The following is a 128,418-nucleotide window of genomic DNA, read 5'->3' as shown; positions in this document are numbered from 1 at the left end:
GAGCAGAGAGATGTGTTAGATAACCTCCAGGTCTACCTATGTAGAGGTCCCACGCCTGCAGATAAGCTCATACACGTACGTATTTTCAATTCATGCAGCACTTCCCATCCAATGCTAAGCTTTGCATAACTCCATTTTGTTAATGAAGAGTTGATTCTAGGCACACATTTAGATTCATATAACAATTATAAGAAGAACTAGTAACAGTCAGGCCTAGAGAGATTAAGTAAGATTAGCAAAGGAATAAGTTTTTGAAGTTTGTGGTTTTATGCAGAAAGAGTATAATCCCTGAGTCTTCTACTGTAACTGTAAACCCAAGCACCTATAAAGTACTGTGGATATTCTTTTGGTCAGTGTTTTCCATGGAGAGGAATCAGGTATCACACTTGCTCTGGGGCTAATCATTGAGAATTTGCAGCCTTAGTCTGCATTTTTATTATTAATTGTGCAGTGGTGACAATGCAAGATGCTTATAGGGTACAAGAATTAAGAAAAGGTCTGTCCCAAAGAATTTTCTGCCTTAAGTCATCTTACAAACAGGAGGAGGAGAATGAATTTAATTCAGTTGTCACTCTCAGCAAAGTGCAGCTGGCAAATGAGATCTGGAACCTTCAGTCTTAAGGGTCACACATTCATTTAAAAAAAAGCAGTCAGCCACCTTCCCTAAAAGACCATTTACCTATCTTCCACCATTGCAGAGAAACCTGAAAACATAATCTATGAAAAAAAAATCCTCAAACATAGTTTTTAAAAATCATTTTTTATTTTAAGTCAAATTTTTGACCTGGAAAAAGTGTGAGGAGGGGAATGCATCAGGTTTTAACTGAATGATGTCTGTACACTTATTGTAAAATGAAATTAGGTATTTTTGTGAGAGGAGAATACAAGTCGACTTTGGAACATTTTTGTGATTTCTGTTGATTTTTTATTTCAGCAGAACTGTGACTTGCACAATAGAAAAGGGGTCCTGTCAGCCAGTAGGATCTTTGAAAAGATGTGAGTGTATTTCTCCTATCCAGTTCTATTTATAAAAATAGCCAGCAGCTGGAGAAAAAATGAAGTCCGTATATCTCACACTGCTCCAGAAGTTGTGAACAGCAGCTAAATGCAATCCCGATGGGCCACGGAGATGCTGCGAGCCAGAAGCTGCATCTATTCGGTTCCACCCTGGGAAATAGATGAGTATGAAGGCAGAGAGTGGGAAACCTCTTCTGGCCCTTCCTTCAGTGTTTGTTTCAAAGAAGTGATGGAGGAAAACAAGTTTTCTAAAACTTTAGAGGGCAGTTTTAAGCTAGGAGAGTGATGGGACTGATCCCTTACCTTATAGCTGAGGATATTGAGTCTTTTGAATGGTCCTACAGGTAGCCTAGGAAGCTAAATTATTTCCATCCTTGCAAGTGAAACAAAATTAGAACATAATTCAGAATCCTTAATTAGGATCCCAAGAGGCTGTTGTCCTCACAGCTTCTTCAAATTGGCAAAATTCTTACAAAAGCACAGAAGCACAGAGTAAAGCAGGAAAGCCCAAGAGGTGTCAGGAAGACACCTTTGGTCTTTGCCTCACCTCCTCACACTACATAAAATGAAAGTTAATCTGCAGTTTTAATTTTCATTAGCTAGTTATTATTTACTACACCTAATGTGTAATTGATAGCATGGATTTTATATTCTACAAAGTTAAAGTATCACTTATTTCCCTAATAACTGATTTTGTAAAGCTTTACAATGTCACTGCCTGTCATTTTAAGTATGTACAGGGTTCCTGAATGCTCCTTCAAACAGGAATCAGAACATCTGTGTACAGTAACATTGCACAATAATATTACAATCATGACGTTTAAACTGGCAAATCACAAGCATTAAGTTAGAACCAAAAACCAATGCCCTTCTCCAATTTTAAAAAATATTAACATGTCAAATTCTCATGTGCCTCGCTGAAGTACAGGGCAAAAATGGTATCCTGCAGGCAGAGTATAATAATGCTCATAATGTTGCAGGGACCTATTTCCATCACACTGATTCTTCTTGCAGCCTGGGACCCCTTCTGCTGACTTCTGCATTCAAACAAGAGCTTGGGAGCTTTGCACGTTATCGCTCTGTAGCTCCTGGGGTCATAAATCCCAGCACATGGGCACAATGCCCGCTGCGTAACTCAGCTTTTCTGCTGCAACGGGGTGAAGCTGGAGATCCGAGGGCTGGAATCAAACCTGTCTGAGAGGCAGAGTACCACCCAGGAGTCATAACTCTTTATTTCCAACTTTGAACATATCTCTTCACATGGGACTTTAGACAGGTTTACAGCGAGTCAGGAGGTGCAGTTAGAAGGCTAATTAAATATGAGAAAACCCTCACAACTGACACCATGGCCCTGCTGTATTGTATGGTCCTTGTGCCAAGTCCCTAGATTGCTGTTTTCTTCTCACCCGCTTACCACCACTCAGATAAGCTTTTGATTAACTCACCCCAGCTGTAGATCTAACGCTGACAACTGCTGTGCCAGCATCAAAGGCTACAAAAGCATTTTTAATATCTAGAGCTGTCAAATGTACACAGAACTTGCCGTGCAAGTAAAACATCACAGAAGGGTGACATGAAGCCACTTCATTCCCTTTTGCCCATATCCCAATTAAAGTTTTAAAAAAAGGCTGTGAATGCATGATTAAATATATGTGGAAAATGTGTTTGTACTCATCCACTTACGTCATGTGTGTGGAATAGAGAGATTTGCTCTCACCCCTGGTTACCTGGCATCCAAAGTACTCATTTTCCATTTTTCATTCACAACATGGAAACTCCCTCCTCTTTCCTTTAGCTGTAGATGACTTCATGGTGTCTTTTAGTTACCATTACTCACAAGTAAAACTGTATGAAGGTACATAGCACAATTCTATCGGTCAACATAAGCTTTTGACAGCTTGTCTCCCAACAACATTTAGTACTGATTGAGTCGTGCTGTCGTGTCGGCTGACTTCTGCTCTTGAAAGGCATAGACCTGAAGCAACTTCAGCGCAGATTTTCTCATGCATATCTGACACATTTAATAGGTGAGAATTCACCACTACAAACTATAATTTCAGCTAAGGGGGGGATACAAAGGCTGACTGGACCTGTGCGTGGATAAACACCACCACCTCAGGCTATATCAACCCTGTACAACCCCAGGATGCTAGAGGAAATATCAACTCTCAAGTTGAGGCAGTGTCACCTCAAATCATGCCTCTCCATGAGACCTTACTGGGAGGCAGAAGTAAGTTCCTCGCAGCTTTTGTACTACTGAAGGATTAGTACCAAGTCAGACTGACAGGGTGTCAAGCTTTGTGATCGAAGGCCGCAGTTTAAGAAACTGCACAAATACTCCTGTATTGTTTTACACACACAAATCCCTACGAATGAAGAGCCAAATCCTCCTCTTCTCCAGTGTAAACCTTGCACCGTCTGAGGTGCCAGAAGTCTGGTTGCTTCGGATTTGTACTAGACAAAGCAAGATTTGTCTGAGATTTCTTTTTTCTTCTGTCTGGTCCATCTCTGATAAGAGTTTAATACGATAAACTGGATATCAGGAGAATAGCAGATGTCTGAACTAGTCTAAAACCACCAACTTTCCCACTTCCTTCACCATCTCACTACTGTTCCTCATACAGTAATAATAGGGGCAAACATCTGCAGCTGAGGTTTTAAAAGGCAATCACCTTTAACCAGTTAAAAGAAAATTAATTTGTCAAGGGGGCTGACAGACTAGTCAAGCCAAGCAGCTATGTAATCCTACCAGGGCAAGCTCCCAGCTCTGTGGCAGCACTAGTAATGTATCTGCTGAGCTGATTACATTTTATGGTATGTCAGACTTTGCAGCAGGCAGATGCCAACATAAATTTCTATTCTCTTTTCCTTCTTTAGCTAAGTCCAGCAGTAGAACTCAGGCATTAAGGAGTGGAATAGAATAGAAAATAACACCAAATTGATATTGCCTGGATTGCTCATTATAATTTAAGAATCTCCCTGTGTTCTCTTTAATCCTGTCCATAAAAACCCCACCATTGACATATGAAAAGCAACATATGAAAAGCAACACACCATTATGGCTACAGGTGTTATTCTTCTAGTACTGCATTTTACTCCAGAACAGGAAGGAACCAGAGACTGAAGTTTTCTTTGGTATTTCAGCAGGCATTTGAGTCATAATAGGATTCTCTGTAGATGACCTGGGGGCTGCAGCTGAACTTGCTTCTCTAAGGTTCCCTGGACACTTCCTTTAGGTGTAGGTGTCATTAGATAGTCCTGTTACAAATATCTGAATACCTCCTATAGTTATTTTCTGATCCTGGTCAGACAGGAAATTATTCTCTTTCTCCTTCAAGGAGAATTAAGGTGTAGAGGAATGAAGTTACTGCTCTGGATGACCCAAGAAATCCTGGTAGGGGAGGGAATGGAGCCCACAATTCAGCATTCAGTCCTGTGGTCTGGATATTATTGATTTTTCTGGGACAGCATTTTTTTCATGGTGCAGCAATGAAATCCAAAAGCAGTCCATCACAAATCACCTGCATGACTTGTCTTGGAAGGGAAAGACAGGGTTCTTCGCTTTGATGACTCTGCCATGTATCTAGGTTATTGTCTAGATCTTTTCAATGTATGTTCATTGACCTGTGATATTATTTTCATCCATGGAATTTTCTTACCTGCACAAAAAATTACTTTGAAGCTGTACAAAATAAAGCCACCTGCAACTAGAATATAAACAACAGAAATAACTTATTAACATGAGAACCAGATATTCAGCTCTGGTTCTAATATTTCAGCCCTCAGCAGAATACATCTTGCCTTTAAAAGGATTTTACATGGTGTCTTTAAGAGAGAATTTACAGCAAATTTGCGATTTAGTCCTCTCACAGCATTGTATATAGCCAGCTGCACATGGGAAAACTGCCCAAAAGGTGACAAACACTTTCTTGTGGCACCTGGGAACCTTTAGCTTTTTAGCATTAGAAGCATGGAGAAAAGATCACAAAGCAATTAGCTTACTGCTGAAAATTCAACACCTCCTTGATATTTGATGCAATTTTTTGCCTGTTGCTGGGATGTTCAGGATGTGGGAAAAAATATTTCCAGAAGCACTACCTACTGTAAATGGGCATATACAAAGTATTTCAGAAGCTTGTTAAGTTTATGTAGTGCTATATTTCATTGATGAATACAATATGTGCAATGCTGAAGATGATCTATGAGAAGAAACAGAGCCAAAAGAGATCTGAAGATATGCGGCAGAAATCTGCAGAGGAACAGAAAAGCAGGTATCAAAGCAACTGGCCTTGGAACAGAAAGTCCCATGCTGAACAACTCTTTCATCTGCTTGACTGGCACTGGGGATATAAGCATGCCGTACTTATGCTGGCACTGGCAGTGAACAGAGAAAGGTTTGACACTCCTTTTCCTTTACTGGGAAGGGATACCCTGTAAAAATATGGGGGGAAAAAAAAGAAAAAACACAAGACTGTTGGCAGAAAAGAACAAGCAAATCCTGAATATTTCAAAACATTTTGGAAAAAGCAGTAAACAACCCTCAACTGATCCAATGAATGATTGAGGGGGCTAAAGAAATGTAGAGATACCATTGATATTCCTTCTATGTTTTTAAAATGTAATTTAAAAATTCACCTGCATCCTCAACATTTGTTAATAATAGAGAACATAAATATATCTGACAGAGAAATCTTGCTACTTTTAATCATACTAGAACAAGCTAAAGGCTTTGATTCTTGGGGGGAAGGTGGACAGAATAGTTGAGGTTGGAAGGGACCTCTGGAGGTCGTCTTGTCCAACTCCCCTGCTCAGGCAGAGTCATCTAGAGCAAGTTGTCCAGGACCATGTCCAGTGGATGATGTCCACTTCAAATACCATGTGAATTGCTATGACGGGGGTCACTGGGATAAGGTTTTTCATCCTGTTTCTCACTTGAGCCTTGCGGTCCCTTTGTGTATAAACTCTGCTGGGATAACTAGATATTCTAGATCAGCAGAGGGAATAAGAATGGCAACACAAGTGAATGAAGTTCTAGGGGACGAAAGAAAACACAAATCAACTTTTAAAGTCATTACCTCTGAACTTTCAGCATGTAAGGCAGCACATGACAACCCTCAGATAATTTGTTAATTTGTTCTTATAAAAGCACGCAGTACATTTTATACTGCGTCACCCAGTCCGATATAGTCCATTTACAGGATCAAAGGGACGTGAACTTAAACCTCAGCTGCAACAGAGACCGTTCTAGATAGTGCCCCAAGATTAAGCCATGTTTTGAAATCAAGTTCAACGTAAGTCTCCGATCCTCTGTGGAGTAAGTTATCACTAGTTCTGCAAACAGAAAAGGTATATTTCCCAGAGTAAAAGGGACCCTACAGACTAAGAATCCAGCTAAAATCAGAACAACCTACTGTATATCATGTTTATTTTAGCTGTATATCTTGGGCTAATGAAGTAATCACTTTTGCAGTGGGCAAAAGGACAACATTTATAAAGGTTCAGGCAACCAAGCATTTATGATTTTACTGCAGACACATACATCTTTCTGAGGCAACAAACATACAGCAAACTGAATATTTTTCCCCACTTGAAACAGGAGGAAAGCTGAAGAGGCTGAAGAGTCATTGTGTTTTAAATACCTTGAAATGGATTGGTGTTTTTCCTATATATATTTAGTAATAGTAAACATCGCATAAATCTAAAGAGGGTACTGAAATCCTCTTGTGCTCTTGTAAGAGATATAGCGATACCTGTTCTCTGAGTGAAGCAAAATGCAGCACCTGTTTAATGTGAAGACACATAACAGTTCCCCAGGAAACTATCTTGTGGTTAATGCAGGTATTAAAAGATACCTTTAATTCGTAAATCCTTTTAGAATCATATACCATTTTCCTCCTTTTTATTCTAAAAGGTGATGATGGGAGTCAAAGTCACTTCATGTTCTTATTCAATCTGAAGAACCCAGTTGTCTGAAAACAGTGAGTCAGAGGCCCAAGGAAGACAGACCACAAAGCTGCCTAACTCTGACACCAAGCTCAAACCAGGTCATTCAAAGTCGTGTGACAATGTGTGCCATTTCATGTGATGGTACATTACCTAGGATGCTACATCGCCCACAGACCTCAAAAGGCAGGTGTCCAAAATATCTTTGTTCTACGTGGGTGCAAATGAGGCACTTCCTTGCATGTCCAAATTGGTTAATGAAGAATATAGTCAGGCAAATCAGCGCTGGCAGGTGTGGTCACTTGTTTTGCACCTGCACGCACCCATGCATGCCACAAAAGACTGGACGTGCCTCCCAATATTGCTGTCAAAGTAAAGGAGTCAATGTAAGTAACAGCCTGAAGTAAAATCTTTTACTAAATTTAACCACGCACATTATTCAGTATTCTGTCTCCTTCGCCTTTGTGTACAGAGGTATAACCAATGTGCCTGGTGACTCATACCAAGAGACAAGAATAGCATCAATGAATTACTTGAGTGTTTATGGCAGGATTTGCCAGAAAGGTGCTTCGTTCACAATTTTAGATAAGACTCCAACTGCAGTTTGTCATACAAAGTCCAATTACTCTGAAACCTGAAAAACTGTGACTTTATTAAGCTTGTCTCAGCTAAAAGTTATTTCCCTATCTTACATTAGCTGAACTTCCACGTGGGTCTTATATTATTGCAAGACTGTGTAGAAATCTCTCAGCGGGAGCAATAAATGCCACTGAACTGTAAAAGTGAACCATCCATTTCTAATAGCATACTGAAGGAGAGTGATAACTTGTAGAGTAGATTATCAGGAAACTTTCTTAGATGATAAATCTCTTTAGTCATTAAAAAATACGGAAAGACTGAAAAAGGTCTAGAGAAAACTTAGGCAATGCACACTCAGATCTTCCCAGAACCATCAGATGTTTCAGCAGAGTTTGTCCTGAATCCTAGCTTTACCAGAGTGTCGCTACAACTCTTCAGAGAAGACTGTGCACACCATAGCTATGAATAGTGTCATTGTGAAACAAGGGTACCAGTTAAAACGTTTGTTGTTTTTCCTGGTACTGGAACAGCAGGTTTTCTGCAGAGAATATTCTGGTCAGATGTAAAGACACTTTTATTATATTTTAAGTTGGAAGTTTGGTGGTAGTAATCCTTTAAAAAGACAATGTGTTGCAAATTATTTAATCTGTGGGTATAAGACTACGTACAGAGCTTTATCTTTAGGTTGTTTCTTAAAGACGCAGCACCTGGATCCCTCTTAGAAGGAGAACTACATCCACAGATGAAAAAGAACTATTGAATTCCTCCAGAAATCTCCAGGAAAAGAGTAAAATATCTATCTGGTATTTCTAGTGGTTTTAAAATATATGATGTACCCTTTTATTTTTTCTTCCTGTAGGTTATTATGAAAAATAATTCACTTTGAATCAACATTTATGTGATGATAGAAAACGCTGAGAACTGCAAAAAGGCTGCTCTGTGAATCTGTGTTTACAGGCATCTTCATTCAGGGATCTCTAATGTCTCCTGCTCTCACGATCTGAATTGCTCTACACAAGTGTATCTACAGACAGGAACGTTGTTGAGGTATAATTATACTGGCTTGTCTATGTCTGCCATGTACAGCTGAGCTCTTCTTTTTCCTTTACCTTTTCTGGTAAGGCCGCTGAGGAGTTGCTGTTCCTCATTACCACTGCATGAATCTTTTGAGGTGGTAGCAAAGCCTACTCATCTGTGAGTCTGCTGTGGAACTTGTGGTTTCATAACTTAGCAACTTCAAACAGAAACAGGCATGATACTGCTCTTCTACCTCTAGCAAAGTAAATATCAAATGCCTGACTGAGCTGTGACCGGGTTTACACAATCAGGTGTTGTGGAAAAAATGGTCTCTGCTTCGCAGCCTTTCAGTTCATTCTTTTATTCCCAATCCCATCCACTGTTCTATGCTTGCCCAACATCCGATCCGTTAGTTTGTTAAACAAAATATTTCAGGTCCTGTGGGTAAACATCTCTGAAAACATGTCTTTCGTTGCTGTGCAGAATGAGGGCACGGCATGATAGACTCACCATTCCTGACCTTCATACAGCCCCTAGGTACTACTTGTCTTTCTAATATTCCCATCTGAATACTATTTTTTGGATCACTTTAACAAAACTAAAACTCAGCTCCCCCTGTAATTTCCAGTACTTCACCATTCTTAAATGCACAACCTCTTTTCTCTCTCTTTCCCTCGTTTACTCCCTAGCCACTCCAGGATTATCACTAGACCAGTGAAGATCAGAACGCGCTCTGTGGGTACCACACTTAGAGCTTTTCAACTACCCCTTTGCCTTGGAGTTCTTAGCCTCTACATATACCAGGCAGATAAAGGAAAAGAAGTGGACAAGTGGTGCGACCTGCAGTGATGGTAGGGTCAGGTATAAATACAAGTCCCCAGTAGAGCCTACTTCTTCCTCTAAAATTCTCCCTTTTTTTTACGTTTTGTGCATCATGTATCTGGAAAGCCTTTATTTCGCTCTGAAGTTTTCAGGTGACAGTAGCTCGCTTTTAGTGTCTTTGCAGTACACTCATCTCAGTTGAGCAAGTGGGAAGACCTAGGCCGAGCTGGGAGAAAACCGTCACCAATGTCTGTGAATCACAGAACCATAATCTGCATTTCAAGATGACCGGGTGCACCTAGCTGTTTCTTAATGAGAAATTTGCTGAAATGATGCTGTGTCTGCCTACAGTGAAGCAGCAGGTGCCTTTAGCTATATTAAGAAGGATGGCATTTGGTGGCCATAAAGTCATTACATATGGGAAACAAGACCTGCATTACCCAAAGACTGTGCTGTCAGGACAGCAGTTTGAATGCCATCCTGCTTCCTTATGGTCAACAGTTGTTTTCATCTGAGGCTGCAAACTGGTCTCTGAGACTTAATGTTGAATTTACACTAATTCTTAATGGCCCTCTGTATTACAAAACATTTTGTCAAACACAGTGTACTTTTAGCAGAGGGGCTGAAGGAAGAACGGGGAGGAAAACTAAACTGCCCTGTCACATCCTATAAGCACTGCCCTGGTCAGAGTGAGTTACAAACAGATGAGTGGAAGCTTGCACTGACAAGTAGCCCTAGCCAGGTCTAATAGCAACAGACCTGTGTCTCCATGACTGTTAATACAACACTCTTCCACTAACTGCAGCCAACCAATTTCCTTCTTCACCCTACAGCCCACTGGGGGTGTGAGACGCTGAATTTGCACGTCTGAGCCCTGGTGGTAAAGAGACATGCTAAGTGATGGCAGATGCTTGCTCTGAGTGTACACGTGCAGTGCTTACAAAGGCTTCCAAGGAGGGAAAAAAGAAGAAATGACACTGGGTGCGGTGGTACAGTCTGCCCTTACTTTTGGTTTAAAGTTGGGAAAGATATAAAACAAGATAGCTGGAAAACTTCAGGAGGATCATGATCGAGGTGTCAGATACTCAGCAGCTATTTCTGGATGAGATGACTTTTAGGGGGACTGTACCTTGTGCTGAATTCAATTATACCTTATGGTTGAAAAAGCTGATCGAGGATTTTTTCTTAAGTGTATACACATTTTCCTTTGACAGTTTTTTAAATTAAATGTTTCCTCTTGGAAACAGTGAAACATTTTTTTTATTTTTATGTTTTCCAAAAGAAACATCCCCTTTTGAAAATGCATATTTTTCTAAAATTGTATTTAAGACTAAATGTCCTAAAAAGAGCATTATATGAAATGAATTCTTCAAAAAGTAGAGCTTAAAGGGAAAAGAAACATAAAATGTTTGTGTCCCTGAAACATGCCAGCTTTGTTTTTTCCAGAAATAAATCACTGACTTTTTTAGGGTTGGGATACACTGGGTGAAACCCCCCTGCATTTTCCTACAACATAAAGGACATCAATAATATTACAGAACATGAGTGGAGGTTAAGCTCTGCAAAGGTTGAACAGAGACAGATGGCAGCAATAAGCCTTTCCCCAGACTACTGCAAAAATACACCCTTGCCACTCTTAGATCACTTTGAGGAAAGGAAAGTAAAATGGCTTGGCAAGGTGATATGCTGTGTGTCATTGGCAATAGGAGCTTGCTGGTGGAGGTCAGCAACGGAAAATGAGCCTGCAAAAGATGCTGTATCTGCTCGGGCTCTTTTCCTTTCACAAGCTGTGTTAATTAACAGCCAGTGGTTCACTTTTTGGGGTTTCACATAGCTGAAAAACTTATTGTAGTTGTGAGGTTGGCTTTGCATAACATTCTTGATGTACAGTACTTGGGGGAGGAGGGGAATGCAAAAAGCTGCATGTTGTTTTTTGACTGACTAATTAAACAGAAGCTTTCTCCCAGATTTAAATGTGTATTCAGATGGACCTAAGTAGACTTTGTCTTTTAATTAACTCTCTCATGGCAATAAAGAATATGAACAGAAAACTGAAGTTGCTAATAAGTTATAGTATACTGCTTGCAAACTTGCTGCGCTAAGCATGCACTAACTTACTATGTTTCATTTAAATCCCTACTCTGCAGAAAAATAAAGTAAGGAGGGGGCACAGTGGCTCCCTTGAGATCACTGAAGAGAGTAAAAGGACAGCTCTGGGCTCCTGCACTGACACTTTCTGCATTTTAGCATACACATCGTTACATGAGTACACTACGCTGGTGTATCTCCTACATCTGTCTACACTTTTAGCACAATTCAATCTCTAAGCTGTGCTGCCACTTAACGAACCAGGCATCCAATGTAACCCAGTGACAAAACGTGTCAGTGACCGTCTTTAAGCTAGACAAGCTCTTACCCCTCTCAGAAGGCTGTCCCAGTCTCACAGAGCTCTCTTGTGATACCAGCTGGGGTACCTACACTACCTCTGGCTGCACTGTGTTATGGAGTATTGCTGTCCTGAGACCTTTATGGGCAAAATGATCAACTCAGCAACTTTTACCAACCTTATATGGGGATTCAGAGAGTATATTTATCAATGTTAAATGGAGATCAGAAGGTTATTTCCCTACTCTATGGTTTTGACATATTTTGTGAAAAGACAGCTTTGTCTTGGCTTACATTGTATAACACAGAGTGGTTTCTTCACATCCTGCTTACCCAATAGCTAAAAGACCACAACATGACAATATCTATAAAATCAATATCTTTCCACCTGTTACAAAGCAAAAAAGGTACTCGGTTCTATCAGTCCTCCCTATAAAGACTAGATATCTATGTTTTGCCTTAGTAACTTTTTATGCAGCTGAGAAACACAATGCATGAACAAGTCACAACAGCTTACTCAGCAAATCAGCCAGTATGGTATTATTTAATATAAATATAGGGGAATCAGCCTGTGTGTAGAATGCATTGCATTTCATTTTATTCAGCAATGTGAAAACAATTCTAAAGTAACATGAAAGCATCTCTGTTAGGTGTCTAAAGGAGTACTGAAAAAATGTCAGGAGAGTGGTGGTTTTAATAGCAACATCATATAGTATTTTATAAGTTTATAATTGAGGAGACTGCATATATTGGGGTGTGTGGGGGTGTGTGTGTGTGAACACTTACCTTCTTCCCCATGCACCTAGCAGACAAGCAGTGTAGTAGGATTCTGGAAATCAGTGGCTTTAATTTTTAGCATCACCTGCGCTGGCAGGCTGATTTTGACCAAATAAATTTTCCTTCAGTGCACTTCCCTCAAGTACTTTGATTAAGTTTCAACCTGATTAGGATTTAGATTACTGACAGTGTTGTTGAATCGTTATGAATACCTGATCTAACTAGTATAGCATAAAACCTGGAGGACGTTTACCTCCATTTTCAGGCTCCAGTGGAGATCAGGTAGGGCCAGCTTTGTCATTTGACCCTAGGTCAATCTGACGTTCCAGTCTTGGGTGTGCTCCTTTGAGCTGGAGCCCAAACAAGTTCAAGGCAGTGGAGTGGGCCTGAGCACGGCCAGGGAAATCCTCAGGAGCCAGTCAGCCTGTCTGTGCCATAATGGTCAACTTGTTATGCATGTCACGTTTTAGCGAGAACGGTAAGTAATGGACCAGGAAACCCTGGATATTCCTATAATTAATAGCTTGTGTTTAAAATGAAGAATTAAGCATGGCCAGTGTCCATTACTGTAGGAATATAGATGGTTCAAAACTGTTTTTCTAAGCAAAGGAATTAAATCACAGTGAGTTGAACAGTTTGTGGTTACTTGACGGTGTGGCTTTCTCCAGCAGAAACCAAAGAAGTCTCTTTTAATTGATGTCTTCTTTCCAGAGAAGAGTTTGCTCTCTCCTAATGCTTGGATCACAGACAGGCCTGAACCAGACCACCGAGCAGCACAAACTTTGGCCAGTAGCTGATTTAAAAGCAGGCTCAAATCCAGATCTATAAATCCAGGAATAGGTCCTACTTCTGCCATTAGTCAAACTAGAGCAATTAGGGCGTGCACAAGCTCCAGAGCTTGTGAAATCTCATGATATTCTCTAAAAAGCTTAACAGGAACCTGGAGTTTAAACACTGCTCCATGTACACAGACTAAAGCAGGGGCAAACTTAGGTTTCAGGAAGGTATCTCAGATTGATCCTGATTTCTTAGTCCTTGTACTGATCTTCTTTGCAACTTGCTCTCTGTAATGGAGGAGAAAAAGAGGGAAAGCCTGCCTCTTCTGACCTGAGAGCCACTTTGGAACATAACTGGGGATATAAATGGGGAGATAGGCACAGGTCCATCCTAGCTTGGTTTCTGACATAAATAGTCTGTTCTGCAAATGCTCAGCAACATGCTAAGTGTTCTGAAATACAATGTTTTCTTTATGCCCCAGAATTTCTTTTTAGCAGTAGAAATGCACGGTGTTGTATTAAATCAAGAGTGGTATCTCAGAGTCACTGGATGATATAGACAGTCCTTTCCAGCCCTCTCTGAATATGTGAAAACCAGCAAGCAGGTCGACTGTAGCCGCTATTCCTTGCAGATCTCCAGCTGTTTCACGAAATAGTCTATCAAAAGGTTGTAAAAAGGAGACTTCTGTCTGTGGTTCCTACGTCACTGCTGAAGACCAACTGTTCCCAGTCTTACTTTATAACCTGCCTTCAGCCTGAAAATTAAAAAAAACCAGCTTTTTTCACATACCTATTCCTAGGCTATTGCTTGGTTTAGAACAACATTATATTACATTAGATGTTTAATATTAGCACGGCATTAAATCACAGATACAGAACCCACAGAAAACATCTTCCAGCCCAGGCAGTCAGGCCAACAGCTTCTTTGCAACACAAATGGATGTGAATAATTACTTCAGCTAGATCTCTGGAATCCAATAGAGTCACTGGAGAAACGTTGGTAGGGAAGTATCATTTCAGTCCACCATGCACACACCAGGAATACAAATTGCCAAACAGAAGTTTAAGCTCCATTTTAAGAGAAAATTCAGACGGAACATCAGAGGTGTTGACTTCCACAGCTTGAACAAAGCTTCAGCCTGAATTGAACTGTCACGTAACAAATTCTTGCTAATGCACTTCATCGCCCACAGCCCAGGTACTGCTTGTGCTTCCTATTCCACGTGCCTGTCACTTAGTCTCTTCCTCTTGATTAAAGACAATAGATATTTTTAAACCTCATTACTTCTTTTCTGTAATTTCTTCTGTTCAGGCTTGGGGCCCCTGTAATTGGCCATGGTGATGTTCATTGTGAAGGAGGTGTGAACAGGTTGGTCTCCTGGGGCACTCCTCCTTGACTGGCCTTTTTTCCTCAAAACAAAAAAGGAACAAAGAGATTGCCGAACACTCACCTAATTAACACAAATATGTACGGCTTATCAGGGTGTTTAGATGTAAGGAACAGTAAAGAGGAATAAGACCTGGCTTTTCAAAAGGATTTAATTCAGCCTGTAATGGTTTGCAGACATATCCAGAAAATTAGGCCTGTTTCTGGCATACCAAAGTAAATTGTTTAGATGTTTTCCCCTTTAAAATCACATTATCTGGAATGTCCTCATTGATAGCAGAAGGATGAAGTTCAGAGGCATAAACTATTTTGTGAAGAAGACAACACAGCTGGAATGGGCTTTTGCATTAATTTCCATGAACTTCATTCTTTTTCTTGGACAGGACAATCAGGCAGCTTTCAGAGCATGTGCATTCCCTATGACTGCTGAACCGGTAACCTGGAGTAAGAAGGGGCAGCATCATCTCAGATGGATGCACAAAGAGCAGCTCAAATGAAAATGCACTGACAGATCACCGCTCCCTCCCTCTGCCTTCTCAAAGCCCTCTAATGTATTGTCACTTCCATTACTACTGGAATGAAAACACATAGGGCTTTCCTGCTTATGGAAAATGAATGTATTCTCATCTATCGCAAGCATGTGAAGCCAAGCCAAAATTAGTAAGATCTTCATTTTAATACCGTGCTGAGAAGGTTTTATTCGCTGAGTCTCCTTGCCTCAAGACATGCTGCTGCCTTAGAGAGCTCCCACACATTCTGGTTTATTACCAAAGCTCACATTTTATAGGCAACTCTTAATCCTCCTGTTATTTTGTTACTCAGACAAATTTATCTAAATCTATCTGCAAATTCTTGCAAATACAGGCTGCGCTGTCTGAGGATGAAGGAGCCTGGGACTAGCTGCATAAGGGAATACAAACATCCTGGTTCTCATGTGGGTAGAAGTTGCAAGCCAGGAAGCTCATCAAGCCTTTTGAAAACACCTTTTCCTGCACTCAGGGAGGCAAAGACTGGTAAAATGAGGCTTACGAACTCCGTGCCAGCCTAACTCTCATGATAGGAAGTGTTCTAAACTTATAAAAATGACTCCTGGTCTCTCTTCCCAACTGTCACTGGGGGTGGAAACCTTCAAATTCTTTATAACTCAATTTTATTATTCTTAAAATGATGAATCAACATGCATCTTCACCCTGTACATTGACCTCCTCTGATGTGACAGTAAAGCGTATGACTTAGATCTCCCTTTGATGTGAGTATGGACTTCTGTCTGATTTTCTATTTACCACAGCTGAGGATCTGTCCAAATAAGCATAAAATTTTTTTCATAATAGCTCTTCCTTCACCAGCAATGCATAACTTAAGTGTGTCCTTCTGTTGTCCCTTAAAAAAGTCAAACATTCTATGCTTCAATAATTCAGAAGGATGCAGGAAAGTGGGGTTTAAGAACAGATTTGATTTGTTCGCATGCATTTCAAAACTACATAGAGTTTCTCTGGGGCCTATCAGAAAGGTTGAAAACTATGTCAAAACTTATGCAAATACTTAAGTGTAAGCCTTTCCAACCTAAACCATAAAATATGTGGTGGAGAAAAAGAGAACTAGACCATTGTTTCACTTTTTTTTTTCTGTTTGTGTATTTGTAAAATTGTTTTCCAATGGATGCACAGATCCATTTATTGCAAATCAAAGCAGATCCACATCAGGTTTAACACTTTCACAGAGCCGCACACGATGTTCCCCCAAACCACAGAGACCCATGGGTCTTTAGGTGGAAACAGTCGAACTAGATTTCTGAACATTTCCTTATGCTCCTCATAGATACATTCATCAATTCCCCACACACCCTGCTACAACATAAAGAAATGGACCTGTAATATCCCATAGTTTATATACATGCTACAATTCGACATGCCAGAGAAGAGGGGGATTGGTAAAACAAGTCAAGGCATCAGATACTTACTACTTGCCATGAGCAGTGGAAAAGTAGCAGCTCCCCAGCCAAGTTCTGATGTCAGTCACATCAATGACAAACCTGAAGCAGCTGCTCTGAAATTAATGGATTTGCACCTGCATGGTTCAGAGCAGAATCTAATTCGCAACCTATAATTTAGAGGGGGATTGCCCAGGTACGTTGCTATTTTCCACATTTTGCATGGCTCTAAAGTGCATTCTGAATCTTTAATGTGCATCATTGATTTGTGAAAAAGGCATCCTCATGAAACTAATTTACTTTAGACAACTCTGTTCACCTGAAAGTTTCTATTCTTGTGGAAAGATCAGAAAAGAAAGCAAAAAAAAAAGGACAGAGTCTCTGGAAAATCAGGGACTTTAGCCATCACTTAATTATGCTGTTGAACTAAAACATCAGCTTTCCATTTCAGGCTTTTAAACATTAAAATTGCAGAACAGTGGTAAAAATTTGGATCTATATTGCAGATACTGTTTTGTAAAAATGTTAAAAAAACAATAAGATATTGGTTTGTGTATAAACTATTAAAAACTGTGTAGGAGAATTTTAACACTAAGTAAACGGCAGTGCTCTGGGCTCCCAAATGCTCTGAGAAGTATTGCTACGTTTACATGAAAGTAAACTTCATTATTAATTTTCAAATGTGAGACACATTAACCAAACGACGCAGATTTTAATTTTCCCCTTTTAAATCTCTGTACAGTACTTGTGATTTGATATTTTGTCTCTAACAGTCTGCCGGCTGGGAATGCTGATGCGTAATGGGAAGCTGCTTTCTCATTTTCAGACTTTGGAATAACCAAACACGTACACAGCAAAAAAGCTGTAAAAGGAGAAATAGATCCATTTGGTGATGCCGAAGGTTTCCTGTTGAAAACTCTATAGAGATGTAGCCAGAGTAAAAATAGCATATAATAGCTAGTCCAGACTTTTTAGTGGAAAGAGGGAGAAAGGCCATAAGAGTATTTGCATTTCCAAAGCCTTAGGCTGAATTGTGTTAAACTAGCAACATGCAATTTAACCAACTTTAGTTAAAGTGTGATGGAGAGGTTGCTCTCCCTCCTCCTATCGAACGTTTCTTGTTGCTAGCTTGTACATTTTGCTCTTGCTTTTAGATATGCATTTTAGCCATAAAACCTGATTTTGAGTAATCACCATCTCTGAATGCCACAAAGGGCACCGTTCTCCTCATGTGGAAAGATGGATGGAAAAGAGCTTTTCTCTCAGTAAGACTGATACGACAAAAACATGGAGTCAAGTTGTTTCTAATGACTAGATTATCCTTAACTCTTTTATTTACTGCATGTTGTTCAATGACAGCAACAGAGGGATTATTTCTTTAGATGAAGTCTGCCATCCACACACACACACAGATGAAGAGCCAAGGAGCCCTGGAGTGGGCATGTGCTGGATGCTCTTCCAGAAAAACATAAGCTAACTTGGGAAAGTTGCAGATGGCTTTAAGATTGAAAACCCATGGAGTGGGTCTGTCCCACTTCCAAAATGAATGTCAGTGTTAGCTCTTTTAACTGTTGATATTCTTAAAAGCCACTCTAACATCCCACCTACAGGGACCATCTGCCTGTTCTTGTTGGAGCCTCAGTGAGTGCTGGACCACCACTGGTGGCTGGATACAACCTCACAGCCGGCCACTGGAGAGTATCAGCTCCTGGCAATTAAGAGCTGAGGGGAGAAAGTATTTTTATTAATAGAAAATAATAAATATAGGGAAGAAGTCCTGTGTAAACAGGCTTCTGGATGGAGCTCTGTAAATGAGTGGATCAGAAGAGCAAACAACCCTTGACACAGCTAATGAGTCATCCCCACTGTGTAAAGGACAGTGATTTTGTGGAGCTGCTATTTCACAGCTACGCTACAGAAGATAAAATCTGCATTAGGCTATATTTCTTTTGTTCCATGATTCAGGAAAAAAAGAAGGTGCTATGATAAAAGCATGGGCTGGAAAGGAGGTGAGGATTCCATTCTGAATTCTGTTAAATTCTTTCTTTTTGTGAGTCAGTTATTTTTTCTCTCCATATCTCAGTACCTGACGTACATCCTTCTGAGACAGCGGTACCCATGATACAGCTAAAGTTTGATACATTAACGTTTGAAGAGATATTTAAATAGATATGAAAGAGAGATCTGCATTTAAACTAAGTTATATACACATTAACTTACTTAACATTAACTAAACAGCGGGACTATTCTGGATTCTCACTGTCACAAATAAGATTGAGGTTCCACCTTAATTAAGAAATGTCTGTAAGTACGAAAGGGACACAGATAAAGCTATGCCTGTAGATTAATATCACCAGCAGGAAAGCTTTCAAATGAATGATGCTGGGAGATTCAAACTTCCCTTTGTAGCCATATGAAAGTGTATGATGTAATTCTTTTGGGGGTTTATTAGGAACATTTGTCAACAACAGGACATGTACATAAAATGTCTATAGAAATGTTGCTGCTCTTCATGTGACCTGTAGAGCTTAAGGTCAAGCCTTAAAGCAGAATTTAATAAAACCAACTTTCTGCAATTCAGTTTCTACTTCTTTCAAAAGCTACCTTAGCCTGGTTTTCCTCCCAAGAAAAGTTTTAGAGTTCAGATTATTTTTTGTTTGTTTCAGCTTCCCTTACTGATATTGAAAGAAATTTGAGAAGAGATCATGGCAAGTTCAAGAAAATAGGGTAAATATTGCTCTTTGGATGGAGAACCATGGCTTCTTTAGAATTGCTAGCAACAAGCCAGCAAATCCAGAAGCCAGAGAAAGGGCAGCAACTTTAAACTTTCTAAGCAGCTCTGACTATGCCTGGTAATCAGCGTTGCATTCAATCAGCTGAGGATGGAGAATAGAGTGACAACTGAAGCTACCTTTTCCCACAGCATTTCAGGCCCCTCTCATGATGGTAAAGGACTGCAAGTCAAATAAGGATGTAATATTTCAAATGTTACAGCAAGCAGCGAATGGGGCTTTTAAAAGTGCTGATACCATCACTATGAGGTCTAGATAAGAAAGGAAAGGGAACAAATTGACTGTATAAAGTTTTCCTTCATAACTCAAAACAATGCACTATTAACTTTGTCGTGAAGTGACTCCTAAAATGTTCACTGATAAAACTTACACCTTTGAAATACACTGTGTTATTCAGTGTTTGAACTAAGATCTACCTGGAGAAAAACTAATATCACAGGTGCTAGAATTACAGAAATCAGCAATGGAAATTAAGTAGATGTCTCTGCATTGATCAGGATCATATGCTCTTGTACCTTTTTTATGCTTTGTTAACCTCATTTGAGCAAAGTGAATTTCCACATTACATTCATTTCCATACGCCTCAGAAACAAAATAATTTACATTTAAAAGCATGTTCCAATGACAGAAAGAAAGAAAGAAAGAAACCTGTGAGTTTAATAGAAAATGGCTCTAGTATCTAGAATATTTAAGTAAAATGGCTACATTTTAGAAGTTAGTAAGGTGGTGCTTTCCTATGCTCGGCTATTGTAATGGAAACTACATTTTAAGGCAGAAAAGAAGGAGGAGGTAGAAAAAAAGGCACAGGGAGAAATAAAAAGCCAAATAGTCATTAAAAAAAAATCTATAACTGAGCTGGAAAAGATACACGCCAAGTTTCAGCTAAGGACATTGAATTTCAGCTGACAGGTTCATCTAATTTACTGCTTTGTTTTGGACATCAGGTTAAAACACTTTAAAGAAAAGCTGGACGAACACAGCTATGTTCTGAGTTTTCCAAGCATGATGAGCTCAGCTTGGAGAAGGAACTGAGTATTTGACCTTACTGTGCAGAACTTGGGTTCTCAATTTTCCTTCTTTCTTATTATATTTTAAAACGGTTATTAAATCATGTACCTTATCAAGAGAAAATGTTTTCAGGGCAAGGATTTAAAAGCTCAAGAAGGACTTCAGACAACACTGAAATAAGGACTTGTGCTTAAGGGTGGAGTTCAGACTGCTTACTCAAATGGTGTGTAAGTCTAGTTTTGGAGAGCAATCAGAGTGCTTGCACTCCACCAGTGCCCAACCCTAGAGGAACCTAACCACCACCTCCATTTCTGACTGCTGAAACCTCTACATTAAGTTTAGGCGCCCACATGTGTTTGGGAGAGCCATGGTACTGAGGTGATAGAGCTTCCCTTCCCCCTGGAGCAGCAGCAGTGGCCCAACAGCCCACCCCTTCTCGAGCACTCCTGCTCCCTTGCAGGACTCGTGTGCGGGAGCCCTAGCTGAGTCTTGCTCGGTTAGATGGCTGTCATCTGAGTGAGACCCATTCATGCTCTGAATCTCAAGTGGACAAATGGATCATGACAGGCCCTGACTGGTGCTCATGGACAAAAGAAGAAAGGTGTTTGTAAGCACGTACTCTTCCTGTATACCCTGTGAGGACAGAAGAGCATCCCACTTGGGTACCTTTGGCCTTTCTTACAATTGTATAGGGAAGTCCTGCCATTTTGTTTAGGTATTCTCCATCATTTACAGGTGCAGGCATCAGTTAGCAGTTGTGGGGTGAGACATCTCTACAGTTTAGGGATTATTGGTCCCTGAATTGAGGTGTGCAACAGAACAGCTTGTGCAATTGAGTTTTCCTAGAGTTCAGTTTTAAGCACATGCCTAGCACCTAACCTAACACTATTACATTAAGTATTCCTTTGTCAAATTATACTCCAATACAACGCTCTGCTCTTCTCTAGTCATTGAAAAGCCCTAACAACTGGGGTATTATCTCCAGATTCCAGCTAAGGCAGCTGCTTTTGTTTTACCTATATTTTCCGTGTGATAGTATGGCAGGGAGCAATACATTTTAAGTTGTTATATATGTCATATTCCTGTATGATGTGCTGTAGGGTAGTGTTTCCATATGATAAAAGTGTTATATTAATATGCTGGTCTGTATTTGTATAGCCCTTAAGTGACCTTTCAGATAAAGGGTGCAATGCAAATTTAAGTACACGTTAAGAATGGCAGACTCACTTCCACAAAGCCTTGTCTCAGTCAGATCTGTTGAAAGTTTAGCTTGGAAGTTTAGCTTGCAATTGCAATTATTAGTGTCATCCCTCACCTTCCGGACCCTAACAGTAGGAGACACACTTGACACACACAAAAATTTCCTGTCCCACTTTGCAGTAGATTGGAAATTTTTCCCCCATTGTGTACTGTTAACCCTCTGCTGCTCATTCCCTATCATAGTAGCCAAGATTTTCAGCTTCAAATGGCATGCCTGAGCCATAATGATCTGCAGAACCTTGCAGCTCCCAAAGGCTTCTCTTTGCAACCTATGTGTACCTAGCATTGTTTTGTCATTGCATCCTAGATCCAGCCTCAAGAACAGCCCATAAAGGCAAATCCAGTCATATTCTCAATTGGCACATGTCCTTTTTTTAAAATGACAAACAAAAAAACAGACGAAATATTTTGGAATGCTGCAGCGTGACTGAAGCGCTCAAGCCCAAGGAAGTCTAGTAACGAAAAAGCAAGTGATGCTGCAGATGATGACTTAGATGAGCTGGCAGAACTGCCTAAGGTCTGTACACTCTCTTGCCTAGCCACATTTTTAAATCATTCTGATCACCAAAATAGTCTAGAAAGTCTGCTCTGTCTTTCACCTTCCCAAAATAAATAAAGTCATGAACATGTTGGCTGGATTTAATTTGTGTATCTTTGCTTTCTGCACATTCTTTCTGGTTTGGGATAGAGAGGTATAGTCCTCTCATCCGCAGAATAGGACTAGTCCTGGCAGCAGTTATTCAAGATTAACCACATCTGGGGATGAAATGTACTGTGTAAAGGCAGCTACTATTGTCTCTTCAGCACTGTGCTTTAGCTTAGCTCTGGAAGGACCCACTTAAAGGCACTTCTTTTTCCCACATTTTTTAGTATTTCACCTTTCTGCAGGATCAGCCTAATGCCAGTTAGTTATGATGATATATCCTTGGAGGGTGGCTGCACGATCCCTGAGTGTAGACTGACACCGCCGATAATAGGCATTAAATGGGTATGAGGTGGGCAATGCTTGCTCCCTACTTGGAAGTCTTCTGGCCAACAAAAGTTCTGGTTTCTCACATGAATGAGCAGAGTTCTGGTAGATGTAACCTGACTGAAAATGTTATCTATGAATGAAACCTGCAATACCATGGGTCCCTTCCAACTCAAGATATTCTATGATTCTAATATTCTATGAGTGCTTCTGTCCTCCTTAACACCACACAAACTATCAGAAATCTTGGTTTAACTGTTCATGGATATTGTTGCATATCTGCTGTGTGATCTTCTGCAAACTTTGCTTGTGGTCTTTCTTCCAGAGTTTTAAATGAGCTTCACAGGGAGCTAAGGCCTAAGCATTTGCGAATGTGGTGATTTAATCAACTCCAGAACCACATGACCAGGTATATATTTTCCTACAGTTTCAAAATGAGTCTTTTATAGCTGAATGATTCATTCGCTTTCTTGTCTGATGTTTAATTTTAGCAGTGTTACTTGCTGAAGAAGAAAAGCAGCAAAGGTCAAGCTTTAGCTGGAAAGCAATACGCAGTTTTGAGGCACTTGTCATTGTCAAGGGAAGTAATGTCAAAAGAGATGCGGAAATGAAAATAATTTTTGGATTCCAAGGATGTGGAAGTGTTTGCATTGCGCAAGGTTCTTAAAAGTGGCATTCTAGTGTTTTTTCTTCTTTTTTTTTCTTTTTCTTGTGAAAAATGGTCAAGTTGCTTAACATGTCTCTGTGAGTTTGTCTAGAATTTCCAATACTATTCAGGTGACTTTGCTTCTGTGATTGCTGCCACCTTGAAGCTGTGGTCTTCCAGTCCACACAAGCTGCAAAATAATCTAAGTTACTGTGGCCTTCACAGTGGGGGCTCACTCAAATACCCTGCTGACGACATAGGCCACAAATGTCCAACTGATCTTCTTAAGTTGCTATAACTCGACTTAAGATGTTGGAATATTAACTTCTTTTTCAGAATGCCCTGATGCCTTGATGTGCCAAGGGTTCCCAGGTAAAGCTTGATCCCTGTGACTGAGTCAGTGACGCTCTCAACACACAAGAAAGCTCCCAATGTCACCTCCACCTCTTCAGTGGGTTTAGGTGTGATGCCAAGACTCTCATTTGGGGTGGTGATGTCCAGCAGCCCCTGGCAGTTTTGTGCTCACTGGAAGGCATTTCATTACTGTCAGTGCCCTTTAGTTCAACTCTGAGCTCTCCAAAGATCCCCACAAACTGCTGGCCTATGGATGTGCAAAACTGCAGCCATATCCATTCTGGAAAACGTTGTCCTGGCTGTCTAAGCAGATTTAAGAAAATCACTGATAATAAGTCTTCCAGTATTTCCTTTGTATATAAATTGGTATCTTCATTTCCCATTTTCCCTGATACATTTTTATCCTGTGATTTATATCCCACACAGAAGCAAAGCTTTTTTAAATATAGGACAAGACCTCATGATGCACAGCTGTTACAAATGGTTTGTAGTTAAATTAATAATATTAAAAATGTTTTCTACACTTAAAAAGAGATGAATGATCTTTCCTGCCTCCATTTATAGATACCAGAAGAAAAACAGCCTGGTGTTCAGAAAGCATTGAACAGCCACCCTTTGAAAGTTAGATCCATTTGAGGGAACATCAAGTTGGGAGTCCCAGAATTGAGTGCTTAAGTGCTTAAGCCATTTAAAAATATTTAGAACAGAGAGCTCACCTGACAATCTGGGAACACTAGAGTGATCCCAGGATTTGCAAAGATGAAAAGCTTTATGGTAGAGTAGCACTGCATTGCCAGATTCCTGCTTGATATAAAATTTAATTTTGAACTTAAAGCTGCTTAGGTTATTTGATTTTTTTATTGTGTTTATTGAAGGATGTGTTCTGTGAAAATGTTCATAGACTTTAAAATCAAAGGAAAAGAGGGATTCCAGGAGATTAAAGATGAGAAGGCATTAACCCCTCAGATTTAGGATGACAGAGCATTGTACAGTGGACAATATCTTGCTTACAGGATAGAGAATGTGTACAACCAAACTGGCATGCATAAAAAATTTGACAATAGATATTAACCACCTGGCCATACCACTGAAAGGATCTGTTTTAAGAAGTTGTGTAAATAAACTTTGATAGTTTGCATAATAACATGTTCTTATAATCTCTGAAGCTGATGAGTTCAAACAGCAGGACATGGGAGATTAGCAACATGAGCCTTTCTTTGGAAGTGAGATTCAAATTAATCTGTGCTTTGAACAGACTGGAACATATTTTGCCACTGTGAGAAACTCTCAGAGGCACATTATAGGTTTTTTTTTTTTTACATTTTACTTATTTATTTTGTATGGTAAATGGTACTTACAGGCATAATTCAGGGCTTTTAACTCCTTTTTTCACACTTTTTTCAAACTCTCAGAGACACATTATAGATTTTTTCAAGTTTTACTGATTTATTTTGTATGGTAAATAGTACCTACTAGCTTAATTCAGGGCTTTTAACTCCTTTTTTCACACTGAAGAAGGTTTTCATTGAGAATGCAGAAAATGTAATGCAACCTTTCAAACACCAGGCTAAGAAAAAACCAGTCTAGGAAATGCTTTTTATGACAGGGCTATTTAAACATAATCACATATCTGTCATCGTACAGGCCTGCTTATAACAGGTTGTCAGTTCTCCTGGAGAGGGGGTGATCTGCAGTCAAAGGCTTTAAATAAGTAAGAGTAGGATTTTTAAAAAGTCTATATTGGACATCTGAGAAAAAAAATCCTTAATTTTAATCATTTATTGCTATTAAAGCAGCACTCAGTAAACCCAAGTTAGGGCTAGAGCCCCACTGTGCTAGGCACGTGAAAAAATGCGCTTGCTCATGCAGCTATGTGTTCGTTATGGGCAGCCCTCTTCTACAGAGAACAAGCTCTTTGCCGCCGGCATCAATGTGCCTGGACAATGAGGCATGTATGCAGTTTTGAAAAACTGGGGGCCAACAAGTAGGGTCTACAAAGATCGTAGTCTTCCAAAACAAATCTTTTGCAGAATTTGTCTTCTAGTGTATTTGGTCACAGAGACTACGTCTGTACTAGCAAAATAAAGCTGTGTAGGACCTTTCCTTGGCACTGAGAGGACTCAGCATGGAAAAGCACAGATGCTACTAGACTCTCTGCTTGTTAGCTGCCTGGATCTGCCAACAACTCAACCCTACCTTGGGAATTTTGAGAGCGGTGGTACTTGTAGGCATCAGGCAGGCCAAGGGCTACTCTAACAACTTGCTTTTGCTTACTATGCTGAAATGAAACGTCTCGCTTTTATTTTATTGCATTCCCTCTGTGTGTAATGTCCAGATGCTTCTTCTTATTTTATTCTCAGATTGTTGGTTCTTCTGGGCAGGCAGCTCCTGCTATGCACAGTCCTTCGCCTGCCACGGCTGGGCTGGGAGTCTGGGCTCTGGCCAGCACCCCTCCATCTGCCACTTACGGTTCATCAGGACATGCAATTTTGTCTCTGGGGACATGCTGACACTTAAAAATTAGTTTTATTTCTCAGTAGGCAAAATAATATAAAAACAAATTTTCTATGATTTAGAAGTGATTTCACAAGTCAAAACTGAGAACACCCCTCAAAAAACCAAAATATATTTTCAACTGAAGGTAAACAGCTGGATATTCAGGGGCAGGGGAAAGATAAGTATTCTGAAACCTGGCTCAAATACCTTATTTACATTCTTCTAACTGAAAAAAATTGAAATGCAATTAAAACGGTCAGTTTTGCACAGAAATTTGTAATCTGATGAAACAGTAAGTAGAAAAGCTTGCCAAAAATATTAGTAAGCCAGTACCAACAAGAACAGTGCTTAATTATGATCCAGGGAATTACTGATATATAATCACAGAAAACTGAGTACTCGCAAGTCCCACTGCTGTAATGGACAAGACCAGAGTTGAGCTTTGTTGTGTTTTATGACAGTTTTGGTTATGCAGCCTTAGATTATTGACTAAAATATTAACAGCATTAGCTATAGGTTTTTTTAATCTTAAAATACATATATGTGACTCTTTTAGGAAGGTAAAATAAATAAACCAAAGTTAGGGAATGTGGAAAAAAATTAGGTTCCTAAGATAACATCTTAAAATTTTTGCTGAATTTTGTGGGTCTTAGATCCTTATTTCCCAATGTTAATGACATGTACTAGGCACTTTACACTTCAAGTTCCTCCATTTTACAGAAAAGGGGAAACAGCACATTATTCCTTCCAATATTTTCCTTAGATACTGTATTATCTTAAAAGGAAAATCAACTAGGGGAAGGGGTGAGAGAGTTAAAAGACAGCTTTTAGTGAAAAATTAAGCTCAGGATCCCATGCACGCTGGAATGAAGCTTTGCACGTTAGTTCTAATAAAACATGAGAAAATAAGGTTAGACGATCAGACAGGAATTCTTCAGGATTAAAGGTAAAAATAAACAGGCCAGGCCAGAAGATTTATATATCATTGCAGAAGTTCCCCAAGAAAAGGCTTCCTGACCATCTGGGTCTGGGTATTCACACTGCACCTGGAGTGCTCCTGGATCGCTCACTGACACTGAGGTCTCGCACAATTCCACCTCAAGGCAAGGCTTCCTACCGTCTTGGGCTGACCAGGAGATATCGATCTTGGCAGACTGCTTGCCTCAGTTATAAATGCCTTTCATTACCTGGACTGTAGCTGTGCAATACTGAAGATGAAATCATCACTGTGTCATGAATTACAGCAAAGTCACGGCCCAGCAGTACGTCCCAACAGCAAATGAGAGATCATTATGTGTCTCTCTACTGAGACAGGCTTCCCATGGAAGAGTGCCATCTCACTGGCATCGACAGGACTTAGACCACTGCATTTCCTCAGAAGAAATGACTTATGGTCCAAAAGCCTCCCCCTGGCAGAGGGGCCTGACAGCTTCTTAGGAGGATCCACTCCATCTTCTGCCACTCTGCAGGAGCAGAGGTAGCATGTATCCCCCAAAGGATACGGGAATGATGGGAAGCAGCTTCTGATGCTAAGTGTGGAGAAGTATGGAGAGAACAGCTTATACAGAAGAGACCTCTGGCTGAGGAGATTGAATCCTTCTGCTCAAAATACCACGTAAAATCCATTAAATTTTTCACGATCTTCTAGATGCTCAATGCCAAACATAAAAAAGTCAGGTAGGTGTTAAGAAAGAACATTGATCAGTCACTCAGATCTCCATTATAAGGGTAATAATCAGCAGTTCAGGAGACGTCCTTGTGGCTTGTCCAAAGCCATGGAGTGAACTTCTATGGGGATTAAACGTAGCCACAAACCTCACCTCCTACAGACACTCCAAACATACTTACTGCAACAGCCCAAAATGGGAATGCCCATCCCTTCACTCCCATGTGTGTAGGACGTGTTGTATTTTGGTGGAAGACAGAGGTACCACAGTGCAGGATCAAACCCTATATCCCATGCTCTTTTGTTTTTATCCATTCCAATCAATCATCTCTTTATCCACTAGCACAAACTAAAAAAAGCCGATAAATATTGTGAAGACAGATGCTTTTCTAGCCAACTTCAACATTTTTTCAGCATGTGATCAAACATCCCTATAAAAAGCACGATAAAATCTTTGGACTCTTTAGGACTTGAACCTGGAGAGACATCCAGCTCCGCTGAACTCCATGCGCCCTTCCAGAATTCCTGGACTAAGGACATAATCCCCCCAGTTCAGGAGGCTTTTTAAATTTATTTGCTTGTACATTGCTGAAGCTTCAGCGGGACAAGCAATGGGAGGCTTGTCTACAAACAGATAGGCAAGAGCAAGGCATTGGAATGATGGAAGCAGAACTTCAAGTTTTGTAGAAGTGATTTATTTTTCTGGCTTCTGAATCTATTTTTAAAGCTGTTTTACTAAGATTAAGCACTGCTAGGGAAATAAACCTGTCATAGCAACTGGTATTATCATTTATATTACCATAGTGTCTTCTCAGGAAAAACTCCATGGCATTAGGTGTTGTGTAAACACACAGGGAGAAGAAAGTCCTGTACCCACTGAGGGCTTACAGCCGAGGTACAACACCAGGCAACAAACGACACAGCGCAGCCAACAGACAGAGCCTGACAGTGAGCAATGAGATATTGTTGGTTTAAGAGTAGTAATCTTAGTCCAGAAGAGCCTAAACGTTGACAGTATTTCAGCGTTGTAAGAAAGGCTTTGCAAGCGTTGATGAAATCCTTTTGAAAATTAAGGAAAGCCTCAGAAGTACTTTTTGCAAAGTTTGCAAGATTAATAGTGGATAATCATGCAGAAAGATGAAGAAATCAGAGGTGGGAGTTGGTATCTTGAAAATTAATAAAACCTTTCAGATAGGATATGGCAACGCTGCAAACAGCACATTGAAATCCATGGAGGTGCAGCATATGCTTGATACTAGCAAGTAGGGAGAGCTGGCAGCGGGACTCAAGAAGTAATGTTTCAGTCATCGCCCTTCGTGCTACAAAACAAATGCTTGACAAAGTTGCCTTTTGGGTAGGTAAGAGCAGGACAAGATTCTGTTAACCAACACGGCGTATTGTAGTGACTGAGACATGAGGTACAAAACCTTGAAGAAATGTTCAGACTAGAGAGAGGAGACAAAAGATGGAAAAAAAGCCTGCAAAAATTCAGATACTGTCCAAATGCAAGGACCTAGTGAGATGCTGACATCTGAACGAATGCAAGAAGTTCTAAGGATTGTCTGGAATCCAGAGGATTGCTTGATAAAGGAAAGGAGTAACATGAAGGAACAGTGAAGAGATGATTAGGAGTTTTCAGCTATATTACATTTATGAAGTCAAAGGAACATAAAAGATGTGACTTAAGTTTGATAGAAAGAGACCATTCTGGAGGACAGACTGACTCCTCAACACGGGTGGTTGCTGAACTTTGTACCATCCGAGACAAAGTGTGCAAAGGGAAGAGGGAAGAGTGGCAGTCCAGGGAAGATGAGGACTATTCAGCCAAGGACATGATGAAGGAGCATCCTCCAAAGTATGCAGAGAGATGGAATAAAGGGAAGTACAGAAGCAAGCAAAGTGAAAATTTCAAAAGTAAAAGACTGGTTGTGTTTGTTGAAGGCAACCGGCAGGCCAAGAAGATTGAAGAGATTTGGCTAGCAACAGATCATCAGAAACCTTGCTGAGAGCAATTTCAGTGGTCAGCAGGGGGACAGCCAAATTAGTGGGATTTAATATAGAAGTGAAATAGAGGAAATGGGAACTCCTGCTAATCGCATACTTCATGAATGTAAAAAGAAAAAGGAAAGCTATGTACAGGTTAGGAATATTTTTTTCCCATATGAAACTAAATTACTTTCATGAGTGAAAAGAGCTACAAGTGGATAGTCAATGGGCTGCAAGCTTTTGGAGAACTATTTAGAGAGATGAAGGTAGAGTGAAAAGGATCGATAGTCATTAAGAAGAAACCAAGCAGTGATTAACGAGAGGAGTGCTGCAATGTAGGGATAAATGCATCTATTTGCTGCCTGGGAGAAATGTATAAACTCCACTGTCCAGTCAGAAGCAGGAAAATTTATTCCATGTAAGGGTTCAGCCTTCACATGGTTTATATCGGAGTCAAACTTACTACTGAATCTGAGTCTCTTCCCAAACTGAGGAGAATTCAGTAGACTTTAATGTTGACATGTACTATCAAAGTGCCACGCTGTAACATAATCCTCACAGATTTTCCTCACTAACTTCCTTGGCTGTCAAAAAAATAGAATGTCTAGATCAGTGCTTACAATAGTCCTCATATTGTTAGCCCGACAGGTCAGAATTGCTTCAGAATAACTTGATCAGTTTTTTTTCTGAAAATTTCTTTCATTGACTAAAAGCATTCCTTGGTTTAAAATATACAAGTTTTCTAGGCTAAGAACATAAACTCTTTGGGTTTTTTTTCAAATAGCAAATTAGTACTTTCCTGGGACCACTTTAATCATAAATATGAATTTCCTTCAAGACTGTGAGAAGCTTCAACACGGATTAAATCCAAAAGAATCCTGATCATTTTTTCTTGCTGCTGTATGAGGTAATGCACAAGCTTTCTGTACGTTATGAGGAGGTGGAAAACAAATACTTTGACAAGTTCATCTGAGATAGACTGTTCTATGAAAACAGATGCACGCCTGCTGCTGGATATCTACAAGAAGGTAGTCTTTCCTACTGTCAAGACCAAAACTGTGATACGAAGAGTCCCAGAGAGCATCGCTGTGATTGGGCTACCACAGTATGTGAAAACAGGAGAGACCCTGAACCAAGTGTTTAAGAAAAATATACAATCATGTGAAAGGGGACAGAAGCAGAAGCAGGTCACAAAGTTGCTGAGAGTCCCCATCCACCAACATTTAAAGATACATGTTTTTTAAAACCAGCAAGCTTGCTGCATATTAAAACAAAATGTTTACACTTCTATATAAAAAATAGCATCCATCCTACTTCACTTCTCTTGGTAAAGTTCTGTATTTTTCATCTCTTTTATGCATTTCCATGTAACTTATGCCTACTGGAAAGGGAATATTTCTGTTCAGCATCCTCAAGTAAATAAAAAATTTTAATCCCCTGCTAGTTTAAATTCATAACTAATCCTGTTATGATTCAGTAAATGTTTCATTTTACATTTACCAGTGAATTTGTGAGGCAAATTTTGTCACTCTAGTAAGGACTCAATTTCTGAGCGTCCCAGTACAACCTCTGCACCTTCCTCATATGGTCTAAAAAGTTCTGCCACACGCACCGCCTTTGATTCAAGTCTGTGATAACAACAGCACTTTATAACATTTCCACTGCTAAGAGCATGGCAAAAATGCTAATTAAATCCATCTTCTTCACTCAACTGCATAAAGGAGAGAAAAATTTAAATTATGCGTTTCTCAGTAGCCCCCAGCAAATTTCCCTTGGATTTAACTGTCATTTAGGCATCGGTGCTCCTACGCACTGCTCGGTGCATTTCAATTTTTTATTCTCTCTTGTGATTCCATTTGCTGAACGTATTAAGATTCTGAAAAAACAGTTACTTCTCTCATTCTTACTGATCTCTGTATTTTAGCACCAACCCCAGATACAGCCTGGAAAACATCACACCTTTAGTCAAGTCACGAGTGTGTCAGCGTGCACAAGGAGAGGGAGGGAAAGTGCAGGGGCCGTGATGTAACGAGTGCTTACGCTTGCTGCTGACCGCTAAAGCGCTGACTCTGCCTTGCTCTGCTTGAAATGCATCACACCTACGTGCCGCCACCTCAGACACGAGGTCCAGACCTTCGCCAGGGCAGCGATGTGTTTTCCCAAGCCCTGCTGTATAAAGAAGGTATTAAACCTGCCTTCTTGTTAGTAAACAAAGATGGCCTTAGATCAGGTTTTCAGTTCTCAAGGACAATACTGGCAACAATAGCTTCAAAGAGCAAAAATAACATCGCAGTTCCATGGTGGATGGAATGCCCAAGTGAATATACAGCACAGCGGTAAATTTGACTAAATATTTGGTTTTACTGAAGCAACATCTTCCTTAATACCTAACTATGCCTTAATACTGCAGCTTTGTTCAGTGTTTGGAAAATACAGTCGCTCTTTACAGCCTGTTATTAGGAGCTCTGAGCGCTGGTAAGCCCACATACCCTCCTTCAGGGAATGCCTGAGATAAGAAAAATATGGAGAGATTTAACTAAGGGTTACAACTTGCTGATGCTTTCCCAAAAAGTCAAAGAAACAACATGTGCTGCTGCAGCAATACTTTAGAAAGCTATCGATTCTGTGATTCCATCCTTTCACACTTGAAGGTTGAAATCCTCGCCTCTGCTTTGGTTTCTGCGCTTAAGGAAGAGGGCAAAGGAGAACAAACTGGCTTTAGACAGACCAGTTACAGGGAGGATAGAATTTTGCTGCGTAGAGCGGCACATAAAGTAGCAACCAGGTATCATTTTCAGGATCTGGTGGGACTGTGTGCACGAAATACCAGGGTGGCAGGCAGAAAAGATGAAATTCATATGAGGCAGCAGGGTCATGATTTTCAACAGCCACAGGAAACTACTTCAGATGGGAAGGACAGGGCAGCAGGAGAAGCCTTTTAAAGCCCCATTTACCCGATCTCCGGGTAAGTTCCTCTTGGCAGGGGATTGCAGAATCCCTTGCAATAACAAGAAAATATCTTGGCCCTGTTAGCGAATTTAACATGAAAGGCTCCTTTCCCTTGCCTTTAGAAACAACCTAATTAATTGTTTCCTAGAGCATCGACTTTGTGACCACAGAAATCTCTACTGGGCAGCTCCTCCCTGGGTTCTGGCAAAATGCAGCAGCCCAGCTCCGTCGCACAAATGCCATTATACACGTAAGCATCATAGATCTGTTTGCACATAGAATATACAAGTCTGTGTACATACAGGCTTATTGTTTTAAGAATACTTAGATAAAAGTTGGGGGCGAAGGTGTCATTTCAGAGATGACGACTGAAAGCAAGTGAACTTTCACTTTGTGATCCGTAGCAAATGCTCACTAAGATGCTGGGAGATGACACGGCTCTGCCTGAGTTTGGCAGAGCTAGGCTTGGCAGAAGCTTCAGATGCACTTCATACCAAAACATAGAAATTGCAAATAAGTTTGTTTGAGTGTTTGTCAAACTCAGAGTTATTGCATCAGGCTAAGATGACTGTATTTAAAGTGGACGAAATCAAATAAAGTTAGCTGACCTTTATAAGTAGTACGTACAAATGTTTTAAATATTTGAACAGATGAACAGTCATGAGGAATAATCTTTGGCATGGGGAAAAAATTTCAGCAGAGCTACACTTACTGTTGCTGGGGCTCACCTACAGTAAATATGCCATAATTTTTGGCATACAATGCTTTCATTAATGGTAAATCATTGCAGCAATAAGAGCATGATGAGCAGCATAAATAAGGGATTATCTTCGTAGGTATGTTGGTATCAGTCCTCAGTTGTTCTGGTGCACACAAGAAGCCTGTACTAGTGCTCTGTACCCATGTGCTTAGCCAAAGAGGCAAAACTGTTATCCAAGTGAAACAATTACAACAAAACAATTATATTTTTTTAGGACTTGCTGTTAGAACATGGTTCAACCATAACTACTAAACAGGCACCCACGTACTGCAAACTAGCACAGTTTAGCCACAGCGACGTGGCTAACGAACGGCGCTTCACAGGCAGCGAGACCCGTTCCAGTAGCTGAGCCTGCTCTGGGATCTCAGCAATAAACTGTCGGCTACAAAACAGTCAGCCTATGACTCATGCAGTACAACATTTCTCATCTCTCATGTGCAGAAATGGAATAAAACCAGATCTCGTTTCCAGACCACTGCGTAACATTGAAACTGGGGAGTCCTCACCACTGCACGCTGTTTTACCAACCCTCGGGTCACCGAATGGCTGGCTGACACCCACGGCTGCCGAGCCCTGTGGGAAAGGGAGTGGGACACAAATAGCACTCGTTAATTAAAGGATTTTAATCAAGCTGTAACCCCTTACGGCAGAAGCATTTCATAATTTCCACACCTATGTTCATATAAAGACTGACAGACAATCCCAGCCTTGAAAGGAAAGATAAAATTTTAAATGTTTATTTTTTCCATGAAAAAGCTTTACAAGGAGAAAGAGGTTTCACAGGAAAAATAGTACATTCTTTAATCACTGTTTATTTGCTGAATTGATATCGGAGGTTGACATTTCTTCTACAGTGTATTTATTCTCATAATATTACAGGACATTTACCTTTTATTTAAAAAGGATCATAATCCATGAATATCGTTCCGAACGCTATTAGGCAATGCTGTATGTGAAGGATTTACACAACCTACATCAGCTTTACATGAAGTGCCTTCAGCTTTAATTCTTCGCATATTTCATAGCAACAAACATAAACCACATCTTTTAAATGTTCAGATATTTGAAAGGCTTTGCATCGCATGTAATGGAAAAACAGAGGTTTAGTATCTCAGCGCGGACAAAAATAATCCAATGTCCAAAGAGCAACACTGAAGTTCTCAAGGAAGAAAAAACCCCTTGTATTTCCCCTTAAACCATATGGAGACACTTATTAGGTGTTACGTGCTCAAATGTGACTTTCCTCACTAGTATTATACTGCTGGGATTTTTAGACATCCCAGCATCATAACCTAAATGAAGTTACATGGTTTCACAGTGGGAGAACCTGACCCCTCCTAGCTGCCTCTACACACAACCTTCTGCCATCTAAAGAATCCTTGCTGGTCTGTAGGACGGGGTGGAACAAAAAACCCAAAACAAAGACCAACCTTCCACCCCTCAAATACCAACAAACACCACCCTCGCCCTTTTACATCAATGAATATTTTGCTGAAACTGTGATATGGGTGAGATGGAAGGCAAGACCTTTGAAATCTCCTTGCCAGCTTTGTTCTGAAGTCTACAGAAAAGGTAACGGTAGTTTCACGAGACTGAGAAAAAACAGTTTAAAAGGACTTCCGTAAGAAGAGTAGCTCGAACAAAAAGCTCAATTTCGATATAATTCAAAAACATAAAGGAGAAGGAAAACTCTTCACAGGTTCAGAATTAGTAGAGAATTAAAAAACCCTGAAACTTGCAAACCATGAAGGTCAAACACCTCATTTCAGCCAGTACTCCAGCACGTCTGTAAAGATGCACTTTCAAGTATTGCTATGGAAGGCACTGATTTTTTCCTTCAGCCACCATGATGTAATGAAAATGCAGAACTTCTGTCACATTGGGCTGAACTACCGGCCCTAAAGATATTTGCTGCTCTCCTCTGAGCACCTGGATTTCACCCAGTTGCAGTTTTACAACTACTTTATTTTTATTAATTTATTTATAAAATCACACAGATCCATCACAGGTTTTAATGATACAATGATTAATGGTACATCAATAGTAATGATTTACAGACGAGAAAGTCTTAATTGCACTAATTCTCCTTTAGAAGTCAAACTGGATAGTTAAACATTCAGAATATAAAGCATTTAGCAATTCTGTTCTTCCACTTCACTATCAATTCCAAATTTTTTAAATCTGGAAGCCAGTTATCAGGACAGATTCCTTAAATGGATGGTTCAAAACCAGGTATTTCAGTTTAATCAAAAGCTTGAAAAACAAGATCTTATTTTTAAAAAACATGAATGTAAAATATAATTGCGAATCATTATCTTGCTTTCAGTGAAGTCTGACAATGGCCGGATGGGTTGAGTTTCCAAATACTTAGTCAAAAGGGGGAAAATATAGTGTGGAATATTGTTCTTCTGAGGCATGTTGAGTACAGAGCATTAAATTAAGGTAGACTTATGAACAGTTTTTTTACAAGTGGGATTTCTTTAGCTCAAAATTGTTGGTTTGGCAAGACTTGAAAAATACTTGCAATTCTTTTGCTTAGCCCTAGGGCCTGCAATTGGACAAACAGTTCTCCGGTACATTTAAAAGCAACAAAGAGGTACACTAAGCAGTAAGTAATTATAGCTGCACAACCACTCCTCAACTTACACCCAAGGCTTCTAGTTTTGCAGCTGCATCAAAAATGTGTTACCCTCTAAAAATGATTAAGCACAATCTGCAACAAGATAGCGAACTGGGGTATCTTTCAAATCACCTAACAGCCAAAGTATTTAATTTATTGTGTCAAAGTTTTTCTGAAACTAAGAGCCATCAAAATCCCTGCACCGGCTACTCAGGACTGACGGGATGCTCTGGGAGATCTAGAAACAATTTCAGGACCTCCCTGGACAGGGGCAGAGGTAAAAATTTTGATGGTAGCTCCATCAGTGTAAAGCTTGATGAAGTTGACCTGGGGACATAATCTTATTCTAATGCTACCTACAAGCACGGGGGAGGGTCCAGATAGGTCCTAGATTCCAGTAATTACTACCAGGTTATCTTAAGATCAAGAATGCCAATGAATCAATTAACTGTAGATTTTTTGCACGAATAACAACGGCAAAATTCTTGCCTTCTTTCTGGAGCATGATTTTACAGGCCATAAAGAGAAGGAGACCTAGGAAGGAGGAAACCCCAGAAAGCCAGGATGCAGTAGGTCTATCTATTGGGAGGAGCAGCGTTAGGGCGCAACTCATCCTGAAACCCTCACCTCATTTGCACCCTTTCGGAGCAAGCTGCCAGGTAACGTTATCTTTATGTGGGACAGCCCTATTGCGCTTGCTGTTTACATCCCCGTCCCTAAAGCAGGGGAGGGACAAGGAGCTGGTGGAGGGAAATACCCTACTTGTATCCCTCCATGGTAACAAGATAGAGGCTGCATTTCATTCTTAGGGAAACTACTGGAGGAAAAGATAGACCCAAAAACCTAACTGAACCCCCCATAATACTATGACAAAGAAACTACGATAAACTCAGAAACTCAATCATAGGTGTGCTGAATCTTTAGCAAGAATGAATCCTGACCGTTAACAAGAGTGAGTGATTTTACATATGATAGTACAAAAACAATAAAATGTACGAACAGCTGCTTCTGATGGAAGACAGTAGTGAAATTTGGTTATATGAACAAAAAAGAATGTAAAATATTAGAAATACCATTTCTAAATTAATGATCTGCTGTAGAATACAAAGACAGATGTAGTGGTTGAATGAAAAAATAACCAGGTCTCACATTTCCAACAACCATCTCCAACTAATTGTCACCATTCTTACACTTCCCCTGCTCAGGACAGAGAACCTCCTCTAATCCCTGACAAACCATTTTCAATGAAAATTATAATGATTAATTCTAAATATTAAATCTTTGCTAAGATAAATCAGTAATTTGAATTCATTATATGAACAACCGAGCTGGCGGATTTGAGTGGAGAGTTACTCTGGGTGGTTGGTAGGCTGCTGTGCACGAATTCTCCTCAGGTAGCACAACTGCAGCCTGGAGGTCACATATACACAACATGTCGCAGCATCTCTTGAACAACAGACAAATAAGAAAACTTACTTTTGAGTCTGCCATACACAGTTTATGAACACACTTCTGTGGGACTTCAGCTGCAATGTGTCTCTGAGGTAAGTCTTAATGAATAACAGTGATTTTAAAAAATTACAGATCATAAGAATGTACATAAATCTGTGCTATTGTCTGATAAACTATAACCCATTTTCAACTAGATATATCACTCATAACTCTACAAAGTCAGACATTTAAAGCTTCCATTTATTAGAAAACCTTGTTAGGAATCAAAAATTCAAGAGATTTTGTGGTCAATAATACAACTCTCTTTGCTAAAATAAACAGCCAATAATTAAAGGAACAGAAGGACATGCCCCTGCATGAGAAGGAAAGTCACTTGATTCTGATCATCCCCCTCCTCTGAGCAAGAGTTAAGGAATATGTTTTTCTTGACATTCTTACAAAAAAAAAAATAGTTTTACTCATGGTTTGAGCTACAAGATTTGCCCACTGGAATAAAAAAATGCCTTAAGAATATATACAGCGTACTGGAATCCATATGCACCTTTTCTGAGGCTAAGCAGATAAAGAATTTACATGATGCTATAAAACTACTGTCTCATGTATTACTCGTCTGGCCTGTACTTCCTTTGTATCACGCCACTACCACAGCATTACACAAACAGAGCGTTCTACAAGTAGACGACACGAGAGGCAAAACATGAACTATGGAGCGCATCCAGTAGAAAAGCCCAAAATGACATTTGCAAATCTAAGACCAAAAGGAATTAACTAAAAATGTACGCATAAAATATGTGCCCATCAATAGGTTTACACAGCCAGCATCCCTCCTCTTCCTTCAACAGATGGGAACAAAGTACAGAAAGTTACTACTGACTTTAAACTACATGTAAAAGCATTAAAATACACTATGCTCCCTCTTCAAAACCACATTATCTTTTTCCTAGTCTAATGAAGAATGTTGTACTGTAATTAAATAAAATTTCTAACAACATCTCATGGAACTATTAATCTATTCATTCAAAACCAAAAGCTGTGGCAGGAAAGCAAACACTAGAACTAAACTGCAAATGCCACTGAACTTGTTTCCATTATATAATACAACCATGACCAATATTCTTTAGAGATTTGCTACAGTAATTTAGTAGTTTATTAAGGTCTGATGCAAAACCTATTAAAGTCAGTAGAAAGACATGTTTTGAAAAGGCCTGGAATTACATACTTTTACTGTAAGATACAAATCTGGGAGTGCTGAGTCATACCAATCTGCTCAGAATTTTTGTATCAGGAAACACTAATAAACTACATTACCATACAAAGAGATAGCAGTCATCAATATATTTGATTTTTCAGTATTGAGACACAGCAGTAACATTTTCTATTTTTCTGAATCATATTTTGAAGATGCTTTCTGCTACTGAACTGAACTAAGCTTCTGTAGCTTGTACGCTCTATTCTGTTTGCCTGCCTGGTTACATTTATGGCACTTGTTGCTTTACTGGAAGAGCATCTTGTAAACCCTGGAGGAAGCAATGGAAATAGTATCCCTAAGCATCATAAGCTTTTAAAAAACATGTTTTTCTAATTACAGAACATTCAAATGTCTGTATACAACAAGTGAAACAGAGGGAGTGACTCCAGGAAAGTGTATGCTATTCCTTGGACAGACGAAACACAGCCTTAGGCTATATAATTAATGGTACAGTGAACACAGACTGAGCGAGCGAGGAGCAGAACCCCAGTAACCCCACCAGAGAGAACTGGAGCACACTGAGGATCAGCTGATCCTAAGATGATGAAGGAGAATGATTAGAGCAGTGTCCCTGTGTGAAACCCACTGAGTCAGGAAAAGCAGCTCTCCCTCACAAACTAAAGGGGTTATTGTCTAAAAGAATTTAGGACTTAACGGATTTGGGGGGAAAGAATTTTGGGATATACAGATTTTCTTTGTAAATAGTGGGTTTTGTGTCTTTTTGAGATGGTATCTTATCTTCTGCCTCTCCTTTAGCATAAAGCCATCACAGCGCAGTAGTAAGGAATGCTCTGAGGCTTTGTAGAAAGAGTAACAGTAGCACAGACATGGTATACCACCCCCCACTCCCCTGGTTTATACAAGATTCAGTCATCTGCTGCAAGACATGGACTTAAAAGAAAAGATAAAGAAAAAAACTGGTTCAAACAAATGTATTCCTGCTCTCCACTAGTAAAGCTGCAACTGTTTTCCTTGAAATACAATTGTTTAAAATTTGCCTATAACTAAATATTGAAGGGTCCTTTACCATTTGATCCTGGACTTCAGCTTGATGCTTACACAATGGTTTTCCTACTACCTACTATCACCCTTTCCTAATAAGCTTATAGTGGCTCTGAGTGTGTCTACATACAGTGACTAAATGTTGAGACTTGAAAATAAAAAGGATATGACACTTAAACACACATTTATATAGGTACATTTAGGTAGAAAACATATCTGTAATACTGTATTTAAACATTACACACTATAGTTAAATAAAGTTAGGAATACACACACAGTCTTTCCCCTACAGCAATACATTAATTAAAAAGTTGCAATAAACAAACAGATTTGTTGACTTTTTTTAACACTGGAATACAGGCAGAATTTGATGATCTCACCCAATCGAAACAGACAAATAGAGCGTCATTCTAGCATTGCTGAATTATATGTTCAAGATAACTGTAACAGTTTGGTCCGCTTGCTTGTTTCAGCAAACAACAGAAAATCTGTGGGTTAGCTGGAAGCTGATCTAAGGTTTCCTGGCTACTATCCAAAGTTAAACAAACAAAAAAATTCTGTAAGAGTAAGTTGTACTAAAGCGTAAAAAATGATAAATGTCCAAATCAGTTTCCTTATGTTCATCCTTCCAATAGCATTTGCAATTTGTGAACAAAGCAGCAAAAACTTCTCCCTCCAAATGGCGTGTAAGAATTGTGATGCTTACCCAAAGCAGCTGAAACACTGAATTAGAAAAGTTGCTTAAAAAACAAACACAAGAAAAATAACAGTTCCGCCCTTGCCTTGCTGACAGGTGAGATAATGACCATTTCTGGTACTACAGAGAACTTGCAGATAGACTGGCATTTCAATGGAAGGAAAAACCACACCAGTCCATATGGTTCCCTTAAAACAAAAGCCTCTCGAGTTCATGACCAACATTTCTGTCAGCCTTTAAGTAAGAAAAGCAACAACAAATCGTACTGGGGATTTACTGACAGGTGTCAGGAACAATGGTGATTGTTTTAGAGAAGACTAAATACAAGCTCTTTCACTACTGTACTTCATAATAAATGTGTAAATACTATCTTCCAACTTAAAACAAGATCATCTTCTCAGAACTGACTCTCATGACCAGAGCACAGAGTCTAATCCAATTACCACTTATGCCCTGTGGAAACTCTTCCAGTTCAAGTAAAAAACTTGCATCCTCCCTCCTGTATTTCTGCTATTTTCTATGGCAAATTGAAGGAATTTTACTTGCAAAACACTTAACCACGAAAGGCAGAGCTTTGTAATACAGTTTTAAAGCACCTTACTCAAAGATTAAGTTGCCAGTTTTCTAGCAAAAGCTCAGAACCTCTAAACATGAATGCAAATGCAGATAATCCATTATTAAATATACAACTCTGGTTCAGTGGCCACTACTACAAACCAAGGGGCTAACAGTGACTTCAAAAGTCTAAATCAGACTTCCAGAGTATAATATTCTTCTTAAAATTATCTATGTGCAAGACAGAAGTCTTCAGACAAGTGTTTACTGAGAAATCACAAAAGTAGGAAGGAAAAGTGATTCATCCTGCTTGAAATGGTTGACATTTAATTTTTGCAGTTTAGATATTCAACCATTATCTACCACTTACTATAAAATGTAAATTGGTATGTATCAGAAAAACTCCAGCATCGTTTTGTGGTTTCTTTTTTCTTTTTATATATACAGATCAGAGAGGCACATTCTTTGTTAAAAATCAGCATTAAATTCTTCCATAGGAACCTGAACACTTTATTTCACAGAGATTTTTCCGTGAAACTATGTTCTTCATATAAGGCAGTCATATCTAGTTAAGCAACACACTCAGTTTGCATAAAACGAGAGCTGCACCTAAAGAAAGAAACTATTCATTTTGACATTCTATTAAAATGTATTATGGGCGCAAAAGAAATTAGTCCAAAATGATCTAGCTATTCTAACAGTATGTACAGTGCAAAGAACTGCTTACAATAACATCACAAAGTAACACCAGCTCTTTCAAAAGGACTCTAAAAATTGTCTCTCATTGCTTAGGATGGCACACATCCAATATATTCTAGAGTATTACAGTATTATTGCTGCTACTGTAATGAAAAGAAATGAGGTTGTGATGTTAAATTTTCACGTTAAGCTGTAGGGAAATCTACTTCTTTTTACCAAGCATATTATTTCTTAGCTTGGTGGATAGTAAAACGAGGTCTGAAATTAGGTGGCTTTGGGTTAGTTGGTTACAAACGTGTGTATCAGTTCAACTTGAGTCAAGCTGCTTTGGTTCGTAGTAGCTATCTGTAAAGGCTGACTGAATGAGATTCCTTTCATCATACAGGCACTGCTACTTTTGCTGCAATAGTAGAGGCACGCTTTGACAGCCAGAATAGCTTCAGCTGACAGACAGCTCCTGGGTAGCTGAAAGGGAATGATAGTTTGACAGGAAATATCCTTTATTTCTCCAGACAGACACTGTCCTTGAAGCAACCAGGTATTATCTGTAAAAGAAGAACAAGTTTTATCATTAGGATATTTAGCACTGTGTCTGAAACCTACAGAAAACACTAATTTTACCTGCTGGACAACATGGACTTTCTTTCCATATGCAACATGAAGGGAAATTTCCTTTCTGGTTTTTCCAGTCATGGACAAAAAAAAAAAAAAAAAGGCAAGTAATTTCCAAATGCTTCTTTAGCAGTCATTTAAAGATGGAGAGATCCATAGCTTTGCTTCAGAACTACAGGTAGACATATAGTACATCTTATTTAAATGCAATAGATCAGCAATTTGTCCTATAAGCTCTTAAGTGATTATTAAAATCTATTCTGATATTTCCAGCAAAACTCCTTAAATTAACAGGTTGCTATACATTTGTATCAGAGGTCCCATACTCCAGGCAAGGTATCTGCCATAAATGCATAGAACTGCAGGTAAATGATGGCATTTCCAAACAGAAGTGTTGGTTTTACAAGTGGGTTGCTGCAATTGAGCAATGTTCAGGCTGACTTTCTCCAATAAAACTTGCGTTTCACATTTATTTAAATATTTAACAGTATGTAAACTGAAAAATGAACTGTACAATAAAGGCACCTAGCTCATTGCACTGTACTCTGTATTTTACTCTGAGGTGGATGAAGTGCTTTTTTTGGCATTTTTCAGAAAATACCTAAAAGTTGGCTGTAGAATTTATGAGCTTGAAATGACTTGTTGAATTTAGGTTGTTTACATACTCCAATTCTACTAACCCTTGAAGCTATCACATATATCTTTACTTCAACAATATTTGAGGATTCTGAGGTCCAAGAAGTGTGCTGACTCTCCTGGAAATAGTCTATTTGTACTCCAAATGCACAAACCGGGATGAAAAACTACTTTAAATCATGAGGCATATAAACAAATTGCAGTGCCTGTACAGTATTCGTTGACTGCTTTTAAAAGCAATCAATCTAATTAAGCTACCACAATGGACACTTTGAAATCTGGCCAACAGAAGACAAGTCAAAAGATGAGGACGTGTTTACTTTCAGATCAGTTTAACTGCATCTACAGGCAGGGACAACTATTAACAAGTATTTATCATTGTAAAAGCCAATATGACAGGTAAATTAAGCCAGAGAACAATTACTAAAAATTAGCAGAATTTTAAAATCTAGCAGCATTTCTAAAAATAAATGTTTTCCAATGCAGTGCAACAACTGAGTGAACATAACTGAAATACAAATGTTCTCTCTATTGCTTTCAAAAATCTGTTGAAGGTACAAATGATGCAATTTCAACATCAAAAACTTGACACAGAAACTAAAGAACATAACACTCTAGGCTCTTTTTTTTTTTTTTTTTTTAACTGTTCAGCAGCTCATTAAACAGTCAGTTAAGCGTTCCTCTGCTCTATGCTAGCTTAGTGGGTATCTTGTCAACTTCCTCCAAGAGGTAACAGTTCTCTGTACGATGCATCACTTACTTCAGGGTGCCCAGAGTCTAACAGAAAACGTGTTTATAAAGTTCAGAAATTTCTCACGGAGTCTGAACCCTTCACCTTCAAGAACACTAGTTCTCGTTTTACTTAGGCACACAGCACCTACTATAGAATATTTTTTAGAAGTATTGGCATTCCAGTGAGATAAAAAATTTTCTCCTAAAAAATACATGTATTAAACTTGAAGCAAATGAGTCACACCTGAGTAACTCAAGAACCAGGCAAAACTTTCAATACACAAAGAATGTAAAAAATTATGGGTTATTTTGTATATTGGCTTTCATATAGTACTTCCAAAGGCATGGATGGATTCTCCCTTTTGGGTACAGCTAGACCACTGGAAAGCACTGTCTCCAAACACCCACTAATGGTCATCCTGTGCAAGAAGGCATTTCAGATAACCTTGCTATTTTTGTACTGAAAAGAATTTTAGGGAACACTCACATGGTCTTTTCTACCAGTCATGCTATGGGCACAGTAATCTCCAGCCTAAGGATGGCAACGATGACTAGAATTAAACCACTCTGGTTGCACACCACGTGAACATGTTCCATGTGCTCTTTTAGAATACTTAAGAGTTGAGAGAGAATAATTTAGGCTCAGGAAACTGCCACAACATTTAATAATATTTCCCTTATTCCAATATAATAGCAATATTCCCATTTCACAGTAACCAAGGTACACAGTGACTGAAAGAGCTGTCCAAGTTCATGCAGGAAGTCAGCAAAAGAACTTGCAAGAAAGGCCAATCATTTCTGCTTCCTTGACATACCATAGTTTACTTTCTACATAAGAAAGTGTGCCTTATAGAAACATTCAAGCAGAAATGTGCAAATATGAATTATAACAAAGTAGGTTCACGGTAGTTAGGTATAAATGCACCTCAAATACTTTTTGGAAGGACAAAAGCAAAAAAAAAAAAAAGAAGCATTTTCAAGAATATGCTTCACCTTCATGGTGAGCTTTCTCCCAGAAACAGATGGTAGGGCTGGGATATGCTGTTCACAGAGACAGTGGAGGGGGCAAGCATCTAGGAGCAAAAAGCTCAGGTGTTCTGGGACCAGTACCTTTAAAAGCCCTCACTGGCAGCTTGTTCCAAGAAAGTTAAAAAAAGAAGAAAAATGCATCGTGTATTAATTCAAGCAAAAAGCAGCCTACCAGGTGGGCTTTTTAAATCTTCCCACTTCAAATGTTAAATGTACCAACTCTAAATAACATGTATTGCCTCACAAGGTCAAACGGGAACACAGGACTGGGAGGGACATGTCGATTCATCAGACTGAGATCCCTTGTATTACAGGCACATTGTGAAGTAAACCTCTTTGTATCTTACCTAATCCCGTTCAACTGATAAAACAACACAGGCACTTTACCTTCTGCTGTGATAAACCAGGAATTAGGTGCTTCTTCATTCAGTTTTGAATCTGGAGGAAGAGTCAACTTTAATAAAAACTGGATTGTCTGGCCAGGAGCTACAGTTAGCGAAGGAAGTTGAAAGTTTGGTGCAGATTTAGGCAGTTTTGGAAGGCTTCTTATTTTATCCTTTTGCAAAGGCAGGTTATCTGGAACATCACATACTTCTGGATTCAGGATAGGCAACTATCAGTAGAAATCAAACAGAATATTTATTTTTGTTTGTAGTGAAAGCAAATAGGCTTTCACAATACAATCACAGATTCAAAGCTGACAAGGACTAGGAAAACTAACACATGATAATATGGCTATTGGACTAAAACTTTCTGACAGAGTGCAACAATACTACAGTGACAAAGAAAAAAGGAAGGACAAAATTATTTTTTAAATTAAAAAGATAAAACTTATTTATTCAAATAAATATAATATTTGCTATTAAAATAATAAAATCCAGGACTACTTTAGAGCATCCACTACTTGGAGTAACCTTTAGTTTAAAAATTTAACAGTTGCATTATATTTTTACTTTAAATAAAGTTTATAGGTATTTTGTTCTAACCTGGTGGTAAACCACATGCTTTGGTAAAGAAATCCAAGATTTTAACCATGCAGATTGTACAGTAAAGGATAATTTCCCAGATGAGCCACCAATGTTATATGATATGAAAATTTAAACACACATTAAGATCATGTACTATTAAATGCAAAAAACATACAAGACGACAGTTGGACCATTACGTCATATATATATGTATTTACATATGAAAACATTTAAGACATAGCGCCATTGTAAGATGGACAGGAGCATGAATTTGTTTTGCCTTCATGTTTATTAGCAAATACAACAGTGCTCATTTAAGCCAGTGGTTTTGATATGACAACTTGGAAGCCTGATATGTAACCTGCTTTCATTCACTGACCTCCCAAAATCATCTCTTATAGCTTAACGGGAGGACTTGGTAAACTACTTCAGCTTCCACTTGTTATAAAGGGAGTTGGAAAGTGTTCATGAAATGCTTTTCATACTGAAAAACTGGGCCGTACTTCTTAATAACTTATGTTTCTGTATTGTTCTTTTCTAGTGGATCATCACTTTCTGTTTTCATGCAAAAGTTGGCTTTCCAAAGACTCAGGCTTTCAACAACTGTGCCTATGGTTGCCAGATCATCACAAAACACTCTGTGAATACAGCTACTGTACTGTCTATTAGCTATATGATTCTTATACCACCTGCCAAACTCTGTAATAACAATTTGTATCAAGAAACACCACTATCAGCCTTTTCAATAAGTATTACTTGCCATGGAAAGAATTTTTGTGTCCAAATCCAGCACTTTAATCTGATGATTATTTGTGTCTGCAACATACATTAAGTGGCCATTTTCTTCAACACACAAACCTCCCGGTTCATTAAAAGTTGACTGTGTAAAACTGGAACCAATAACATTGCTTGCTTCTCCTGTGCCTGCCAGGGTAGCACAGTTCTTCATCTTGGGATCTACAACCTTGATCTAAGACAAACAAAGGCATGAAGAAAGTTCTCTGAAAAAAAACACCAGGATTGAGAAGTTCTGCATTATCTTATGCCCCACATTTTCAGAAGCCAGCACTAACTTTAAGGACCTTAGCTACCAACTGTGTGTCCTAGAAGCTAAGTTATCATACTTTACCAAATGACATCACCCACTCCCAGCTGGATTTTACTTCTTCCTTTGGTTTTCATTCAGTGTTCTCTGCCAGATTTTGAAGGCATCTACCCCTCTGGTACAAAAGTAGGCTTAATGGCTTGTTTTTCTAATGTTTGTTGCCTTTTTAGAAACATTTGCAAAATAGTAAAGGCATAACAGAACTGGCAGGCTAGCTTCTATATAATTTTTTATCTAAAAATAGATGAGGTTTTTTTTTCTTAAAGTAATAGCAAAAAAGTTTATGTTTTATACAATACTTGAAACAAAATTTCATTTGCCACAAATTTCAATAAGCATTTAGTGTTATACACTTTTCTTTTAATGCATTTAATCCATGTACAATTAACCTTCTAGACATGAAAGTTTATACAGTATCACATAAGAACAATCATGCAGAACAATCTCTCTTATCTCGGGAGGCAACCCACAGTACTTTTCAAAACTTGGGTGGCTTTTTTAAGGGAAAAGCAAGTCATCTTATTCTCCCAGTTTAACAAACCTGCAGTATTCCTGACTAAGCACTCCTAGCTCTTTTGCTCTAGTTCAGCACCTTTGGGAAGATAAAAGGAAAGCATCTTTATTCTGAACTGTATCTTGGCACTTTAAATTCACCTTCCCCAAGGGACCATCATATCAACACAGCAGCATGTGACAGCAAAACAATGGTAAAGAGAAGGACCCACAAGGGAAGAAAGGAAAGAAAAAGAACCCACAAAGGAACTTGTATGATTTGTTTCCTTGGCTTAACTGAACCAAGCACCGTTTGTATGTTCTTAAAATAATCCTTCATAGTAGTACAAATTGCAAAGCCTGTATGTAACAAGCCACTATATAATTAATTACCTTATGATTATAGGAATCTGCCACATAGAGTAATTTTCTTTTCTTGTCCCATGCTACTCCTAAGGGATGCTGCAGCTTTGCATTTATGCCCGCTCCATCCACATCACCAAAGGCAAACAAATTCTGAAAAAGTATTTCATTAAATTAATACATTTGATTATTCAATGTTGACATGAATTTAAATTACTGTAATTAAATGGAAACTCACTGGCTTGGAAAAAAAAAATCAAGACAACTTCAAAAGAAGGATACTGAAAACTGGGAAGTGTGGATGCTAACCATGGAAACGGAAACTCTCACATTTATGTTATCAACATCAATCCAGCTGGCTTTAATGACCACGCAATGCTGAATCAACTGGCTATTTTAAAAATAGGTGAAATAATTTGGTATCTGAGGAATGACAATCTGCACTACAACCTGAGCGTCACAACTGGCACACATTTGCATTCCAAGCAGTGAAGTTAAGAAATTGATGGCCATGGAAACTGATTTACCCTCTCACCCTAAAAGTGGTTCCTCCAGGTCAGGCTTGAGGAATATTAGTAGGGCAGTGTGGGGGAGTTTGAAGTGATTACCAATGGATCTCTCTCTCCTCCTACAAGGTGCTTCACTGCTCCGTCTTTCAGAGAGATGGTTCGCACAGTGCTGCTCTCACTATCTGCTACAAAAAGGCAGTTCCATGGTTCCTCAGAAGCCAGAGAGAGACCTGAAGGCTGTGCAAAGCCTGCCTTATGCGGGTATGCGTTGTTTCTGTTCTCCTCATTTCCACTCCCAGCGAAACGAAGGCAGACTCCTTTCTTTAAATCACTAATGGGAGACAGTACTCGAGTTCAAGAATGAGTTTGAAATTCTTCAGACATCATGCATGAACAGAAGCTACAGGACAAGCACTTTTAAGTTATAAAACCAACCGTACTGAGCACAAGGAATTATTCAGTGCCTTTGTACTAATTTTTGTTTCACCTCAGTTTATTGTTCATCACTAGACAATTCAGAAAATTCAATGAAAGGTAACATTCAATTACACAAATGTACCCTGCCAAAACATAGGTTTATAGCAGAAGTAGCATATTTTGTTTCATCTAACAGTGTGGGGAAAAAAGCAGGCAGCCTTTCAAGGACATATGCCTTTTAAGTCTGAACAGAAGCAGCAAGCTTCAAGCTAAGTACAGCTCAAGAAAAATTATTTTTAGTGTAATTTGATTATCTCTCTCTTTGGGGTTTGAGAGCTGTTTATCAGGATGAACACAATTTCACATCCCTCTTATTACAGCTGCTTACCTTCCCTTTGGTAGTTTTCCATCTTCCAACATCAGTGCCCATACCTGATGAGTGCCTGCCATGGCTATCCATAAAACATCATCTTCTTGGGTCCCTGAAACTTTAAAAATGGATGTATAAAAACAGACGACAAAAAAATCTTTGGAAATGTTTTATAAAACAAAGAAGTCAACAAACCAACCCTGCCATCCCCCCTGTTCCAGCTCACCTTCTTGCTGTGGGGTAAAAAACCAAAAACACACACCAGGGAAAAAGAAAGATAGAGAGAAAATGTCCTTCATCTACCAAGAACTCTGCTATTTTTCTTCTGTACTCTTCCCAAGGATATAAATATTTTGAATGGGATTTGCTCTTTGCAACATTTTGTATTGGGTCCATGTTTCACCTGTTATTTTTGTATTCATACTGGCCAACAAGCATGTACATATCTTCGCTAAGCATGGTTCTTGGGGGGAATGGGTAGGGGTGGGTGAGGATTTTTAATAAGCTAGTGTCAAAATTAGATATTCAAGAAAACTACTGGCAACTGTTGGAGAGGTTTTGAGAGAAATAATAATGATAGTACCTTTGTTACATTATGTACGGAGTACATAATGTTTTTAACGTAAGGGTAACTGATACATAGATATCATGTAGGTTTACAGCCTGGAGAGCAACAACTGCTGTTTATTCAAAGATTAGATGCGATGTGGGCAATTAGTAACTTTCCCCTGCACTAACTATCCCGTTTCCAAGTTGTACTCTCTATGCACGTGTACATGTGGTATCACAAATGTGTAATCTCAAAGTGTAACACTTCTATTTACCAGTCCAAATTTAGAAAACTACACAAAGCTTGCCCAGACAGTACTTCACAAATAAAGTCATACAAAAGGAAAGAGAAAAGCATGCAAGTGCTATATAGCTTTAAACATATCACATTACAGCATAAGAAAGAATGCATGAAGACAAGTGGTGAAAGACCTTTAAAAAAAAACCCCAAACCCAAAAGAAATTTTCTTATCTTAGCCTTTTCTGAAAATCTTAAGGAACAGAAAGTTGGCATTTAAAATCTGCATTGAAATGGGGACACTGTTTTCTTTCTAACACTGTATATATTTGTATACAACTGTCCCGTCTAGTCAGAGACAACTTTAAATTTTTTTCTAAATGAACATATCAGGTATTGGAATAACTATTAGCCTGTCAACCGAAAAATACCTTCAAATTGCTCACAGTAACTTCTTATTCACATGAAATTATAAAAGACTACGCATCTCATAGCTGTTTCTGCAAACAGTCTAATGGATACCCTTCCCTCCCATTTGGAGTTTCAAAACAAAGGCAATTATACACAAAACGCTTGCAAGCATTTTAAACCTGAGAAGTTAGTCCAAATCAATCTTTCTAAAATGAATTTACCACTATTCCCCCAACTGAAATCCTGCTGTTGTTCTGCTAATCCTAAATCTTTCTTATGTTACACACTGCAATAAGGAAAAAAAAAGCATCCTTCTGTCTCCAGGATCAATTTCCTCATACTGTGAGCCATCTTCAGAGTAGTACTGGTATGATTTTAATGCAGTTTATCTTCAGCCTTTTCTGTTTCTTGGATCAAGATACAAGTTTCCAAAACTGCGATCAACAGAACTCTTCTGACTCTCTCCTGCACGTCCTCGTGGCTCCATGTTTTGACACAAACTAGAGCTCCAAGAATAAAAGTCAAACTTCCCAAGCTCCTAAAAGCTTTCCTTTGAGCAGGAAGGCTTGTAAAATGAGTTGTAAAACACACATTTTATGAGTCACCAGAGATGCTCCCAAAGTACTATCAATGCCAAAACCTCCCCAATTAAAAAACTCAAAGCCCACAGAATCACCTTTGATTAGAGCTTGTTTCTAAGAGATTTAAAGTGAGAAAATGGCCTATGAATTCATTTTACTACTTCCTATATAGCACACGTTCAACTTAAGAACTTCGTGTTTCCATGATGCTTATCTTGCACTTTTCAGGTGCTACTATTCCAAGTACCCCAGAATGAACAATGCTAAAATCACTGGTCAATTCAGAAAGTGACCTTTTTATCTTGCTATTCTGTGCAGTTCGTTCTAACGGATCTCAAAAAATGCTTTGTTAATTATTTAATATTCACTTTATCCACCAATGAAATGAAGGAGTAAGACTAGAACTGAGCACTTCAGAAAAATCTATCCCATTCTTCATCTATCTAGTGCTGTAATTCTACCCACTGAAAACTCCCTTATGACAGCTATATGTTGAAAAATTGAAAAAGCTTCTTACTCTAATTCTGCACACTAAAGGGCTTATTAAATATGAGACATGGGAAAAAAGCATCATTATTAATTTCAAATTTCACTGAATATGTAAGATCAACAGAGAGAAGACCCCTTCTTCAACTAGAGAACAAGACAGGAAAAATAAGCGCTCCATAGCATCATAAATTTTAATGCAACTTAAATATTTTCTACAGGATGGCAATTAGAACAAAGAGAATGGATGTGTTCATGGAAACAGCACAAGCATACTGCATTGTGGAAACTATGTCAGAACTTTAATAAAAAGATTTATACAAAAACAGAAAAATAAAACCAACGCCTGTAGTTGCACAGCAGAGATATTTTATCACACAATGGTGCTGACTAGAGTTTGATGCTTTATGTTCTGAAACAAAGGACAGAAAAACCTCTTTGAGAATAGAACAGTTTGAGGACATGTCACCATTGTCATCCTTGTACTGTTCTTGCAGGAGAAGGGGGCCAGGGAGAAGTAGCACGCTAAAATTATGGTAATGCCATCATTATCATAACTCCTTATCATCCTTGAATGGAAAGAATTTCTTTTTAAAGAATTTATTATAGAACAACATAAAAGAACAAAGCAGTTATTTTACATTTATTCAATTAAGCACCACATTCCAACCTATCTTGAGCTGTTTTTAAAAATCCAGTGTAGTTTCTCCTTATTAGGGTATGTGTTTTCTTATCTTTAGTGCTGCCTGTTTCAAACCAAAGTATGGCTTGCAAATGTGATATACTTATGTAGTAAAGATTCACTAATAATGAACTAGGGCTCTGAATGCACTGGCATTCCATATTACATGATGCTTCAGCTCCTGAACCTGCCTCTGTTATGTATCTGTGTTTTAAGAATTCACAGTCTCGTTTGTACACACCCCCAACTTTAAACAGTTCAGTAGTAGTGCTAACCATTGACTGTGAGACAATCTGAACGCACAGAAAAGACTTTATTTCGTACCAGTCAACAGCAATATCTGTTTGAAAAGATTCCATTCCCAGGACTACCCACACGTCCAGCTTCCCTGTCTGGGGACCGCATGCTTACTTCCAGTCTGGGAATTAAAAGCCTGGGAATCAAAGTTACATTTTGTGGCTGGCACCGCTCACATTTTCTAAATAGACTGAAGTTTGAAAATATTATTCTTGTCAACTAATTTTATCTTAAAAAAAATAACAAGGAAGAAGTCTGTTGGTACACTCATCCTCTACAAAAATGCAAGAGGCAAAAAGGGCTATACAACACCCTCACCGGTTTACAGACAGGCACGCTGCCTACGTGCACAGTGAGTACAAGTCTTGTCTTCACTTAAATCAGTGGAAGCTTAGCAAATTAAATCCAAATCTTACTGACAGAACAACTAGAGAATCATTGTTCTTCTTCAGTGAGACAGAGATAGCAGAGCCCCAAAGGAATGCTTTAGCACTGTAAGTCTGGACTGTTACAAGTACACATCATCCTTTTCGGAGGAGTAAAAATTAATTTTCTTCTTTGTTTCCTGTGCTACCTGGCAGTCTTTCACATAGTGTTGCATCACACAAACAGCATAACCATTTATGAAACAAAATGTTTCTGGAATTGTCCTCCTTAGTTAATATACCTGCCCTCTCATCAAGGGAAATCCTTGGACATAGATACTAAGGGGATGTCATACAATGGGAGATAACAGGAGGCTAAAAACGATGACTATAATGAACTATTTTCTCTCTCTTTCCCAAGTTTTCTAACTCAGGCCTTCTGACTGTAATGGTAGTAAATACTTCAAAAAAGATCCAAAGTGGAAGTAATAGCATTTGTTAACATGAAAGCACGAATCTAGATTATTTAGTGTTGGGATACATCACTGTAACAACAGAATAAGCTAAGTCTGCGTATGCATTTTATTCATTCCTATTTAAGCATAGCAAATGCATACACTTGAGGGTACTTCAGCACCACAGCCTTCCTTGACCCCCAACACCTACATTCTATATTCGAAAGCAATTTCAGCCTCAAATGAGAACAATTAAAAACTGTGTCTCATTCTGACCCCAGCATGCCTGACAAAGACTCTGTAAGACTTGCCAAGGATGTTTATTTTCCGCAGCTCTGCATCTGAAGTTTTGCATTAAAACCGGTACCTGATACCCAAACGAGTGTTTAGAAATACATTTTGTAGTTTTAACTTCTTTATCACAAGCATACATTTACTTCATAGAACAAGACTACAGACTGTGAAATAGAGAATGAGAAATCATCATTCCAGGTACAAAGAATTTTTTATAGAGGGCATTTCAAGTCATGGCCTTCAAAATGTTACTAAGTTTGATATCTGTTAAGATGTTAACACTGCTAATTCAAATGCTTCTTTTTACTGCAGAAAGTAATCATCATCATCATTCATTTTGTCAAGATGTAGAGAAGTCCAGTTTACTAGAAAATTAGTCTGTCAAACAAACTTGTGTGGGATTACTGTTCAGTCACAACTCCCATTACATCCTTATGTAAGGACTTTAGTCTTATATTTCTGTCAAAGGCACATTTATACTAAAATACTAACGTAAACATCTAATTTCTTGACCTGTTTATATAATGAACATGTGAAATATTAGTAAGTTTTGTTGCTATTATTCTTCAGCAATACCACAAACTACTTTATCTCTTGGCTTTGAATACAGAATCAGAGCATTCTGTCAACAGTCTACCTGGGCTCATGGAGAGAGAAAGTCTGTTGGGCTAATCACATAAAAAGCTACTAGTTCTGAAAGTTTACCCCTCCTCAGTTTTTTCTCAAATGTTTAAAGGGGAAAAAAACCAAACCAACAAACCTGGTTTAGAAGCAGGAATGGAAGCTGCTTAGGGGTGACAGAACCCATACATAAATTACATTAGGACATGTGAAAACTTCAGTTAAATCCATTTGTCCCTCTGTGATTCTGCCAACAGTATGAAGCTGGTTGACCCACTCAGACAATATAGAGAAGAAAACTGTGCTTTAGAAGTCCTCCCAAAGCAAGACTGGGTAAGGACCTGATTCACTGCAGTTCTTCACTGTAACTTCTTTATGTCATATCTCTCAAAAGACTTTCTCCCCTTAAACAGGTCTTACACAGGAATGAAAACCTATAATAAGACTTCTACTTCACTTCAGCCTTATCTTTAATTAAGTTACTTTTTCTTTGAAATTCCAAATATTTTACATAAAAATAATTACGATCTATACGTAAATTTAGGATGTAGTTCGAGAAGACAGACAATGCTGTTTTGTGTCAATGATGTCTCTAACATGATTTTCTGTGCAACTGAACTTGTATGATGGCAGATGCCGCCCAAAGCTGAATGGGGCATCTCTGACTTCGTACTTTGCTCGGGAAGCTGCTATAAAGAGATGAGGAGGCCTTTTGCATTCCAAGTAAATCTACACTGATACATCATGCAGCTATATTACGTATGCAACATATGGTTAGAGTAATTCAAATTTTCAGTTGTCCAGAAAAATGATTCCTAACTCCTGATGATCACAAAAGCAGCTCTTTTATTTCCAGCTTTTACCAAGGAAAATTCCTTTCCCAGGACAGTGAAGGCCTGAATGCCAGAATGAGACCAGACTAGAAGGAAAAAGAAAAGTGACATGCAGAAAGCATACTTTCAAGATACAGACAGTTCAGATATAAACAGCTCATCTATGGTCTGAGCTCCCCCAGGAAGTGCTAATGGCTAATTGCTGAAGTGACTATTGCTTTACTTTTTTGTAAAACTAGGGAAGAATCACCATGAGTAATTCAGAAAAAAAAGTGTTTCCTCTGGAATGCAGTGGTACTAAATAATCCTCTAGCAGAAACACAGAGAGAAAAAAAAAATCTTACATACTTTTGCCTTTTAAGGGCTATAAGAATTGTATCAGTATGATAAGATACTGTACTTTCATTTAAATAATATCTATGTAAAACCTAAACTGATGTAAAAACTCCCAACTAGCTTACTGAAAGCGTGGTCAATACTGTACTTGGGAGTTTCTATAAATAGATTACAATCATGCAATTTAAGACCAGATTTTGGAATGTGAAACACAGTTATGTCACCAAGCACAGGTCATTGTCCTGTTCCTTCCAGCAAGAATGCAGCTATCAAGAACATTTCAAGCTCAGATCAACTGTGCATTTAAGTATCACTTGCTTTCAACACCCACTGGATAAAAATAGAAGGGGACAACAGGGAAAGCTAAAAAAGCACACAGTAATTTAATAATGTCTTTTTAAGCTGCTGGCCCTCCCCCTGTATTTCCTGCACAGTTTATGTCAATGCAAATTTCAGCATCAACTTCAAGGAAGCCAGAATATAATCCATGGAGTTCATTCAAGAATTTTAAAGGGGGAGGGTAAAACACAAGCTCAGTGGCCACCACTAAAATACAAAAAATGACAAGAACACTGTGCCTGAATCCTAGCACGTGTTTTGTCTCCATTAGCTCCCCTACCTTAAAGAGAGACATTTTTGCCAACTTTCTTTTAAATAGTATTTCACAGTCACTTAACCTCTTGGCCTCAGACTTCAGCTTCTGTCTAAAATGGGGAAACCAAAGCCTATTATCCCATGGAAATAAGATGAGGATGCTTAAAAGCATGCTACTTAGTAGTATTTGTTCTGAATATTAACTTCTCTGCACCCCCCATAAACATTTTTTTCTCGTTATTTTTAATTTCACAACAAATCATACATTAAAATCTTAAAAAGCAAACAATGACGTCTTTTAGTTCATCAATACATACTCTAAACTGTATGTAGGACTGATCTCAAGAAATATAAGTGATACAGACAAAAATTTTTCGCTTCATTGGTAACCTTTCCTTTTGAGACTTTGAAAAAGGTCAGCATAAGCTGCTCAATACTATCTAGTGTAGTACACAAACAGCTTAAACATTTGAACTTTTTTTCTCTTTTCATGTTCTGGATAGCATAGCTTTGGACACTGAAAGGAAATTCACAGAAGCATGACTTATTTAAAAATGATAAAATCTGTAAATCTGTCTTCTGAAAAGAAAAAATGCCCCTTGTACACAGTTTAAGCTACAGAGATCTAAGGAAAATGTCAAAGTATGATGTTATGTACCATATGCCACGCCAGTTAACACAGAAGTCAAGCTTAAGAATTTTGTAATAATGAACCTAAGTTGTTGAAGTGTACATTACCTCCTGCAATTTGCACAGAGATACATATAAGCCTACGTAAAAAATGGGCACTGCTGTGTGCATGCAAACAAAAGTAATTTTTTAAACTCTCGTCAATTACATCATCCACCCGAACGCATTGGCATACCAGTTTTAATATACTGACAACAGGGTATCTACTTATAGGACAGCACGCTGAGAATCACCAACAGAAGGCTGGGATGGTGAAGATTTCCTACAAAACTGTGCTATGCATGCATTTTCTGAATAACAAACGCATCCTATGATATACTGGATAGTAACAGAAGATCCTACCAGGCTCAAGCAATTTGCAGTAACAATACAACTCTGACAAACTCTGCTGCAGTGTTGACAAACTATTTTGATGTCTGGCAACACGCTCAAAGAAGTCACTGCAGCTCACAACAGTATCTATGCTGTAAGACAAACGCACTATCAGTCACACTCCTGGTTCCTCATGCTCCAAGACAGACTCGTGTTATCATTCTTCTCAATATAACCCTCTATTTTCACACCTCTCTCTGGTTATAGTTTTCTAAAGCTATTATATTTTATATATATATAAATATATATATAATATAAAAATATATTATTTTATATATTATATATAATATAATATAAAATATATAATATATAATATATAATATTATACATTATATTAAAGCTGTAATATAGCTATTACAGTAATTTAAATTTTTCCTAGCTTACTTTACTTACATGTAACAAAAATCTTAAAAAGAAACTGAAGCACACTTCCTCGCCCATTTTATCTATTTGGTCTATTACCTCTCAAAGAAGGAATTTAAATTGATTTAAGCTCTTCCTAAATGGCAGGTTATATTATATTTTGTAGAGATCTAACTAGACAACCGGCTGGTAGGTTCTAACTGACATGAAAAAAATCTATACTGATCTCAACAGAGTGCATTCAGAAGATCTGATTTTTAGTAAATGCCTATAAAAATTCAGCAGTGAGTGTTGAGCAGTGTAAATGACTAATCCTCTACAGTTGACTAACTCAGTGATTACTATGTTCATGTTGTTAACAATCATATCAATTAATATTTAACAAGCACAGCTCTCAAAAATTAAAAGTGTCAACAGATATTCAACTACTGGCAGAAGCAAAAGGAAGCATCATGAAAACTGAAATGTAAAATTATAGGATATTTTGAATAGGTCTGTTAACCAGCTTAAGTTTCTGAGGCACTGATGAGTTATTTAATCTCCTCCTCTGCTGATCTGAGAAACAGCTCTATAGTAATGTCATGTGGAGACCACTTGCTAGTTCAAGATACCTTGAAAACTATACCATCTAGTCACACAACAGTCTACCAGTTCACAAAAGGAAAATCAGATTGGATAAAATTCAGCAAAACTCAGGCAACCCACATCCAGTGAGATTCTCCTTCTGGTACTCCTCCTTTCTCTTACAAGTAGGATTCCATATGCTTAACACAGAATATAAGGCATGTCATTGACAAAGCCTTTCAAAAAAGGTGCCTTTTTTTTTTTTTGGTGGCAGATATGTTACTACAAGTGTTAAATCTAAAAATTGATGCCAGTTACTTACTGAAGTAGTCAAGGCTGCTGGTGGTACCCTGTGTAAACTAACAATGTATTTGTACCAGAAGACTTCTGTACAACCAGCATTTATGAACTAGCTTCATATTCCCTTACACTTAATTTGAGTATGTTTTCCTCCCTCATAGCTGAACCAAGAGTATAACAAATGCTTCCAGGTCAGTAAAATGTTCTAATTTACTAATCTTGCAAACACCTCTAATTTAAAGATATCAGATTTAAATCATACTACTTCCCCAAACCATTCATCTGCAGAATCAAAAAACCCCATTATTGGACGTCAGCATTTATGTCTGCAATACTGACCTGAGGGTTTTATGCCACATTAAAGCATCCTTCTGCTATTGTTAAGAAACTGGCACCTGCAACTTCTAAATTATATTGAAATGGAAACATGAGAAAATAGGGTATCAACTCACAGTCAATAACAGTTGAAAACATGGCAGTTATGCAATGTTAAGCTCAGGCATGTGTTAAGTTAATCAGGAAAGAAAGCTACTTAAATCAGAAGCTAATTCTTGCATCCTATTATGCAGAGATTTAAATTTTACCCCCTGTTGCTTGCAAGGTTTTTTCTGAGGTATTCCTCTCCTATCTGATTGACTCTATCATGATTGTGTATCTCACAATTTTACGCCACCTAAACAGGAATAAACAGAGGTCCCCAAATAAAATTATTTTTATTTCCTAAACTCAAATATTTACAAGTAGTCAGACATTTCTGTATAGTCAAGGAAAGGAACTTCTAGACAATGCCCAATTCCTGTAAAATGTAGCTGCTTCTTAAGTCATCTTGGCATAAAGCACTGGCCTAACAAAAGCAATCACTATTTCCTTCTCTATTTGGACCCAGTAACTACATAATTTGCCACAAAAGAATTTTTCTTCACATCAAGTAACAGTTCACATTTTTTCAGGACCCACAGCAGAACTGCAGTTAACACTTGCAAATGAAACCACTGTTTTTAAGACTCAGTTGTAAAGTAAGTCTTTACTTTTTCACATCTCAGATTATTACCAAAACAGGAAAACATTTAGCAAACAATCATGCATGTGTAAATATGAGATGTTAAAAGCTCAACTGATACAATACTTGAACTTCCGAAGACCACATCCCATGGAGAGCTGATAGGCTGCTCTTCTGCTTTTGCTCCACCTTCCTTATCAACACCTTGTATCCCAATGCCTGCTACAGTGGTCACCATCTCTAACGCCAGGTCAATCTACAAGAAGCAAAATTATACACCCTGAATGTACACCGTTAACTTGACTGAAGTTACAGATAATTTGAGCTAGATGTCAAAAACAGAGAGTTTTTGCTGACAAAAAACCCAAATCCTAAAAAATTTCGGGTGCTTGTTTATGCAGGGAAATAATTGATTTGACCACAAGGTTTGCTGATATGGGAGGTGAAGTGGGAAGCAGTGGGCAGCAGGGAAACCATGTGCCTGGAATTCTCTTCCACATGCAACAAAAATTAACATTGGTCTGTCAAGGTTTGCTTAGCAGTTGTAGAAGAAAGCATCAAAATTTTCTAGACAAATACTCAGATGGACAATGTATGTGGATTTTTTTTTTTAAACTTCTATAGGAATATGACATAAAAATTCAGATACTGGAACAGTATCTCCTATCTCTATATAAAATAATCTTTTTGCCATTTATCTCATGCCCTGAAGCAATGTTTTTATTTTATTTAATTTCTACAACCTAAATCCCTTTATTTTTATTCCCCTTTTGATTATTTTCTAAGTGACTTCCAACACCTCTCATGAATTTATTGTGATGATCATATAAAAAGGGAGTCTTTCACTCATAGCATCTTCTAACTTCTGTAGCAGTAAATGCATTCTTTTTGCAAGGCCCATGGCCTGTGCAGACATTTGAAAGAATGTCCTGTAGCTGCTCTATTACTTTAATTCTTGGATACCCTCATGGCACATTTAGAAGAAAGTGAACAGCTAATTATCATGGGAGATGCAGAAGCAGTATGATCCAGATCTTCAGATGTTTCTGTGCTGTCTTTGCTACCTGCAACACTCAATTTCCTGTGGTCACCAGGCTACAGTGATAAATATTACTAAGATGAGAAACCTGGAACAATCTACTCATTTTTAGTAAAAATGTTTCTTTACCAACAGAGAGCTTTGGTACTTTCTAGAACAGAACCTGACAGCCAGCTACAATGAACACTGTGTAGGGAGTTTGTGGACTAGTGCTTTGGAATGAAACACAGAATGAACCTACTTAACAGTACAAAGGCACCCAAACTGAGTAACGACGTACCTCCTCTGATCATGAATCAGAAATATTGGTGAGCATCTGAGATGCATAAAATACTTCTAATAATAAGGTAATATTGTCTTGCTTTAACAAACTTAACTTCTGATTATTCTAAATTAGACCTAACCAAACGTAAGATCCAATGACAATATATAATAGAGAGTAACATTCCTACGTGCTAAACCCTTGCAAGTTTTAATTAAAAAAGAAATCCACATGCAGACAATTCTGAAATTAAAGCAGTTACCTGTACTTTAGAGACCCAGTCAGCTAACAAAGTTTAGGTCTTCACTGAAACACAGTAGTACAATAACTTTAGATAAGAATCTGATACTACTGGAAGTAGAAACAAAAACAATTTTTGCTTCCAGTACTAAGAATAGATGTTTCTCATAACAGGAAAGTAAGAGTCACTAGGAAAAAAAAATCAGTTATGCTAAAACGAGTAGCATGTATCATCTTCATTTTAAAGGAAGTGCAAAAGTATGTGTAGCCTTTTAAAAAATAAACTGCACAAAGTATTTATTCATAAGGTATTGGACCAAATTTACTTCCTGATGTTGAGAGTATTTAGAGTGTAATTAATTTGGTGTCAATTTTCAGCTGTGTAAGTAGAATAAGGTATAGAAGATTAAATTTTTACTTTCCTTATGGAAAATTTACCTTTCTAATTAGGTGATTTTCTGTATCAGCTACATAAATAACATTATTTTTTATTGCGATCCCTTGTGGTGAGTTGAAAGCTGCCTCTGAAAATCTTCCATCTCTCCTTCCACTGTTTGGACCTATAAATGAAACAAAGTGAACTCAAAAGTAATTTTAGCAAAAAGAAATTTAAAATAAAGTCTATACATGTAAACCTGTAAGATAATTACGTATTCTAAGAAATTATTTCGGAGCACCTTGTAAAGTTGACATTATTAATATTTTGTGTAGTCTCATTCTAAACCGTTGCATGTAAATACAATAGCCTGGTGCTATTAAGTTTAGAACTCATTCTCCACAAGTTCTCTGCTTCTTTAAGCTCATCTTCCAAGGAAAATTCTTAACAGAGGTCTAAATTGCTCCTGTTCCCTTGCACTATAGGGCAACAGCAACAACAGAAGACAGAAATACAAAACTACATCTTTTTTTATTCCTGACTACGTCAAAGCAAGGCAGCAGCAAAAACTTTTAATTCCAAAGCTCAATTCCATTTCTGTGGTTTAGATTCTGGTGTACTAACATATAAAACTAATATTTGATTAGCAGCATTTTCTCATTAATGATAATAATTAGGAAAAAGATGACATGGAACTAATTACACAAAAGAACAGTGAGAACGATGGAGTGACAGTCTTCTGCACAGAATAATCAAGAAACAGAAAGGAACATGACCTGAACATAACAGCATGAAGGTAAGCATTGTATTTCAGAGGTAGCAACATTTAAAGTGCATTAGCAGTATGTGTCAGCAGAAGACATTTAGATATGAGTTATGTGTGCATCATGATTTATGATGCAAATATAGTAATTTCAACCTTTGTGCATGCCCACGTTTATTACTGCATTATCAACTTTGTTACATTACTTTCTGCCCTCTGAATCATTTAACTGAGTCACTGAAACACACAAACATTTACAACCTACTGTCAGAAGACAATGTAGACCTTAACAGACATGAACTACTGAGGTCCTGGTGTGCCAGATTCCAGTAGTTCCCCTTGGTAAGTGTCGGGGTGCACATCACATCCCCAGGGAAGGGAATAGCACAGAGTGCCACAGTAAGGAGGGGTGCCAGTTCAGAGATTAGGACACTTTCCTCTGAATTGCTGCTTAATGACTACCTCAGAGCACCAAAGGGTACCTTGCAGGAGAGACTTCATCTCACATATCAAACAGAAACCAAATTCTCTCACTTTTATTGTTTGTACTTCCAATAGGAGAAGGGTATTAAGATTAATGCCTTTATCAGATTAACTTGGATAATTAGCCTGTCTGTTCAATGCACTGCTACTTCAAATAGAAATAGATTTTCCCCCTTTCTTTAAACAGCAGCGCCACTGGTATTTTTATGGGGTTTGCAGGATCCTGCTATGGGATAGGCATTAGTCAATACCAGACTAAGTAATATACGACACATCAGCATACAGGTCCTGATTCTGAGACATAAATGAAGGACTGTTTTCAATAATTTGGGGATTCAATCACTTCCTAAATTTGTCTGTTATGGCTGCTCATAGATGGACTGTCCTAACAGCTATGCACTTGGTGCATTAAGATGTAACTTTAACCACTACAACACATTAAAAAGAAGAACAAATATGAATGTTTCATTTATGAAAGAGTAAAGCATACAAAGACTGTGCAAGTTCAACTACATTTTCTTGATTTGCATTGTAAAGCAGATAGTCGTTCTACAAAAACAGTTAAGAGATTAGTTTTTTAAAGCTGAAATGTTACTAATACAAACTTTGTAACAACTGTAACTACATTTAAAATGCTTAACTTTCACTACTTCCATAACTTGTTTATATGTTAGACCTCAATTTTGGTGAGAACACAGGCCTTTTCATATATATTAAGGCAACATCATTTCAGGTGCCTATGTACTAGTGCAATGCCACTGTTAATAATTCTCCCCTCCTGTAAAAACCAGAAGGGTATCCTGCAGAGAAATACTTTTGATTTAAAAAACAGCAGCAACAACCATACAAAAAACACGCTCCAAAACCCTCCCTATACACCACACCACCACCACAATTCAACACTCATTTCTTCTATTGAAAAGGGAGGCATATTGTCTCTTTTCTTTTCCCTACCTTGCTGTTGGATGTGGATGTATGTCACTTAAATCTAAACTCATTTGTAACTATTTCAGAAGAATACAAAAGGTATTTTTTTGTAATTCATATTGGACATCACAAAAACACAAATCTTAATCAATGGAACAAAGTAAAAAAAAATTGGACATCTCCAACAGCTGCATTAATGGAGACTCCTACTGATGGTACTATGCTATATCCCCCCATACCCAATAAAAGTGATTTCAGTAGATAAAAAACCCACAACTTCTGGCAGTGCTTATAAACTGCTATGTCCTCGAAGAAAAGAATCAGCCTAGTAGATCCAGCAAACATACTCTACTCCTAAACTAAAATTACTATAATAAACTTATATACCCTTACCTCCGATAGTGTGTAGAATTTGCCCATTTTTTTGAGTAACCAAAATCCTATGATGTCCAGTGTCTGCTATTACCAGCCTTTCTCCTGAGTTATCTATGGTCACTTTGCCAGGAAACAGCAGGGGAGAAGGTGGGAGGGAGTCTCTGTATAGCTTTATTCCAATGTTTTTATCTTTGATTTGTCCTCTCTCCTTGTAGAATTTCAGTGTTATAGAAGTAAATAAAAACAACTTTTCTCTGTGTCCCTCTCCAACAAGCGAAAACAGCATATTTCCACGAGGCCCAAGGATGACCAGAGTTGGCCAGCAGGACACTTCTAGTTCCCGCCACAGTGTTGCATCTGCATCATTTACTACAGGGTGGACAATATTGTACCTCAGAATGGCACTTTTAATGTTGTCCAGAACTTTTTCATTTGGGAATTTCGCTGAATGGACACCAACAATAATAAGACCATCTGAAAGGAAAAATAAAGTCATGCATTGAAACATTTGTATTTGAATAAAAAAAAGTAAAAATGAAGCACAATTATCTCACAATGTGACTGACTGCTTTCCAGAATGAAAGAGGATTTGAACAAACAAAAAGCAATTACACCTCAGGAGGAATACAGGTAGCTACATATACAAAATAGTGAAACTCAGAAATAACTTTTCAGTAAAATTACTTAACTTCAGGACCATTATTTCCCCAGCTGGTTGACACTTAATATGTCATAAATTGTTCTTAGCTCCTGAATCTCTACATGCTAAGGTAGAAAATACTTTCAAAATAATTATGGGTTAAGCTGTAGCAGTTCAACTGATATTTTGGGTTTTTTTCAGATGTTTACTATACCTCTTTGTCTTTTGATTCCTATACACAACTATGGTGTTTTAGAAAATTAATTCTTTTCCACAGTTAACTGGGAATCACAAATGTAAAACAGAACTCTGGAAGTCTAGAGTTACCTTGGCATTCCTAACTCTAGATAAACAGTATAAAAATAACGTATAGGCTTCTGAAATCAATACAACATTCTATATTTCAAATAAAAATGGCAGCACTGACAACTATGACAAAATAAGAACTAGCACTCGTTACAAACCAGGCAGGCTTGAACCGCTTTCCTTAAATTAAAAAAAAATAAAATAAAAAAAAAAAGAGGAAAAAAGAGGATTGAATAATTGATTTTTGCCCACCCCCTTAAAATGTTTAACTTAACTTGTGTATTTGTTTAATAAAGACAATGGAGAATTTAGGTTTTCCCACAGCAGGGATAACTGCACTCGACATTCTAGTATGAAGGTGTTTCATAAGCATAAAGTAATATAATTCTGCTTTTAAACACTGCATACACAATAGCAACCAAAATGGCTCAAAAGCACACATTTATGAGCTTCCTTGAATTGCCTGCTTATTTACTTAGTTTTATGAAATTCAAACACAGAAATAGAAGTCTATGGCTCACTTCAGCTGCCCTTGTGGTAAGAAATAAATCTACTTCCACCCCAAGTAGACAATTATGTAAGCAGTCCCAAACTCTCCACTCCCCCTTCCTATCCAACAGAAGAAGAGTGAAGAGCCTTCATGCAAGCCTTCAGTCAAGACACTTTCCAGTACTTTCTAGGAGCAAAAAAAGAACTGGGGGGGGGGGGGGGGGGGGAAGACAAAAAAAAAGGACTACATCCTTTTTGAGGGCTTTAAATTATGTTTTGCTAGCATAACCTCTACCAAATGAAGTAAGCTGTGCACATGGTATCAATATCATACTTTGTCTCACTTCGTACTTAAAAAATACTGCTAGCCATAAGGATAATCTTGTTATAGTCAAAGTAACTTGTCAATTCTATCTGAAGCAAGGAAGATAACAACAGTAACCATGCAGTTGTAGAAAGCTGCAATACAATAATTTTAAACCAGAACTGTTAATCTAATGGAAATCCTTAGACATTAACCTTACTACTTATCCAAAATTCACTCATGCTTCTGGATAGCACCAGCATTTTGTAACCACAAATAACAACCGGGATCTTTCTACTTCTTTGCAGACCTTTCATCTGATCTTTTGTAGTTTTTTGAGGGGAGAAATGAAATTAAATGGGAAAGGAAAATACCCCTAGAGTTGACACCCAACTTTAGTTTTACCACAGTATTAGAGATCATTCTGACAACAACAAAAAACAAGTATCTTTTTTTTTTTAATTCCCGGTCAGGTCTATAAAAAAATGCTCTATTTAGCATTTATAAACCTTTCTATCAGTAGCATTCAAATATCTGTGGCATTTCCTTCCTTCCCTCAGTCACCAATGTCTATAAATGTATTTCTTGCAGTAATACCAAAAAGCAAAGAAGACTTGGAGTCTGTACAGGGTGGCATGGAGGAAGAACAGCTATTATCCAGCCTAATCCAATTCTGATGATGCTTATACCCTGAAATACAATGAGTGTAGATCCTTGAAGAATTCCATAAGGTTCTTAAATCAGACTAATTTGTGCTCGTACAAATACTCACTGCAATTGAAAATGTTGCAGTGTGCTACTATAGACAAAATAGGTTTGATTGAACAGCTATAGAATTTAGATAAGCAGGATACAATTTAGTTATAAAGTATAGACAGATGTGCAACTCTAATATTGTTATGCTTTATCCTAAACAACAGCCCACGGAAACAGCCCCCCTGAAAGGACACTCAGCTAGAAAAGACAACTTTTAAAATAAATATTTTCTCAGAAAAGTTTTAGGAAGACTTGAGAGTATGAACTGTTTCACTTGTACTAGCAGATACTTAATTTTCAGAAGGCTATTTTTTTCTCATTCAGATATAACCATTTGTTACAACAGGAAAAGACTTCATCAGTTCATAGCAAATCTAATCAGAACATAACTGGAATATTTTCAATCACCTTGATAACTAATTTATTTTTCATCCAGCTTCTCATAGTTGCAAGAATAGTACCCTCTTTCCCCCAGTTTTTCTCTCTTCACTATTCCAGTTGCAATTGCATCTAGCAAAACCCACAATTAGCTCTCTGAGAAGGAAAACCACACACAAAATAACTTTTTGCAGCTTGCATAATGCACCTTTCTCCTTATCAAAAGAAAATAATTTTCTTTATTTAGAATTCTAGCATTTTAATTTTTAATCCACAAGAGGTGTACTACTTCTGCAATAACTCATGTATCTTACTCATTTTATTTCATTTAGCATCAACTGTTGTGTGTTACATAACAAATTAATTCTAAAATGGCAATTTATGTATCAGATCATTACTGTCATTTGGTGTTTACTACCTAATCCATTAAGGGGCTTCATTACTTGTAAAACTTCAAGCAAATATGCAAAAATAAAATGCTTTTGTATAACAGTCCTCCAAAAGCCCTACAGTTACAGGCAGTGGAGTTTGCCATTGCAAGAACAGTGAAATCAGCGCCCTCATCAGAGAGGGCCTGTACGAGGGCCCAAAAAGTAACAAATGTTAACAACTGCATCTGAGGACATAGTTTGGAATGGAAGGTAGTATTTACTTTTATGCTTTTCTCCTACCTATACAGTAGAAGTGCTATCTGGCTAGCTGGACGTCTTTGTTCTTTTGGTAGAAATGTAAGAAAGGCAATTATTTCAGGTCTTAAATAGTTGTATTATTTGAGCTCAGACGAGTTTGTTTCCTTCTAAAAAACCCTAATTTAATCTCAGGTTGCCTTTTTTATTGAGTTACAGAGAAATGGAAAACTATTTTTCTATTTTAACCCTTCTCCTCAACCATAAAACAGTGTTAATGGAGAAGACGACCATCTGCAGGAATGGTAGTATTTCAGTGTAACAACAGGAAATGGTAAAGTGCTGCACAATAAAAAACTTAGTTGAATAATTTCAGATAAAGAATTAAAAAAAATCACTATAACAGATACAGTATTTATCAATCCTATAGGCACAGTATGCTTCAATATCAGACAGGTGAAGTTGTTGTATCATTAACTGCTGAACTCCAAACAGCAGGTCAAACATTTTAACTATAATAGGATCAGTAGCAGCACTTGTATTTGTCCTTCAAAAATATCAATAAAGGTAGAAAGACGATTCTAGATTGAACACCTGAGCAGCACAAATAAGTTGTAACATCCTCTAATGAAAAGAACTCTTGTGGAAACTGACGGGTGCTATGCTGAGATATAAGAATATGTACATCATTTAAAACAATTTATTTGAAGGATTATACCAGAGCACAACACTGGACTTATGCCAAGCTATTTCTGAATATTAGAAAGTACTCCCTCTTATAGAAGTAATTTCTGGACTGCTGATAACATGAACTGAATATGCGGTGGGGTTTAAAATAACTTGCTGAATGCCACTTGAAAAACAGAAATAGCACCACTGAAGATAGCAGCGAAAACATATCAGATAAAGATGTTAGGCGACATTTAATCCTAGGGAAAGCAGTCTTCATTTTGAAACAGATCCCCTGAAGTTCCAGACAATAGAACTATGTGCATATGTACAATGATATATATAATAGTTTAGGATCACCCTAAACCTACAGCTTCTTGTGTTCAGAATTCTCATGTCTGATGATCACACTGCTGAAGTTTCAGCGTACACCAACTCCTAAGGGCATTTGAACCACATTAAAAAAGAATACAGAGTATCAAATGCATATGTACACAACGTACAACCAAAAAAAAGACATTGCTGTGAATTATATCAATATTGTGGTTTGTTCTTAGTTATGTAGAAAAATAAAGGCAACATTTCTTCAAATGTTCAAACAACAGATTAAAGATCCAAATGCATTAAGACAGATGTTTTGTCAGAGTGAGATGATGTTTTCATTCTGACTAATATTGTCTGCTAGGTCAGCACCCTCCACCACTTCTACAGCATGATAAATATACCCATGAAATGTGTCAATAAATGCTATTTTTAAAAATCTACAGTTTAGTAACGCTACAGTTTCATTATATATTCAACCTGAGTAGCTGCTGCCAAAAGAAATCGTGTCACTCCTCTCTTGTCCCAAAATCAGTTTTTGCAACAACGAACTGACAGATTTCAGAACCAACCCAACCAAAAGTGACCCTGTTCCCCATCCCCTGAAGGGAGAAGGGATTTCCATTAACTAAATAAGAAGGTAGATGAAAACAGAACGAAACTCCAGAATAAGGCCAAATATCAAGATACCTGCATGAATGTATCTAGACATTCTTAAAGCATTTTTTATATGTCTGACATTCTTTCTAATTTAGTTTTATTCTTCCAACCTTCACCTTTATCAAGTTTCCCAAGACAACAACTCTCCTCTTTCTCTTAATGATTAGTAAATTACGTTTGCCTTTGGTGAAGAAGATGCACGTTGATATAAAGTCATCTACTGAACTATTTTTCTATGGCTTAAAAACCCACAACCCTGATTGCCTTGATATATTTATACATACATATTTCAATATATAGCCTTATACTATCGCAATGCTAAAATTTACACACTTAGCACTGCAAAGAAAGATTAAATAGTCCTGAAAATGTTGACAATCGAAACATGAAATCAACAGAAAACCAAAGGGGAGACCTCTAGTGAAAAAAACAAACATATTTTTCTTTTTGTTTGAACCATCAAGCACCTTAATCTCTTCCTGAATCCAACTGCTATCCTCTGTTTCCTAACACATTAAATTTAAGATTAATGTTACACACACCTGCTCTTCTTTCCTTTTACCTCCACTTGTTTTTCCACTTTCATCCCAAGTATCTTTTTTCTAACTCCATTTTCTGTAGGAACAGGACAGCTCACATCCAAAAAAGAACTTATTAGGATAGCTCAAATGCAAAAGAGAATTTATCACCTATTAGCATGGTACTTTCCTCAAGTAATAACTCCTATGACAGGAAGTTCAATACAAGTCAAACAAAGAAAAGTGGCTCCCGGCGGACTTCCAGTTCAATTCAGAGTGCTGCAGCCTCTTCTACACCAATACAGAGATGTCCCAATACTTTAAAGAAAAAGCTTGTGGGGAGAGGTTGTTGAAATTAATTTTTTGTTATCAACTGATTTAACAGCTTGGTCTTAAAAAACAGGTCAAGGATATGGCAGCTATATTAACACAATAACACCTTACTACAAAATGCTTATTATTTAAAGATAGTATTCAATATATGATCAATGTAGTCTTCTGAAATCTCAATCTAGGCCTTCTTCCCAGCATGCCTGATATCCACAGCAGTCCATTTATCATTTGTTAATCTCCTTCCACTTAAAACTACCTCCCTCTCAAAAAAATGCTGTGACATTTTTTCCTTATTAAAGTTCCTCATATTTAACACATTATACCAGATCTCAGATTTTTGCTTCTTAGCAAACAGCTAAGCTTTTCAAGGTAGAAAAATCTGTTTATTTGAGTTTTCTGTAAAGTACTATGTAAACCTACAATATATTAAGTGAACTACTTAAAGGACTTGAAATTTCAAAGACATTGTTATTTCTTTTTCTAGTGAAAGTAGGTAACATATGAAAATAAATGCTGCCAAAAATAAAATAAATCAGAAATGCTAATGGCGAATCAGAGACTTAAACATTACAAGATAATGTTATTTTATTACATATATATAATGCTTAATATTTTTAGTAGCACTGTTCTTCATCTCACTGTTCAGTCTATTAAATTATCCAAGATAAGTGAGTAGCTGATACAGCCTGTGTAAGACCACAGCTTATCTCTGACAAGTCATCATGATGACAAGAGATTGCATTCCAAATATTGATGACCCTGCATTTTTATTCACTCAGAGAGAGAGATAAATTCACATCTGAAATAAAATCTGAAGAGCTTAATTCCCTCTGCAGAATATAGGACTATTAATGGTATAAAAGGTAATACCAATACCAACAAAATTCTAAACCAAGCTTACATATTTTGTTATTTCAGTTAGAATGGAAAAAACAAGGAATCTTAACTATACCTATACTACCACCTTTACTATGTTCTGCTCACACCTGGTTCCTAAGTCAAGGGTTACATATACAGATTAACTTTCAGCCTGTATCTTACATCCTTGCATAGCTTTTTGCAAATAGCCTTATCTCTGACGATATCAGATTTGGGCTTTAAGCACATACCCTGTTTCTTTAATTAAACAGACACAACAGATACCTTATTTAACCCCATTTAAAAATTTGGTGAGACTATACACAGTCACCTTTTTTAGGCTACTTAAAAGATAAGAAGACATTTTTAGGCACTCCTGAAATTTTGCCAGCTGTTCAGTAACCAGCAACAAAGTGACTCAGCTACTCTACCCACAACACTGCCAGGAAATTCTATTCCAAGCAAGCCAGAGCACTCTTACCTTTATCAGAGTACTCGTGCTCTAACATGTGGAGATCAGGCAGCAGGTGCAAGCAATTGATGCAGCAGTAAGTAAAGAAATCCAACACCACAACTTTTCCACAAAGGTCTTTGTGAAGAGAAATAGGACCTTCAGTGTTTAACCACTCTAGATCTGGAATAGAGAGAAGAGAGATATCCAGTGAGGGGAAGGGTAGGGAAAGGCAGACACTTAAACCTGACTTGCACAACACAACACAACACAACGTTCCTAGGACATTTCACTTTAAAAAAAAAAAAAGTCCAATATCACTTTCTATGCAGGTAGAAAAGCAAACCAAAAGTCTTATATTTAACCAACTCATCCTTACGTTCCACAATTCCTCATAATTAGTAAATGAAAAGAAATATTAACAAGATTTAATGTAATACTGAAAGTGTTTCTATATTTATATAGGCACCTTTTAATTGAAAGAGCATGCAAGGCTCCGAACACTTTTCATAAATTTTAAAACATGATCTACATTACTCAAACTCTAACAATGTCATATGGGCAAAAACCATATCTTTAAAACTGACGTAAATGCTAGTAACTAAAAAACTGTTAAACTCTTAATGATTTTTCCAATAGTTCTGCAATGAACTAATTTCAGAATTGACTGAAATATTTGTGTGTTTATAGTTTTGATCTTGATTTTCAAAGTTAGAAATTACAGGAATAAATTAATCCTGTTACATGGAAAGAAATACAACCCTTTCAGATATACCCTGTAGTACTCTCGGTCGTTTATTTTAACCACATGAAAGCATTGTTTTCTCACTGGTAACTGTTATTCCTCTGATCCCATCAGAAACTGGTATCAAGATATGACATAAATATCCTAGAATATGGTCTGCTGTTATTATCACTCGACTTTTCTGAAAATAATGGGGAGGGGGGGGGCGGGGAGGGGAACAGACAGATGTCATACAATGCAAAGCCGAACCAAATTTTTGAAGGACTACTTTTTAAAATGTATGCTGACTAATCTCAAAATTCTCAAAACTCCCACCCTGACAGTTTCAGCAAGCTAAGTTCTTACTGCTCCAGGAGAATTTATTGCTGCTGAAGCCAGCAGTCGGCTTGTTTTCTGTTTCACTAAGAGTAGGATTTGTCTCTACCTTCATGTATTTATCAACATAAATGGATGCACACACATTCATATTTGTATCAATAGTGAGAATAATTTATCAAGTTTATGCATTCATTCTGCATAAGGGCAATGCTGTTTATTTTTTAAAAGAGTAACTTACTTATTTCATGGCATTGCTCCCCTTTTCCCTAGAATTAAAATACCTTTCATAAAAAAATACTGGAAATGAAAAATTCTGGCTACCTATTTCACCTCTTTTTAGAGGAGAAAATAAGCTTTGACAGAAATGCTGAAAGTGAAACAATACTAATGACAAAAGTGAAAATTCAATTCGGGGTCCAGTTCTAGACAGTTCCGTTGGTTACAGGTCAGAATTCATTCCCACGACACGCATGTGATTTTAACCCTAAAGTTTACCTGCTGAGGTCTCTGTCTTGTAGTCGCACGTGAGCCCCCACAGTTCCAGAGAGCCTAACTAAGGTTACAGGGACCCTGAGCAGGACTTGCAAGATCTTACAAGGCTTAACGTTTGATTTCACACTTAGCACAAGAACAGATACAGAAATGTGTGAAAGGGAAATGGGCATACCACTGAAGGAGGATGGCATCTCCAGCAGTTTGTATTATGAAGGACATGAAAATTGACAAGCACGGGTAAGTCACAGTGGGGTGAGAGCTGGGAAACATCTTATGTGGCTGCAGTGAAACCAAGGGAGCTCAGGAGGAGGCTGTGAGAGTTGGCAAGGTTCTCACTATGACCAGAGGAGTGAGATATCAATATACTGTACAGAAAGGAAAGGCTTTATTAGAAAAGTAATTTAATGAAGCTAGTAGATTATTAGACAAGAGGCTTTAAAGAACAGCTTTTTGCAACCAGATACGGGGGGAAGCATTTACAAAGGGGTTCTTTTCTTCTCTCCTTTGCTCCTGGTGCTTTCCGAGTGACGTTTCCTGTAACTAGGACTGCCTCTTAGAAAAGCAGCTAACGGGGCCGTAATCACACGGCCCTCGCAGGCAGTGGGACTTCAAGGGAAACGTCGCAGGGTGAGCTCAGCCCCCTCTGCCGGGGGAGGCCCCGCCACTGCCCCCGGCGGGCCCGGGACGCCGCACCGCGCTCCGCCGCGGGGCCTGGCCCTCCCCTGCCCCGCCACCCACCTCCGCCGAGTTCGGGCACCGTTAGGTCCCGCTCCCGGCTGTCCATCTTCTTCAGGTACTGGTAGACCAAGTTCTCCTTCTCCTGGGGAGTATCGGCGTCGAGCAGCGCGTACTCCAGCTGGGTCTGGGCGGGCAGGAGCCCCGCCAGGCCCCCCGCCGCCATGGCGCCTCCCGCCCCAACCCGCTGCCAGCACGGGCCGCTATTTACCGGCCTGCTGTTTCACCGCTGCACATTCGGCGCCTCCCGCAACGCTGGGGAGGAAAATTGTAGTTAAAAAAGACGCCGACAAACCAAAACCTAAGCACAAATGAGCAATAACTTGTCTGCCTTAAAGGGGGACCGTCTCATTCATTTCGTGCTCTTCACAGCTTTGACGTTCACAGAAGCATATTCGTGAAGACAATCCCCAGTGGTGATTCCAGCTCAGCAGATTCAACACAGCCTGTTTTTCCCGCCCAGTTACTGTTTTATTTGTAGGTGGAAGAGAGGTGAAAACCGTGCAGTAAGGGGACAAAGTCCAAACAAAGCACCAATAATTTAAACGATAGGATTTTTTTTTGAGGGGGATGCTGTAAGAGAAACGGAAAGTTGAGCGACGGCCGCGGTGACGAACCTGCAGAAGCGAATGGGTTGCGGCGGTGGCGGGACGCTGCGAGGAGGCGGGAGGCTGCGACCTGCTGGCGGCGGGAGGCTGAGGGGACGCGGCCGCTGTGGGGGCCCGCGGCGGGGCCCCGGCGTTCCTTTCTCGTTTTCTTTTAAAATCTTCCTACTCGGGGCAGCCAGGTGGCAGCCAGGGGAGTGGGCTTCACCCTCCGAAGCCGGGCTAGGTGCTGACGAGAGGGCTGTCTGAAGGAAATGGCTCACTCTGCAAGTCTTTCTGCACCTTGCAGACTCGGGTTTTGTTTAACAGGACTAATTACAAATATTCAAAGCGATGCTCATTAAATCATTTTAGGGTAGGATCCACCATGCTTCTGTCCCATCACGGACTGCAGTTTGGTTTGTGGCCCAGTGTTGCTTTTTTAAAATGGAGTTCAGGCGCTTTTCTTCAGATGGCGAAGGGGGGAGGAGAGACAGAACTTGTTAGCGGAAAGAAAGATATATTTGTGAACTGTTGCTTAAAAGCAAGGAGGATATTTCATGTGTTGCCATGTCTGAAGATACTTTATTGGAAGAGGACATTTGGGAGTACAAATCCATTAGGAAGCAAAGGCGTCAGAGTAAGTCAGAGAGCATCTCCATGCCCGTGCAGGAGCTAAGGGATGGCAAGTGCAGGCCAAAGAGAAAGAGAAATCGAAATAAAAAAAAAACCGAAGAAAAAACTGATACGCTTCAGAAAACCGAGCAGAGATCAAGGCCGAATCAGGATGTAGATCAATGTAAAGATGACAGCAGTGTGCATTCCCAGGAAAGCGTGAGTAGCCTGACGGGACAGAGCTCTCAAAACGCAAAGCCCGTTCATGATGGATACTGTCCGAGCTGCCAGATGCCTTTCTCCTTGCTATTGGTCCAGACACCTCGATGGCATGTTGCTGAATGTTTGGATACTCCAGGATCCATTGAAAAAGGTATGAATAGAGTAAGAAAAAAGCCTTCAGAGAAAAGTTAAAGGCTCCTCACATAATATTCCTGCAAACCTTGGTTTTCATAGTTGGTTCAAAATCTGACATGGTGGTTGGTATGGTCTTTGGAATGCTATTACTGATAATTTATCAGTATTATTTTCGTATGAGATTTTTGGTGCTTTGTGAAGAACATGAAGATCTGACATGAAAATCTTGTATTGGAATCTAATCACAACACTTTGTAGAAAGATTAACGGTTTATTAAGCTCCAGTTTTAGAAGTTTACTGAAGAAATTGAAGGTGCATATTTACCATTTCAAAATAATGGAATCTGTTTCAAATACTAAGCTGGTGTCAGTACAAAAACCTCTTTCACTTAAGAGGCTGCTACTTTTGACAGAAAATTTCTATCTTCTTGGGTATAAATTCTATTATCCTGTATCTATCTTGCTGTGTCCTTGTCCATTTGTCTATGGACAGCTGGAAGCTGAAATCAGTCTGTTAGGCTAATTCACTTGAAATATTAGCCCCTGTTCCAGTATGCTTTAGAAATTTTATACAGAATTACACATAAGCATTCCTGTATCATGAGACAACAGTTTTGTTTTGAGTTCTGTATGAGAGGAATAAAACTGACTCATTCCAATTGCTAGTTTAATGTGGGGAAATGCCATCCAGGTATCCAACAGATCCAGGTATCCAACCTATGTTCTTAATACACCTCCTAACTTTTGAAAAACAGAAAGGATACAGTCAGGAAACCTGAGTAAAGGCTCTTTAGGTAACACAGTCACTTTTCTTTTTGTATCTTTGTAACTTTCCTTGTAGTTTCTTCTTCAGAGTAATGAAATGTGAGCCCTTTAATCCAGATTTTGGCAGTGGTTTTAACTTAAGGCAGATGTGTTAACACGTCATTTCCATCTCTTACTCCCATAATTAACAGACGAAAAATCTTTCTGATTGATTTATGCATTCACCTTAAGATCCTCAAAACTTAGGCCAGCAAACTCTCAACAGAAAAGGTTTAGGGAACAGCCACAGTCTTTTTGCTGGTATCTGAATCCTGAATACTTTTTTCACATAAGTCATGTATTGACTTTTTTATTTTTGTAATGTGTAACCCAGCAGACAATTTGAAATGGAATTTCAGGTTGATACTGAACCAAGGTTTGGGTTGTTTTGAAACGTATCTACTGGCCTTTTCTGGTGCTACTGCTCTGAGCTCATTGCTTGCATGCGAGACAACTCTAAACTAGAAGCCATACGATTACATTAGCACAGTATTGAAACAGGATTAAGCACCCTTGTTGTTAGAGGGCTGTATTAATTCAGGCATAGCCCTGTACTAGCAGCAGCTGTTTGGTTTTAGGTTGGAAGCATTCTCATTTCTAGCCAGCTCGTGACAGGAGGTCTTGACAGCTTGAAAATTACTTTTTACTTGTGCCTTCTGTCCTCCAATAGCTGCACTTATAAGAAAAAGCCTTTAAATTGTGTCATGTGTGATTTTTATTTTAATAATTATGCTAACTATATTTGCAAATATATTAATACTGCTTCTCTGTTTAACTGTTTTCATAGAGTGTCCTGATGGTTTACTGTGCACTTCCACCATTCCATCCCACTACAAGCGCTATAGCCATTTTCTACTTGCAGCAAGCAGGGCAGGAGATTATCTTGTAAACTCTTCAACAAACACTGTGGAGAGGAAGGTGACATATTCTACTGCTGCAGAACCCAGCTGTTCCCCAGGTCATGTAGAGGAAATTTCACAGAATGAGAAACCATCTAATAATATAAAAAATGCCCCAAATGATGACTGTACATTGATGGTACAGAGTTCACTGCAAATGAAGTCTCGAAACATAGTCAATCAAAGTACTTCCTCTTTTGCAGATATTCAAAAGCTTCAACAGACATGTCAGCTTACACAGACCACAGATAATAGTTGTAAATTTGAATTTTATGACTTTGCATCCTCTCAAGAAAGTGGAACAGGAGAAGACCCGTGTAGTCAGAAAGATACAAGTCAGCCAAGTCTACTACAGTCAAAAGCTGACTTCAGTGACTGTGAGATTTCATTTTCTCCACTGAGTTCTTTTGAGGGAAGTGAAGAGGAAACTGAGGAAGAGGAGAAGAAAGTAACAATATCACAAAATAAATTATTAAAAGTCCAGAAGCTTGGAGATGAAGAATCTAATTCTGTGGTGTTTAAAACAGTTGATGGGCTTTACTTACAGCAGAAGCCTCAGTATGAGTCTACCAAAATGGGAAATTTCATAATTAAAAAAAATCACTCTGAGGAAGTAAATACATTGAACCAGCTAGATCATAGTTTAAAAACTGTTCCTCAGCATCACAGGACCAGCAAGTTCTGTAATTCAGCATGTGTAGATAATCAGCATCAGCATGAGGTGCTAGCCAGTGAATCCTCTTCTCCTTTTAATTGCGAGGAGGTTGAACAGCCAGAATTGATTTCCTGTGCTGCTAAAACAGGTAACACAGAGTCAAAAGATACTGGTGCTTGTGCTTTGGATTCTGTATACAAGAGCTTTACTGAGACATCGTCACTGCGAGTCAGAGAAGGTGTTGGCTCTCTTCTGACACAGAAAAGTAATGTTTTGAGGGACCCAAGTAACACTTTGACTAATACAGATAAAATGACTGCCGATGCAATTGGAAAAACAGCTTGTCAGGAGAGTTTGCAGTCAGTACTGGAGAAAGAAGGAAATCTCAATAGAGCTCCTGTGTGCTTTCCAAGCCCCATCTCTAAAACAGTGTCATCTCTTTCTTTAGCAAGTGTGAATGCCAAATCCAGTTCTGCCAAAGAACTCAAACAAATGGACATTGGTGTTTTCTTTGGGTTAAAACCCAAAGTAAAGGAAGAAAGCAAAGGAGAGACTCGCTCAAATGAGGAAAAGCAGATACCAAGTTCAGTAACTCCCAATGGAAAGAGGCCCAGACAGCAAAAAAGGAAAGCTGAAAGGTCTGTGGAAGATGTAGAAGCAGTTACAGAAAGTTCGAGTAAAAATGGAGCCTTTGGAGATATAAGTTCTGGTGGCCAACGAAAGTGGAGAAAAAAAATTAAAGAATTACCTACTACAGGTGAAGGAACAAGAAAAAAACACTGCCCTTTCTACAAGAAAATAGCAGGTGAGAGATAACTTTTGATTTTTGCAGAGGTTAACTAATTTTGGCTTGAGTTACATATTCTTCCTAATTTTATGCTTCACTATTCTTCACTCTTCATAACCATTTAGGCTGCAGCTCAAAATGAATTTTCTTTCTTCCATCTAAGTTCATAAAATCTTGTGTAAGATACATAAGCAGTATTGAAAGATGGATCTGTTTTCTTAAATTATTTTTTAATATATCCCTTGTTAATATTCACTCCTAATTCCTGAGTTTAATGTTTCACATTGTTTCAGTTTTGCCTGAAAATAGGTCTGTCAATAGCAGTTATTTCCTTACACTAAGTTAAAAAAATTGAGTTTAATTTTGTATTTGAATTTAATGAGTATTAGAAATATGGAGTACTACAACTGTGAAAACAAACAGATTAAAACCAAGCAGAAGAATTTAGCTTAGGAAACAGACAAGAATTTCTCAGAATCTCCTCAAGCAATTACATAAAATACAGTAAATATAAAATACAGTAAAATAAAATAATTGAAAAAATTGCAGTTTGATTGCAAAATACATTTTGTTAAGCTGTAGTTATTTGTGTTATTTTGCATTAGGACATTGGTATTAGATTTTAATCTATGTGAACTTTCAAAAATACCAGCTGAATGCAGATAAATGTGTTCTATTAGCTTAACTGGTTTCCTTCTGTACAGGATGGCAGCTGAGCAACAGATATTTGGGAGGCCTGTGAAAATATTTATGTGTGGACACTTTGTTAAATTTTTATTTTAATAAGTGAAAATCATCTTTGTGACTGACTCAAACGCAAACCATACTTATCTTTAAATGGCTCCTTCAACTGTATGTATCTAACTGTCATACCTTTTAATTTGGAAGAAAAAAAAAAGAACAAAAGGAACATCTAATTAAAAAATGGTTCTGAACTAAGCATGTTTACTGACTGGCTTCTCTTCCCTTTTTGCTGTAGGAACTGGTTTTACAGTTGATGCTTTCCAGTATGGAGAAATTGAAGGCTGCACAGCTTATTTCCTTACTCATTTTCACTCTGATCACTATTGTGGGCTAACAAAAAACTTCATGTTTCCAATCTACTGTAATAAGGTAACATTTTCCAAGATTACTAGGTATTACCAAATCCATATGCAAGTATAATCACTTTTATACTGATGAAAGTCAATAGAAGATCAGAGGTCCTGTTGCTGGGTCACAGCGGATATGTATAGGAAAGTCTGGGTTTCCCTTGTAAGAAATTCTTACCCTGATTTTACTGATGAAGGAGATTAGTGAAACTTCACTGTCTAGTTAGCATGAAAAAATTCAGATTTAAGAGGAGCTCTAGAGGTCTCATAGTCTGATCTCCTCCACAGTGCGGGTCTAACTTCAAAGTTAGATCAGACTGCAGAGAGCCTTTGTTGGTCAAATTTTGAAAATAGGACAGATTCCACTATGTCTTCCTTGCAACCACTCTGAATTTTTTTCTTAATATGCAATTGAAATGTCCCTTTTTGCAACTTGAGACTGTAGCTTGTTCTTTTTGTGTGCATCATGGAGAAGAATGTGGCTCCATCTTCTCTGTAACTCTATCCAAGTGATGGAAGTCTGAAGTTAGGTTCCCCTTAAGCCACCTCTTCTCCACATTCAGTAAATGGAGTTGTTTTAGCCTGGTCCTGGGTGTCCTGTGCTTCAGGCTGCTGAATGGTCAAGACTGCCATTAGCTATCATATGTCCAACCAACTCTTTACTCAGCATGGTAGGGCATGTTGCCTAGGCAACCCATCCAGAACCTGCATCAAAAATCTATTTCTGATTTACTCTGGAAGTCTCCTGGAATGCTTCTGTCCCCATTGCCCTTCCAGTAAGTGTTGGCAGGACTGCAGTCCCCCAGGGTAAGATCCAGGGCTGGTGACCTGGAGGTTTCTTCAGTTGTTTAAAGAAGGCTTTGCCCACCTTCTCTTCTTGTCTTGGCAATCTGTAACAGATGTTTTCCCCCTTTGTTTGCTTCCTCTCTGATTCCAATCCATAACTTGTTGACAGGCTTTTAAAAGTTTCCTTTTTTAAGACCGCTGCTTTTTCAGTGTGCTTTTTGAGAGGTGAAATGCTACTGAAAGGCCTGATTATACCCAGGATCTCATAGTTTCTTGTGTTTTCTCTCTAAGCCAGATAGTCTGGCTTTGAAAGCCTTTGTTTCTGAAATAAACCAAGGATATTTTTAGATTTTGTTCCTATTCTATATTAAATCCTTTCCTTATTACAGATAACTGGCAACCTGGTGAAGAGCAAACTTCGAGTCAAAGAGCAGTACATCCATGTGCTGCCGATGGACACAGAATGTGTAGTGAATGGGATCAAAGTGGTGTTGCTCGATGCCAATCAGTACGTATCATAGCATTTGTTGTGGAATATTTGTATGTATAGACTATGAAGGGTAAATAGCTGTACAGATACAGTTTATGTTTTTGTGATTTTTAGTTTTCAGTGGATCTGAAAAAATCAGGGTGAAAATACTTCTCGTTCCTGAGCTGGCTTAGTAACATGCATTTTCACTTCAGAAGTGCGTTAGGCATGTAAGAGTCTAAATTTCTTGCAAGTAGTTAGTATTTGAAATAGGTGAATTATTTTTGAAAATGAAACTTGGGCTTTTGTGATAATTTTAGCTTAACTTCATTTTTTTTCAGTTGTAATGAGTACATAGTGTTAACCACACATAGCTCCATAATTTTGAAGCTTGTTGAGAGGTGGAATGATTGTTCTAGTGGTCTGGACACCTTCGTTTTTGGTGTCTAGTTGGGAACACCTTAGATTTGATTATCAGACACGTTAGGTTTCAGTAGCTTCAACTGCAGATAGTGAAACCTTCAGCTAGAGAAAAATGTAGTACTTCGGATCCTGGGAGAGACAAAACCTATCCAACGTTTTGAAAATTGAACTTTAAAGAAAAGCCTCTTGAAATGTGCAGCAAGACTTCTACTGGATTTGGTGATAAAGGGTGATATTTTTGTAAAACGTCGCAGTGGCACTGGGTGGTAATGCTGGATTTAAAGTTTAGTAGCACCTGACTTCCAGCCCTGTGCTCTTTCTGTTCTGCCTCTTGGTACCTTATTTGGCTATGGGCTAGAGGAAAAGTCATTTCCCTGAAGTATATATTGAAATGCAGCACTCTGTCACAGCTGGTTTGGATATTACTCATCTTAGGATTTGTTTGTAGTTGGGGAGATAAGATTCTGTGAAGTCCTTTGAGAACCCTTTCTGGGAATGAAGGAAGCCTTGTCACTTATGTAATTTGGACACTTCTCATTTTTCCTGTTTGTCTCCCTAATCCCCTCCTTCAATTTAAAAGGCATATAAACCTTAGGTATAAAGATCAGCTTTTTGGAGAGCTCTCCAATTCTGTCATTTTAGCTCTGATTCATGCCAGTTTCCTTTTCTGAGATTTCATTTACCCTTTACTATTCATGTCTGAAACAGTCCCACTCTGGTTTTCTAGTCTGAGCACTTACCCTTCAGACAGCTTTGCCGAGGAACTGCAGAAGATGCAGTGGGTTTACTGTGGCCAATGTGATAACTGTATTTATAACCAGGCAATTCTGGATGGTAGATAATGTTTAAAATTTTCAAATAGAATTTAAAAGGAAATGCTTCAGTAAGTCCTGCAGGAATGAAGATGTGTCTGCAATAATACAATCTGTTGCTCCTGAATAAGCATGCTGCTTCTCTTTGGTGTGCTGTTTCCCCTTTAAATCAGTAATGAAGCCTCAGAGGCTGCAACTGAGGCAGCATCTTTGTCATACCCAGAAGAAGACACAGCATCCCAAAAAGGCAGTTAATGGTTGATTACTTTACTGTTGGTGTGTTTTTTGTTTCCCTCTGTCTCAGCTGAGAACTCAAGTCTGGCTTGTCGATGGCCATAAGGTCAGCTTCAGAGTTCTTTTAGAAATCAGGAATCTAGATAAATTGGGCTGTGTAGTAGCTGTGATTTTAAATGCTGTTCTGCACACCTTCCTGCTACTGAAGGGTGGTCTGCCTCTTAAGGCAGTGTATCAGTATCGAGTACTAATGTAATCTGCATTGGGTTTTTCCTTTCTTTGTTTCAGTTGTCCAGGTGCAACAATGATCCTCTTCTGTCTTCCCAGTGGAACTGTTATTCTGCACACAGGAGACTTCAGAGCCGATCCTTCTATGGAGCGCTACCCTGCTTTGGTTGGTCAAAAAGTCCACACCCTTTACCTTGATACCACGTAAGTTGTGTTTAATTTTTTCCAATGTAGCTGTCTTTTCAGTTTAGTAAAACTTCCTGTGAACCAAATAAATTTAAGTATAAATGACATTACTGTTTTAACATTTGTTAGCTCTATTTAGTGGTGAATAAAATCAGATACTTATTGGAAGTCCATCTAAGTCTAGCATGTTCATCTGTTATGCTGTTGTATGAGAGAATAAAAGTGGGTAGTGGACAAGATGCTGAAGTATTTGCTGAGATGGCCTTATTATTTATAAGTGTTATTAAATTCTGGGTGCCAAAAATCATGCATTGAGTGTTCAGCTCTAAAACAAGGGGTTCATGGAACATTGGATTCAACTCTGTGATGTAAAGGGGTGTGGGGGAATTCAAAGAGTGAAAGAACGCCAAATGGTCAAATGAGTTGTCCAGCTTTTCATTAGACCTTTCTCTGACTTGTGTGCATAAAATTGTTTTCCTGCGTATGATGACTAATGCCCAGCTGCAGACTACTTTTTTTTTATTTCTGTTCCATATGTTTCTGTGAATAAATAATGCCTTATGTTATGGTTTGCGTGCATGACACAAAATAAACAAGGATATAATTAGTACATGATACAAATATCTAGCTTGAAAGAGTGCTTGTATTTATAGAGGAAAAAAATGCAGAATTGAGTGTCAGTGTCAGACAAGTGAAGGGAAGACAATTTCATCTGGGCACCTCAGTGGTTCCTAATACACTGGAATTATATCAAAGGGTAAGATCTTTTTCATTACTTTGTTATTGTATACATGCAGTTTTGAGGGCCTTCTTGGTAAATTCAGATGTCTTTTATCTTGTGTAACATAGTGGTATATCTTATTTCCATGCCCCAGATACTGTAGTCCTGAATACACTTTTCCTTCGCAACAAGAGGTTATCCAGTTTGCTGTCAATACTGCCTTTGAGACAGTGACTTTAAATCCACGTACTCTAGTTGTCTGTGGCACCTATTCCATTGGAAAAGAAAAAGTTTTTTTAGGTATGTAAAAGACATGTACTGGATCAAGTAACTAAATACATATCTAAATAATGTTAAAAGACCTTTTTCTTGAAGATGTAAAGGGTCACTTAGTCTTGATGGTCAGAAGTTGTGTAAAGAAATTAAATATATTTAATAATCTTACTGCTAGTTTTTTAGTTTTCTAATCAATAAGTTTTAACTTTCTGAAAGAAACATTTTTCTGCCATGTTTACAAACCCCCTGAATATAGAGAAGGCCAGTTTGGATACTAAATGAATGAACCTATTTAATTGATTGTGGTGAGAAAAATGTTAATGGCAACTACAAAAATATAAATTAGGTCTTTAGGACATTTTTTGATGTTAATATTCTCATGTTGTCAAGAAACAGCAAAAGGATACAATTATTCTTAAACTTTTATTTTGCTAACAGTTTTTCCTTCCAGGTTGATATTATGTATTTTCTTAAATATTTAGAGTAATCAGTATTAATGAAATCGATTTGAACAAAGCATGCCCCAAACTAAAACGCATCTTTTCTGACTTAATGAAAATCTTGTGTGTTATGCTCTGCTCGGTTACAGAATTAGGAACCAACATGGTAGCTCAACTGCATACTCTAGGGCAGGCAGCTGTGTACTATTTGTGCTTCTGAGTATATTTAAAATCATCAATACAAGATTTGCTTTCACTGAAATTTAGTCTGTCTTTAACATGGGCTGTTTGTTGCATATTCCAAAAACTGCGCGTGTTTCTGCCTTCTTTGAAATAAATACCAGTTCACCTCAGTAATGTTCTACTAAAGAAAAATGACTTATCAGTGTACTTCTACTCTCCTCTATTTCCAATTGTCATACACGATTCTGGTGCTAAAATGTAGGAGCCAGATTTTTTTTAACAGCCGTTACAGGTTTCTCTTCTTAATTTTAGAATATGAAACACTATCCTGTTGAATATGGGGGTTTTTTTCAGTAGTGAAAATGATCCAGTGCAATAATTAGGAATATCTCCAAAACAGGCAAAAATGAACTCTTATAATTTTCTTTATCTGATTTTTTTTTTCCAAATTAATCCTAAAGCAATTGCTGAAGTTCTGGGCTCAAAAGCAAGTATGTCCCGTGATAAGTACAAAACGCTGCAGTGCTTGGAGTCAGCAGTTGTTAATTCTCTCATCAGTGTGGACTGGGATGGTACTTTGCTTCACGTTCTTCCCATGATGCAGATTAATTTTAAGGTGAGTTCAGCCAGTATACTCTGTTGATCAACCTGCTGGCTAATCATACTGTTGCCTCCTCCCAACCAGTGCTGTGTTTGGTGCTTTTTAACCTCTTGTCACATCATATTTGTTTAGTAAAGTTTTGACATGTAGCAATACCTTGAAAATGAAATGCAATTAAACATTAATGTCTGTCTCCAAACATGATGCACAGAAAGTGTAATTTCACTTCAATGTGGTGCTTGTACAAGATAAGATGAGGTTTGTTCAAAGGCTTGCTCTTTGTGGGTCTTTTTGAAGTAGATTTATGTAATGAATGCAGGATCTGTCCTATTAGCAATTAATATATTGTGACATGGAGTCCCTGTTTTCAGCCTGTCTTTTACCTGGTATGATGTAGGAAAAGGCAAAGGACTTTCTGCCTGTGCATGTCTCTGTTTTGAGGCAGCCTGTGAACATGGCCAGTCTGGTGTTTGATAAAAAAGGAATAGTGTTCTCCACATTCCTCTCAGTTCAATTTCCATGTATTTATAATATTTTCATCTTTCAAAATAATATTCTCTTTCCTTCTGTGCTAAAGATTTACATGGAGATAAGGTTACTTGAAAATCAGTGAAAACTCACACATAAACAAATACACTGAGTGAATTGAAGGACACCTCATATATATGCATGCATTAGTTTTTCCACGCAATCTTTAACATTTCTAGCAAAAGCAAGTAAAATGGTTTATTTTAAGACACTGTTTCATTTAAGTTTACTTTAAATGCACATTGCAGTCAGGATTCGAGACAGTGTGTTTCTGTTGTTTAGAGTTTTTGTGGGAATTTCTTAGTTGGGAAAGGTGACTAATTCCTGGGGGAAAGAAGATTTTTCTAAATACACTACAAAATACAGAATGGCATTAAGGCAAAGCGGCAGGCTCTAGATTAGAGGTACCCTGGAAGAAAAACAGTGGTCGCCTACGCCTTACGGACTTGGATTCATTTTCGTGCTTTGCTTCAGGCCTGCTGTGCCATCTCAAGCAAATCCTTCAGAGCAAGATGGTATTTAGCTGCAGGACCAGTCAAGGTCAGAGTTGACCTAAAAAGGAGAAAAACAGGCTACACAATTTGATGGGAGCTGCAGGAGATAGAACTTAATATCTTAATGTTTTAATGTTGTTCTATAATCTTTTCCACAGTGGGGCAGAAAATGACTAATGGAAATGTGTATGGATTTATTTTTTTGTGTGTTGTGTTGCTTTAAACAGTATTACATTTTAATTTCTTCTGCTTTTTGGGTTGTTTTGTGATTCTGATGTTATGTGTCCCAGCATGTATAGTGTACTCACGTGGCTAGACTTTCAGGCAGAGGTTGTGATTAAACAACAAGGGTGTCTAGGCAGCCTTACTTCTTGAAGGAAAACAGTTGTATCATGTGCAGGGTCTCACCTCTGAGAATAGGAGTCTCTAGACAAATCTAGAACGTGGCAGAAATGGTGCCTGGACCCTGGAAAGAGCGAGGAAAGATTAAAGGCACAATGATCTAGTTGACAAGTCCTGGTCTTACAGCCATGGCCCTCTGTACTGGGGCTTTGACTTCAGGTGTAAAGTTGTTGGAATGTGGTCTCATGCTATCATTAGTAATTTTGTTGTGTAAGTTAGTTAGGCAGTAAGTTAGGCATGCCAGGTAGACTTAGAGTGCTAAACATCCGATGAGGCTAGTTGCTAAATGAATGCCCAGGTGGAATGTAGTATTGGTATAATGTGGAGAATGTTGAGTTATTATGACCATTTATGTTATTTCTGCTCCAGCAGAATCAGTAAACATGACCTCAGAAAAGACAATATTTTTAAGAATAAATCATCCTATCACTTGCAATCTTGTTCTAGTTAAAGAATGATGAATGACATCATCCTGTTTTTACAGACCATGTGAATGTTGGTGTTGTCATCTCCAGTTGCATGTTTTTGTCTTCTGCTGGATTAAACAGGTTTTGTCCTCAGTTACTGGCTCATTACTGGAAAAGCCAGAATTTTTTAGTGATCCTCATCACTAAATGCCAATCCTTTCATTATCTTCTGGGTCTCTCTTACTTTGGTTTATTTGATCCCTAGCCCTACTCAAAAACACAATTCTACTTCTTAATATGGGCTAATTTCCTGCTTGTGTGGCTTCAGCTGTGAACCTACAAATCCATGAAGTCCTTATGGAAGCATCCTCAGTCAAAATCTCAGATTCAGTCATTATTTAGTAAATTGAGTACATCTGTGATCTTGTCCTTTTGCCTTTTTAGTAGAATGCAAATAGCCAAACCCTGATAGTATCTCCTAGCAGCCCCAGTTTTATAGCCTTTTTTTCCCCCTGTTATTCTCTTTACTAATAGAAAAAAACCAAACTGGTTTGTGCTCCAGGCTTGGTAGTTTTAAGAACTGTGGCGTGATTCTTCTGCCTTTTATTATTGAAAAACTTCTCTGGTCTGTTTCTAGGTAAAGAATTAAAAAAAGCTGCATAAGCCAAATGTGCTTACTACAACTGAAGCCTAGTTTGCAGTAATTGTTGATAAAAATATACTTGCCCAGGGAAAGCTTCCATGTTTCCGTAGCTGACCATTCCCAAGACTGAAGCTAGATACTCCGAGTAGAAAGGAAATGGGCTCATCGTTTTGAGATGCTCCTGCATATGCTTCCTTGTTCACAGGCTTTCTGCTGTGATCAGGGGCTCCTTTTTTTTTCCTGATCATTGAATCTCCAGATTTCTGGAAAATGTTACGAATATTTTTTTATAAATGATATTTTGCATGCATATTCAGGAATTTTAGAAGTATGTTTGCGGTCTCAATGTTGTGAATATTTTTTTTCCTTTTGGTGGCATTGTCCACCTGAGTCATTCCATTTTTGGGGCTATCTGAAATCTGCTTTTCTCTATGTTGACTTTCAGAAGAAATATCAATCATGTTTTTTCATTTTGGAGTCAGCTGTTTTATTATCTGTGAACATCAAGCTTAGCTGTTGATGAACCATGCCCACCTCAGGGCATGGTTTAGGAGACATGGTGGTGGTTGGACTTGATGATCCTAGAGGTCTTTTCCAACCCTAATGATTCTATGATTTATAAACACTGTATTGATTCAGCAGAGAGTGTTGTTCACCTAAAAGCCACAGGTGCTTAGAAAAGTACAAAAACCTCTCTCTGTCATTCCCCTAGTTACAGAGTTTAAAGACTAATGTTGGTACCCTCTGCCTAGAAATGAAGCAGACAAAAATGAATATGACCTTAATTGTGTTAAATCCACTATGAAAAATAGGTGGATCAGTAAATGGTTTTTTTGATAGGCTGAAAGATGATTTTTGTAACCCCACAGCATCCTCAGAAAATGTGCTATACTGTAGATTTTCACTTGGCCAAAGACGTGGTGACAATAACATCTGGCGTGTTTCTCTTTTCTGCTTGAGTTGTCTGTGTGAAAGTGTACATACAAAAGCAGCCACAGTGAGGAAATCTGGTACCTGGCTTGAAGGTTTCCATCACTTTTTATCTTCAAACATTTGTTCGAATATTGAATACTGGACAGTTTTCTATCACTACATCAGGAGTTGTCCCAAAAAATCTGTTGAAGAAACAAGTTCAAATTTGAGAAGAAACCATGTCTTTTCTGCTTTATAAATTCATATAGATAGTCTTGATTTGCAGTTAGGATGAAAGCAGTCCCATTCATAATATTGAATACCTGGCCGGGTACCACCAGACTTGATGTATTTTATCTAGGCCTTATGACTGCCCGCTTGAAAAGAACCAGTACTTGAAATGAGAGTTTGGCTAAGATGTGTGAAGTCTGAAGGGTAAAACTAGAAAGAGCAAGCCATAGCGGATCAGTGTTGTCCTATTTGTGTTGGATTCGATGGGGTTCTTTTTGTTCGTTTGGTTTTTTCCTATGTATATCTCTAGCTTTCTTGGGGAGTTTGTTTATTAGTAGTTGGTATGAGACTTTGTTCAGGTACTGCCTGGGATAAAAGTGAGATGACGTGCTGTAGATTCATGCTCTGGAGATTCTTAATGAATAACATTTACATTAATTTTAAAAATTAAAAAATAGTTATATTTTTATGTGTGTTATTTTTAAAATTAAAATATGTTTAGAAGTAAAACATTGTCACAGCGTTGCAAGTGGACTTGATGCATGAAAAGATAAGATTTAATTAAAAAATAAAAAACTCAGATGTGGTACTTCACTGCAATACTTGATTTTACAGGGATTGCTGTGTGTACCGATGAATAGCTGTTCTCGAATAAGCCAAATGAGTTTAAGTGGTGTTAGGGCTGATTGTAAATTAACAATTTAATCATGTTTGAGTCTTCTCGAACCTTATGGAATCCTTCTGCATGTACTCTGCTGACTTTAGTGACACTGTAGATAGCAGGCTGTCACGGTGATTTAGCAAGGAAATGTATTTTCCATCTTAAAAGGATGAAGGTTTAGAACAGTGTTGGCTAAAGAAATAAAAGAAGAAAGCGGAATGTGTATATGAAGTGGATTTGTTATAAACAAACACTGTAGTAATTTGTTATGTGGAAAGAGGCCATCTTTTCTAAAATGCATGCATGGTTCTTTTGCAACAAACATTTTTTTGTAACAGTCAAAAATTGAGGCTTCTGCCACTTGAATATGCAGTGGAAGATTTCCAGAGAAGTGGTGTCTTCAGGCCTGTGCACTTCTATGTTGCTTAGCTCAGTAACGTCATGTACTAGCATTGAGGTGAGATTTTCAGAAGCGCCTGTGATTCAAATGCATAAATAATTTTTTTACAAGATTGAAATTGTATCCTTATTGTGAATGTTGCACACTTGATTTATAACAAAATGTGAAAGCAGGTTAGCATTGGTTAATATCATAGTCATTTAGATTTTGTTAGAGCAAGAGGAGCAAATATGTGATTTATTACCTTAAGCTATGTTAATCTTCCTAAAATGAAGTGTGAAGGAGAATTAGACTGCTGTAGTTGTATCTTTAATCTAGTGAAGACTGAACATTTGTAGTGTATTAAGTCCTGGCAACTAGCCATAATTCCTGTTGCTGAATGAAACATGTGTCCTGGTAAGGTTTTTTGTTGTTCTTTCATGTGCCCAGTTTGATGGATTCAGCATGTTGCTACTGGACATTGTACTGAAGGTGCTATTAAATGTGACAGTCTCACAGGCACCTTTCTGCTTCCCTGCTTAGTAATTTTTAAGTATTTGACAGGTCAGTGTTCTGTCACAGCCTATCTATCCCTCTCTCCCCAGTGTTTTTTTTTAATCAGTCTATATCAGCAGCAGGAAGAGAAATACAAAATAAAGCTTATGATTTGAGTTCTATAATCTTGTAGGGCTTTCAAATGGAGAACGTGCCTGTAAGATTTTATATAGGACCCATAAAATTGATTTTCTGGTTTTGGTTTGGAATAATACTGACTTCACTTTATCCAGGAATAAGATTATACGTTCCTTATACTTCCCTCTCATTCTTTTCCCAGTCCTAGTTTAAACAACCTCAAAGGCTAACTTAGCCAACTTGGAAACTTTTTCAAGTTAATTTTTTTTTTTTAGAGTGACGAGATGAGATGTGGTTTCCTTCCTATCATGAATGGAGATGTGGTAAAACATGGTTTACTGCTCAGAGCAATACGCATGCACCACAATTTTTTTGGTAGTTCACTTCATCTCTGTGCTTTTGGGCATAAGAAGGTGTCAGGACGTCAGTGGCACTTCAAATTAACCAGATGGTTTTGCACTGAAGTGGGTTTTCACCGTCTTTTATCACCACTCAGCTGCAAGAGTGTTGACCTCTAGCTGAGAGGAGGAAATGAATCACTTAGGGGGCAACATCTATAAGATGTGACTATGCCTTATGTGTTTTGTTCTGAAATGTGTAGCTGTTTAATATGTGCTTTTTCAGATGAAGCAATTGAGATCCTAAGGTAGAAGGTGCTCTGCAAATGTAAATATTTATCATTAATAATATCAAGGCTGATGATATTTAAAATAAAAAAGTTCAGATCAAAACATGAAAATAAAATTTAGTTTGAAGTTTCTCCATTATGAAATCTCCCACCTTTAGACTAAAGAGCTATTTACCAGGATTCAGTATATGCTATATTCTTTTCACAGGGCTTGCAAGATCACTTGGATAAGTTTTCTGAGCATTTTGATCAAGTTTTGGCTTTCAGACCTACTGGGTGGACCTACTCTGATTCATGCCTTTCTCTGATGGATATCAAACCTCAGACAAGAGGAAAGATCACCATATATGGTATAAGAGTGGTAAAGATTCAGTGCATTTAGTTTTGTGTGGTTGGTACTCATATTTTTATTCTGGAAACTCCTACTGTTCATTGTAACCAATGCTTTTACTGATAACTTGTTGAGAAAGTGAACAGGTGGATCTCTCCAGGAGAGATCTGTGAACTGAGGAATCGAGAACACAGTAAATGCAGATTTTTACATACATTTTGCTCCTGTCCTCCTCTTGCAAATAAAGGCTTTTATCTGATATATGTAGAGACTTCAGGGGTGAAATCTTGGCCTGACTGATGCTGGTGGCAGTGCAGTTCCAGAGCCAAGATTTCATTCCATACTTCACTCATTTGAGAGACTGTGGGTGTTCCTTTTCCTCTCAGTTTTTATTGGTGGGTGGAGCTTAATCTCTTAAAATTTTAACATTCATTTAACCAAATGCTTGTGTCACTTGGTTTGCACAGATGAATGACTTAAGCTTGATGCAAGGTAATTTTTCCAGAAGGAAAATCTGGTTTTTCATTTTACCTTGGCTATAAACCTTAGATCTCCAATATCAGTTTAAAAAAATATTATCTAAATCTTAGCTGGAAGACTTGCAAAAGTATTTTGGCAAGAAGCTAAGCAGACTGACAGATACTGTGATTTGTTTCATTTCAGGGATTCCTTACAGTGAACACAGCAGTTACCTGGAAATGAAGCGTTTTGTTCAATGGGTGAAGCCACAGAAAATCATCCCCACTGTAAATGTGGGTGACTGGAGAGCCAGAAGCTTGATGGAGAAGCATTTTAGAGACTGGATGGTTGAGGGGAGTAGGCATAAATAAATATAAGGAAGAATGTATATTTCAAAGGAGGTAGGCTGTGGTGGGAATTGTGAGTTCCTGTGAGTTTTATTTAACTCCTTTTTCCATGGAGCTTTCTTCAGGGAGGACTAAGCTGCCATTCTCCTGAGAAAGGTGAATTTTTTTAAAAAAAAAAGGCCCCTTGCTTCCTCATGTACCTACTACTTATTTTTCCCATAGCTTAATAACTTTTTTGCAAATATATATTTCAGGTTATTTTTATCTTACTCCTTTCTCCCCATTCTTAATTTTCCTCAGACTATGGAGATGCCCAGATGTATAATGCTGAGGAAGAAACTGCCTCCAGGATACTTATTTCTGAAAATAAGTTGTTGTAATAAATGAGATGATAACTAAGATTATTTCATGTGCTGTCAATTCACAGAATCACAGAATGGCAGGGGCTGGAAGGGACCTCTGGAGCTCACCCCGTCCAACCCCCCTGCCTGAGCAGGCACACCCAGAGCAGGGGGCACAGGAACGCGTCCAGGCGGGGTGTGAATGTCTCCAGGGAAGGGACCCCACAGCCTCTCGGGGCAGCCTGTGCCCCTGCTCTGGCACCCGCACAGGGAAGGGGTTTTTTTCTCATATTGAGGTGGCTGGAACTTCCCATGTTCCACCTTGTGCCCATTGCCCCTTGGCCTGTCACTGGGCACCACTGAAAAGAGTCCAGTCCCATCCTCCTGACTTGCACCCCATTGATATTTATGAGTATTGATGAGATCCCCCCTCAGTCTTCTCTTCTCCAGGCTGAACAAACCCAAGCTTCTCAGCCTTTCCTCAAGGGAGATGCTCCAGCCCCCTGATCATCTTGGTAGCTCTCTGCTGGACTCGCTCAGGCAGTTCCGCATCCTTCTTAAACCAGGGGACCCAGAACTGGAGACAGCACTCCAAATGTGGCCTCACTAGGGCAGAGCAGAGGGGGAGGATAACCTCTCTCAACCTGCTGGCCACGCTCCTTTTAATGCAGCCCAGGACACCGTTGGCCTTCTTGGCCACAAGGGCACAGTCTGGCTCAGGACAAACTTGCTGAGGGGATGCTTTGTCCCTTCATCCAGGTCATTGATGACTATGTTGAACAGGACTGGACCCAGCACAGACCCCTGGGAAACACCACCAGTGACAGGCCTCCATCCAGACTCTGCCCCATTGATCATGACCCTCTGAGCTCTGTTGTTGAGCCAGTTCTCATTCCACCTCACTGTCCTCTCATCCAACACACACTTCCTTAGCTTGCCTAACTCAGGCTTCAGAGAAGCTCGTTTTGTGACGCAGAACGGGCTATTGTGATTTAAATCTTGTAAACAGATTTTACCTTGTGAGAGAGGATTGGCTTGGGTTTTTGCAGTGTATGTACTTGGAGAATGATTTTTATAAAGGACATTGCTACCTACATTCTGCTCACGATTTTCTGGTTTATTTTCTTTTTGTTAAGTTACCCACATGATGCCTGTGTGTTCTTTCTGAGCAAAATACATTTCTTTTCAGTGCCATAGTTACTAATCTGAGAAACCTGTCTGTAAACTTTGGGGAACGTTCTGTGTGTGTTGCTTGTATAAGATTGCTCTTGCATCCTGGAAGTGCAACTTCTCAGCACGTGGTCAAAGCACAGAAGTGGTTCCTTTCCACATAGTCTCTTACAATGCCTTTGGGTTTGCAGGGTTGTATGTACAGGTTTGTTACCTGAATTCTGGATAAACAACAGGGGCACATATTAGTACTGGGAGCAGAAAGGTAAGTTTCATTTTGCATTTTTTCCCCTGAATCCTACCAGATTACTGTGGTGCTTTTTCTGTATCTGCTTGGTATTTATGATACTGAAGTATGTGATTGCATGCAGGCAGGCTAGTATAATTACAAGCACCAAAATAGAAACCGTTCCAAACTTCTAGGGCTTAGGAAGGTTGCATCATGCGTAAAGAATCATCCTCCAACCTCCCAGAATAGCTCATCTGAAAACTTCAATGCCATTTTTTGTCAGGAAAACATTTCTTTAATTATCAGTGTAAGTATAAACAGGTCCTTGTGACGACCTCTGTAATGTGAAGTCACTTGATTTTATTTCTGTCTTCGGCAAGAAATAACTGTCAAACTCCAATGGAAAAAAGTTCCTGTAGTGATTCACAAATCTTTCGGTACATTCACTGAAATACGGCATTGTTTCTATCTTACATAATGCATTGTGATAGCTCTCATTAGCGCAAGAACCGCTAACTGTCTTGGGCTGGTGTGCTCATTCCCAAGATTCCGCTCCTTTTCGGAATACATGTGTGAAAAAGTATCTTTTACAGCCCTTGCAGATACCAAACATGAATTAATGCTTTGTATAAGTCAAGTCGGAGCAAATTTGAGGATTCTGTTTGGCAGGCAAATGTTTCTAGCAGTTGGATCATTACGGAATTATGCATGGCTTTTTGGCCTTCCAAGTCTTTTTCCTGACTAATTTTGCCCCCGGTATGAGGGGCTGGAGTAAGCACCCCAAGGTCAAAAATCTGAATCACAATTCTGACATCCTCTTGCTTCCGTAGCTGCATTTTGAATGAATATTCCTACTGCGAATGAATGTGTGTAGGCCCTCGATGTGCTGATGCTGTTACACCGCAGCGGGTAGGTGTGAAACACCTGTTCCCTCTCCGTGGCTCTTTACTTCGTGCTATCAGTTTCTACTCTGTTACCCAGAACGAAGGGTTGGGCTTTTTTATTCTTAAAAGCAAACCTATTTCTGAAACTAACCACAAAAGTGATGTATCTTGGAAGACACTGATATTAGCATCTGCTGGACTGACCCAGTTAATGCTGTCCTGATTTGGAACAGATGCCGATAGGCTCGCTTCAGTCAACAAAGCAGAATTCCTTTTTTGCTGGATTCCTTTTTTGTCTCTGTGTGCTGGGGTCTGTTCCCAGTTGCCTGCTCTGCTCTAGGTAGTCCTGTGTCAGCTTTCTGGCTGCTTTCATTCCTCCTGCTTTATGGTTTGTATTTACACTTCTACCAGCAGTTTTTTGTGGGTAGACTTGAATTCTGGAGCATTTCATCCACTTTCATGTTAGGGATCTCCATGTTACCCAGTTACTTGTCCTCCTTCATGTGGAAAAAAAGTATCTTCAGAATCCAAATTCAGGAAGAAATTATTATTTTTGTTCTCCTTCTTGTAAAGAAAGATTAATAATAGGACTAGATTGCTTAGATTACCTGGGAGGACTTACAACTAGATATGGAAAAGCATTTAATGAAACAAGATTTTTGTGGGCGGACTTTTTCTCTTCCCTCGCCTAGGTTGTTCCAAGGGACAGCTCTCTGATCACAGCAGGCTAAGTCTGTTTGGAGCACAGACCTGCTTTCAGCATTATTGCACTGGTGTAATTAGTTAGGACTTAGGGCGTGGTTCCACTTTCCTCAGCGAAGGAGAGCATGTTTTTTTCAGTCTTCTGGCAGTATTGGCACTACAGATACATGAGTGAAAGCATTATTTTGGTTTGGAGTGGTGGCTCTACAGTGAAGGTACCGCTTTGTCAAAGTCAGTAGATGGGGATTTTTGGTCTGTGTTGCCCCATAGACAGGCTGGACCAGAGTCCCCTGGACAGTGGGGTGGATGAGTCAGCCTGTGTCCTTACCTTCACATCAAATGAGTGTCATGTGCTGACATAAATAATATCAGATTTTAGTAAAGCAAGATGGGCCTGTGAACATCCCGGGGGCTCTTCCAGTTTGTCTGGTGCTGACAGACTCGGGGCAGAAAGCAAAGCAAACGAAAGGGGCGGCTGTAACACTCACTTGATCAGTGCCCAGAACGGTTTTCAAAGCCAACCACTCTAAAGAATCACTTTGTATTTCCCATCAGGACTCCTGCTCTGATTACATATCGCCCCAATAGGCAGATAAATGAGCTAAAAGCAACTCTGTTTGAAAAGGGTAGAGGGAGGGGAAAGGGGAGAGGAGGAAAGCCGCTCACTCGCTGTGCTGACTCAGGCAGGCTGCGATAAATGAAAGCAGGTATGTGCACCCATGGCTCGTGCTGGCCACTGAGCAGGATCCTGGGAAGGCTAGGCCGAAGACACTGCAAAATAAAACCATACGGACAATTAAAGGGAGCTTCAAGGGGCTGGGTATCCTTTTAAACGTTGACGTGGAGTAACGATTGATAGTAACTTGGAATGGAGAAAGGAACTGAGATGTCATTGGGATGGTTAAAGTATTTCTCCTATCTGATCAAACCTGTCTACTCATGTGGTTAGTAAAGCCTGTTAGGATGAACTGCCGTTTAAGTTTGTTTTTTAAGATAATGTGACTTCTGATATATCCTCAAGCAATTTGGGGCTGATTTTTACTGAAACTGTGTTTTGAATTTGAAGACTACTTAGGGGGATTATGTGGGAGACTTGTTACCATGTCAGGCTAAAGATGGCAGTTGTTGCCTTGATGTGTTTTCTGTGTCTATTGAATAATTTTTGGTGAGTTTTCTTTGGTAGGGGACAAGGGCAGGTGAGTTTTGAGAAAAAGAGAATGCAGCCCAAACTTCCCCATCCTCCTTTAGCTATAGAAAACCAGCTGCTTTTCACTTCAGAATCAAAACAAATAAGAGCGTCTTTCAAGAGTGGGGCACAGGCTGCTTTATGTCTTTAAGATTTATAGTGAAATGATGCAATTTAAAATTGTATTCGATATCTGCCATTCCAATTCAGTGCTAGTGTTTGTAAAACACACAGTATCTGTCAGGAAATATGACAGGGATGAATGAAATTCGCAGGAATTCCTGAAATTTTGTCAGTACAAATGTTTGAAATTGGATCTCTTGTACTTAAATTTCACATGTTGGTTCAGATTATAAAGGTGTGTTTGGAGTGCTGAATTTAATGCTCTTCCCCAGAAGTAGATAGAAATGCTAGAAGGAGCTTACAGCCCTCGAACAGAAACGGAGGGACAAGACAGGCTGTCGCTGTTTGCAGACAAGGAAAACAGCACAGAAGAGCTAGCTGCCTTCCCGCTGAATCTAACCCAGCATGAGTTTCAGTGGAGGAGCTGCAGCCCGCAAAGGCAGAGCTCTGCAGCGCCGGGATGCCTTCTCTGTTTCCCCTTTCTGCTCTGAACCTTTACCCGCTCTTGTACAATGGCACCTTGTTATCAAATCTCCAGCAAATACTTTGGCAGGGAAGAGGCTTTTCCACTCTGTCGCATCTGCTCTGGTATCTCAGAGCAGATAGTGACTTGTTTGTGCCAGTTTCCAACAAGTACTTACATAAAACAAACAGTTTTTTAAAACCTCTAAGCTTTTGGCATTTGGCATTTGAACTTAACTTTATTCACCTTTCCTTCTGTACGTTGTATTGGTTGTTAAGGATGGAAGAGGAAAAAAATTCACCATCTCGGGGAAAAAGACACCAGCAGTGCACCCGAGGAAAAGGTGACGCAAGGACACAAATGTGAGCAAGGGCGACTTTGGAGCTGAGTTCTGCAAGATCAGGGCTGGCCGTGAGGTTCTGCATGTACCGACTCCCGCTGCCTCCCACCCCTCCTGGCTGTCCCCACCTGCCTCTGTGCAGAGAGACAGTGATTTCAGTGAACTCTGTTGTAAGAAACAAAATTATTTTTTTCTGATCACTCTAGCCATTTGTCAGCTCCTAGCAGAGACCTCTCCAAATGCAGCGCTTCCAGCAGCAGGATCTAACCCACTTTTCAGCTCCTGTTTTGGGGAAGAGATGGGCTGAGGCACTTATCTCAGCAGGGCTTCCGCAATCAGAGGCAGACAGGTTGGATTTCACCTGGTACCACAGCTGTGTTATTTGCTTGGCGCTCTGCCCTGCTCTTGGTCACGTCTATTGCCTGAACGAGGGTGGTAAGGCTGAGATTCAGTTCTTTGTGCTGCTACCCAGCGACCGTCCAAGGAACTGAGCTCTGCGGCACAGCAGGAGCCTGATTTTTTCTCTAACACCTTCATGGTCACTCACAGCACAGCTCATTGCTTCCAGCTCTTCCACATGGAGAGTCTGGGGCTCATGGCCAGGCAGGGGAGAGCGGCATCCCACGGCATTGCTGGGACAGGGACCAGTGGCCCCAGGGGAGCAGAAATGGGGTCCTGGGCCATAGGAGACACCTGAGGGGCTGGGCATGGCCATTACGGACTTGGTACCCTCAAGGCCCTGACAAATGTTTCCAGCAGTGTGTGAAGGTTCCTGGTTTTCTGTTATATAACAACCAATTATTCCCACTGCCCAGCCCTCTGTTTCTGACAAAGAAGCAGCAGTGACAAAAAGAGAGGGGCAAGCTCAGCAGGATGGGTACGCCTAGTGAGGGCTCGTGAGGCAACGCCTAACCCCCAGACTGCCCTAAGAGATTAATGAGGTGGGGGAGAGGGAACGCTGTCTCCTGCGCTCATTTGGCAAAGGGTGGTGCCCAGCGCTGGAAAGGCCCGGCTAAGGAAGCAGGGCGGGAGGTGAGCAGCACATGGCTCCCTGGACACGCCATCAGCTGGAGCTGGGGGTCCGCAGGCGCCCTGTCTCTGTGCCCACAGAAGCACCACCTGCAGACCCCTCCAGCCTCTTCAGCTGGAGTTACTCAGTTGATGTTTGTCTGGCCTCACCTGTCCTGATGACATTTCTAAACCTCCTTGCCAAGCACCATGCACTGACAGTGTCCTGGCTATGCCCCAGCTGGAGGAGTGGGGCAGGAACCCGCTGTGAACTTCCCCTGCTCCAGAGGGGCTCGCAGTTTGAGATCTGGCAGCTGCTCTTGGGTCCGTGAGCTCTGCGAGTGCCCTGGACGGGGCATTGTAGGAAATCCAATGGCCCGCATTAACCTGGTTTCTGCACCAAACACAACCAAAAGGACAGCTGCCATCCACTCGGCTGCTTTTGCTGCCTGATTCATACCACTTTGGTCAAATACAGCTTGCGAGGAGCTGCCAGTGGTCTGCTCTCATCCGTGAATGGCACCAAAAGCTCTGGGAAAGTCCCTGGGGACACCTCCAGGCTCATAGAACACCCCATCCACCAAGCAATCCAAATCAAGTAATTTCCTTCTGTTGACAACTCACTTTTCCTTTTTCTCCTTGTTAATCCTTTGAGAAGTACTAATTTTGTCTGGAGATGCTCTCATGCAAATCAAAGCTCTGTCTGCCTTTGGCTTGGAAAGGTGGTGAAGGACTCCGTGTGCATCTGTGATAAATATGATAGTGGCAGAGTGTGCTGGAGCAAATGAAGTGGTTGCACACTGCACCAGCCGTGAAATGTGATGCTTAATCAAATAGGGAATTACACAGTGACAGAAATGAATGATCAGTGACTTCAAAGCCAGCAGGTGTTTGGGCTCTCATGTCCCAGTTTGGTGCTTTCCAGTTTGCTCCTGAGACGTTAATTCAGACAAGCAGCCTGATTCCTATGCCTGCTGGGGACAGCAAGCATCTTACCTTTGCCTGCTACAGATTTGGCTGCGGCCCTGGCCTGTTCATCAGGGAGCACCAGGAACAAACACGATGAGGCAAAGGCAAGCAGGAGCCCATCATGCAGGACAGCCGCTCGCTGAGGCGAACTATGGCTCAGATCACGACCCCAGGTATGCCTCGAAGCCACGACTTTTCTTCTCTTCATCCATGGATGTTACAGCACAGTGCGGCAGCCCGTGGGGACAAGGCAGGCCATGGGTCCTCTGCAGGGAGAATATTGGTGACCACGACCTCCCGCAGGCAGAGGCATCTTCCCGTCCCATTGCTGCAATGCCAAAACACCCCTGCGCTATTCCCAGCCTTGCAATCGATCAGCAGCAGCAGCGAGTGCCATTTGCAGGATTTAAGCAAGACAAAAACAGATGGGGAGTCCCAGGATGTCATGACCACAGGGCGGTGGATGTTTCATCACAGTCCCAGAGAGGCCAGACACACATCTGCTCAGCTACTTCAGTGCTTTAGCTGACCTTGAGGAGCAGGTACTACTGCCACTTGTTTGATGCCAGGGAATAACCTTAAGCTGATTTTTGTTTTTAAATCACCAAATACAAGAAAAATTTATTTCCAGCACAAAACTCCAGTTTTACTGTCCTTGACTTCATTTTTTTCCTACCCCCAGTCCCTTTTGCTGTTTATAGCTATTTCTCATGACACAGTTTTCCTTCCTCTGTTCTCTCCTCCAGTTACCTTTCCACTGCTGGGGATTTCTCAGAAACGTCACACTGCCAGAATTCACCTTTAATCATAGAAATAGGACCACAAGGACATTTCTTTGGAAGCAAAATGACAACTGTGAAGAATGACATGGGTGTTGGACATCAAATAAAACAGAAGAGGGGAAAATTAGAGGGCAGAAGGCCAGAATTTAAGCTGTTTCATAGGCACAGACAGAAACAAATTTCATGGGAAAACTTACAGAGACAGAAAAATAAAATGGATGCAGCTCGGTGATGACCACTGTGACTGTGGGTAGCTGAGTTTCAGAAGGATGTTCTGTGGCATTTTGATGCCCGTTCTGCTGTGCAAAACCTGCAGCGCTCTTCCTCTGTCCTGCAGCACCAGCGTGAGCAGGGCAGCAGCGGGCATCTGCAGCTGCACTCAGCCAGCCTGGCTGCATGCCTTCTGCTTTCCTCTCTATCCCTGCCGTGCTCCACCTGCTTCTGGTATACCCCTGGCCAGTTCATCAAATGATTGCTTCACCAAATTTACCTCTTGTGTCAGTGACTCAAGAGCTGGGAGTTTCAGGCGGGGGTTCCTGAGCCAGGACCATTTACATGGAAACTGGTTAGTGGGTGTGCCCCTGTGCTCGTGCCCCCGTGCTCACGGCCCGCGGCTGCTGTGCTTTGCTGGGTTTTGTGTGTCTGCACAGACCCTCTCCGCCTCACAGGCACGCTGGGACTGATGCTTCATAGAGCACTGGAGCTGATCCGTGCACAGATTTGGGATGTTCAAGTGCCCAGAAATCCTGGGCAAACGTACAAGATCCTTTCAGTCTGCCAGAACAACATTTCCAGGTGGGAAAGGACATGTCTGAGAAACGCAAACATGCAGTGGGCCTTTCCAGATGGGTTTTGTAGCATACAACTAATAATTCAGTGCTTTTCACAGAAAAGTAAGGGCAGACGAGGCATATGCTCTACTCTTCCAAGCTTTTTTTTCCCTTTGTCTCATTTTTCTTCTGGGATTACAAGAGATGGAGGCTTAGTTTGATTTGTTTTTCTCTTCTGGAGCAAGGGCTTGGGGCTTCTACTTTTAGGAGTAACTTCTGCTGTGTGAAGAAAGGTCAGAATCCTTTTTGGTTTGGTTTTTTGGTTTGGGTTTTGGGGTTTTGGGTTTTTTTTTTTTGTGTGTGTGTTTTTCCAGTTCCCAGGGACGTTGGAGACAGGCCTGCACCATGCTGTGGTGTTTCCAGATAGATGATGTCTAGAGCAGCGCTAAAACAGAAACGGGCTCCCGGGAAAGACAGTTTCCATCTCTAGCTATTTGGCTGATCCATGCTTACAGTAACACTGCTGAAAGAGGCCACGGCATCCCTAGCGTTCATGGCAGCGGCTGTCTCAGATTTTCAGCCTACAGTTACAAACTGTGTAATTATCCTACAGCACTACTGGGATTATATATGCTTAAAACTGCATTATGCAGCAGCAGTTTGTCTGGCACGATCAGTGTTGACGGCCTCTGTCGCTGGAAGTGTCAGGGCCAAAGGTGGAGCAGGTGTGCGGGCAGCTCACCTGCCCTCTGGCCACCTGGGAACCACTTGCCAGACTTTGCTCTTATCTCCTTTAGTCAGCTTTGTCAACCCCGTTTCCTTGCCATGATGGAAGAACTGAACTGAACTGGGAAGAGGAGTCTAAGGAGACCTTACGGACTGAAGCTCTCGTTCTATGCAGAGGGTTTGCTTCCTTTGGTGGCAGAGATGCTCTTTGGGGAAGAGACTCACAGGGCTGTCAGCCCTTGACTAGGGCTCTGGAGCAGCTCTTGAATGTTTGCTATTATCATCATTCAGCATTTTAAAACACAAGATCAGCACCACTGATAGCCATGGTCTTAGTGCTCCCATCGACTTAACTTCTTCACCCTCCAGTGCTGGGTTATAAAAGAAACGAGTTCTCTGGCACCGAGTGACCCAGGTACCCCAGGTACCCCAGGCTGGAAAATTCACCACAGCCAGACACCTGCTGCTGCAAGTCCAGTCCTGCTCCCACCACAGTGGCTTGATCCCCCCCTCAAAGAGCTGGTCCTGCTGTAAGATGGAAGTGGGATGGCTGAGTCACTGAGCAGCTGATAGCAGCAAGGAAAGGGCCCCTGGCCACGAGAATCCTCGCTGCTGCAGTGCAGAGATGTGGTTTCTCTTAAGGTGCTTTTGCTAAATGAAAGATTTGCATCAACCCTGGTTGACCTCTCCTTTTCTTTAAATGATGCAGTAAATTAGAAAGTGATAAGGGGCCAAAGGGAACATTTGAAATTCCAGGGCATTTCTAGGAACTGTCCAGCACACTCCAAGTGCCTGCAGGAGGGAAGCGGATGGCTACGGAAAGTCACGTACGTGGGACGGCTGTTCATCCCTGGGAAACAAACCAAAGAAAGCCCTCAGCGCATCTCAGATTACATTGTCAGCTCCCCAAACCTGAAGGTAGGCGGTCGGTGGTTAAGGTTTTCTGCTGAGGATGCAGTACACTCTCTAGCCCCTGCGCTGACAAAGGCAGCACCAGCAAGGAAGTATCCTTGTAAATATTAGTGTGTCCCCTAATGGGGCCTGAAGTACTGGACGAATCCATTTGATGGAGATTTCTACAGACCCAAAAGCAGCACACAATGGGGTGAGCCCACTACCTGCAGGGAAGTGGGAGCATCACCTAGTGTTTGCTCGTGACGGTGCTGTCTGAAGGGCGACTGAGGGTGAGCCATGTTTCTGCGGGGCACTGAGGATGGCTCCCTTCACGCTGAATGGGCACGTCAGCGTCTCTCCATAGCATGGGGCATTGGTGGACCAGCCCCCGCGCCTGCAGCGTACAGGTCTGATGAAGGTGTTTCCCACAGATGTTCTGGGAGGGAAAGCAATTCATAGTATTGAATGTGATGCTGGAGATCGCATTCATTTTAAGAGATAGCATGATGCAAATGTGTCTGAAATAACTTCTTGAATTTTAATGAGTGTGTGCAAGGAAATGGCTCTCCTGAGGTCACCAGAAAATCTGGGGCAAAACATAGATTAAGCACCAGGTGTCCCCAGCTCACCACTGATCTGCTGTCTCCCCGGTGCGCAAGGTGACATCACTCCCCTTTATTGCAGCCGCTCCTCTAGTGACCCCGTTTGCTGAAAGTCCAGCCACGCTGAAGCATGCCTGGTTGGGTACCCCAGGTTGGAGGGTCTCTAAAGAGCAGCCAGTCCATGCATTGTGCCAGATGCTGCGCTATGCAGAGCTTGTGTCTGGCTCAGTTCAGGAGGGAGTCAGACAGCACAGACAACCCTTCCTGGCTGGACTCGTTCTCCTGCAGGACTTGTGCTCTGATCAGTGTATGACTCCAACCCCAGTTCTCGGTAGTCTTGCCCTCGAGAGGACGTGCAGGGGCTGTGTGACCTGGTTTGTGCTTGCTGTGCAATGGGCTTTTTATTTTTCTTAACTTCAATGACCTCACACCAATTTGGAGACTTCTCGTACCATTACTTTCTCTCTGTTCCGGCACTTGCTTTTCTCCTGGACAATTGCCATTTCCTGCTGGAGAAATGTAGTAGAGTGGTAGAAAGAGTGTAATTCATATTTGGGAATTCAGCGGGGAAAACTGGCAGCCACTAATGAGTGAGTGGAGCCCAGGAATTTGCCATGAATTACCAGCCAGGGAAACAACCTAAAGGCACTGGCTGTAGTCAATGACAGGAAATAAAACAGTTAGTCAGGAGCATGTTAATCTTTAGCTAATCACACAATCTGTATTGCAGTTGGTTGGGTTTTGTCTCTAGTACGCCCAGTTTGCAGATGCTGGGCGGTTCAAAGTGGCATGTGTTGCAGCCGGCAACGGCCCCTGCTTCCAAGCAGGTTACTTCATGGGGTCAGTAGTGCAAGAAGATTTCAGGATCTGCAGCCTTCTTCCAGCTGTGTTTTACGTAGATACGCTAGTCAGTGGATTCACTGAATTTCAGCTCATGTCAATTTAAATACCTGTGTCAGGAGCCCTCCATAGCCCAAAACTTACCTGTAGACTGGCTAAGAAAAAGTTTCACAGAATCACAGAATGGCAGGGGCTGGAAGGGACCTCTGGAGCTCACCCCGTCCAACCCCCCTGCCTGAGCAGGCACACCCAGAGCAGGGGGCACAGGAACGCGTCCAGGCGGGGTGTGAATGTCTCCAGGGAAGGGACCCCACAGCCTCTCGGGGCAGCCTGTGCCCCTGCTCTGGCACCCGCACAGGGAAGGGGTTTTTTTCTCATATTGAGGTGGCTGGAACTTCCCATGTTCCACCTTGTGCCCATTGCCCCTTGGCCTGTCACTGGGCACCACTGAAAAGAGTCCAGTCCCATCCTCCTGACTTGCACCCCATTGATATTTATGAGTATTGATGAGATCCCCCCCCAGTCTTCTCTTCTCCAGGCTGAACAAACCCAGGTCTCTCAGCCTTTCCTCATAAGGGAGGTGCTTGACACCATAAAGCATGGTGCTGCATGCTGCAACAAGAAGCTACAATATCACCTATTTCTTTAAGAGTGTGTGCTTACGTGACACATTTAAAGTTCCTATAGGTGATCTAAAAAATTACCAATTACCCCTCAGACAGCATGGGCTTAAAGACATTCCCTTCAGGTCTTCCAGGGCTAAAAGTGAGCATCACACAGGTAGGCATTTCCCTTTGCTGCTGCTTCTAGGAGCAGCCCAGAGAATTAGCACAATTTCCCATTTGAAGAAAGGTAAAATTTTCACATTGAGAAAAATGTTACAGAATGAAGCCGATGTTTTTTAACAGTAGGTTTTTTAAAATGAGCTGTTTGGTGACTCAGCTGCAGGTTACTGGGAAGTTACAGGTAGTCTTTGGAGGATGAGAAGGGGTTGTGTCAAGAGAAAGGTATTCACAGAATACAATGTGTTCTAAAGCTTTAACACATTTATTAATCATATGTAGGCAGACAACTTCGCACACCCTACCAGAATTTACTGTACCGAAATCAATACCATATTGTATCTCTGTAAGTGTTATGAATTAGCCAATACCTCACTAATTATCTGCATTTATCATTGTGCTAACTGACATAATGATCAATTATGGGGTAACACATCAGGAACTGTTTACTGACGTACAGAATTAATCCCCCAGTTTTCTGAAATATTCTGGAGTTATCCTGTGCATGCTAGATCTACCCAAATCCTACTTTTGTCCAAAAGTAACATTCTTCCATGGCCAAGAGGCGCAGCGTGCGCTGTGCAATGTCCGCTTCAGCAGCAATGCCATGCGCAGGTTCCACGGTGGTGGCTCTCCTTTCACTGCCATGCATGATTCACAGCTTCTTCGCTAGTTCACCTCTTTTTGGAAATGTTTTTCTGTGAAGTTCCAGGAAATTGCTTTACAGCTGTCTCACCTCCTTTGTTCACCCATAACTGGAAACACGAGGTATTTGTTTCACAGTTCAGTGACATATGACCACTTTCAGGAAATGTTTGAAAAAATGTTGTAAGAATGCAGGATGTTTGCTCTAAAAATAAAAGAAGGGACAACAGGCAGAAAAAACACCTTCCAGAATGAAGATTTTTCTGGAGACTGGAAATCAAGCATTCCCCATGCCCACAGAAAACAGGGTGAGAAAACATCAGGTTTACTTCCTAAAAAGATAATCTAGGATAAATATTAGAAAAAAACTGCCTAATTATACAGAGAGATGAGTCTTGGAACAACACAGGAAGACTTGGACTTTCCTTTTCTAAAGTTCAGAAGAACTTAGGCAAACCTTGGGCAGGAAAGGTCGAGGCTGACATCCTCGGTGGCTACTCTTGAACTAGATGATCTGTGATTTTAGGATTCAGGCCTAGAGGACTGTCCTAGCAGGCTGACACTGCTACAGAGCTGGAAGAAGCCCTGTGTGGTGAAATGGATTTGTTGTGCTCAAAGAGGCAGTGCAGAGCAAAGGAGTCCCGTAGCAGCTTTGGAGAAAAGCTCCCAAGGAATGTCTTTTCTTCCATTTTCAGCCTCTGTAGTTCCAGAACTGGGGTTTCCCTCTGCCTTTATGCAGAATCCAGCACAAACAGCTCTTTGAACATCACTGAAACAGAAATATCAGAAAGTGATCCTTTCTCACCTTGAGAAATAAGCATGTCCCAAACACTCTTATCTCAAAAGCAGAAGAGACAGGCTGTGGAAACGTTCAGTCTGGAAGTTAATCTTTTGAATAGGACCTGAGTCTGAATAGATTGTATACATATTTATGTTTGTTTATTTTGAGTTACTGATGCTGTTTTCATCTTTGGCTAAATAAAATTTTATAACAATATTTTTAAAAGTCCAGACTGGATTTTAAAGGAAGCATACAAAGCACATTTGTCAAATTTACTACTGGAGTAAGTGGCACCAATGTTGATTTTAGTGAGTGTAGTTTCTTACTGTAGTAGCTTGACTTGGCCTAATTCAGTTGGAAGCTGGACAAATACCTCTTTTGGGCCAAATCCATCTTAATCAAAGCTTATATAAATCTCTTAATATCAATAAACCTATGCCTGCTAAATCCAGTCATTATTTGGGTTGTATCTGGCACGATAAAATTATCTGTACTCAAAACTAGTGATTCGGTTTGTTGCCACGTCACTGTATGTTAATACAATCTATTTTACAGCAATATGTATGTATGTAAATACACCCGCACACAAATGTGTGTATACAGATGTGTACATATCCATATAGAGAATAGGTATGTGCTCTGCGTACGTGCCGTATCACACCGTGTTTCTGTAAGCAACAGAGGTCACTAGTGCAGGATGAAGCTCCCTTTGGGTACCCACTAAAGGCACCCCTGCAGGCAGCTCTGTATCAAACACCAACACCTTTTGGTGAGGTATTAGCTGAAAATCATTCAGGTTTCTATGATAGCAATGGAAGCAAAACATACTCGCAAATAAACATTTACAGGAGATGTCCTTGTTTGGGAAACAAATGACCACTTGCTCTGGAAATGCCATGGTACCAGTAACATCCCTATGGCAGTACTTGGTAGCATCAAAACTTTCAGTGAAATCTCTTTTTGTTGGGCTGAATGCACATGCCTTCATATACATCATTTCCCTCTCTGGTTTCCCCAGCTACCTTCACAGAGCAGACCAGCCCTCCTCTCTCCCAAATCCATTCATTCATTCTTCACTTAGGGCTTGTTTTGGCTGCCAATGAACCCAAAGGTGCTCCAGGCACATTCCTTTTCTCCAACCAGCTCTTCTTCCTGTCATCCCTTGACTGTATTTTTGTGGCTGTAACTTAAGAGGGGCATACCACAAAAGGGCGCTCCACTGAATCACTGCACAACAATTTATTTACCAGCCTTCCTTCCAACACTACAGCTCTCCACTTGCCTTTCCCTTTCAGTAGCTAAGGGGAAACAAGGGAAAACAATGGAAACAACCAAATGCAGGTTGTTTCCACACCGCAACTGATTAGGAGTTCAGTATAAATCAATACAACTCAGTGTAAAGAGGCGAGCGGAGGCGTGAACCTGTACTTTCTACCGGAGTACAAAGCATACACAGTGCAAAGGTTTAATAAATAATTTGACCCTCAGTTGTTTCCATGTAACTGAAATACATGGCAACATGAAACACAAGCCAAACAAATGCCATTCGTGTCAACAGAACAAGCTATTAGGACATAAAATGAAATCCACGTTCTCTATTCTTTGTATTTCAGCAACTAAAGATGTCTGGCAGCTCTAGAAGATAAAGGTTACCTCCATACACTATATATCCCTTCAACTTTGGCACTTACTTAATCATTGAGGTCTTTTTTCAGGAACATGAGCAGCCTATAACATGGAAGGTATCTGAATGTGGAATCCTACATACAGTGAGTTTCACCTTAAAAAAAGAAAAAAAAAGAAAAAAAAAGAAAAGAGAAACTTTTATAGCTTGTTATATCTGATCAGCATTTGTGCTACTGTCTGACTTGTATTTGAACTAGCTAAATGTAGCTGTACGCTTCTACGGGAGAACTTATCTTGGGCCGCATATCTCCGGGACACAGGGCTCTACCCACCCTGGGGACAGTGATGCACAGACACCAATATGATGGATACAAAATGTCCGTCTATTTAGCTGCGTCACACGCTTATATAGCTCTTGCGGTTCCTGTTCCTGCCACTCCTATGGGGAGGAGTCTATCTTTCCGTCACAGCCCGTGATCTTCCAGTCGCCGATCCCTGTCTATTCCCCTACAGCTAAATAAAAACACCCTGTAAAGAGAGAAGAGTATTTTTTTCCTGCTGAGACACTTTCTTTTCTTTAGACAGCAACAGCATCTGATGACCTCAACTTTCTCAGCAAAATTCAAATATGAGTGTGTTCAGGTATGGGTCAGAGAACATGGATACGGAAATATGAGTCCATCTGAGAGAAATGTAGGTATCAGCATGTAGCAGATCACAGTAATGTTAAGGCACCACTTAGAAATCTCCCACATTCTTAAAAAAAAAAAAAGTGGTATCACACGAGGAGACACGAAGTGCTTGGGAACCAGGACGCAGGTGTCTAGGGCTCTGCCCTCAATACCTAAAACTACTATAAGCAACTGCACATCCACTGGAGGCAAGTGTTTATTTCCCAAAGCTTGCAATTCATGGGCCTTAGCCAAAAAGCCCCAAGTAACTCTAATTTACGGTTGCCTGGTGGTATCTCTTGGGGTTGCTCAGACTCTTTGAGATCAACTCCTTAAACACAGTAATGCTGACCTTACATTCCCCAAATAGCCCAGGAATAAGAGATGATATAGCAGGGGGATGCTGAGGAGATACTTGGTACCAAAGTTACTCATGCCAAGCTCAAAACAGAGTAAACTGGTTTGAATGCAGCCACTTGAAATGCAAAAAGCAACCTGCTTTCTCATTTGTCTTGATTCACTGAACTATCAGCTTCAGGTTAGTCAAGCTTACCTCCTTTCTTGTGGACCTGCTGATGAAGAAGTAAGCCTCCTCCACGTTCTGGGGTTTCAGATCATTCACAGCCATTATATGGTCTCCGTGATTAAACAAACATCCCAGTCGGCAAGGACCAGCCCACTGCGAGACGCTAGGGAGTTTGGAGGACAGACAGTAAAGGAAACATACAGGATGCCCAGTCACTGCTAACAGAATGACAATGGCTGAACAGGACTGCATTTATGGTACTGTCCTCTGGAAATGACACACAGGTTGAATGACTTCGCAACTTTTTGATCTGGTTCTAGCTGAAACCAAGCTGCTTCATCCACCCCAACGGGTCCTCCTGAAAGCGTGCATGACACTCACATCGCGGCCTGTTAACAAGTGAGCTAGCAAAGTCACCAGTGAGAGCTGGGGATTCCAGTTCAAAAGCAGTTGGTCAGACTGGCTGGAGGCATATGTACGCTGCTGCAGATGTTTTAACCCTATGTTTGACTGCAATGATTTCCAAATTCATCCCAAAAGAATGGAATTAAACTTATTATTATATGTTTTATCTATGATATAACCATAAGGATCAGAGATCCACTGCTGTCCTGCTGGGACCCTTATGGAAATTCCAGTATCTCTTTCCTGCTGGTCTCTGACAGACACTCCTTGATGACAAGCTATTTAGAATTAGCTGGCCTGACAGTCAGACCCAGTGCTCTGTTCCAAATTCTTTCAATATGAATTTCCACTGAGAAAGCTCTATAAGTTTAGATGTAGATCCAGTTATTGAAATGTGGTCCCATTTCCAGTCCCTTTTAAATGGCTTTTTTTCCTTCTTGCTGACAGCGGCTGAAACCAAGTGACTTGCTGTGCACACAGTGCCCCCGATCGGTGTCAATATGTGAGCAACAGCAACAGGCAGTCTCAGTGCTGCGTGGCAGTGAAAGATCAACAGATAGCACAGGACTATGCACTGAACATTCTTTCTGCTCCCTCTTTATCCTAGTCATCGCTATTGAAGGTCTAGGGAGAACACTAATTTCCAGCAGGAATACTAAGAACATGTATATGCTCTAGCCCATAATAATTACTTGTGAAAATCTCTGTCTGGCACTCAATCCTACCACTGGACCAGTGCTGAGATTAATTTGGAGATAATTTTATGCTGGCATCCCACTCAAGTCAGCTTGATTTATGTAACATAATTCAAGTTTTCATTTACAGCTCACACTTAACTAGAGAGTCTCAGAATGCTTTGCAGGTGGTACTACTTAAATTACAAAATGATGTGATGTAGGTCAATAATATGAGGGACACAGGATAATAGGTTAAAGGGAAAAAAAAACAGAAAGGATTTGGTGAAAGACAGTGAATCACTGAATTTACCAGGTTTGGAAATGGTTCCCCTTGTGCCTATAGGTTCCAGGTTGTCGCCCCTTCCAGTGACAGACAGCTTTTATGGCTTTCCAAAGGACTGCCACCTCTTTCTACATAAGACTTCATAAGACTTAAGTGTACATAAGGGGGTACAGAAGTCAAATAAATGGGTCTTGAAGTCTGTCCCTTGTATGTGCTTCCTAATTTTCAGGTTTATCATGAATAACAACAGGTTATCAGCCACCTATACTAAAGCCTGCAAGATTTTTTTGTTGAAAAGCCCCATTTTACCCTATCACAAGATATATCCCCTCATTATATCTCTGAGGCATGCCATCATTGTGGTTCACCAAATCAAATGTAAAACTCACTAGCAGTAATTAGCTGATTTCACACCAGCATTGGAAGAATAGCTTCTGGGGTGGGACTTCATCGCTAATTATTACACAGCATGCAAAGGGGTCTTGATTCTATATAGCCCTTTTCAACAGCAGTTGAAATAGAAACTAACATACATGAAGAGTCAGAGCAGAAAGGAATCACTGGAGTGCTGGCACACACTGACCTTGCCCTGTTCTGCACTGCCAAAACCGTACATGGATGTGTATAGCTGTACCCTTCTGTACCTGCACTGTCTCTCATTCACATCTGACAGGCACCATAACAAGACATCCAGAACTCACCATATTTGTCCTGCTGCTTCAGTAAGTTTAAGGTAACTCTCAATATCAACCAGGGGGATGAAAATATCCAACTTCTGCAGCTGGGTCTCATCTGTAACTTGACTGTGAGAGAAAACATCAGAGACCAGGCTTGCTTTACCAGTACCTCAGCGGGATTCCACAGAGAAGATATATCTGTCTTCTCTGCAATGACAGTGGAGAAGACACTTACCTGAGCAGTACAGACAACTGAACCACTGAGAGTGGTAATGAACTTTGCCGTCTCTGAAAGGCTTGCTGCTGGCTGGTACTGCTTTCTGGGAGTGTTAGGTCTCTGTTTGCTTCCAAGTCTCTTGGACACGCATCGTTGTCTTGCTGTTTGGGAGGAGAGAGGAGCCCATCACATCTGCATGTGAGCTGGCAGCTCTCATCCAGCAACCTACTGAAGAGAAATGGTGATAAAAAATGAACTGGTTTGGCCGTGCCACATACTCTTGCTGTGTTTGAAGATGGATCAAATAGCCACCAGTGAAGCAAAGAATAACAAGTTATTGTAGAATATCCAGTAAACGAAATTACAGATAAGTAAAATAAACTCCTTCTAAAAACGGACCATAAATCCCAAAATAAACCCTTTCAGTATTTAAAGACTATTTATTAAGCTTGAAAACATTCCAGCTAACAACATGCCTTAACAAAGAAACTAAGTACAGATTGTTGGCCTTGGCTGTACTGGCTTCTGCAGGGATGTAATGCTATCCTGTGGGAGATAAAATAACTCAGATGTGCTTGAATGCTTTTTAGCTTTATTTGATGAGCCTTATAATGCCTGGAGCCAACTCCTCTCCACACCCCAGACAAGTCTGGGATAGTAGCAAAAGCTGCTCTTGCTATATTTTAACTCAGATGGCATAAGCTTGCGAGGTTTCTATAGCAATTCCCTCCAGGGGCTCTCAAAGACACAGATGAGCTTGAATAAATCTATTGGAATAAACCGGTTTGTGGGTCTGCATTTCCAGCTGCCTCCCACTATGTGGCATGAGATCTGACTGTAGGTGGCAGGCCACAGCTAAGAGCTAATGACCAGTCCTCTGGCTCAGAAGGTACGGTTTTACCGTGCACGCACGCTTCTTTTCGGTATACTGTGCTACGTCGTGGAGATTGGTCTTTCTTTGTGGCATGCCAAATACTGTACCTTCAAAGTATACAGTGTCAGACCTGTTCTTTGGGTTGGAAAATGGAAGGAGGGAGATGACCTACTCAGGATCACATAACTTCTTACTGGAAAAGCTGGGAGCTAATGCCCCATGTCTCGTTTTCTCTTTTAAGCACTAGATATTGCTGCCTGCTTTGGGAGTACCTGTCTGAAAGGTGGCTGGAGCTTGGCTGTGGTATCTGAGTAAAGTGGTGGGTTGTCATGACATGAAAACACAGAAAAAAAAAAAAGAGTCAACAGAAAGTGCTGCATGCTGGACAGAGCCTGCCTAAATGTGTGAGCTTGCAATGTGAGTTTAAATTTCATGTGGGTGCGTTTGAATTTCACTCTGCTGTTCCAAGGAGTTCCGAGCTTTCTGAAACAAGACCAAAGAAAGACCCACGCAAACAAGATGCAGCCTCTACATATTGTTATGTAAATATCACAAATGACAGCTCTATCTTTACCACTATGTCAAATTAATTTGCAAAACCTTAATGAAGCTGTTACTTACAGTGATTTCATTGGCATATAAATGTTCTCGTTTACCGGGTTCTGCACTGGCTTCTCTTGCACAGGGACGTCAGACTCGGCCGTGTGGTCAGGCTTTGATACTTCAGTAGTGCACTGTTGGAAAGACGTAACATAAGATGTAAATATCCTTGCTCTGCCTTCCTGAAAAAGATCTTCTTAACGTCCTCATTTTGTTCAGTGCTCATGCTGTTTAAACACATTGGCTAATACAGCTTGGCTTTCCACAGCTAAGTCACTTGCCAGAAACCATGAGCTAGAAAGGTGGTTGAAACTCAGATGTTCATTTTATCTGGTGTTATTGACAGTACCGTTTGTTTTCTTTTCAGGCTGGGACATAACCAGCTATATTCTAAAGTACTACCACAAAAATTTTGTTACATTTTAATTTAAGCAGGATGAAAAAAGGGTCTTGTACTTTGTGTGTGCTTAACTTTAAGCATTTAGATTATATGACAAAATCATATTGTTAATGTCCTTCAGTCAGCTGTACAGTCTTTGGAGAGAGGCTGTGACTGACCACTTAGCTTCTCCTGACCACTTACTACACAGGAAGCCTAGAGAAACTAGCTTCCCAGATTAGGTGCCAGAATTTGTTTAAAATTACCAGTATGATTCCTCCTGCTCCCTTGTTTCACAGTGAAATGTAGGTACCAAAATGTTTCACGGTGTTTTTAAAGTACTGCTTTATGCAGCTTACTGATGCTTCTACTGAACTAAGTTTTAAAATATATCAAAATAATATACAGCTACATTTTCTAAACAAAGTTTTCACTTATGAAAAAAAAAACCAAACAACCCAAACCCTGTGATACAACAGGCAAAAGCCATTTACAACGAAACAGTCAATCTGGGGAACGTCAACAAAATCAGCAATGTTTTTGACAAAATGCCACTTTCCACCAGAAAGATCATTTGACTGAGTCTAGTGTACTTTTTCTTGTACAAATGAAAGCTCTGTTACCTACTGCTTTATCTACGTATTTCTTTTGCAAGGTACCAGTGGTTCCTCATACGAATTCCTCTTTGGCTCATTAAATGTCTCCTGTGTCCTTGGAGCTGTTAGAAAACTAGCAGAACTCACAACTGATAAACTACCTTTGCTAAAATGCTGCTGGGAGTTTGGTAATACTCTTCTTCGTCCTTTTTGATGTCTTCATCTGTATCTGATGACAGCAGATTTTCCTCACTCCTTTCCAGACTTTTATCCTGTTAAAAGAATGATTTTGTATTTAACAGGTTCAGTTATACAGCCTGTTTTTTCCTTTTTCATGGAGAAGCAATAGAACCAGAAAATATCCACAGAAAACATGGGAAGACATGTTTCTCCTTGAAGAGAGATATGCTCAGAGCCAGTCTGTTTTAGGAACAAGGTTTCTGTAGTTGTGCACCTACTTATACTTTTGAGATCTACTGTACATGGACAAAACTGGCCACTAATATTAGCACTTCTTACAGATGGATTTGTGGTAACCAGACAGTTGCAACTGACTGCATGTGCATAGCCTGTTATTTTGTTTAAAAACCAAGTGGGTTAAACACTTCGTGTACAAATCTGCATTCATTTAGGGTCACTTGTGTGCAAAAGCTCTGTTATTTGCATTCAGTTCTAAAATCTTTACACTAGGAAAAAGATCTGTAGGAAATGTAGAAGTGGGGCGGGAGATATTTGTCGTTTTTAAGCACCTTTTAACTGCTACCAAGTAAAGAATGAATTTGGGATTTTCCTGATTAATGAGAAGTGTATTACTTTGTACTTCTCCATGGACTAGAACACACCCCGGAGGGCTGGAGGTCTGACACTGAGCCTTTGTGTCCTGAGTGATATTCTGTCTTCATAAATACCTGAAATACTAGGTTTGCAGCAACTTGGTAAGTCAAGGAGAAATTAATCCCTCCACCAAGTTTACCTTTCAAAGTCACAAAAATAAATTGTTTATTTTTATGCCTCCTTGTTGACTGCACTATAATGAAGAGTATGGTAATTAGAATTTAGCTGCCTCCCAATACAATTCCCCATGCCATGTTTGTGATGCAACCCTTTTTTTTTCTCTCCACTTATATCCTTGGTTTCCATGGTGATCATTTAATAATTGCTAAATAGGCCACAGAATATATTACTGTTTTAAAGGTAAAGTAAATTAAACTAATTACTTTCTTACATGTAAAGAGAAGAAGTGGCATTGAATAGAAATTAAAGACGATGAATGTATTTTTTTCCTTGTTGGTATAAATGACATAAAAAGCACATGCTGTAAGAGTCAAGACACCTACAAACGGTCCTTCAAGAACTGCATAAGAAAACCCCAGCAGGAACAAGACTGGTTCTGTGGTCATGGTATGTGGTCATGGTATGAAGTCATGAACGATTTTCCTAGTGACTTTTCAGGGGCTTTGGGTCAACCAAAAGAGTAAACACATGGGGAAAAGGGGGAAGTGGAGGTGATTTTATGAAGTCTTGAGATCTTCCAGCTCCTAAGAAATTTCAGAGAGCAGACAGCACTCGTCAGCTTCCTAAACTGAGCCTTCAGCCACTGACAGCAGCTACTTTTTGCCAAATGCGGCGTTTCCCCTCGGTACCACTGCAGATTATTGGGACAACGGGAAGGAGAAGGTTAAGCTGCAGCAGCGCTGCGTTTCCCTATAGCAGTTCGCCAACATCTCTGTTCCTGCAGATGCTTCACAGCCAGAGCAGTGCAGTTAACCTCAGTGCACAGTTATTCTCAGACATACAACTAAGCAAGTTCTTCGAGTCTCTGTTGAACCACAGTGTGGATTTACATGAGAGAGAAAGATGATGGAGAAAATCAGCTGTAGCACAAGACGGAAACAATAGCTAGAGAACAACTGAGGAATTGCTAGTTTCAGGCTCCTTAGACAAGGGGTCAAAAGTTACGTGTTGCCGCCCTTGGACAGGGGAACTTCTCTTCCAAAATATCAGCTGTGCCTAACAGATATTGAAGCTGAACTCCTGACAAAGATGCCTAGGTGCCTGCAATATAGTAATGAGGAGTACAGAGTGATACATAGCAGGGCTCCTTGTTTTGATGCATTTCAGGTATTGAAAGCTGTGTGTCAAAATAGCTTATACTGAATTGCTGAGTCAGATGTGGTTTAGTGGCTCCAAAATGTGGATTGAAAGGCAGTTGGGTCCCCAAACCTCTCCTGGGTGGCTGGGTCCCTGCCTGCATGACTGCACTCAACTGACATTGATAGGCCTGTTTGCATGAGTAATGGATTCCGACCAAAGAGTTTTCAAGATCTGGGCCTGGATGAGGGAACCACCAATAAAAAGCAAAACGAATCAGATACTAGAAATGTGGAGTCATACTTCTAACACGATGTAAATACAAGGGCTTAGTCTGCAAGTCAGCTGTCTAGACAGCACTGAGCAGAGAATAAATCTGGAGTTGTTAGCAGATGCTGAACTTATGAGGCAAGTGAAATATTTTTATCAAATGAACAAACAATTTTGTTACATGTTAGCTCTATGGCAAGGTTATTTATTTTTCACCCGTGCTGAAACAGAAATATGAGCTTCCTGCTATTCCCTCTGCTTCAAGCTAAAAAGGCAAAATCTAGAGTCCTTATCTTTTGACCCTCACGGTCAGTCTGTCCTAGTTCTAACAGCTGCATAAAATACATGCTCTCTGAGGCACTGTAAGTATGAGAAGAAGTAATAAAAGAGACAAAAAGAGCATGCGTAATAAAGAGACAGAGTGCCTTGGTATGCAACCAGAGCAGGACTGGTTAAATCAGACTAAGGGTTAAGTCAATGCATTTCAGAGCTCAGACTTATCATTGAATTATTACAGCTTCACAAAGTACTGTGCATCAGCTGAGCTGTGCTAACTGCCCATGGCATTGCAATGTAGTTTCAACGATTTTCACTACTTTCCACTAAATTTAGGTGTATTATCTCATACTTGCTGCCAGCCTGTACACATGGATGGTGACTGCAGCACATGATTTATCACCCTGTTATCTACAGTAGCAGGAAAGATTCTTTTCCCCATATCTCAGCCACTCTAGATCAAAGTTCAATGCATAAGCTGCTAATAAAGATGGGCTTGAACTCAGCTGCCAAACTTTACACTGCTGTGGTGGAGCCTTACTTGTGCCTTCTCTTCTGTTAACTCTGCAGCAAGGGCAGTAATCCAGGGCAGAGTATGGGTGAAAACCACCTGAAACTGCTGCAGGTGTTTGTTCAGGGCACACAGGCCAGAAGACTTAGCCAATAATACATGATAGCATTCATCATTCCTGCCAGATATGGAAGCTAAATTACTTTCAGTTGTATTTATGCTTACACAAGGTCAGTCCCAAGGAGTGCCTCAATTTAACAAGCCCTTGTTCTGTGGTTCAATTACATTGATTGATTCAATTGCTACTGGCAGAGGCTGCAGAAAGAAACCATTTAGGAAGACTGTGGCACAGCTGAGAAATGTGGTGGGAGGAGCAAATCCTCAAGCAGTACAACTTCAGAGTTTTTTGGTCAAGTTTGTGAAATCTGCTACAAGTTGCAATTGCTGCACAGAAACTCTGAGGATCTGCCTCTAAGAAACAAAGCAAACAAAGGGTATTGCAAGCAAGTTCTTAGAAGGTTATTTTCAGTGCTAAACAAGACAACAGACAGTATTTAGGAAACTTCCATAGTGAAAAGCAACTCAGTGTGCTGGAAAAGCAGGTGAATAATCTATAGTTACAGATACTCAGGTGAGCTAAGAGCCAACAGTCACTTCTGCTGACTGAACAAGTCAAGAGCTGTTTGATTTGTTCTGCTCACCAGGTGTGGAAAAACTCCGCTTGCTGAGTTACGCTGAGCCTGATAAGGGCCAGGATCTGAATTAGGCCTGTTCTTGTCTTCTGAGGGACTACTCTCCTGTATACAAAAGAAAAAATATTGAGTCCCCCTAAAAGTGTTTCACCTGCTTTCGGCTTCCTCCAGCTGGGCCATTTGCACACATCTTTGTGACTGGAGAAAGCCAACGCTCCGTTGGCTGCTACTCAGCCTGGCACCGGAGGACAGGGACTGCAATTGCTCTGGGACAGCAGCAATGCTTTGCTTCCTTTCTATTCAAATATTGAGGGGGAAGAGCTGGAAGGCACACAGGAACTTGACCTGAACTCCCCTCTAAGCTTTACAGCCTGAAGAGAGAGACAAAGAAAAGCACAATCACAAAACAGGAGGAATGTGGGAGGCAGCTGTCAAAACAATCATCACATGGCTTTGCCAAGGCACGTCAAAGCGAATCTGCAGCTGCTTATTTTATGCCCATGAATCTTTGCCAGTCAGTTGAGACAGCCAGGGAATATAATTTCTCACTGCCATCAACACCTGCCTTTACTTACATGCAGGCTTTCCTTAAAAGTCTTTCCTTTGTGGGGACTTTCTGCTGTTATCATCTAAGTCCTACTCGGGAACCCCACCAGAGAGCAGAACAGACAACCTGGGCACCAACTGCACAAGCTCTGAAGAACTTTTGATGGAAGAAAGCAATTATACAAATCAAATTTCACAGTCACCCCTAGGAGCAAACTCATTATTAAGGATGGCTAATCTGTTTGCCTTCTGGTAGCTTTGCCTTTCTAGCAAACTGGTCGTAGCTACAGAATTGAAGAACAGTGGCAAAGAGGAGGGCCGGCTTCTGACTTCTGGATTTGGAAGATCTTCATTCTAGAAATAAGATGACAGTGGTGTAAGAAGACAAGCACCTGATGGGCATGGACTACAATGTACCCACACATCCCACTAGTCCAAATTTCACTTCTAATGGATCAGAGAGATTGTCTACATGGCATTTTTCAGGCAGATATAAATTTGCCCTGCTTGCACCTTGAGCTGAGTGGAAGCTGTAGGGATACAAGTAGCTTAGTGCTGATCTGAACTAGTAGGCATGGCTGGCTGACAAGGTGCAGAAACTTGGGCCTGAGCTTGAACTAACAGAACTTCCAGCTGCTCCTACGTTGACAGATTAGATGTATTTCAGTTTGTAAAACAGCATGTAAATATAACCAAAAAGCACACGGTAAGAATAACACACAAGACTTCATTCTGATGCATCAAAAGTACAATTCATTGCAGCATCATGTCAGTCACCTCCTAATTTCCATGTGGCTTACTCTTCGAAGAGACTCTTCAATATAAAATCAATCCCAGCGCAGACAGGCTGCAATGTCTGCTTATTGCATAAAGCCAGGGTACAGGATTTATATGAAAAATTAACTTCTGATTAACTAAGGCAAAAGCCAACTTGCAAGGCCAAAATCAGGAAAATTCCTTTACACAGGTTTCTAATAACAAACTACTTTCTTTCTAAAATCAAGTGCAGTAACATGTCACCTGAGGGCAGCATCCACCTCTTTTGGCCTCCCTGCAGACTGACGATATCACAGTGACCCAGTCCTCTGTTTCCTGCCTGTAAGTTGGAACAACAGAAGTGAAAACCTACTCAAGGTAAAACACAAGGCAAACCCATTTGCCTACTCACTTCTTCCTATGGGCCCCAAAATAATGCTTCCTGAAATGAACAGGGACAGTCTGCACCTTCCTTTCAAGAGAGAGTGGCCATAGCCAGACAGCAAAGTTTGAGCTCAGAGGGGTGCAGCCCAGGACTGGGAGCTAAAACGGGGTGGGGGGTGGGGGAGGCTGTACATGTGTGTGCAAGAGAAATGGGGAAGGAGAGAGACGGAGAGGTGGGATGGTGCTTTCTGCTTCATTTTCTGTGTGTAATGCTGCTCTGCTGAGTCTTGCCATAGAGAGAGATAACAAGGCTTGGGAATGCGTTTGGGCAAGCAGGACGAGAAACATGCCATGAAAGGACCCCTGAAGCCCTGTTTCATGCTTGAGGTGGATTCAGTTGGATTAATTCTGGAACGCTTCCCTCTGAGCATGGGCTGTGAGAGCAGTGCCCTGGGGGAAGGCGTGGGGTGGCATGCTCAAGTTACACACAGGTATGTGTTTTTCTTCTGCGGTTATCAGCATTTCACATGTCAGTTGCTCTTCTGCGAAAAGGCAGAAAAACCCACAACATGCTGGTGCCTGGGAAACTGAAGAGGAGACTCTGGTAAGCAGCAGCAGAGGAGCACTGTGCCAAATGTCCTCCCTCATCTAAACGAGCTTTGGCTGATCACCTGGACAGCAGCAGTTTCTGCCCTTGCTGAGGACTGGATTGCAGCCTGGGAGAGCAGGGAGCACAGCATCCCGCTGCAGTAAAGGCCCCAGTCATTCCTTTTGGGACTTTTTCCCTCGGGGGAATTTTCCCCTTCAATCTGCTTCCCTTAATTAACAACCTAGTTTCCAGGGCAAGATTATTTCCTGTGATTTATCCACAAGGAGCAGACGCTTTCCTAACTGCCAGAAGCCGCTGGGTGAGAAGACAAAGCTCTCTGCTCTTCCTTGACCCTTCGCTGGTGCAGTCTGCTCTGGCACCGCCACGCCGATGTACTGCCGCTGCCGCCCCCGCTGCCAGCCGCACGCTCCCACCGCTTTCACGCGTTGGACATTGTAACAGTGTGGCTGCGGAGAGATTAGCTCACCTCTCTGAACCGGCAAAAAATTAACCCAGCCACGGGGGGAAAAAGAACATAGAAAAGAGCAGTTTTCCACCGGAGCAACCAGCTGAATCATTTCATCCCAGAGCTGCGCCATCGGTAGCTGAGACACAGGAAGGGACGAGAGCGGCTGTGAAGGAGCAGGGCCTTGCCTTGGGGCAGGGGCTTAGTGTTACATTAGCTTAACTGTTATGTCATGTTGCATTTGCACATCTTTCTATGCCTACCTGCTGCTCCCAATGAGGTAGTAACATCTGTTTCCAGTAATGATGGACATCACTTGTTCAGGAAGGCATTTAAACATCTTCCTCACCATTTCCATAATTTCAGAATTGCTTATGCCAACTTTGATATTTGTGATTCTGTTAAGATAACCGTAAGCAATGTCCTATATAACTATACGAACATACACACAAACATACAAACACACCTACATATGTGTGTGTACATATTTTACTCTCAGCACAGCATAATATGATGAGATCTGCATGGGAAAAGGTAAACATTTTTCCACAGAAAAAATTCTTAAGAAAATAAATGCACACATTCAAAACAGCTGGTGTTTCAGTGACGAAAACCTCCAAGCAAATAAAGAAAAAATCAAATTTTGGAGAGACTCGTATCCAGATTTTGGATCCTCATCTCTGAAAAAAGGGGCTGTTGGTCTAACACAGAATCTTGAAAAGAAACAATAGGAAGAAAAAATCCTGGCAGATGTTTTTCAACCACTACAGAACAATATATTTCATTTGAAACTAATTGTATATTAACAGTGTTTTAATGGAGGGGAAGAGGAACAGTCAAGAAGTGCTCTTAATGGCTAATTAAATGGAAGCACTACTTCCATTGAATTCAACAAGTTAAATTAGTAAAAAAAATAGCAACAATGATGATGGTAATAATGTAATCACATACCACTGAGCAAGCTGGAATTTTTCAAAACCTTCACAATGTAAATCCTTTTAATGGAAGAAGCACAACAGCAATGTGAGTCCAGTGACCTCCATGCCTAATAATTCCAGGAGCCTGGAGTATTAAGCTCTAGGTCTGACTGGTAAAACCTTTGAATTTCCCTTTACATCTACTGTTTCCCTCCTGTGTATCTCACACCACATGTGAGATGGTGAAGGGTGCTAGTACAAAGCCAGTGATGCCCAGCCTCGCTGCAGTGGGCACTGTGCTGAGAGGAATGAAATGACCAACCCAAATGAGCCAAGCAGAGCAATTTCTCGGCGGAATAAGAGGCAGCGGGGCAGCCAGTGTCAGCCAAAAGGGCTATGCGAAAGCCAGGGACCTCTGCACAACTTGCAAAGCACTTTGTAAAGCCATAAGGTGGGAAAGGTCTTGTGCCACGGTGAAGAGTGGCATAGCCCATCCTTACTCACATGTGAGTGAATGCATAGCACCGACCTCACAGGAGATAAAATATCTTCCACTACAGGAATACAGCCTTTGGGATCATGGAGCCAAGATGTCTGGTTTGCAGACATCACCTCACCACAGCCACTCGCATAAATGTATCAAAGCAACTTAGGACTTTCACTTCTATGTATATCATACACAGAAAGTTGCACCCAAAGCCTACAAAAACTCAAAGGACTCTTTTCTGGACTTCAGCGGGATTTGGGTCAAGAATCTCAATAAGGAACAAGTGTCTGAACAATCAAAGGCCATTTAAGAGTGTTGATACATGACTTAAAATAAAAAGGTGATGCATTTGAGTTACATACTGATCAACAGCTATGGACCCTTTTATGTTCTGGCCTTTTAGATACTTCAGGATGTAATTGCCGTTGCTGGATTTGGTCAGGATGAAAAAACGCCTTTTCCAGGAATTCTGCCGAAGAGAAAGCAATTTGTCTCATTAAAATTCAGGATAGCAGAACTAACAGATGCTTGTTGAGGGATCGCTGGAATATGACTAATCTGTGCTAGCATACCTGTGAGCTGAAAAGTTGAAGAGGTGGTGATTTGATGAGGAATCCGTGCTTGCAGACTCCACCTTCAGGGCAAAACATATTTTCAGCTCTCACTAATCAAAGAGAAATGAACAGCTCCATTAGTTAATTTGTTGCCAATTAAACTCTTACGAAGACCTGCTTGAACTGAAAATTGTTGCTAAGCACGGGATTTTGTGATCAAATGGCCATAAAGCACATTACAATTAGAGAAGATAAATACAACTCAAGGCTATAAAATATAGGGCCAGGCCATGTTTTCCCGATGTCAGTGTTGCTGCTGACAACTGGCCGAAACTGTAACCAAATGATAGTGACAATGTAGGGGGCTCGGAAGATGTCATGAGCCTCTGTCTTATTTAACTGGTCTTATTTAACTCTGAAGTCAGGTTTCCTTTCCTTCACAGTTAGTGATCTGAAAGACAGTAAACAGCCCCCTAATGAAATCTGTAGATGGCATTCAGTTTGGATAGGTTGCAACCGCAGCTAAGGGTAGATCATCTTACAGATCATGATGTGACAACAGGAAGAAGTCTTACATGGGAAATATGAGCTAAAAACACGGGGGGGGGGGGGGGGAAATGCCTGAATGTATTCGGTCACAACCCTGCATCCTCTGTGGCCAGCTGTAGTTTAAGATTCACGTTTTCTAATCACTGGTGAACTTCTGATCAAAATCTCTGTTTTATTAATGCACTTTAACACCCAATGAAAGGAGTGGCAATTGCATTCCTTTTTTAAGCTACAAACCATGTACGGGAAATTAAGATCTTTCAAGAATCCAGTGACTGAAAGGAGCACGGTCAACCTCATTTTGGATCTTCCAGTAAGGGACAGTAGAGAATATACACAAGTTCTGGGAAATGTAACATGACCAAACTTTGCGGTGATGCAAGAAACGCTTGGTTCCAAAATCCCATTTAGTACTGACTTCAGTGGAGGTAAGGCTTCATCATCAGTGCCTCAGCGATACTGCCTGTATCTCCACAGTATCTGATTCTCCAGTTCCCAGTTGATTTTTAAGGATTTTAACTTTTTTTTTTTACAAATGTCAGTTCAACTTCTGTGTCAGGGACAAGAAAAATACTGCAAGAAATGCTGCACTTAGGACAGATTCTTTAAGGAAGGAAACAGAGGGGCAGAATTAACCCACAATATATGTCCAGATGAGATCTCTGAAATTTTCAGTACGCTGTTTTCCCCTGTCTGTCACCCATTGTTTCCCACAAAATCCTTGGTAGATAGAGGGCAAAGAGAATGGTATAATACATTAATAGGAAAGGATTGAAACACGATTCAACCTTATTACAAATTTTACAAATCTTAGTAAATGAGATTTTGTACCTGCAGAACTTCCTTTACTTGTAGAAGCCATCCTGATTGTTTCTTCTGCCCAGATACTAAAGAGGGCAAAACCCTGAAGCTAATTCCTTTCCCTTTGCTTGCTGCTGAGCAGCATTTCACTGCATGCACGGTTGCCTAAGAAAATAGCAAATATCTCACAGGTGTTTATTTTCACAGTGATGATTAAACTATATAAAATAAACATAGAAAAATCTACAATAAACTATATAAATAATTAGAATGATTATTATTATTAATTCAAGCAAACTATTGTACATAATATTTTATATTACAAAGTAAATTATATATTATATGCTATAATATTATATTTATTCTATTACAATATAATTACAAAATGGCAAATAATAAAAATTATAAATTTATATAGGCCAAAGAGATGATTTGCCTAGGAAGTGGTGAGACCTGCCAACAGAACTTCATTCTACCCCTTCCTTTGCACTGGACACAACGCCTGTAACCTAGGAATATTGCATCCCATATATGTTTCTGACACTGCCTTAGCTGTATAAAATAGGCATAGCTTGGCCTAAAGAGTTTAAAATCTATTCAGAAAATCTAGTCATAATACTATGGTGTTGTGATTTAGCTCCAGTCAGCAACCAAGCACACCCAGCCGCTCGCTTACCCTCCCCAGCTCGCTGGGATGGGGGAGAGAGTCTGAAGAGCAAAAGTAAGAAAAGTCGTGGGTTGAGATAAGAACAGTTCAATAACCGAAATATAGTAATGGAAAGGAAAACAACGAGAGAGAAACAAAACCCAGGAAAAACAAGCGATGCAACCGCTCACCACCTGCTGACTGATGCCCAGCTCATCCCTAAGCAGCGACTGCTGTCCCCCGGCCAGCTCCCCCCAGTTTATATATTGAGCACGATGTCATATGGTATGGAACATCCCTTTGGCCAGTTTGGATCAGCTGTCTTGGCTGTGCCCGCTTCCCTCCCACTTCTTGTGCACCCGGCAGAGCATGGGAAGCTGGAAAACTCCTAGACTACTGTAAGCACTGCTTAGCAACAGCTGAACATCTGTGTGTTATCAACGTTATTCTCATACTAAACCCAAAACACAGCACTGTACCAGCTACCAGGAAGAAAATTAACTCTATCCCAGCTGAAACTAGAACATATGGTAATTATCATAATTTGTAAGTCTGTAGCATTCTTAATACAATGTCCTCAGAGCAATTTATAAACAGTGATGAAATGAACTTCACAGATTTCTAAGACGTTGATTAGTATTATGATTTTTCAGAGGGGTAAATAGAGAGTATCTGTTTTTATTTATGTCAACTTATTTTTGCAATGTCTCCTCCAATATTACCAGGGAGATGGGAATCTCACTGTAAAGCTAAGTTAAATAGCCTGCTCACTGGCATAGCCAGGCTGTGGCAGAGATGGGAATAGAGGCTGGCAGGAAGGCAGAATGTACCAATGCATTTCCATGGACTTCTCCAAAGCTTTGTTAAAAAACGCTTTAACAAGACGTGCAGGCAGCAGCCTGTGGGATTTGATAAGTGCATGAACATGGACGTGGAGCATTTAGAAAGTAAAAGCTAGGTTTGGTTAATGGGCTTCTATTGGGGTCTTTTGAGCTAATTTGCCGTTCTGTGCCTTCCTTTGAGAAGAACACTGTTTGGGTGGCAGGATAACAGAGCCAGACTACAAAAGCACTGCTATTTCGTTGCAATTCATATGTGAGCTCTGCACTCCTCCCAGTCGAATGCATGCACAGCACTACATTTTGCACACTGGACAGTTTTTTATTATCTCACACCTGGTTTCTTGTTTATTTAAAATCAGATCTAGTTTCTCTCAGACACATTTCCAATTTGTAATATCATGACTATTTGTAACATCATTTAGGAAACTTTTCAGAATTTTCCCTTTGCCTTACCCCAAAGCTCTCATTCATTGCAAAATCAAATCCTTCCCTTATAGTAACTTGGCTTGAAGTTGCCTGTTAGCTAGACCGAGGTTACGCAGTCTCCAACATGTGTGCCACCTGAAGCTGCAGAGCCTCTTCTGGGAAAATCTGAAGGATTGCCAGTGCTGTTCGCTAGGTCTTTGCTAAGCTCCTTGGCTGGACTGAGAGATTTAATGGGTTTCCTTTGCTGTTGTTTCTTCAGTGATTTACTCCATGGTACCAGAAGTAAACATGGTATGGTCAGGAGTGGTGGTCAGAAATGGTTGGTTATTTTCTGTCCTCACTCACCTGTGTTACTCACACACCTTCTGTTCCAGGCAATACCATGCTGTAACTGAGAATGACCCACTGCAAACTTAGGTCCACTGGAGATCTCCGCAGAGCATTTCTGCCTGTGTTTTTGCATGGGTTTTTTTGTTTTGTTTGGGTTTCTTTTTTTTTTTAGGGAACCCTTTTGCAATTTTGCCTTTTTGGGAGAAAGATTTGTTGTACAAATGCTGTGGCAAACTGTTATAGAATTTACTGCTATGGCTTTCATCTATTGCCTACCAAAAAAAGGTCAAACAAGCAATTTCCAAAACTAAATATGACTGTCATATTCTTAGTATCAATAGTAAGGGCACATGCCTGGAGTTGCAATGAAAAGCAACACAATATTCCTTTCAATGTGACTGACAGTCACCGCGACTGGCAAACGATGCACTTCTTGCAAAACAATGTTCCAAGAACCTATGACAAGATAAAAGTTTCTTCTAGGTCTCTGTAAAAGTCAAGATTTGCAGGTGGGAAGACAAAAACCTGTGAGATACAGCTGTGCTATCTAACTCTGCATTCTGGGAAAAAGTTTTTAATTGTTGTGTTTGTCTTTTCTCTTCAATGGAAAGCAACGTTTTAAACAGGTTATGTCTAACTCAGAACGGACAATGCCAATTCCATGATTATACCCCCTCAGAGTTTTGTATGCCTGGCATTAAGAGATTTCAACCTTCTGAAATGCAGTGAGGCACTTCAGTTAAAATGCAAATAAAATGCTTCAAGTTATTAAGATGTAGGCTATTACAAAGCTTCAAAATATAATAACAAAATAAGGAAAACAAACTGTGTTAATACTTACAGGCAGAATGTCTTTATGGTGTAGAAGGCTTTAGAGAAATACACCTTTAAGTATTTCCAGATTCCCTGTATTGCCTCCTGCAGCAAAAGCCTATGTGTCCTTGCCCTGCACGACGACTGCCTTTTTATAGTCTGTGTATAAATACAAACACCCGGAAATATGATCCACAAGGAAATTCCTGTTTCTGCCACAAGAAGCAAACTAAAGCCCATTCTGAAAGGGGAAATCCAGAAGATTAATATTCACTTACAGGCAATGAAAAAATATGTACATCTGAGACATCCATAAATGTCTCTCATGCAGAAAAAAGCCTGGAGACAGCTTATTTTTGTTGGTTCAGGTTTCTGAACAGTCCCTCCATTTCCCTGAGCTGTGTCTAAAATATAATATCCACCCATGACTGGAAGATAAAGCAACATTAAGAACCCTAAAAGATCATAAAGTACCATAAAATGCAACCAAGTTCAGATTTCAAGAGCAGCATTTACTAAGACATACAATGGTGAAGCAGGATTTCTTGTGCTACCTGTGTAACGGCAATGCACTGTCATCGTAAGGTCAGTGTCTGTCTTGGTTATAGGTGAGTTTTTTGGATTCTCTCCAGAAACATCCAGCATATCATTAATGATAATGACTTTACAGACTAAACCATTTGGCTAATCCTGCAGATGGCAAGGGAATTGCTTTTAGACAGAAAATAGCTATAAATTTGATCAGGAAATAAGCTAAAATGCCCTACAGCTTTTGAGTCACTCTTCGGCTCCCCGGCCTTGCTCAAGTCGAAGGGCTGGGCTTCCTCATTCTGAACGGGTTCCTTCAGGCTTGTGGGCTGGCACAGCCCACAGCATGTAAACACCACCGGTTAGATGTGATTGTTGGTGGGAAACAGTCCTCTTAAACAATATTATTTCTTGGACGTGATCTAAAGTAACACTCCCTCTAGCAGAGACACTGGTCCCCCACACAGGGGAATATTTTTCTCTCTTTGTTTACTTCTACTCTAAGTTATCTCTCCAAGATGCTTTCCCCTCTGGTAGTGTCTTCAGGTATTTTATGCTGATCTTTGTATATTTCATACACTAGAACTAGCCCAAAGGTTGTTTAAAATTCATCCCCAACTTCTTCCTTTCATTGTAAGTCAGCAGGTAGGATTGCTGTGCTCTTTTGTGCCATACTTTCATCTTTTTCCAGAAAACCTTTGGTTTACCAGGAGACCTCTTGCAAATGCTGAGAGTGCCCTGTTGGCTTGCCACGTTAGAAAAACGAAAAGCTTCAAATAACATTACCTGTTTGCCTTTTTTCTTAGACAGACAGCTATCATTTCACTTATTAGCTGGAAATTCCCAAGCTGTCCTTATTTAGTGTCTGTCATGGTAAATGTACAACAAAATCTGATAAAGACCCACTCTGTCCACCTTTTTTTTTTCTTTTAGACATTATGTCCCATAGGGCAAATAGCTTTTCTTACTCACAGAGGAAATTCACTAGTATTAACTCCTCTGATTCTTTCTCAGCAGTCCCTTGTAGGCTGGACCAGGGACTGTTTCTAGTAATTTTTATATTTTCCCAATGCGTCTAAGCTAAGATAAATTTGCTTTAGCTTTTTATAAATAAAATATAATTCTCAAAGAACCTTTAAGAGAAAAGCATTACAGAAGAGGAACTGTGCCCTTTACCTGTTATGTTGTTACATTTCTTGGCATTATTTTAAAACCGTAAGTTTTTAAAACTGTTTCAGAGCCCCAGCTTCTGCCTTTATTGTCCCCAAGGCCTGCTGACTTCAGGGCTACCATGTATCTGAATAAAAGGACAGTTTTGGAGACAGGGGAATACTGTTAACAGAAATTTAAAACCATACTAAACCTTAAGCAAATAAACACTCATGAACTATAAAGACATGAAAGATCTTCCACAGAAGTAATGAATACTGAAATGTTGACTGGACACATTTCTCATGGTAAAACAGGAATATCTTTAATGCCAATAAATAGTTTAAGATGGAGCTATTTGCCGGAAGTAATAGGAAGAACATTTTAATACATAATCGCAGAATCACAGAATGGCAGGGGCTGGAAGGGACCTCTGGAGCTCACCCCGTCCAACCCCCTGCCTGAGCAGGCACACCCAGAGCAGGGGCACAGGACCGCGTCCAGGCGGGGTGTGAATGTCTCCAGGGAAGGGACCCCACAGCCTCTCGGGGCAGCCTGTGCCCCTGCTCTGGCACCCGCACAGGGAAGGGGTTTTTTTCTCATATTGAGGTGGCTGGAACTTCCCATGTTCCACCTTGTGCCCATTGCCCCTTGGCCTGTCACTGGGCACCACTGGAAAGAGTCCAGTCCCATCCT

At 39.9% G+C, this 128,418-nt stretch overlaps 3 protein-coding genes across 8 annotated transcripts; 1 reads left to right on the top strand and 2 right to left on the bottom strand.

The window, feature by feature from the left end:
- Nucleotides 1-34,241: 34,241 nt before the first annotated feature.
- On the bottom strand, nucleotides 34,242-73,510 carry NHLRC2 (NHL repeat containing 2). Its single transcript, XM_064464200.1, has 11 exons — nucleotides 73,129-73,510; nucleotides 70,863-71,015; nucleotides 63,542-63,997; nucleotides 61,038-61,159; nucleotides 59,185-59,314; nucleotides 49,046-49,145; nucleotides 48,340-48,571; nucleotides 47,762-47,884; nucleotides 46,532-46,741; nucleotides 45,191-45,416; nucleotides 34,242-42,339 (listed from the first exon to the last, which is right to left on the bottom strand). The coding sequence occupies exons 1-11, from the start codon at nucleotides 73,289-73,291 to the stop codon at nucleotides 42,074-42,076; spliced, it is 2,181 nt and encodes a 726-aa protein (XP_064320270.1). The 5' UTR covers nucleotides 73,292-73,510; the 3' UTR covers nucleotides 34,242-42,073.
- Nucleotides 73,511-73,757: 247 nt separating this feature from the next.
- On the top strand, nucleotides 73,758-91,730 carry DCLRE1A (DNA cross-link repair 1A). 3 transcript variants are annotated; one of them, XM_064464197.1, is made up of 9 exons: nucleotides 73,761-74,697; nucleotides 76,273-77,844; nucleotides 78,806-78,939; nucleotides 80,093-80,211; nucleotides 81,930-82,073; nucleotides 82,931-83,076; nucleotides 84,137-84,291; nucleotides 90,403-90,555; nucleotides 91,189-91,730. In XM_064464197.1, exons 1-9 carry the CDS (start codon nucleotides 74,280-74,282, stop codon nucleotides 91,225-91,227), a joined length of 2,880 nt encoding a protein of 959 aa, XP_064320267.1. In that variant the 5' UTR covers nucleotides 73,761-74,279; the 3' UTR covers nucleotides 91,228-91,730. The 3 variants fall into 3 exon arrangements, with proteins under 3 accessions (XP_064320268.1, XP_064320267.1, XP_009505729.2); XM_009507434.2 differs by having other exon boundaries at nucleotides 73,763-74,697; nucleotides 90,403-90,544; XM_064464198.1 differs by lacking the exons at nucleotides 84,137-84,291; nucleotides 90,403-90,555; nucleotides 91,189-91,730 and adding an exon at nucleotides 82,709-82,812 and having other exon boundaries at nucleotides 73,758-74,697; nucleotides 82,931-83,064.
- Nucleotides 91,731-104,212: 12,482 nt separating this feature from the next.
- Nucleotides 104,213-126,182, bottom strand: PLEKHS1 (pleckstrin homology domain containing S1). Of its 4 annotated transcripts, XM_064464194.1 has the most exons (16): nucleotides 126,074-126,182; nucleotides 123,826-124,011; nucleotides 123,019-123,153; nucleotides 121,657-121,748; nucleotides 121,447-121,553; nucleotides 119,944-120,078; nucleotides 118,506-118,581; nucleotides 117,732-117,839; nucleotides 116,949-117,044; nucleotides 113,261-113,371; nucleotides 112,146-112,258; nucleotides 110,669-110,878; nucleotides 110,458-110,559; nucleotides 108,419-108,554; nucleotides 107,260-107,348; nucleotides 104,213-105,556 (listed from the first exon to the last, which is right to left on the bottom strand). In XM_064464194.1, exons 3-15 carry the CDS (start codon nucleotides 123,047-123,049, stop codon nucleotides 107,280-107,282), a joined length of 1,386 nt encoding a protein of 461 aa, XP_064320264.1. In that variant the 5' UTR covers nucleotides 123,050-123,153; nucleotides 123,826-124,011; nucleotides 126,074-126,182; the 3' UTR covers nucleotides 104,213-105,556; nucleotides 107,260-107,279. The 4 variants fall into 4 exon arrangements, with proteins under 4 accessions (XP_064320264.1, XP_064320263.1, XP_064320265.1 ...); XM_064464193.1 differs by lacking the exon at nucleotides 123,826-124,011; XM_064464195.1 differs by lacking the exon at nucleotides 123,826-124,011 and having other exon boundaries at nucleotides 121,657-121,718.
- Between the last annotated feature and the right edge of the window lie 2,236 nt (nucleotides 126,183-128,418).

The sequence above is a fragment of the Phalacrocorax carbo genome, chromosome 12 (genome assembly GCF_963921805.1).
Source record: "Phalacrocorax carbo chromosome 12, bPhaCar2.1, whole genome shotgun sequence".
Taxonomy (NCBI): domain Eukaryota; kingdom Metazoa; phylum Chordata; class Aves; order Suliformes; family Phalacrocoracidae; genus Phalacrocorax; species Phalacrocorax carbo.
The sequence above is the reverse complement of the archived record's forward strand: the minus strand, read 5'-3'. Positions and strand labels throughout refer to the sequence as shown.

Bases quoted from the DNA above. Each gene is read 5' to 3' on its own strand.
- NHLRC2 (XM_064464200.1), bottom strand. From the start codon at position 73,291: ATGGCGGCGGGGGGCCTGGCGGGGCTCCTGCCCGCCCAGACCCAGCTG. The intron at 46,742-47,761 runs GTAATTAATTAT...TGTTTGTCTTAG, and splicing joins CAGATTCCTATAATCATAAG to ATCAAGGTTGTAGATCCCAA. The intron at 45,417-46,531 runs GCAAGTAATACT...TTCTACTGATAG, and splicing joins ACACAAAAATTCTTTCCATG to TTGCCTATCCTGAATCCAGA.
- DCLRE1A (XM_009507434.2), top strand. From the start codon at position 74,280: ATGTCTGAAGATACTTTATTGGAAGAGGACATTTGGGAGTACAAATCC. The intron at 74,698-76,272 runs GTATGAATAGAG...CTGTTTTCATAG, and splicing joins TCCAGGATCCATTGAAAAAG to AGTGTCCTGATGGTTTACTG. The intron at 77,845-78,805 runs GTGAGAGATAAC...TTTTTGCTGTAG, and splicing joins TTTCTACAAGAAAATAGCAG to GAACTGGTTTTACAGTTGAT.
- PLEKHS1 (XM_064464194.1), bottom strand. From the start codon at position 123,049: ATGGCTTCTACAAGTAAAGGAAGTTCTGCAG. The intron at 113,372-116,948 runs GTGAGCAGAACA...TTCTTTTAACAG, and splicing joins GCGGAGTTTTTCCACACCTG to GATAAAAGTCTGGAAAGGAG. The intron at 112,259-113,260 runs GTAGTTTATCAG...TCTTTCCAACAG, and splicing joins CCAGCAGCATTTTAGCAAAG to TGCACTACTGAAGTATCAAA.